Genomic DNA, 140,421 nt, shown 5'->3' on the forward strand with positions numbered 1-140,421 from the left:
CTCTGGGCATGACACGACTTCTCTGGGCCTCAGTTACTTCATCTGGAAAATGGAGATTAACAATGGCATTTATTAAGCGCTTACTATGTGCCATGCACTGTTCTAAGCGCTGGGGAGGTTCCAAGGTGATCAGGTTGTCCCACGGGGGGGCTCACAGTCTTCATCCCCATTTTACAGAGGAGGTAACTGAGGCACAGAGCAGTTAAGTGACTTAACTAATAATTAACAATGGCATATTTGTTCTATTTATTTTATTTTGTTAATATGTTTTGCTTTGTTGTCTCTCTCCCCCTTCTAGACTGTGAGCCCGCGGTTGGGTAGGGACCGTCTCTATATGTTGCCAACTTGTACTTCCCAAGCGCCCAGTACAGTGCTCTGCACACAGTAAGCGCTAAATAAACAGCATGGCTAGAGAAGCAGCATGGCTCAGTGGAAAGAGCCCGGGCTTTGGAGTCAGAGGTCATGGGTTCGAATCCCTGCTCCACCACAAGTCTGCTGTGTGACCTTGGGCAAGTCACTTAACTCCTCTGAGCCTCAGTTACCTCATCTGTAAAAATGGGGATTGACTGTGAGCCCCACGTGGGACAACTTGATCACATTGTATCCCCCCCAGCGCTTAGAACAGTGCTTTGCACATAGTAAGCGCTTAACAAATGCCATTATTATTATTATTATTATTATTATAAACACGATGGAATGAATGAATGAATGAATGCAAAGCACTGTTCTAAGCGCTGGGGAGTTTAAAGGGTGATCAGGTTGTCCCACGGGGGGCTCACAATCTTCATCCCCACTTTACAGAGGAGGTAAGTGAGGCACAGAGCTGTTAAGTGGCTTAATTAATAATTAACAACGGCATTTATTAAGCGTTTACTATGTGCAAAGCACTGTTCTGAGCGCTGGGGAGGTTCCAAGGTGATCAGGTTGTCCCACGGGGGGGGCTCACAGTCTTCATCCCCATTTTACAGAGGAGGTAACTGAGGCACAGAGCAGTTAAGTGACTTAATTAATAATTAACAACGGCATTTATTAAGCGCTTACTATGTGCAAAGCACTGTTCTAAGCGCTGGGGAGGTTCCAAGGTGATCAGGTTGGGGCTCACAGTCTTCATCCCCATTTTACAGAGGAGGGAACTGAGGCACAGGGCAGTTAAGTGGCTTAATTAATAATTAACAACGACATTTATTAAGCGCTTACTATGTGCATAGCACTGTTCTAAGCGCTGGGGAGGTTCCAAGGTGATCAGGTTGTCCCACGGGGGGCGGGGGGGGCTCACAGTCTTCATCCCCATTTTACAGAGGAGGTAACTGAGGCACAGAGCAGTTAAGTGACTTAATTAATAATTAACAACGGCATTTATTAAGCGCTTACTATGTGCAAAGCACTGTTCTAAGCGCTGGAGAGGTTCCAAGGTGATCAGGTTGGGGCTCACAGTCTTCATCCCCATTTTACAGAGGAGGGAACTGAGGCACAGGGCAGTTAAGTGGCTTAATTAGTAATTAACAATGGCATTTATTAAGTGCTATGTGCAAAGCATTGAAGACTGTGAGCCCCCCGGGGGGTCCACCTGATCATCTTGTAACCTCCCCAGCGCTTAGAACAGTGCTTGGCACAGAGTGAGCGCTTAATAAATGCTGTTATTATTAGTAGTAGTAGTGGGGAAGCAGCGTGGCTCCGTGGAAAGAGCCCGGGCTTTGGAGTCGGAGGTCGTGGGTTCGAATCCGGGCTCCGCCACTTGCCAGCTGGGTGACTTTGGGCAAGTCACTTCGCTTCTCCGGGCCTCAGTTCCCTCATCTGGAAAATGGGGATTAAGTCTGGGAGCCCCACGCGGGACAACTTGATGACAGGATGGAATTATTTTATTTTTTAAGATGTTTTGTTTTGTTTTGTTGTCTGTCTCCCCCTTCTAGACTGTGAGCCCGTTGTTGGGTAGGGACTTCCTCCCTCGAAAGCCCTGCTGAGAGCTCACCTCCTCCAGGAGGCCTTCCCACACTCAGCCCCCTCCTTCCTCTCCCCCTCATCCCCCCCGCCTTACCTCCTTCCCCTCCCTACAGCACCTGTATATATGTATATATGTTTGTACAGATTTATTACTCTATTTTACTTGTACGTATTTATTCTATTTGGTTTATACATATATATATATTTATATATAAACACCACCTGTATATATGTATACATCTGTATACAGCACCTGTATATATGTTTGTACATATTTATTACTCTATTTATTTTAGTTGTACATATCTATTCTATTTATTTTATTTCGTTAGTATGTTTGGTTTTGTTCTCCGTCTCCCCCTTTTAGACTGTGAGCCCACTGTTGGGTAGGGACCGTCCCTATATGTTGCCAATTTGTACTTCCCAAGCGCTTAGTACAGTGCTCTGCACACAGTTAGCGCTCAATAAATACAATTGATGATGATGATGATTACCTTGTATCTGCCCCAGCGCTTAGAACAGTGCTTGGCACATAGGAAGCGCTTAATAAATGCCATCATTATTATTATCATCACCTTGCAACTTCCCCAGCGCTTAGAACAGTGCTTTGCACATAGTAAGCGCTTAATAAATGCCAGCATTATTATTATTATTATTAGTAAGCGCTCCATCCGTGCGACTGATGATGGACTCACCTGTTCCGTCCGACCCCCTCCTCCTCCTCCTCCTGGCGCTGCCTCAGTTTCCCCCGGGGTCCCTGAGAGAGAAGGGCGGGCCCCTCCCCCTCCGCCGGCCCTCACCCGGTCTGTCAGTGGGAAGGGCCTCCCGACCGGAAGTGGCTCCGGATTCCCGACCGGAAGTGGTCCCCAGCCTGGGCCCGCGGGACCACTTCCGGGTCCCCTCTAGGACTCCGGACGACCCCGGCGTCTCGATGGTCACTCGTTCATTCACTCACTCACTCAACCCATCGTGTTTACTGAGCGCCCCCGGTGTACAGAGCATCATCATCAATCGTATTTATTGAGCGCTTACTGTGTGCAGAGCACTGTACTAAACGCTTGGGAAGCACAAGTTGGCAACATCTAGAGACAGTCCCTACCCAACAGTGGGCTTACAGTCTAGAAGGGGGAGACAGAGAACAAAACCCAACATACCAACAAAATACAATAAATAGATATGTACAAGTAAAATAAATAAATAGAGTAATATGTACAAGCATATATACAGGTGCTGTGGGGAAGGGAAGGAGGTAAGATGGGGGGGATGGAGAGGGAGACAGTCCCTACCCAACAGTGGGCTCACAATCTAGAAGGGGGAGACAGAGAACAAAACCAAACATACTAACAAAATAAAATAAATAGATATGTACAAGTAAAATAAATAAATAGAGTAATATGTACAAGCATATATACAGGTGCTGTGGGGAAGGGAAGGAGGTAAGATGGGGGGGATGGAGAGGGGGACAGTCCCTACCCAACAGTGGGCTCACAGTCTAGAAGGGGGAGACAGAGAACAAAACCAAACATACTAACAAAATAAAATAAATAGATATGTACAAGTAAGATAAATAGAGTAATAAATATGTACAAACATATATACATATAGACAGGTGCTGTGGGGAAGGGAAGGAGGTAAGATGGGGGGGATGGAGAGGGGGACAGTCCCTACCCAACAGTGGGCTCACAGTCTAGAAAGGGGAGATAGAGAACGAAACCAAACATACTAACAAAATAAAATAAATAGATATGTACAAGTAAAATAAATAAATAGAGTAATAAATATGTACAAACATATATACATATAGACAGGTGCTGTGGGGAAGGGAAGGAGGTAAGATGGGGGGGATGGAGAGGGGGACAGTCCCTACCCAACAGTGGGCTCACAGTCTAGAAAGGGGAGATAGAGAACGAAACCAAACATACTAACAAAATAAAATAAATAGATATGTACAAGTAAAATAAATAAATAGAGTAATAAATATGTACAAGCATATATACATATAGACAGGTGCTGTGGGGAAGGGAAGGAGGTAAGATGGGGGGGATGGAGAGGGGGACAGTTCCTACCCAACAGTGGGCTCACAGTCTAGAAGGGGGAGACAGAGAACAAAACCAAACATACTAACAAAATAAAATCAATAGATATGTACAAGTAAAATAAATAGAGTAATAAATATGTACAAACATATATACATATATATAGGTGCTGTGGGGAAGGGAAGGAGGTAAGATGGGGGGGATGGAGAGTGGGACGAGGGGGAGAGGAAGGAAGGGGCTCAGTGTGGGAAGGCCTCCTGGAGGAGGTGAGCTCTCAGTAGGGCCTTGAAGGGAGGAAGGGAGCTAGCTTGGCGGGTGGGCAGAGGGATTGGGCATTCCAGGCATCCCAGTGTAGAATGATCCCCTGTTTGGACAGTGCTAGACACGCGCTCGGGAAGGACAAGTTGGCAACATTTTCTTTCTTCCTTTCTTTCTTTTTTTTCCTATCTTCTTTTCTTCCTTCGTCCCTTCCTTCCTTCCTCTCCCCCTCGTCCCCCTGTCCATCCCCCCATCTTACCTCCTTCCCTTCCCCACAGCACCTGTACCTATGTATATATGTTTGTACATATTTATTACTCTATTTATTTATTTATTTTACTTGTACATATCTATTCTATTTATTTTATTTTGTTTGGTTTTGTTCTCTGTCTCCCCCTTTTAGACTGTGAGCCCGCTGTTGGGTAGGGACTGTCTCTATATGTTTGTTTTTTTTATTGGCATTTATTAAGCGCTTACTATGTGCAAAGCACTGTTGCCAACTTGTACTTCCCAAGCACTTAGTACAGTGCTCTGCACACAGTAAGCGCTCAATAAATACGATTGATTGATTGATTGATAGAAGGGGGAGACAGACAACAAAACCAAACATATTAACAAAATAAAATAAATAGAATAGATAGGTACAAGTAAAATAAATAGAGGAATAAATACGTACAAACATATATACACATATACAGGTATATAGAGAGAGAGGAAGGAGGGGGCTTCAGCGCTTGGGAAGTCCAAGTTGGCAACATATAGAGACCGTTCCTACCCAACAGTGGGCTCACAGTCTAGAAGGGGGAGACAGAGAACAAAACAAAACATATTAACAAAAGTTCACTCCTTCGTTCACTCAATCGTGTATACTGAGCGCCCCCGGTGTGCAGAGCACTGCACTAAGCGCTCGGGAAGGACAAGTTGGCAACATCTAGAGACGGTCCCTGCCCAACAGTGGGCTCGCAGTCTAGAAGGGGGAGACAGACAACAAAACAAAACATATTAATAAAATGTATATATGTTTGTACATATTTATTACTCTATTTTTCTTGTACATATCTATTCTATTTATTTTATTTTGTTAGTATGTTTGGTTTTGTTCTCTGTCTCCCCCTTCTAGACTGTGAGCCCACTGTTGGGTAGGGACTGTCTCTAGATGTTGCCAACTTGGACTTCCCAAGCGCTTAGTACAGTGCTCTGCGCACAGTAAGCGCTCAATAAATACGATTGATTGATTGACTGATTAAGTAGAATAAATATGTACAAATTAAATAAAGTAATAAATACATACAAACATATACACATATATATAGGTGCTGTGGGGAGGGGAAGGACAGGGCTCAGTTTGGGAAGTAGGCCGGGAGCCGATGAAGGGGGCCCGACGGACGCCCGGTCCTCCGCTCCCTCCATTTAATAATGATGGCATTTGTTAAGCGCTTACTATAATAATAATAATGATGGCATTTATTAAGCGCTTACTATGCACTGTTCTAAGCGCTGGGGAGGTCACAAGGTGATCAGGTTGTTAAGCGCTTACTATGTGCAAAGCACTGTTCTAAGCGCTGGGGAGGTCACGAGGTGACCATCCCATGGGGGGCTCCCAGTCTTCATCCCCATTTTACAGATGAGGGAACTGAGGCCCAGAGAAGTGAAGTGACTTGCCCAAACTCCCACAGCTGACAACTGGCGAAGCCGGGATTTGAACCCATGACCTCTGACTCCAAAGCCCAGGCTTTTTCCACTGAGCCATGCTGCTTCTCTAAGCCGATGAAGGGGGCCCGACAGACGCCCGGTCCTCCGCTCCCTCCATTTAATAATGATGGCATTTGTTAAACGCTTACTATAATAATAAAATAATGATGGCATTTATTAAGTGCTACTATGTGCAAAGCACTGTTCTAAGCGCTGGGGAGGTCACAAGATGATCAGTTTGTCCCCCGGGGGGCTCCCAGTCTTCATCCCCATTTTACAGATGAGGGAACTGAGGCACAGAGAAGTGAAGTGACTTACCCAAAGTCACCCAGCTGACAACTGGCAGAAACAGGATTTGAACCCATGACCTCTGACTCCAAAGCCCGGGCTCTTTCCACTGAGCCACATTGCTTCTCTAGCCACAATGCTTCTCTACTACAATAATAATAATGATGGCATTTATTAGGCGCTTACTATGTGCAAAGCACTGTTCTAAGCGTTGGGGAGGTCACAACATGATCAGGTTGTCCCCCGGTGGGCTCCCAGTCTTCATCCCCATTTTACAGATGAGGGAACTGAGGCACAGAGAAGTGAAGTGACTTACCCAAAGTCACCCAGCTGACAACTGGCAGAAACGGGATTTGAACCCATGACCTCTGACTCCAAAGCCCGGGCTCTTTCCACTGAGCCACACTGCTTCTCTAGCCACAATGCTTCTCTACTATAATAATAATAATGATGGCATTTATTAAGCGCTTACTATGTGCAAAGAACTGTTCTAACCGTTGGGGAGGTTACAAGGTGATCAGGTTGTCCCACGGGGGGCTCCCAGTCTTCATCCCCATTTTACAGATGAGGGAGCTGAGGCTCAGAGAAGTGAAGTGACTTGCCCAAAGTCACACAGCTGACAATTGGCGGAGCCGGGATTTGAACCCACAAACTCTTGACTCCAAAGCCCGGGCTCTTTCCCACTGAGCCACACTGAGCCCACAGTAAGCGCTTAATAAATACGATTGAATGAGTGACTGAATGAATGATTAGTAGTACAGAGCTCTGCACATAGTAAGTGCTCAATATGATTGAATGAATGATTGTTTTTAGTACAGAGCTCTGCACACAGCGCTCAGTAAATACGATTGAATGAGTGAATTAAATAATTATTAGTAGTACAGAGCTCTGCACAGTAAGCACTCGATAAATATGATTAAATGAATGAATGAATAATTATTAGTAGTACAGAGCTCTGCCCACAGTAAGCGCTTAATAAATACGATTGAATGAGTGACTGAATGAATGATTAGTAGTACAGAGCTCTGCACATAGTAAGTGCTCAATATGATTGAATGAGTGACTGTTTTTAGTACAGAGCTCTGCACACAGCGCTCAGTAAATACAATTGAAAGAGTGAATTAATTATTAGTAGTACAGAGCTCGGCACACAGTAAGCGCTCAATAAATATGATTGAATGAATGATTATTTTCAGTACAGAGCTCGGCATGCAGTAAGCACTCAATAAATACGAGTGAAGGAATCGTAGAAGCAGCATGGCTCAGTGGAAAGAGCATGGACTCTGGAGTCAGAGGTCATGGGTTCAAATCCCCGCTCCGCCAATTGTCAGCTGTGTGACTTTGGGCAAGTCACTTCACTTCTCTGGGCCTCTGTTCCCTCATCTGTAAAATGGGGATAAAGACTGTGATCCCCACGTGGGACAACCTGATTACCTTGTATCTACCCCAGCGCTCTTTAGACCAGTGCTTGGCACATAGTAAGCGCTTAATAAATGTCATTATTATTATTATTTATTGCACCGAAGGCAAGCCTTAAGAGAAACGGGCAGAGGCAGCCATGGAGGGCGCCCACTATTCAGGGACGGTCCTTCAGAGAGACAGTCCTTCAGAGAGACGACCCTACAGAGCAGCGTGGCTTAGTGGAAAGAGCTCGGGCTTTGGAAACAGAGGTAATGGGTTCACATCCCGGCTCTGCCAATTGTCAGCTGGGTGACTTTGGGCAAGTCACTTCATTTCTCTGTGCCTCAGTTACCTTGATGCCAGCCGAAACACCGGAGTCACGAGGGGGAGTAAAGAATTACTCAGAGGATCGCCTTCCCAGGCAAGCTTTTATTATCCTGTCCAATTTCCCTCCCAGGACTGCTCTAGACTTAGGTCCTTTTGGGTGTAACGCACACAGCAGATTCCTCTCCTTAGGGGAGGCGAGAGCCCTGACCACTCAGTGGGAGTTGCTTATAAGCTGTATCTGGGGCTCGTGGCATTTGTGAATTGGCTCTGTCCTCCCTCGTGAGGCTTGCATCGCTTGTTGCTGGACAGAATGGTGGTAGTGATCGTCCACCCACCTCCTCTTCCTGGACCTTTCCAGCTCAGCACCTTCATTGCCCCATCTGCTCACCCACGCGCCGGCCTCACCCTCATCTGTAAAATGGGGATGAAGACTGTGAGCCCCCCGTGGGACAACCTGATCACCTTGTAACCTCCCTTCTAGACTGTGAGCCCATTGGTGGGTAGGGACCGTCTCTATATGTTGCCAGCTTGTACTTCCCAAGCACTTAGTACAGTGCTCTGCACAGTAAGTGCTCAATAAATACGATTGAATGAATGAACAAACAGTGCTTTGCACATAGTAAGCGCTTAATAAATGCCATCATGATTCTTATTTATTGCGCCGAAGGCAAGCCTTTAGAGAAATGGGCAGAGGCAGCCATGGAGGGCGCCTACTATTCAGGGACTGTCCTTCAGAGAGACGGTCATTCAGAGAGATGACCCTACAGAGCCGCCCGCCAGAGATGGCTCATCTGAGCCCCTTGTGTGTGGGGGTCTCCTCTTTCCTCAGGGGTCCTCCGGCTCCCCTTGTCACTCTGGTAGGTCACGGAGGGCAGGCGGGCGAGGGTCCCCCCCACCCTGCCTCAGACCTGGCCACCCTAGGCCGCTCTGACAGCTCCATCAGGCCACATCAAGCAAGAACTCCTCACTCTCGCCTTCAAGGCTGTCCATCACCTCGCCCCCTACTACCTCACCTCCCTTCTCTCCTTCTCCAGCCCAGCCCGCACCCTCCGCTCCTCTGCCGCTAACCTCCTCACTGGTCCTCATTCTTGCCTGTCCCGCTGTCGACCCCCGGCCCACGTCCTCCCCCTGGCCTGGAATGCCCTCCTTCCGCACATCGGCCAAGCTAGCTCTCTTTCTCCCTTCGAAGCCCCACTGAGACCTCACCTCCTCCAGGAGGCCCTCCCAGACTGAGCCCCCCTTTTTCTCTCCTCCTCCCCATCCCCTCCTCCCCTCTGGAGCTGGGGGTCTTCAGGCTGCGAGGCCCTCTGAAACTGGGAGGTCCTTCTGGGGCACTTGTTAAGCGCTTACTATGTGCCAAGCACTGTTCTAATCCCTGGAGTATCAGGATGGACACAGTCTAGAAGCTTCCCCCTGGGTTGAGGGTGGCCACACTCACCTCCTCCAGGAGGCCTTCCCAGACTGAGCCCCCTTTTCCCTCTCCTCCCCATCCCCCCGCCCTCCCTCCTTCCCCGCCCCACAGCACCTACATATATGTTTGTACAGATTTATTACCCTATTTATTTTACTTGTACATATTTACTATTCTATTTATTTTGTCAATGATGTGCAACTGTGAGCCCACTGTTGGGTAGGGACTGTCTCTATATATTGCCAAATTGTACTTCCCAAGCGCTTAGTACAGTGCTCTGCGCACAGTAAGCACTCAATAAATACGATTGATTGATTGATTGATTGATCTAGCTTTACTTCTATTTATTCCGATGACTTGACACCTGACCACCTGTTTTGTTTTGTGGTCTGTCTCCCCCTTCTAGACTGTGAGCCTGTTGTTGGGTAGGGACCGTCTCTAGATGTTGCCGACTTGGACTTCCCAAGCGCTTAGTCCAGTGCTCTGCACACAGTAAGCGCCAATAAATACGATTGATTGATTGATCTAGCTTTACTTCTATTTCTTCCGATGACTTGACACCTGACCACCTGTTTTGTTTTGTGGTCTGTCTCCCCCTTCTAGACTGTGAGCCCACTGTTGAGTAGGGACTGACTCTATATGTTGCCAACTTGTACTTCCCAAGCGCTTAGTCAATCAATCAATCAATCAATCGTATTTATTGAGCGCTTACTATGTGCAGAGCACTGTACTAAGCGCTTGGGAAGTACAAATTGGCATCACATAGAGACAGTCAGTGCTCTGAACACAGTAAGCGCTCAATAATTACGATTGATTGATTGAATGAATGAATGAATGAATGAAAGAAAGAAAAAGAAAGAAAGAAAGAAAGAAAGAAAGAAAGAAAGAAAGAAAGAAAGAAAGAAAGAATGAATGAATGAATGAATGAATGAATGAATGAATGACGAGGCCCGAAACGACCACCGAGAGCGTTCCCAGCTACGCTCCGCCAGGCACTTCCGGGTCCCTTCTAGGACGCCGGCGGACCGGGCGTCTCTATGACCCCTCCGCCTCCTCTGGGCGTGAAAAGGCGAAGTCCGGCCGAAGAGATATGGGGGGGGGGGGGGGGCAGGTGTGGGAGTGAACTTTGGACGTAAACTTGGATTTATTTGGGCTTTTTAAACACTAGATAATAGAATAACTTAGAAAATAGAGGGCTCTCCCCCTCCCAGTAGTTGAGTCTTTTAGACTGTGAGCCCACTGTTGGGTAGGGCCTGTCTCTATATGTTGCCAACTTGTACTTCCCAAGCGCATAGTACAGTGCTCTGCATCATCATCAATCGTATTTATTGAACGCTTACTATGTGCAGAGCACTGTACTCAGCGCTTGGGAAGTACAAATTGGCAACATATAGAGACAGTCCCTACCCAACAGTGGGCTCACAGTCTAAAAGGGGGAGACGGAGAACAAAACCAAACATACTAACAAAATAAAATAAATAGAATAGATATGTACAAATAAAATAAATAAATACAGTAATAAATATGTACAAACATACATACATATATACAGGTGCTGTGGGGAAGGGAAAGAGGTAAGATGGGGGGATGGAGAGGGGGACGAGGGGGAGAGGAAGGAAGGGGCTCAGTCTGGGAAGGCCTCCTGGAGGAGGTGAGCTCTCAGCAGGGCCTTGAAGGGAGGAAGAGAGCTAGCTTGGTGGATGGGCAGAGGGATTGGGGGCATTCCAGGCCCGGGGGAGGACGTGGGCCGGGGGTCGATGGAGGGACAGGCGAGAGCGAGGTACGGTGAGGAGATCAGCGGTGGAGGAGCGGAGGGTGCGGCCTGGGCTGTAGAAGGAGAGAAGGGAGGTGAGGTAGGAGGGGGCGAGGTGATGGACAGCCTTGAAGCCCAGGGTGAGGAGTTTCTGCCTGATGCGCAGATTGATCGGTAGCCATTGGAGGTTTTTGAGGAGGGGAGTAATATGGCCAGACCGTTTCTGGACAAAGATAATCCGGGCAGCAGCATGAAGTGTGGATTGAAGTGGAGAGAGACACGAGGATGGGAGATCAGAGAGAAGGCTGATGCAGTAGTCCAGACGGGATAGGATGAGAGCTTGAATGAGCAGGGTAGCGGTTGGGATGCACACAGTAAGCGCTCAATAAATACGATTGATTGATTGAGAGGCCTTCCCTGACTTACCCTTTCTTTCCTCTCTGGTCCTATCACCCCTTCTCTGTCTGGTTCTCCCCCCCTTCTCTCTCTCGCCTGCAGCCTGGCTCTCTCCAGATGGACCTATCCCCCCTGTTCCTCCGGCACTTAGAGCAGTGCTTGGCATGTAGTAAGGCTGTTGTTATTAATTTATTTTACTTGTACATATCTATTCTATTTATTTTATTTTGTTAGTATGTTTGGTTTTGTTCTCTGTCTCCCCCTTTTAGACTGTGAGCCCACTGTTGGGTCGGGACTGTCTCTGTATGTTGCCAATTTGTACTTCCCAAGCGCTTAGTACAGTGCTCTGCACATAGTAAGCGCTCAATAAATACGATTGATGATGATGATGACATGGGGCTCACAGTCTTAATTCACATTTTTACAGATGAGAGAACTGAGGCACAGAGAAGTTGCGACTTGCCTGAAGTCACACAGCTGCCAAATAGCAGAGCCAGGATAAGAACTAACAACCTGTGACTCCCAAGCCCGGGTCTTTCCACTAAGCCACGCTGCCTTCTGCGTCGCCTGGACTTGCTCCTTTCATTCCTCCCCTCTCCCAGCCCCACAGCACTTATGTAATAATAATAACAGCTGTGGTATTTAATAATAATGATGGCATTTATTAAGCACTTACTATGTGCAAAGCACTGTTCTAACTGCTGGAATTTAAGTGCTTACTATATGTCCAAGACTGAACTAGAGCGTGGCTCAGTGGAAAGAGCCCGGGCTTTGGAGTCAGAGGTCGTGGTTCAAATCCCGGCTCCGCCCCTTGTCAGCTGTGTGACTTTGGGCAAGTCACTTCACTTCTCTGGGCCTCAGTTACCTCATCTGGAAAATGGGGATGAAGACTGTGAGCCCCACGTGGGGATAACCTGATCACCTTGTAATCTCCCCAGTCCTTAGAACAGTGCTTGGCACATAGTAAGCACTTAATAAATGCCATCATTATTATTATTATTATTATTATTATATGTCCAAGACTGAACTCCTTACCTTCCCTCCCAAACCCTGCCCTCTCCCTGACTTTCCCATCACTGTTGACGGCACTACCATCCTTCCCGTCTCACAAGCCCACAACCTTGGTGTCGTCCTCGACTCCGCTCTCTCGTTCACCCCTCACATCCAAGCCGTCACCAAAACCTGCCGGTCTCAGCTCCGCAACATCGCCAAGATCCACCCTTTCCTCTCCATCCAAACTGCTGGTTCAATCTCTCATCCTCTCCCGACTGGATTACTGCATCGGCCTCCTCTCCGATCTCCCATCCTCCTGTCTCTCCCCACTTCAATCTATACTTCCTGCTGCTGCCCGGATCATCTTTGTGCAGCAACGCTCTGGGCATGTTACTCCCCTCCTCAAAAATCTCCAGTGGCTACCAATCGACCTATGCATCAGGCACAAACTCCTCACCCTGGGCTTCAAGGCTGTCCATCCCCTCACCCCCTCCTACCTCACCTCCCTTCTCTCCTTCTCCAGCCCAGCCCGCACCCTCCGCTCCTCTGCCGCTAATCTCCTCACCGTTAGGCCTCATTCTCGCCCGTCCCGCCGTCGACCCCCGGCCCACATCCTCCCCCTAGCCTGGAATGTCCTCCTTCCACCCATCCGCCAAGCTAGCTCTCTTCCTCCCTTCAAAGCCCTACAGAGAGCTCACCTCCTCCAGGAGGCCTTCCCACACTGAGCCCCCTTTTTCCTCGCCTCCTCCACATCCCCCCTGCCTTACCTCCTTCCCCTCCCCACAGCACCTGTATATATGTTTGTACAGATTTATTACTCTATTTATTTTACTTGTACATATTTACTCTTCTGTTTTTGTTAATATGTTGTGTTTTGTTGCCTGTCTCCCCCTTCTAGACTGTGAGCCCACTGTTGGGTAGGGACCATCTCTATAAATTTGTACACGCTCCCACATCCCACATCCCCCCCCATCGCCCCTCCCCCACGACTTCTCCCCCATCTCTTCCCCTCCCCTCCAGATCTCTATTTATTGATTTATTTTACTTGTACATATTTATTCTATTTATTTGATTTTGTTAATATGTTTTGTTTTGTTGTCTGTCTCCCCCTTCTAGACTGTGAGCCCACTGTTGGGTAGGGACTGTCTCTAGATGTTGCCGACTTGTACTCCCCAAGCGCTTAGTACAGTGCTCTGCACACAGTAAGCGCTCAATAAATACGACTGAATGAATGAATTGTACTTCCCAAGAGCTTAGTACAGTGCTCTGCACACAGTAAGTGCTCAATAAATACAACTGAATGAATGAATGAATATATGCCAGGCATTGTACTAAGCACTGGGGTGGATACAAGCGAACTGTGTTGGACACTGTCTCTCTCCCACATGGGGCTCATGGTCTCAAGCCCCATTTTACAGATGAGGCAACTGAGGCCCAGAGAAGTGAACTGACTTACCCCAGGCCACACAGCAGGTAAGTGGTGGAACTGGGACTAGAACCCATGACCTTGTGACCCCCAGGCTCTATTCCCTATGCCAAGATGCTTCCCTTTCTGTAATTTGTTTATATTGTCTGTCTCTCCCTCTAGATTGTAAGCTTGTTGTGGGCAGGGAATGTGTTTATTGTTATATTGAATTTTCCCAAGCACTTAGTACAGTGTGAGCGCTCAATAAATGCAATTGAAAGAGTAACTGAATGAATGAACGAGAGCAGAGCCCGTCCAAGAAGAAGATAGAGAAGCAGCGTGGCTCAATGGAAAGAGCCCGGGCTTTGGAGTCAGAGGTCATGGGTTCGAATCCCAGCTCCGCCACTTGTCAGCTGGGTGACTTTGGGCAAGTCACTTCACTTCTCTGGGCCTCAGTTACCTCATCTGCAAAATGGGGATGAAGACTGTGAGCCCCCCTGTGGGACAACCTGATCACCTTGTAACCTCCCCAGTGCTTAGAACAGTGCTTTGCACATAGTAAGTGCTTAATCATCATCAATCGTATTTATTGAGTGCTTACTGTGTGCAGAGCACTGTACTAAGCGCTAAATGCCATTATTATTATTATCTATTAGGATGGGAGCTTGGCAGGAGCCAGGGGTGAAAGCTGGGGAAAGCTGATAAATAAAACGGAGAAGTGGGGTAGAGAGCTTGATAAAGAGTTTTTATTTGATGTGGAGGGAAATGGGCAGCCGTTGGAGATCTCTGAGGAGTTGAGAGACATGTGCTGAACAACGTTCCCGGGAGATGATGTGGGAGGCAGAGCGGAGCATGGACTAACAGGCCCAGAGGCAGGGAGACTAGTGCGTAGTCTAACCCTGATGTTTCGACTGCTTGAACTAAAGTGGCGGCTGTTGAAAACTCCTTGTGGGAAGGGAATGTGTCTACCAACTTTGCGGTATTGTGTTTCCCCAAGCGCTTAGTACAGTGCTCCGCCCACAGTGAGCGCTCAACAAACACCACTGATTGATCGATTGGTCTGTGTGTCGGAAGGGGGAAGCAGCGTGGCTCAGTGGAAAGAGCCCGGGCTTTGGAGTCAGAGGTCATGGGTTCAAATCCCACCTCCGCCACGTGTCAGCTGTGTGACTTTGGGCAGGTCACAACTTCTCTGTGCCTCAGTTCCCTCATCTGTAAAATGGGGATTAAGACTGTGAGCCCCATGTGGGACAACCCGATCACCTTGTAAACTCCCCAGCACTTAGAACAGTGCTTTGCACATAGTAAGTGCTTAATAAATGCCATTATTATTATTATGAGCACTTACTATATTCAATCATATTTATTATATGCTTACTGTGTGCAGAGCACTGTACTAAGGGCTTGAATAATAATAATGGCATTTGTTAAGCGCTTACTATGTGCAAAGCACTGTTCTAAGCGCTGGGGAGGAGGTTCTTACCTCCTTCCCTTCCCCACAGCACCTGTATATATGTTTGTACATATTTATTACTCTATTTATTGATTTTACTTGTACGTATCTACTTTTATTTTATTTTGTTAGTATGTTTGGTTTTGTTCTCTGTCTCCCCCTTTTAGACTGTGAGCCCACTGTTGGGTAGGGACTGTCTCTATATGTGGCCAACTTGTACTTCCCAAGCGCTTAGTACAGTGCTCTGCACACAGTAAGTGCTCAATAAATACAATTGATTGATTGATTGGGGGGGGTAAAAGGTAATCAGATTGCCCCACGTGGGGCTCACAGTCTCAAGCCCCGTTTTACAGATGAGGTCACTGAGGCCCAGAGAAGTGAAGTGACTTGCCCAAAGTCACACAGCTGACAGGCGGCGGAGCCAGGATTAGAACCCGTGACCTCTGACTCCCAAGCCCGGGCCCTTTCCACTGAGCCTCGATGCCCATCGCTAGGTAACCTTTTATATTCGCCATCGCGCCAGCCTCTAGAACCGGCTCCTTACACATCCATACCTGGCTGCATGGGAAGACCATTTATTCATATTCGAAAAGGGGAAATGATAACGTCAAGGGAGATGAGCTAATTCCTATCCAGGAACTGGAACAGTTCAGTGCTGTGCATGCAGAAAGCGCTCAATAAATACCATTGATTGAATGAATGGATGATTAGGGGGGTGAGGGTCAGCTGAGAGCTTAAACAACCTGGGGGTAAGGAGATCTCTCTGCTTCCGTCCCCCTCTCCATCCCCCCCATCTTACCTCCTTCCCTTCCCCACAGCACCTGTATATATGGATATATGTTTGTACGTATTTATTACTCTATTTATTTATTTACTTATTTTACTTGTACATATCTATTCTATTTATTTTATTTTGTTAGTATGTTCGGTTTTTTTTTTTTTTTCTCTGTCTCCCCCTTTTAGACTGTGAGCCCAATGTTGGGTAGGGACTGTCTCTATATGTTGCCAATTTGTACTTCCCAAGCACTTAGTACAGTGCTCTGCACATAGTAAGCGCTCAATAAATATGATTGATTGAAGGAAGACTATGAAAGATTGAACTCTAGATAATAGTAATAATGATAACAGTAGTGGCATTTTAGTAGGAACAGCATTTATTAGGCGCTTGATGTGTGCAGAGCACTGTACTAAGCACTGGGAAAGACTAACCAGGTGGGAATTAATAATAATAATAATATTTATTAAGCGCTTACTATGTGCAAAGCACTGTTCCAAGCGCTGGAGAGGTTAGAAGGTGATCAGGTTGTCCCACGGGGGGGCTCACCGTCTTTATCCCCATTTTACAGATGAGGTAACTGAGGCCCAGAGAAGTGACTTGTCCAAAGTCACACAGCTGACAATTGGCGGAGCCGGGATTTGAACCCACGAACTCTGACTCCAAAGCCCGGGCTCTATCCACTGAGCCATGCTGCTTCTCGAGATACAACCTCTGGCCCTCAGGACTCACAATCTAAGACAGGGTAATAACAATAATATTTGTGGTATCTGTTAAGGACTTGGTATGTGCCCAAAACCTAGCAGGTCACCTTGGGCACGTCACTTCGCTTCCTTGTGCCTCAGTTACTCCATCTGTAAAATAGGGATTAAGACTGTGAGCCCCATGTGGGACAGGGACTGCGTCTGTCTCCCCCTTCTAGACTGTGAGCCCGCTGTTGGGTAGGGACCGTCTCTATATGTTGCCGACTTGGACTTCCCAAGCGCTTAGTACAGCGCTCTGCCACATTAAGCGCTCAATAAATACGATTGAATGAATGACCTTGTATCGACCCAGCGCTTAGTACAGTGTTTGGACCACAGCATCGACAAATACCATTTAAAAAGACAACCGGAAGGTCAAGGATAATCAGAATGGACACAGCCCCTGTCCCAAATGGAACTCACAGCCCAAGGGGGAAGGAGAACAGGTACTGAATCCCCATTTTACAGAGGAGGAAACTGAGGCATGGATAAACCGCAGGTCACACAACAGACGAGGGGCAGTCGGGATTAGAACCCGGGTCTCCAAGCTCCCTGGCCCGTGCTCTCTCCGCCAGGTTGCCCGGCTTGTCTAGAGGAATTGGAGGAGCCATGGCGGGCAGACGGGCGAGTGGCCCCTGACAACATTTGGAGCCGATTTCTATTACGAGAGGAACACGTTGGAAGTCATCGTCATCATCAATCGTATTTATTGAGCGCTTACTATGTGCAGAGCACTGTACTAAGCGCTTGGGAAGTACAAATTGGCAACATATAGAGACAGTCCCTACCCAACATTGGGCTCACAGTCTAAAAGGGGCTCACAGTCGGGTGGGTTACAGATGCAGCTTCATTGCTGTAAACTGGTACGATGCCAACCTCCGTCCCTCGGACGTTAATTCCACGCCTGCCTTACCACAGTCCAATTCACTCCTTACCGCTTCTTTTTTCACGATGATCCTTCGTTTTTTTCAATGCTATTGGTTAAGCGCCACGCGCCAGGCGCTGTACTAAGTGCTGAGGTGGATCGAAGCTAATCAGGTCGGACAGAGTCCGTCCCACATGAGGCTCGGTCTTCATCTCCGTTCTTCAGATGAGGCACAGAGAAGTGACTTGCCTAAGGTCACGTGGCGACACGTGTGACCCTCTAGACCGCGTCTCCCCGTCTAGACCGTAAGCTCTTTATGGGCAGGGAACGTGCCTGCTGATTCTGCTCTGCTGTACTCGCCTGAGCGCTTAGTACAGTGATCTGCACATAGCGAACGATCAATAAATCCCATCGATTGAAGTAGCCGATCCTCTAGACCGTGTCTCCCCCTCTAGACCGTAAGCTCGTTACGGGCGGGGAACGTGCCTGCTGATTCTGCTCTGTCGTACTCGCCCGAGCGCTTAGTACAGCGCTCAGCACGTAGTAAGCGTTCAATAAATCCCATCGATTGAAGCAGCGGACCCTCTAGACCGTGTCTCCCCCTCTAGACCGTAAGCTCGGTACGGGCAGGGAACGTGCCTGTTGATTCTGCTCTGCCGTACTCACCCGAGCGCTTAGTACAGCGCTCTGCACGTAGTAAGCGTTCAATAAATCCCATCGATTGAAGCAGCGGACCCTCTAGACCGTGTCTCCCCCTCTAGACCGTAAGCTCGTTAGGGGCGGGGAACGTGCCTGCTGATTCTGCTCTGTCGTACTCGCCCGAGCGCTTGGTACAGCGCTCTGCACATAGCGTTCAATAAACCCCCCTGATTGAAGTAGACAGGGGCCAGGATTAGTTGCAGGCCCTTCCCCTTTCCACTGGGCCCCACTGCTTCTCCCGCTGCCTCTTTCCGGCGTGACGAGGAAGACCTGCTGGTTTATATCCCGGGAATTTGGGTCTACGCGGGGAAGGGTCAGCGTTATAGCGTCCTCTCCCAGGGGCTCAGTACAGCGCTCCGCGCGCGGTAGGCGCTACGTAAATACGACCGACGGACTGATGCCGACACAGCCCTCCGAGGAGCTCCCGGGCCCGAACCGCCGGCCTCCGGATTGCTCCACGTGGCCCGGAGGCCTCGATTTCCCGGCCGGATCGGAGGCGTCCCCGCCCGGCCCGTCTCCGGCCGGACGGGAGCCATCCCCCGCCGCTTCCCCGCGCCCGTCCCTCACACCCGGAAGACGTAGATGGTCTCGTCCCGGAGGGCCCCGCCGGGCGAGCCGGGGTCGCCCAGGGGCAGGGTCCCCATCCCGAGCAGGCGCAGGCGGGGCTGCGGGGCCGCGTGGACGCGCTGATGGCGCACCAGGTGGGCCTTCTTGCTGAAGCGGCGCTCGCAGTCGGGGCAGGGGAAGGGCCGCTCGCCCGTGTGGGTCCGCTGGTGGGCCAACAGGTGGGTCCGCTGGTTGAAGCGCTTGCCGCACAGCACGCACGGGTAGGGCCGCTCGCCCGTGTGGATGCGCCGGTGCCGCACCAGGTCCTGCTTGAGGCCGAAGCGCTTCCCGCACTCGGGGCAGGGGTGCGGCCGGCTCCCGTGGCGGGCCTTCTGGTGAGCCAGGAGGGCGGACTTGAGGCGGAAGCTCTGGCCGCACTGGGGCCAGGGGCAGGCGTGCCCCCGGCCGTGCCCGCGCCGGTGGGCGTCCAGGTGGGCCTCCTGGCCGAACCCCTTCCCGCACTCGGGGCAGGCGAAGGCCCCGGCCGGGCTCGGCCTCCGCGGGGGCTCCCGGCCGGGGCCCGGCCCCTCCTCGGCGTGGACGCGCTGGTGGCGGCTCAGGTGGGTCTTCTTGCTGAAGCGCCGGTCGCAGCGGGCGCAGGGGTAGGGCCGCTCGCCCGTGTGTACCCGCGTGTGGGTGACCAGGTGGGCCTTCTGGCTGAAGCGCTTCCCGCACTCGGGGCAGGCGAAGGGCCGCTCGCCCGTGTGCACGCGGTGGTGGCGGACCAGGTCCTGCTTGTGGCCGAAGCGCCGCTCGCACACGGGGCAGGGGAAGACTTTCTCCTTGGGGGGCGGCGGGCGGCGGGGCGGTCCTGCGCCGGCGGGCGACCCCCCCTCCCCGTGGGTCTTCCGGTGGCCGAGCAGGCCCTTCTTCCGGTCGAAGCGCTCCCCGCAGTCGGGGCAGGCGAAGGGCCGCTCGCCGCCGTGCCGCCGCTGGTGGGTCGTCAGGTTCTTCTTCCAGGCGAAGCGCTTCCCGCACTCGGCGCAGGCGAACGGCCGGTCCCCCGAGTGGCAGCGCAGGTGGCGCGCCACGTCCTCCCGTTGGCCGAAGCGCTTGGCGCAGTGCGGGCAGGTGAAGGGCCGGACGCCCAGGTGGGTGTGGCGGTGCCGCACCAGGTGCGTCTTCTTGCGGAAGCTCTTGGCGCAGTCGGGGCAGGGGAAGGGCCGCTCGCCCGTGTGGATCCGGAAGTGGGTCATCAGGTGGGTCTTCTGGACGAAGCGGCGGCCGCAGTCGGGGCAGGGGAAGGGCCGCTCGCCCGTGTGGGTGCGCTGGTGCCGGGCCAGGTCCTGCTTGTGGTGGAAGTCCTTGCCGCACTGGCCGCAGACGAAGGCGCGGACCCTCGCCGGCGGCCCCGGGGCGGCCGAGCGGGCCCGGCCGCTGACCCAAGACAGCCAGTCCCCCGTCGGGAAGGTGCCCGAGGGCAGCCCCTGGACGTCGATGGCTTCGAAGGCGTGGGGCACGCGTCCGGCCAGGGACTCCTCCGGGGGCACGAGGCGGGTCAGCCCCCCGGGCTCCCTCCGACCATCCGCCCGTTCGCCCTCGGGCCCCGGAGCCCGCGGGGACGGTCGGCCGGGCGAGGGAGGGGAGGCCTCCGCGGCGACGCCGTGCTGCTGCTGGCCTTCCCCGAGGGGGTCGGTCTCCCGCGGGGCTCGGGGCCGAGGCGCCCCCGGGCTCGTCCGGTCCGGAGGCGCGAGGGGGGTCTCCTCCCGCAAGTCGGGCGAGGGGGAGGCCGAGGGCACGGGAGGGGGTGGGGGCCGGGCCCCGGGCGGCTCCACGGGCACGGCGAGACTCTGGAGGACACTGCTGGGCTCACCGTCCGGCCCGCCCTCTGTGAGGGGGCGAGAGAGGAGAAACCCAGGATCGCTACCAGCGCCCACCCGACGAGCTGCTGCCCTACTCCTCCCCCGGACTCACGGCCAGCCCGGAGGGGAAGAGTCGGTGGTTTTCCGGATGGGGCCAGCCCAGAGCCCAAGGGGAGGGGTGACCCCGGGGATTTTATTTTTTTAGTGGTATCTGTTAAGTGCTAACCATCTTTTCTCCTTCCTTCCTCCTTTCCCATCTCCTTCCCTCCTCCTTTCCTTTCTCCTTCCTTCCTCCTTTCCCATCTCCTTCCCCATCTCCTTCCCTCCTCCTTTCCCATCTCCTTCCTTCCTCCTTTCCCATCTCCTTCCTTCCTCCTTTCCCATCTCCTTCCCTTCTCCTTCCCCATTTCCTTCCCTCCTCCTTTCCCATCTCCTTCCCTTCTCCTTTCCCATTTCCTTTCCTTTCTCCTTCCTTCCTCCTTTCCCATCTCCTTCCCTTCTCCTTTCCCATTTCCTTCCTTCCTCCTTTCCTTTCTCCTTTCCCATCTCCTTCCCTTCTCCTTTCCTTTCTCCTTCCTTCCTCCTTTCCCATCTCCTTCCCTCCTCCTTTCTTTTCTCCTTCCTTCCTCCTTTTCCTTCTCCTTCCCATCTCCTTTCATCCTCCTTCCCCATCTCCTTTCCCATCTCCTTTCCTCCTCCTTTCCCATCTCCTTTAGACTGTGAGCCCACTGTTGGGTAGGGACCGTCTCTATAAGTTGCCAACTTGTACTTCCCAAGCGCTTAGTACAGTGCTCTGCACACAGTAAGCGCTCAATAAATACGATTGATGATGATGATGATGATGATGATGATGTGCCAGGCACTGTGCTAAGCTCTGGGGTAAATACAAGTTCATCAGGTTGGACCCAGTGCGTGTCCCACGTGGGGCCCAGTCTTCATCCCCATTGTACAAATGAGGTCACTGAGGCGCAGAAGTGGCAGAGCCGGGATTAGAACCCGGGTCCTTCCGATTCCCAGGCCCGTGTTCTACCCACTAGGCCACGCTGCTTCTTGATTTCAGCCCAGCCACCCCTGCCGGCGCCTGACCCCTGGCACGTGCTGACTCCCCCACAAGGGAATCCCAGACTCGCTCACTCACCCGGGAAGGTGACGGTCGGCACATCCTCCGGGTCCGGACGCCCGCCGTCTCCGACGCCCGGCTCCTCTTCCCTTTTGATCTGCGTCTCGAGGTCGGGCTCGGGGGAGAGGCCATCTGCACGCGGACACACAGATCGAGAGCCACACAAACCGCTGGCTGAGACGTTCGTAACAAAATCCCGACGTTCGCGGGGAATCAGTGAAAATGGAGGGTCCCGGGTTAGTTCTATATTAACGGTCAGTTCCTCCATCTTTATCGCGCTAACCCGCGACCCTTCTGCTGCCCTTTCCGTCTCTTTGGCTCGGTGCCCAGCGGACGCTGCAGCAGTCGGGAATGGGGGGAGATTTTTCTTTGAGAAGAGGTTGGGAGACCTGGGACAGGTGAGGCTATGCTTGGGGAAGTTAGAGGGCGGGGGAGTCTTTGAATATGGTGGAGGGTACTCGTCTGGATGCTAGGCTACAAGGGATTGGGGTCTTCAACTGCCCCGGGAGGGTGGGCAGCAGAATTCAGGTGAAACGGGTGCCAGGCGGGCACTGCCACTGGCCTTGACTGGGCTTTTTCCCGACCCCGGGCAGTCAACTGGTCCCGGGCGCCCTTCCCACCCTACTCCCAGTGTCCGGTCTCCCGGGCCCCCGCGGCTCGGGACGCTCACCCAGGGAGGCCACCAGCTCGTAGTTGCCCCGCATCACGTCCCGGTAGAGATCCTTCTGCCGCCCGTCCAGCGCCGCCCACTCCTCCCGCGAGAAATACACGGCCACGTCCTCGAACGTCACCGGCACCTGCAACCATCATCATCAATCGTATTTATTGAGCGCTTACTGTGTGCAGAGCACTGTACTAGGCGCTTGGGAAGTACAAGTTGGCAACATATAGAGACATCGAGGCAGGGGGCCAGGGATAAATTCACGAGGGCATGGGGATAGGAGGTCATGGAGAGTGGAGGATGGAGGAGCCAATCAGGGGCCTGTGGAAACTGATGAATGATCCAGCCTTGGCCCTTAGGTCAGGATGGTCCTGGGCTCTCTGCTGTCCAATGGAGGTGGGGAATTCAAGGAGGGCCTCAGAGATCAGCAGGGGAAATCAAGTCAGATGGCAGTGGGGAAGAGAAGGTTAAGGGGAATGAGCAGAAGGTGTCTCAATCAATCAATCAATCAATCAATCGTATTTATTGAGCGCTTACTTTCTGCAGAGCACTGTACTAAGCGCTTGGGAAGTACAAGTCGGCAACATATGGAGACAGTCCCTACCCAACAGTGGGCTCACAGTCTAAAAGAGTCTCACAGTCTCGGCAACGCCCGCCGGTCCCCGGTCAGTCCCCGTGGCTGGAAAGGTGGAAAGGTTGGAAAGGTGCCGGCCGGCAGGCTCGAAACGGGCATGTGGGGGATACAGGGTTTGCCTCCATCTCAGTTCCTGCCCTCAGGGAGCTTCCAAGTCAGTGGGAGACAGGATGGGCGGGCCCAATCGATCTGCGGCATTTACTGAATGCTTACTGTGTGCAAAGGCCTTTACTAAGAGCTTGGGAGAGGACGCTAGAGTTGGTAGACATGTCCAGCTATGAACTAAATACCCACTGCACACCCCAGCTAGAGTGATCTGCCCCCAGTGCTTAGTACAAGCTTAGCACATAGTAAGCGCTTTTTTTATGTATTTGTTAAACACTTACTATGTGCCAGGCTCTGAACTAAGTGCTAGGGTAGAGCCAAGCTAATCAGGTTGGACCCTGTCCCACAAGGGGCTCGCCGTCTTCACCCCCATTTTACAGATGATGTAACTGAGGCCCAGAGAAGTGAGGTGACTGGCCCGAGGTCACACAGCAGATGAGTGGGGGAGCTGGGATTAATAATAATAATAATAATAATAATGGTATTTGTTAAGCACTTACTATGTGCCAAGCACTGTTCTAAGCGCTGGGGGGATACGAGGTAATCAGGTTGTCCCACGGGGGGCTCACAGTCTTAATTCCCATTTTACAGATGAGGGAACTGAGGCCCAGAAAAGTGAGGTGACTGGCCTGAGGACACACAGCAGATGAGTGGGGGAGCCGGGATTAATAATAATAATAATAATAATGGTATTTATTAAGCATTTACTATGTGCCAAGCACTGTTCTAAGCACTGGGGGGATACAAGGTAATCAGGTTGTCCCACGGGGGGCTCACAGTCTTAATTCCCATTTTACAGGTGAGGGAACTGAGGCCCAGAGAAGTGAAGTGACTTGCCCAGAGTCACACAGCTGACAAATGTCGGAGCCGGGATTAGAACCCAGGTCCTCTGTCTCCCAGGCCCGGGCTCTTTCCACTGGGCCACGCTGCTTTTTAGAGGTTGGTAGGAAGGCAGGGTCGGGGGAAAGGAGAGAGGGCAGAAAGAATCAGCCAGAAGGCCGGGAACAGGGGCGGTGGGTGAGAGGTGGGAGAATCCAGCCTTGGGCTGTTGGGGAAATGGGAATGCTTCTTCGGGTCTCTTCTCATTAAACAGTCCAGCCCTCCTCCCTCCCCTCCCTTGCAGCCCTGAGCCAAGGGACAAAGGGCAGAGATTGAAAGAGACAGGGCACGTGCAGATGCTGCTCTCACTGACAGACAACAAGGGAGGAAAATACAATCCTAGAAGAAAAATTAATCGCAGCCGTGGGCTTTTCAAGGGGGCGAAATAAGTGATCACCTGTTTCCTGGGATGGGCCAGGTGCACGTTTTCGATGTCGCCTTCCAGGAACTTTAGGAGCGCCAGGATCCTGGGTTCCGTTTCCAGCGCCCGGTAGAACTTCTGGAGCAGTCGGATGGCCTGCAGGGCCTCGCTGGGGCTCGGACCCGACCCCTCTTTCTCCTCCTCCTCGTCCCATTCCTTATCCTGTTCCTCCTCCTTTTTCCTTGCCTCGTCCCCCTCTAAACCTCCCATCCTCCCCTCCCGGTCCCCCACCGAGCCGGGCGGGGGCCGGGAGGTGGCTATGCCGTCGTCCAGGGTGGGGAAGACGTTCGGGTCGAAGCCACCTAAGTCGCCCTTCTTGCGGTCACTGCAAGGGTCGGGGGCCGCCGAGGTCACTAGCTGGGACTCGGGACCCTCGGCCGTTTTCCCTTCGTCCCCCTCAAAGTCCCACTCGCCCCATCCCTTTTCCTCCATGCTCGGGGGCTTCTGGTGGTTGCCAGCACGGGGGGTTGGGGGGGCTTTTGGACTGTCCCAGTCCATCATGGAGGTGTTTTCCGAGGGTCAGCCCAGGTACCTGTGAAGAGACGGGAGCGGTTGAGGTGTCTCTGCCCAGATTTTCCCGTGCACCAGTGGGCGAATTCTGAGGGAGAAGGAATTTGGCCAAACTTCCCGCTGGCTCCAATCCTAACTCCCCGAAGACTGCCTTCTGCTTTGAACCCTCTTCATTCATTCATTCAATCGAATTTATTGAGCACTTACTGTGTGCAGAGCACTGTACTAACCGCTTGGAATGTCCTCCCTCCGCCCATCTGCCAAGCTAGCTCTCTTCCTCCCTTCAAGGCCCTACTGAGAGCTCACCTCCTCCAGGAGGCCTTCCCACACTGAGCCCCTTCCTTCCTCTCCCCCTCGTCCCCTCTCCATCCCCCTCATCTTACCTCCTTCCCTTCCCCACAGCACCTGTATATATGTATATATGTTTGTACATATTTATTACTCTATTTATTTATTTTACTTGTACATATCTATTCTATTTATTTTATTTTGTTAGTATGTTTGGTTTTGTTCTCTGTCTCCCCCTTTTAGACTGTGAGCCCACTGTTGGGTAGGGACTATCTCTATATGTTGCCAACTTGTACTTCCCAAGCGCTTAGTACAGTGCTCTGCACACAGTAAGTGCTCAATAAATACGATTGATTGATTGATTGATACAAGTTTGCAACATCTAGAGACGGTCCCTACCCAACAGCGGGCTCACAGTCTAGAAGGGGTCTTCAATAGGTGCTCCTTTGAGGTCCAGTCCAGTGTGTGACCACCTTAACTATTCTGTAACGGGAGCCTAGAGGGGCCCCCAGTGTCCCCCAAATGTCCATGGGGAACAAAATTCTGTACCCACAAAAGTAGGTCCCAAACTCCATCCCCAGCTCCTCAATCAAATCAATCGATTAATGGTTTTTACTGAGCGCTTACTATGCAGCATGGCCTAGTGGATAGAGAATGAGCCTGGGAGTGGCAAGGACCTGGGTTCTAATCCCAGACCTCCCACTTGTCTGCTTGGTGACGTTGGGCAACTCACTTCACTTCTCTGTGTCTCAGTCCCTCACCTGTAAAATGGGAGTGAAGACTGTGAGCCCCTTGTGGGACAGGGACTGTGTCCAACCCCATTTCATGACCTAGTGGAAAAAGCACGGGCCTGAGAGTCAGAGGACATGGGTTCGAATCCCACCTCCACCACACGTCTGCTGTGTGACCCTGGGCAAGTCACTTAAGTTCTCTGTGCCTCAGTTCCCTCAGCTGTAAAATGGGGATTAAGACTGTGAGCCCCACGTCGGGCAGGGACTGTGTCCAACCTGATTATCTTGTAAGACTGTGAGCCCACTGTTGGGTAGGGACCATCTCTGTATGTTGCCAACTTGTACTTCCCAAGCGCTTAGTACAGTGCTCTGCACACAGTAAGCGCTCAATCAATACGATTGAATGAATGAATGAATCTATACCAGTGCTTAGAACAGTGCTTGGCACATCATCATCATCATCATCAATCGTATTTATTGAGCACTATGTGCAGAGCACTGTACTAAGCGCTTGGGAAGTCCAAGTTGGCAACATATAGAGACAGTCCCTACCCAACAGTGGGCTCACAGTCTAAAAGGGGGAGACAGAGAACAAAACCAAACATACCAACAAAATAAAATAAATAGAATAGATATGTACAAGTAAAATAGAGTAATAAATCTGTACAAACATATATACATATATACAGGTGCTGTGGGGAAGGGAAGGAGGTAAGATGTGGGGGATGGAGAGGGGGACGAGGGGGAGAGGAAGGAAGGGGCTCAGTCTGGGAAGGCCTCCTGGAGGAGGTGAGCTCTCAGTAGGGCCTTGAAGGGAGGGAAAGAGCTAGCTTGGCGGATGGGAAGAGGGAGGGCATTCATAGTAAGGATTAACAAATTCTGTAGTTATTTGCTTTGCGCGGTGCCTGGCACATAGCAAGCACTTAAATACCATAATTATGTGTAAAGCATTGTACTAAACACCTGGGAGAGTACGATGCAGCAGAATTATTGCCACCAGGCCCTGCCTTCGTCCTTCCCTTCTCATGCCAAACCTGCCCCTTCTCCCTGGATTTACGGTCAGTTGGGGGAGGAAAGGAAAGGAGGAAAGTGTCCAGGGTGGATACTCTCCTCCCCACACTGAATCTGGGGGGCTGGGGCCTAATGGCTAACTTCCCTTGCTAATTAGCCACAAGAAGTAGCGTGGCTCAGTGGAAAGAGCACGGGCTTTGGAGTCAGAAGTCACGGGTTCAAATCCTGGCTCTGCCAACTGTCAGCTGTGTGACTTTGGGCAAGTCACTTAAGTTCTCTGTGCCTCAGTTACCTCACCTGTAAAATGGGGATTAAAACTGTGAGCCCCCCGTGGGACAACCTGATCACCTTGCAACCTCCCCAGCGCTTAGAACAGTGCTTTGCACATAGTAAACGCTTAACAAATACCACCTTTATTATTATTATTAAGGCGGAACCCCGCAGGAAGGAGCAAAAGGATAAAGTGTTCCCTGGGGGAAAACCCTGAGCGATAAGCTCAACCTAGTGAGACACCCTTACCACCCCTGAGTTTAGAGGAAATGAAAGGGAGCTGTCTCTGGGTAGGGACTGTCTCTATATGCTGCCAACTTGTACTTCCCAAGCGCTTAGTACAGTGCTCTGCACACAGTAAGCGCTCAATAAATACGATTGATTGATTGATTGACAACAGCAGCCTGCTGGTTTAGGCTTGGGCCAACAGGGTAAAGTGATTTCCACTGTTTAGGTGGCAAGGGATGGCTACACACATGCTGTCCAATGACCTGGCCCTGGAAGGACAATCGGGCATGTGCCTAAAGGGGAAACTGAGGCCTCACGGGATGGAAAGGGACTGGCCCAAGGCCCCTCAGTAAATCGGGAGCAGGACTAGTGTGGAGGCCCGGGAGTCCGAGGACTGTGGCTGTACTAGTTCACAGAGCAGAATCTCCCCGCCTCAGAATAATAAATAAATAATAATAAAGGCATTTATTAAGCGCTTACTAGGTGCAAAGCACTGTTTTAAGCGCTGGGGAGGATACAAGGTGATCAGGTTGTCCCACGGGGGGCTCACAGTCTTAATCCCCGTTTTACAGATGAGGGAACTCAGGCCCAGAGAAGTTAAGTGACTTGCCCAAAGTCACACAGCTGACAATTGGCGGAGTCGGGATTTGAACCCATGACCTCTGACTCCAAAGCCCGGGCTCTTTCCACTGAGCCACGCTGCTCAGAAGGAGGAGGCGGTTTACAGAGGAGGGATGGTGAAAATGGGTGCAGGGTGGAAACTTTTCCACAGAGACTCTCGAGGGTACCACCAGAGATAGCCATTCAGAGACCCTGAGAGACAATTATTCAGAAATAATAATACTAATTGTGGTATTTGTTAAGCACTTACATGACTCAGTGGAAAGAGCGCTGGCTTGGGAGTCAGAGGTCATAGGTTCTAATCCTGGCTCCGCCACTTGTCAGCTGTGTGAACCTGGGCAAGTCACTTCACTTCTCTGAGCCTCAGTGACCTCATCTGTAAACTGGGGATTAAGACTGTGAGCCCCATGTGGGACAACCTGATTACCTTGTATCCCCCCGCAGCACTTAGAACACTGCTTTGCCCATAGTAAACGCTTAACAAATGCCATAATTATTTATGTGCCAGGCACTGTACTAAGTGCTGGGGCAGATACAAGCAAATCGGGGTTGGACACAGTCCCTGTCCCATATGGGGCTCACAGTCTCAATCCCCATTTTACAGATGTGGGAACTGAGGCTCAGAGAAGTGAAGTGACTTGCCCAAGGCCACCCAGAAGACAAGTGGTGGAGCCGGGATTAGAACCCAGGCCCGTAGTCTATCCACTATGTCATGCTGCTTCCCTAGAAAGCAGCAGAAATCCCAAGAGACCTCGCCAGAGACTCCAAGAGACCCTGCCAGAGACAGCCATTCAGAACCCCCCGCCCCGAGTCCCTGCCAGAGACAGTCATTCAGAGACTCCGAGAGACTCCAACAGAGACAACCATTCAGAGACCCCTGCCAGAGACAGCTATTCAGACCCCCGAGGGACCCCAGAGCCCCCACTCCACCAGAGACGGCCATTCAGAGACCCCACCAGAGAGAGTAATTCAGAGACTCCTGAGGAAACCCCGCCATTCATTCATTCATTCAATCGTATTTATTGAGCGCTTACTGTGTGCAGAGCACTGTATTAGGCGCTTGGGAAGTACAAGTTGGCAACATATAGAGATGGTCCTTACCCAACACCATTCGGGGATCCCGCCAGAGACAGACGCTCAGCGACCCCAAGAGACCCTTGCCAGAGGCAGCCAGAGACCCCGGGAGACCCCACTAGAGAGAGACAGCTAACCACAGACCCTCGCCAGAACCGGCTAACGGAGACGCCCAGACAGACAGCTAACAGAGACCCCGCCAGAGACAGCTAACAGGGACCCCCTCCAGAGAGAGCTAACAGAGACCCGGCCAGACAGCTAACAGAGACCCCCACCAGAGACAGCTAACAGAGACCCCTAGCAGACAGCTAACCAGAGACAGCTAACAGAGACCCCCGCCAGACACCTAAACGAGACCTCTGGAGAGACAGCTAACAGAGACCCCCACCAGAGAGAGCTGGAGAGAGACAGCTAACAGAGACCCCCACAAGAGATGGCTAACAGAGACCCCGCTAGAGAGAGACAGCTAACAGAGACCCCTGCCAGAGACAGCTAACAGAGACCCCTGCCAGACAGCTGAGACCCCACTAGAGAGACAGCTAACAGAGAGCCCTGCCAGACAGCTAACCAGAGACCCCTCCAGAGAGAGCTAACAGAGACCCCCCTCCAGAGAGAGCTAACAGAGACCCCCACCAAAGACAGCTAACAGAGACCCCTACCAGAGACAGCTACCAGAGACCCCCTCCAGACAGCTAACCAGAGGCCCCTCCAGAGACAGCTAACACAGACCCCTGCCAGAGAGCTAACAGAGACCCCCATCAGACAGCTAACAGAGACCCCGCTAGAGTGAGAAAGCTAACAGAGACCCCCGCCAGACAGCTAACCAGAGACCCCTCCAGAGACAGCTAACAGAGACCCCCACCAGACAGCTAACCAGAGACAGCTAACAGAGACCCCTCCAGAGACAGCTAACAGAGACCCCAACCAGACAGCTAACCAGAGACAGCTAACAGAGACCCCTGCCAGACAGCTAACCAGAGACCCCTCCAGACAGCTAAAAGAGACCTCTGGAGAGACAGCTAACAGAGACTCCTACCAGAGAGAGCTAGAGAGAGACAGCTAACAGAGACCCCCCTCCCAAGACAGCCAACCAGAGACCCAGAGAGAGCTAACAGAGACCCCCCACTAGACAGACAGCTAACAGAGACCCCACCAGAGACTGTTAACAGAGACAGCTGAGACCCGCTAGAGAGAGAAAGCTAACAGAGACCCCCGCCAGACAGCTAACCAGAGACCCCTCCAGAGACAGCTAACAGAGACCCCCGCCAGACAGCTAACCAGAGACCCCTCCAGAGACAGCTAACAGAGACCCCCCCTACAGACAGCTAACAGAGACCTCCACAAGAGACAGCTAACAGAGACCCCCACCAGAGAGAGCTACCAGAGACCCCCCGCTAGACAGAGACAGCTACGAGAGACCACTCCAGAGACTGCTAACAGAGACCCTTCCAGAGACAGCTAACAGAGACCACGCTAGAGAGAGAGAGCTAACAGACCCCGCTAGAGAGAGAGCTGAGACCCCTACCAGGCAGCTAACCAGAGATCCCTCCAGAGACAGCTAACAGAGACCCCCGCCAGACAGCTAACCAGAGACAGCTAACAGAGACCCCCGCCAGACAGCTAAAAGAGACCTCTGGAGGGACAGCTAACAGAGATCCCCACCAGAGAAAGCTGCCAGAGACGCCCCTCCAGAGACAGCTACCAGAGACCCCCTCCAGAGAGAGCTAACAGAGACCCCGCTAGAGAAATCAATCAATCGTATTTATTGAGCGCTTAATGTGTGCAGAGCACTGTACTAAGCGCTTGGGAAGTCCAAGTTGGCAACATATAGAGACAGTCCCTACCCAACAGTGGGCTCACAGTCTAAAAGGGGGAGACAGAGAACAAAACCAAACATACTAACACAATAAAATAAATAGAATAGATATGTACAAGTAAAATAGAGTAATAAATATGTACAAACATATATACATATATACAGGTGCTGTGGGGAAGGGAAGGAGGTAAGATGGGGGGGATGGAGAGGGGGGACGAGGAGGAGAGGAAGGAAGGGGCTCAGTCTGGGAAGGCCTCCTGGAGGAGGTGAGCTCTCAGTAGGGCCTTGAAGGGAGGAGAGAACTAACAGCGACCCCCGCTAGAGACAGCTAAACAGAGACCCCTCCAAAGACAGGAGGGAGGGAGGGAAGGAGGGAAGGAGAGAGAGACAGAGAGAGAGAGCGCTAAGCAAAGCCAGGGCTCCCGATCCCCCCGACCCCAGGGTGTCGCCTTCGCTCTCACCGTGCCGGGGGGGGGCCCTCCCGCGGCCAAGGAACGGAGCGACCAGCGAGAGCGGGAGCCGCTCCACAGCCCGACAAGCACTTCCGGCTCCCCTCTAGGCCGCCGGAGGACTGGGCGTCTCTCTATGATCCCGCTCCCCTCTGCCCCCTGATAGAGGGAAGGACCCGGGGAGGGAAAGAAAATGGTGGGGGGCGGAGAAAGAGGGGATAAGGGAGGAGAATAATAATAATAATCAGACTGTGAACTCGTTGTGGGCAGGGATTGTCACTTTATTGTTATTAATAATAAATATTATGTTAATATTCATATGTTACTAATATAACATATGCGTTACATATAACATTATATATGTTATATGTTATATATAATTATAACATATTATTATGTTATATTATATAATTATAACATATAACATAACATATAACAGGTTATATATATAATAGTTATATATAATCTATATGTGTTATATATGTTATATATAATTATAACATATATATGTTTTATTATATAACACATATAACAATATATATGCGATATAATACATACGTTATATGTTATATATGTTATATAATTATAACATATTATTATGTTATATAATTATAACATAATATAACATATAACATGTTATATATAATATATATAATATATATAGGTATGTGTTATATATGTCATATATAATTACAACATATTATTATGTTATATAATCATACCATATAATATAACATATAATACATATAATATATCATATATAATTATATATTTTATATGCATGATTATATGTGTTATTATATAATACATATTATATATGTATAATATATTATACAATGCATAAATATATATTATTATATGAGATATATAACATATAGTATGTTGATAACATAAATATTATGTTATGTTGATATGTTATTAATGGCAATAAATGTTATTAATAACAATAATATAATCAATCAATCGTATTTATTGAGCGCTTACTGTGTGCAGAGCACTGTACTAAACGCTTGGGAAGTACAAGTTGGCAACACATGGAGACGGTCCCTACCCAACAGTGGGCTCACAGTCTAGAAGATATAATGGTATTTGTTGACGAGAAGCAGTGTGGCTCAGTGGAAAGAGCCCGGGCTTGGGAGTCGGAGGTCGTGGGTTCTAATTCCACCATTCATTCATTCATTCAATCGTATTTATGGAGCGCTTACTGTGTGCAGAGCACTGGACTAAGCGCTTGGTAAGTCCAAGTTGGCAACATATAGAGACGGTCCCTACCCAAAAGAGGGCTCACAGTCTAGAAGGGGAAGACAGACAATAAATATGTGCAAGTAAAATAAATAAATAAATAGAGTAATAAATACGTACAAACATATATATATATAAATATATATATATATATGTGCTGTGGGGAGGGGAAGGAGGTAAGGCGGGGGGGTGGGGAGGGGGAGAGTTAGGAGGGGGCTGCCACTTGTCAGCTGTGTGACTTTGGGCAAGTCACTTCACTTCTCTGGGCCTAAGTTCCCTCATCTGTAAAATGGGGATGGAGACTGTGATCCCCACATGGGACAACATGATTACCTTGAATCTCTCCCAGCGCTTAGGACAGTGTTTGGCACATAGTAAGCACTTAACAAATACCATCATCATCATCATCATCATCATCATAATGATAGATACAAGGTTATCAGGTTGTCCCATGTGGGGCTCACAGTCTTGATCCCCATTTTCCAGATGAGGGAACTGAGGCCCAGAGAAGTGAACTGACTTGCCCAAAGTCACACAGCTGACAAGTGGCAGAGCCGGGATTCGAACCCACAACCTCTGACTCCCAAGCCTGGGCTCTTTCCACTAAGCCAGGCTGCCTAGAGACTCAAGGTTGAGCCTCCAGAAGAAGCAGCATGGCCTAGTGGGTAGAACCTAGTCCTGGGAGTTTGGCAGCCGGGTGACTCTGGGTTAGGTCACTTCACTTCTCTGTACCTCATCTGTAAAAGCTGTGAGCCCCATGTGGGGCTTAGTACAGCGCCTGGACACCAAGGCCGGCCCAGGGTCAGTCAGCAGGAGGTTGTTCCAGTTCAGCAGGTGCAGCTCTCCGTCCCATTGCTGCACCCCTCACATCCAAGCCGTCACCAAAACCTGCCAGTTTCAGCTCCGCAACATTGCCAAGATCCGCCCTTTCCTCTCCATCCACACCGCTACCCTGCTCCTTCAAGCTCTCATCCTATCCCATCTGGACTACTGCATCAGCCTTCTCTTTGATCTCCCATCCTCGTGTCTCTCCCCACTTCAGTCCATACTTCATGCTGCTGTCCGGATTATCTTTGTCCAGAAGCGCTCTGGGCATATTACTCCCCTCCTCAAAACTCTCCAGTGGCTACCAATCAATCTGCGCATCAGGCAGAAACTCCTCACCCCGGGCTTCAAGGCTGTCCACCACCTCGCCCCCTCCTACCTCACCTCCCTTCTCTCCTTCTACAGCCCAGCCCGCACCCTCCGCTCCTCTGCCGCTAATCTCCTCACAGTACCTCGTTCTTGCCTGTCCTGCCGTTGACCCCCGGCCCACATCATCCCCCGGGCCAGGAATGCCCTCCCTCTGCCCATCCGCCCAGCTAGCTCTCTTCCTCCCTTCAAGGCCCTACTGAGAGCTCACCTCCTCCAGGAGGCCTTCCCAGACTGAGCCCCTTCCTTCCTCTCCCCCTCATCCCCCTCTCCATCCCCCCATCGTGCCTCCTTCCCTTCCCCACAGCACCTGTATATATGTATATATGTTTGTACATATTTATTACTCTATTTATTTATTTTACTTGTACATATGTATTCTATTTATTTTATTTTGTTAATATGTTTGGTTTTGTTCTCTGTCTCCCCCTTTTAGACTGTGAGCCCACTGTTGGGTAGGGACTGTCTCTATGTGTTGCCAACTTGTACTTCCCAAGCGCTTAGTACAGTGCTGTGCACACAGTAAGCGCTCAATAAATGCGATTGATGATGATGATGATGATGAACCATTTAAACAGGGCCTCACTAAATCTTTCCGGGCAAGTCTTCGCAGTCCCTGCTGGAATGCACTGGGAATCTTTGCTCTGATCTTCCGTACGGCATAGACCATCGAGCCCGCTGACTGACACTCCCGCCCACTTCAGCTCTCTTTTTGCCTTTTTCAATTTCCCATATAACCTTCACCTTCTTCTCCACTCTCAGAAAGCTCCACTTGCTGCTGATTGGAGCCATTCACAAGGAAGGCCTGTGAAGAAAAGAGATTTTGTGATATCTCCCACTCAGTCTCTCAATCAGTAGTGTTTTTTGAGCACCAACTGTGTGCAGAACACACCGATAAGTGCTTGAGGGAAGATCTAGTTGGAAACCCTGTCCTCAAGAGGCTTGAAGTCCAGAGGGGTAGATAGCATATAGTAATTTACCAACAGAAGAAAAGGAAAGTGATGAGAAAGGGCTCTCAAAGTCTCCTTTATTCAAATTTCCTTGTAAAATTGCATGTTCCCAATTTGCTGTCCAAATAGAAGTGTCCGTCTGAGCCACTACTCAAACTGTCTCTGCCATTTTTCATCTCACCTTCTCTTTTATGGTATCTGTTAAGTGCTCACTAAATGCCAGGCACTGTACTAAGCACTGGAGTAGATACAAGTTAATCAGGTTGGATACAGTCCCTGTCCCACATAGGGCTCACGGTCTCAATCCCCATTTTACAGATGAGATTACCGAGATACAGAGAAGTGAAATGACTTGACCAAGGTCACACAGCAGACAAGTGGCAGAGTCAGGATTAGAACCCAGGTCTTTCTGACTCTCAAGCCCATGTTCTATCCATTAGGCCACACTGCTTCTCAAGATCTAGGGCCTTTCCCTCTTACAGAGCTGCAAGGGGCGGCAGGTGGCCTGAGAAGAAACTGAACCGAAGAAAAGAGATGTGCCTGTGTAGAAAAAAGACGAGGCTGAGCGGCCTTCAGGGCCCCCTCCTCACTTAAACTCAGCAGGGCCTGCATCTGACTTCTCCCTGCCCAGGTCTGACTCCCTGCTCCCCTTAGGCTGACTTGATTATTTTTAATTTATTTTTTATTATTCTGGTATTTGTTAAGCGCTTACTATGTGTCCAACACTAAGTGTCCAGCAAGCGCTGGGGTAGATAGAAGCTAATCAGGTTGCACACAGTCCCTGTCCCACACGGGGCTCATGGTCTTAAGTAGGGAGTAAGAATTCATCCCCATTTTACAGATGATGTAGATGGGGCACAGATAAGTGACTTGCCCAAGGTCACACAGCAGACCAGTGGTGGCCCGGTTCAGTAACCAGGCCCTCTGTCTCCCAGGTCCCAGCTCTGTCCACTAAGACACACCACGCTGCTTCTCACCCTGGTTCGGGGGTCATTATCCCCTCAATTAAGCAATCAATGGTATTTATTGACACATAGTAAGTGCTCAACAAATACCATTAAAAAAAAATACCTTCCCCTGATTTAGAGGAAATGAAAGGGACAATGGGCAGGCTGCTAGCTGATGTCTGTGCCAACTTGTGCCAACCGGGTAACGCTATTTCCGTTGCTCGGATGGCCGGGCATAGCTGCACGTGCCCTGCCCACTGATCCAACCAACCCCCTCGGTTTGCACCTAAGAGGGAAACTGAGGCTCCAGGAGGGGAAGAGCCCAAGGTCCTTCAATAAATCACTGCAGCCCCAGAGCACAGATCATTTTGGGCCTAGAATCCTTGACCTCCTAGGGAATGAAGAGCTATTTTTTTCTTGGTATTTGTTCAGCGCATACTACGTACCAGATACTGTACTTAGCGCTGGGGTAGACATCATCATCATCATCATCATCATCATCATCATCATAATGGCATTTATTAAGCGCTTACTATGTGCAGAGCACTGTTCTAAGCGCTGGGGAATTTACAAGGTGATCAGGTTGTCCCCCGTGGGGCTCACAGGGTTGATCCCCATTTTACAGAGGAGGTAACTGAGGCTCAGAGAAGTTAAGTGACTGGCCCAAAGGCACACGGCTGACGAGTGGCGGAGCCGGGATTTGAACCCATGACCTCTGATTCCAAAGCCCAGGCTCGTTCGACTGAGCCACGCTTTTTCTCTAGTTAATCAGGTTGGACACAATCCATGTCCCGCACAGGGCTTACATCCTTAGCCCCCCCCAACCTTTGCAGATGAGGGAACTGAGGCACGGACACTTGCCCAAGGTCACTCAGCGGGCCGGGATTAGAACCCAGGTCCTTCTGACTTCCAGGCTGGTGCTCTGTGAAGCCGGGCCTGCTCCCTCCCACTCCATCCTTGGGCAGGGAGGACTTGGTTTCCAGTGGAAAAGCACCGAGCTGGTAGGCAGCGCTCAGCAGGCCCCAGGTTCCTCTTCTCCCTCCCCATCTCCCCGGCTGCAGCTGTGCAGCAGTGATGCATGAATCCTGCAGATCTGGAAGCAGCCAAGCCCCAGACGCAGCTCTGGCCTTTCCAGTCCACCCTGGGGGCCGCATCTCTGCCTGCAAACAGCCTGTCACTAGGCCCTGACCTCTGCCAACCTCAGTGTTGGGGTTCAGAGCCGGCCTGGGGGGTCACGGCAGTAGCAGACACCAAATTGGTGGTCCTTTGGGGGGCATCGCCTGGTCCCCTGGACACGCGCATCAGAAGGATAACGGCCACCCCTCGGGGGAGGGGGCTCCCCCATCTCTCCCATCCGGATCAGCCCCGGTGAGTCTGCCTCAGTTTCCCTTCTCGAGAAGTCCCTTGTCTTTGGGAGGGGTCAGGCTCTGCTCGGACCTCCCAACTCTGCTAGAGCGCACGCTCCCAAGCGCTTAGTACAGTGCTCTGCACACGGTAGGCGCTCAGTACATACCACTGACGGATGGATTGACTTCCCCCGCGGAGGGGCTGCATTGCATCCCCGGGACCCGGGCGGGGAGGGACTGCCGCCCGGAGGGATTTATTTCTTTATTTCCCTTCCCAGATCTACATTTCCCAGCATCAGGTGGGGATTCAGCTTCTCCTTGTTTTATTTCCCGGGAAGACGAACACAAATTCTCCTCCCTCACCTCGTTTCCCCCCTCAAATCCGCGCTGAGTGCGGGGCAAACGCTTAGCGCAGTGCTTGGCCCACACTAAGGGCTCAATTAGGACGATGGAATGGAAGGAAACTGAGGCCCAGAGAGGGACGGTGACTTTCCCAAGGTCACACAGCGCGCCGGGCCTTACCCCAGCCTCCCAGGAGGTTTACTGCTTAGTACCGTTATTATTAACAAATACTGTTATTATTATTATTATTATTATTAATTGTCTGCTGAGCGGGTTTGTTCTTTTATCCCCCTTAATCTTATCCCGAGGGATAGGGTGGGTGGGAGCCCGGGTCGGTTGAAGTTTCCGTTTGGAAAAAGGGGGAAAATCCCCTTTGGGAATTGGGTAAATTCCACTTTGGGGATTTCATCCAGCGAGGGGGGAGGGGGAGCTTGCTGAACGTTAACGGCCAACGGTCTTCGTCCTCCTCCTGCTGCGCGACCCTTCTCCACTGACCGGCCCTGTCTCTCACTGCGCGACCCTCCTGGTACTACGCGACTCTCCTCCCCGAGCTAAAGAAGCTGCAGGGGGCTGTCGTTGAAGGAAGGAGGTTAGAGGTTTGAGTTCAAGCAAAAAGTCTGGTCCGCACAGATCCTACAACCCCAAGGTGCGGGGGGGTCCCTTAAGGTTTGTTGTGGATAATGACGTTAAAACTAATAATAATAATAATAATAATAGCAACTGCATTTAAGTGCTTACTATGTGCCAAGCACTGTTCTAAGCCCTGGGGGGGGGGGTACAAGGTAATCAGGTTGTCCCCCATGGGGCTCACAGTCTTAATCCCCATTTACAGATGAGGTAACTGAGGCCCAGAGAAGTTAAGTGACGTGCCCAAAGTCACACAGCCAAGTGGGAGAGGTGGGATTAGAACCCATGACCTTTGACTCCCAAGCCCGGGCTCTTTCCACTGAGCCACGGTGCTTCTCCAACTGCTTCTCTAACCGGGGTGGAGGGGAGGGAGATACGGTAAGTGAGAGTGGGGGCTCAGGTTGGGTATCCTCACGGCCTGACGGTTCATTCATACAATCGTATTTATAAAGCGCTTACTGCGTTCAGAGCACTGTACTAACCGCTTGGGAGAGTACGATTCAACAAGAGGCCCTCGGTGAGCTCAGTTTTGGGGTTGGGGTCCCCTTCTTGTGGGACTGGCCTCTCCTGAACCCCCAGAAAGGATGCTAAGTGTCCTGTAGTGGAGTGGTTTAAGCCCTTTACTCTCATAGGGAAGCAGCGTGGCTGAGTGGAAAGAGCCCGGGCTTTGGGTTCAAATCCCGGCTTTGCCACATGTCTGCTGTGTGACCTTGGGCAAGTCACTTAACTTCTCTGAGCCTCAGTTACCTCATCTGTAAAATGAGGATTAAGACTGTGAGCCCCACGTGGGACAACTTGATCCCATTATATCCCCCCAGTGCTTAGAACAGTGCTTTGTACATAGTAAGCACTTAACAAATGCCATCATCATCATCATCATCATCATCATCTTCCTTTTCAAAGCCTTATTGAAGGCACATCTCCTCCAGGAGGCCTTCCCTGACTAAGCCCTCTTTTCCTTTTCTTCCACTCCCTTCTGTGTCGCCATGACTTGCTTCCTTTACTCATCCCCTCTCCCAATCCCATAGCACTTATGTACATATCTGTATATTCATGTATTTATATTAATGTCTGTCCCCCCCCCCAGACTGTAAGCTCATTGTGGGTAGGGAATATGTCTGTTATGGTGTTATTTTATACTCTCCCAAGCGCTTAGTACAGCGCTCTGCAGTCAGCCAATTGTATTTATTGAGCACTTACTGGATGAAGAGCACTGTACTAGGCACTTGGGGGAGTACAGTAAAAATAAAAGGACACATTCACTGCCCACAAGGAGCTTACAGTCTAGAGGGGGAGACAGACACACAGTAAGCACAAAATAAATATGTTTGACTGACCGAGTGACTAAATAGGGATGGGCCAATCTGACTGCAGATGGTGCCCCTTATTTTTGAAACAGAAATCAGAGCAACCCTCCTAGTTTAGGGGTGAGAAGGAAAGCCTTCCTGGGGTGAATGAATAGAGAAGGAACCATTTGTCTGTTTCTTCCTTCCCTTTTCCTTGCATCATCATCATCAATCGTATTTATTGAGCGCTTACTATGTGCAGAGCACTGTAGTAAGCGCTTGGGAAGTACAAATTGGCAACATATAGAGACAGTCCCTGCCCAACAGTGGGCTCACAGTCTAAGAGGGGGAGATAGAGAACAAAACCAAACATACTAACAAAATAAAATCAATAGAATAGATAGGTACAAGTAAAATAAATAAATAAATAGAGTAATAAATATGTACAAACATATATACATATATACAGGTGCTGTGGGGGAAGGGAAGGAGGTAAGATTGGGGGGATGGAGAGGGGGACGAGGTAGGGCAAGGAGAATTCACTACGTCCCAGGTGACGGATGAACTTTGCAGCAATGCAGAAAGTACCCTGGGCTTCCTTGCCCAGATTGGGGGTGACAATCTCAAGGCCCCAAGAGAGACCACAAGCTAAGGCAGGCGGTGCCCAAAGTCACAACTGTCCAGAGCTTAGTACAGTGCCTGGCACAGAGTGAGCACTTAACAAATACCATTAAAAAAAAAAATGTCAGTTGGCCAGCCCTCACAAAATGCCTTGCCTGGCTGGAAGAAGTTACATGACTCAGCAGTCAATCGATCAATCCCTAATTTATTTATTTATATTAATGTTGTTGTTATTAATGGTATTTAATACCATTAATGTGCTCTGCACATAGTAAGCGCTCAATAAATACGATTGAGGATAATGGCATTTGTTAAGCACTTACTGTGTGCAGAGCGCTGTACTAAGTGCTTGGGAGAATACAATAAAACAGAGTTGGTAGACATGTTCCCTGCCCACAGTGAGCTTACAGTCTAGAGGGGAGATAGACATTAGAAGAAGCGTGGCCTGTTGAATAGAGCGAGTGCCTGGGAGTCAGAAGGACCTGGGTTCTAATCCCAGCTCTGCCACCTGTCTGCTGTGCGACCTTGGGCAAGTCACTTCACTTCTCTGTGCCTCAGTTCCCCCATCTGTAAAATGGGGATGAGGACCGTGAGTCCCAGGTGGGACAGGAGCTGTGTCCAACCTGATTAACTTGTACAGCGCCTGGCACACCATAACTGTTTAACAAATACCATTAACAAAGACAACATTCATATAAATCCGTGAATTAAAGATACGTACGTAAGTGCTGTGGGGCTGAGGGAGGGGTGAATAAAGGGAGCAAATCCAAATGCAGTCACCAAACCACCATGGGGATCACACAAAGAGTCCTCCTGGAAACTTTTGTAGTGTCTTTGTTCTCTTTCTGCACCACCTTTCAGACAAAACCCACAGGCAGCAACTTCAAAAGGCTGTGGTTTCCTTCTCCAGGTAGGGAAACTGAGGCTAGAGAAATGGCCAACCGTGTTCTGAAAATTGGATTGCTCTTTCTGGAAGATACCGCTCTCCCCTCACCCAAATCTTTGCTTTCCTCCTGGGTCTAGGCAAAGATAGGAGGTTTTAAAATTCTGAAAGAGGGGACTCTAAAAAATTATGCTGAAATTCGGTAAGGCCCCTCACACCCATTTGGGAGAACTTAGGGTTTTTTTGGTATTTGTTAAGCATTTACCATGTGCTAGGTTCCGTAAAAAGTACTGGAATAGATACAAGCTAATCAGGTCAGACACAGTCCCTTTCCCACATGGGGCTCACAGTCTTAAGCCCCATTTTACAGACGAGGGAACTGAGGCCCAGAGAAATGTAGTGACTTACCAAAGGTCACCCAGGAGACAAGTGGTGGAGCCGGGATTAGAACCCAGGTCCTTCTGACTCCCAGGCACGGGTTCTCTCCGCTAGGCCATACTGCTTCTGATTTGAGGTCAGGTAGAATAAAACCACCTCGCATACAACTGGCCCAACCTAAATTGTTCTTTTAAGTTTGGCAAATGCGCAAGAGGTATTGGGTATTCTGAATATTGAAGATGGTCATTAGAAACAAGCAATCAATGGTATCTATTGAGTGCTTAGTGTGTGCAGAACACTATGCTAAGTGCCTGATAGAGTGCAATAAAATGAAGTTGGTATATATGGTCCCTGTTCTCAGTGAACGTATAATAATAATAAAATGGTGGCATTTAATAATAATAATAATAATGATGGCATTTATTAAGCGCTTACTATATGGAAAGCATTGCTCTAAGCGCTGGGGAGGTTACAAGGTGATCAGGTTGTCCCACGTGGGGCTCACAGTCTTCATCCCCGTTTTATAGATGAGGTAACTGAGGCACAGAGAGTTAAATGACTTGTCCAAAGTCACACAGCTAAGTGGCGGAGCGGGGATTTGAACCCGTGACCTCTGACTCCAAAGCCCGTGCTCTTGTTCACTGAGCCACGCTGCTTCTCTGCATTTATTAAACACTTACTATGTAAGCACTTACTATGTGTCAAACACAGTTTTAAGTGCTGGGAAGATACAAGATAATCAGGTCAGACACTGTCCCTGTGCCACACAAGTCTCGCAATCTAAGTAGGAAGGAGAACAGGAGCTGAATCCCCATTTTACAGATGAGGTAACTCGGGCCCAGAGAAGTGGGATGACTTGCCCAAAGTCACACAGCATGCAAGGGGCAGAGCCAGGGCCCCTGGCTCCCAGGCCATGCTTTTCGCGTTAGGCCCCGCTGCTCTTCTAAGGTTGCGCTGCCAAGCAATGCAATGGCAGAGCTGGGATGAGAACCCAGGTGTCCTAACTCCCAGTCCCAAGCTTTTCCCACTTGACCACACTGCCTCTTCCCAACAGGGATGAGACACTCCCCCTCGCTGCCGCTTATGGCTCAAGCTACCTCGGCCGCCGCACCAAACACAAATAATAATAATAATAATAATAATAATGATGGCATTTGTTAAGCACTTACTATGTGCAGGGCACTGTTCTAAGCGCTGCGGGGGACACAAGGTGATCAGGTTGTCCCACGTGGGGCTCACAGTCTTCATCCCCATTTTACAGATGAGGTCACGGAGGCTCAGATAAGTGAAGTGACTTGCCCAAGGTCGCACAGCGGACATGTGGCGGAGTCAGAATTCGAACCCATGACCCCTGACTCCAAAGCCCGTGCTCTTTCCACTGAGCCACGCTGCTTCTCTATCTTAGACTGTGAGTCCACTGTTGGGTAGGGACTGCCTCTACATGTTGCCAACTTGTACTTCCCAAGCGCTTAGTACAGTGCTCTGCACACAGCAAGCGCTCAATAAATACGATTGATTGATTGATTGATCTTACTGATGTTAGAGAAATCATCATCAATGAGACTGATGTTCCAATAAGGAGCTTTTCTCCTTGGAAGCGGTCATTAATGGAGCGCTATGCTTGCAGGACACTTTGCTAAGCGCCTGGGAGAATCGAAGATAGAGTTGATAGATATATTGCCTGCCGGCAAGGGGCTTACAGTCTAGAGGAGCTTTTCAGCGGCCCAGCAGCGAAGCAGCCCTGCCCCACCGCCTTTCCTGGAGTAGGTTGAAGTTCAGGGGCGCGGTAACTAAGCGGAGAGAGGCACTCTTAGCCGGCTGCTATGGCGACCAGCACCATAAAAACGCCCAGAGACCAGTTCAGCACACAGGATCGGAGGAGCAGCAGCTGTGCAGAGGAGTCCAGCACAGCACCCTGTGGTCATGGTAATTGCTGGGTTTTGCTGCATTGAGTTTTTCCGAGCTCTTGGGGAATTTCCTCTCACACCCCTGCGGTTGAGCGAAGATGGATATCTCAGCTTGTTGAGAAAGGGAGACTTGGGTGGGGGGTGGCAGGCAGCGTCTGACACTAAAGGAAACCTTCCACAACCAAACGCCACTATTCTCGGTCTTCCGGGGAGCATCCCGAAAACCGTTTTTTATGATCCTTGGTTCCGGGAAAGTCCTCTGAGTGATTCTCGCGGGGACTTGGGTCCTCGTGGAGACCACAGAGTTTCAGGTAATTGCTTAGTCAGCCACGAAGGACCGATAAGTTTGGCTTGTGATGCCTTCATAGTTGTCCCCAATATTAAATGGTTTCGTTAAGTTATGGGACCCGTGGAAGGAACTGAAATGACAGTGCCTGAATCTGGCTCGAAAAGGTCAGCGTTACAAACCACATCCGGCCTGCTGAACCCGCACAATGGGGCCAGAACAGGTCGATTTTGAGTTCAATATCAAGGTGGCTTTTTGCTAAATACCACCAAGCCAGGTTTTCAACCTAGTCTTATTTCATCTAAAGTCATATTACGAGCCCCCTCCCTCCGTTTCTTCCTCTATCTGTTGTGTAAATTTGATCAGAATTGTTTTCCACGTTTCGAAAGGCTCGTCAGCTTGACTTTCTCCGCTCCACAGGAGCCCCGGGGGAACTGGTATGACCTGTTATTCTGGCGGGTCCCGACTCTTTCAACTGGAGCCAGTCCTCCTACTGAAACTGGAAAGCAGGGTTGGTTATTGTTCAGAATGCTCCCCCCACCAAGCCCTTAAACCGACAAGCCCTTAAAGGCAGCAGCTCAGCTCCAAAGGCCTTAGAAAAGAGGCCCTGCTGAGCGTCACTTAGCTGTTCTGGGACTCCTCTAGACTGTAAGATCCCTGAGGATAAGGTAAAGTGGCCTAATGGATAGAGGACGGGCTTGGGAGTTGGAAGGACCTGGGTTCCAATCCTGTCTCCGCCACATATCTGATTAGGGCAAGTCACTTCACTTCTGGGCCTCAGTTACCTCATCCGTAAACAATGGGGATTAGAGGGTGAGCCCCAAGTGGGCCAGGGACTGGGTCCAACCTGATTAACTTCATTCGATCGATCGTATTTATGGAGTGCTTACTTGTGTGCTGAGCATTCATTCATCCAATCGTATTTATTGAGCGCTTACTGTGTGCAGAGCACTGTACTAAGTGCTTGGGAAGTCCAAATCGGCAACGATTAGAGACGGTCCCTCCCCAGCAACGGGCTTGAAGTCTAGAACCTGTATACCCCAGCGCTTAGAACAGTGCTCGGCACATAGGAAGCACTTCATCAGTACCACAATTATTCCTGGTCTACTGGGTGACCTTGGGCAAGTCAATGGCTTCTCTGGGCCTCAGTCACCTCATCTGTAAAATGGGGATGGAGATTGTGAGCCCCACGCGGGACAGGGCCTGGGTCCAACCCGATTTGCTTGTCTCCACCCAAGCGCCTAGTACAGTGCCCGGCACATAGTGAGCGCTTAACAAACTCCTCACCCTCGGCTTCAAGGCTGTCCATCACCTCGCCCCCCTCCTACCTCACCTCCCTTCTCTCCTTCTCCAGCCCAGCCTGCACCCTCCGCTCCTCTGCCCCTAATCTCCTCACCGTGCCTTGTTCTCGCCTGTCCTGCCGTCGACCCCCGGCCCACGTCCTCCCCCTGGCCTGGAATGCCCTCCCTCTGCCCATCCGCCAAGCTAGCTGTCTTCCTCCCTTCAAGGCCCTACTGAGAGCTCACCTCCTCCAGGAGGCCTTCCCACACTGAGCCCCTTCCTTCCTCTCCCCCTCGTCCCCCCTCCATCCCCCATCTTACCTCCTTCCCTTCCCCACAGCGCCTGTATATATGTATATATGTTTGTACATATTTATTACTCTATTTATTAATTTTTTTTACTTGTACATATCTCTTCTATTTATTTTATTTCGTTAGTACGTTTGGTTTTGTTCTCTGTCTCCCCCTTCTAGACTGTGAGCCCACTGTTGGGTAGGGACTGTCTCTAGATGTTGCCAACCTGTGCTTCCCAAGCGCTTAGTCCAGTGCTCTGCACACAGTAAGCGCTCAATAAATACAATTGATTGATTCCTCTCCCCCTCTCCATCTCCCCCGTCTTACCTCCTTCCCTTCCCCACAGCACCTGTATATATGTTTGTACATATTGATTTATTTTACTAGTACATATCTATTGCATTTATTTTATTAATATGTTTGGCTTTGTTCTCTGTCTCCCCCTTCTAGACCGTGAGCCCACTGTTGGGTAGGGACTGTCTCTAGATGCTGCCAGCTTACTACAGTGCTCTGCACCCAGTAAGCGCTCAATAAATACGATTGAGCCCACTGTTGGGTAGGGACTGTCTCTAGATGTTGCCAATTTGTACTTCCCAAGCGCTTAGTCCAGTGCTCTGCACACAGTAAGCGCTCAATAAATACGATTGATTGATTGATTGATGATTAGAGCCCGTGGCCGGGGGGTGGGGGGGAGGGAAGGCCCCAAGTCACGTGGCCCCAGCCTGTTCCCGCCCCCGGGCCCCGGGGCTCCTTCCCCCGCCCCGCCCCGCCCTCCCCCGTTTCTAGCGCTTCCTTCCTCTGCTAGGCGGCTCCGGCAGTTTAGACCTCCCGGCCTCACGGGGCTGCTGTGTTGGGGAGCGGGAGGAGCGGGAGGAGGAGCGGGAGCAGGAGGAGCAGCGGCGGGAGGAGGCGGAGGCGGAGGAGGAGAACGCGGAAGGACGCGGGGAGCCGGGCAAGTGTCGGGCCGGAGCCGGCGCCGGGCCGTTACCGTAGTTACCGAGGGCCGCCCCGCTCCCCGGGGGCGGGTTACCATAGTTACCGAGGGCCGGCGGCGGGGCTCGGTGGGGCGCTACCGTATTTACCGAGGGCCGCCCCTCTCCCCGGGGGCGGGTTACCGTAGTTGCCGAGGGCCGCCCCTCTCCCCGGGGGCGGGTTACCGTAGTTACCGAGGGCCGGCGGCGGGGCTCGGTGGGGCGCTACCGTATTTACCGAGGGCCGCCCCTCTCCCCGGGGGCGGGTTACCGTAGTTACCGAGGGGCTCGGTGGGGCGCTACCGTATTTACCGAGGGCTCCCCCGCGCCACGCGGGCGGGTTACCGTAGTTACGACGGGGCTCGGTGGGGCGCTACCGTATTTACCGAGGGCCGCCCCTCTCCCCGGGGGCGGGTTACCGTAGTTACCGAGGGGCTCGGTGGGGCGCTACCGTATTTACCGAGGGCTCCCCCGCGCCACGCGGGCGGGTTACCGTAGTTACGACGGGGCTCGGTGGGGCGCTACCGTATTTACCGAGGGCCGCCCCTCTCCCCGGGGGCGGGTTACCGTAGTTACCGAGGCGCTCGGTGGGGCGCTACCGTATTTACCGAGGGCTCCCCCGCGCCTCGAGGGCGGGTTACCGTAGTTACGACGGGGCTCGGTGGGGCGCTACCGTATTTACCGAGGGCCGCCCCTCTCCCCGGGGGCGGGTTACCGTAGTTACCGAGGCGCTCGGTGGGGCGCTACCGTATTTACCGAGGGCTCCCCCGCGCCACGCGGGCGGGTTACCGTAGTTTCGGTGGGGCGCTACCGTATTTACCGAGGGCCGCCTCTCTCCCCGGGGGCGGGTTACCGTAGTTACCGAGGGGCTCGGTGGGGCGCTACCGTATTTACCGAGGGCTCCCCCGCGCCTCGAGGGCGGGTTACCGTAGTTACGACGGGGCGCTACCGTATTTACTGAGCCCCCCCGCGCCTTGAGGGCGGGTTACCGTAGTTACGACGGGGCTCCGTGGGGCGCTACCGTATTTACCGAGGGCTCCCCCGCGCCTCGCTGCCGGGTTACCGTAGTTACGACGAGGCTTGGCGGGGCGCTACCGTATTTACCGAGGGCTCCCCGCGCCTCCTGGTCGGGTTACCGTATTTGCAATGGGATTCGGTGGCACGCTACCATATTTACCGAGGGCTCCCCCGCGCCACGCGGGCGGGTTACCGTAGTTACGACGGGGCGCTACCGTATTTACCGAGAGCCCCCCCCCCCCCGCGCCTTGAGGGCGGGTCACCGTAGTTACGACGGGGCTCCGTGGGGCGCTACCGTATTTACCGAGGGCTCTCCCGCGCCTCGAGGGCGGGTTACCGTAGTTACGGCGGGGCTTGGTGGGGCGCTACCGTATTTACCGAGGGCTCCCCCGCGCCACGCGGGCGGGTTACCGTAGTTACGACGGGGCGCTACCGTATTTACCGAGAGCCCCCCCCCCCCCCGCGCCTTGAGGGCGGGTCACCGTAGTTACGACGGGGCTCCGTGGGGCGCTACCGTATTTACCGAGGGCTCTCCCCGCGCCTCGAGGGCGGGTTACCGTAGTTACGGCGGGGCTTGGTGGGGCGCTACCGTATTTACCGAGGGGCCCCCCCGCGCCACGCGGGCGGGTTACCGTAGTTACGACGGGGCGCTACCGTATTTACCGAGAGCCCCCCCCCCCCGCGCCTTGAGGGCGGGTCACCGTAGTTACGACGGGGCTCCGTGGGGCGCTACCGTATTTACCGAGGGCTCTCCCGCGCCTCGAGGGCGGGTTACCGTAGTTACGGCGGGGCTTGGTGGGGCGCTACCGTATTTACCGAGGGGCCCCCCGCGCCTCGAGGGCGGGTTACCGTAGTTACGACGGGGCGCTACCGTATTTACCGAGGGCCCCCCCGCGCTTCGAGGGCGGGTTACCGTAGTTACGACGGGGCTTGGTGGGGCGCTACCGTATTTACCGAGGCCTTCCCGCGCCTCCTGGCCGGGTTACCGTAGTTACGACGGGGCTCGGTGGGGCGCTACCGTATTTACGGAGGGCTCCCCCGCACCACGCGGGCGGGTTACCGTAGTTACGACGGGGCGCTACCGTATTTACCGAGGGCTACCCCGCGTTTCGGGGGCGTGTTACCGTAGTTGCGGAGGGCCTGCGGCAGGCCTTGGTGGGCCGCTACCGTATTTACGGAGGGCGCTCCCATGCCTCGGGGGCGGGTTACCGTATTTACCGAGGGCGCCCCGCGCTTCGGGGGCGTGTTACCGTAGTTACGGAGGGCCGTCGGTGGGGCGCTACCGTATTTGCCGGAGCGCGTTACCGTACTGAGCGAGGGGCCGCCGCGGGCGGGAGGGTCGTATTTACCGGGAGTCAGAAGGTCGTGGGTTCTAATCCCGCCTCCGCCACTTGTCTGCTGTCATCATCATCCTCCGTCGTATTTATTGAGCGCTCACTGTGTGCAGAGCACTGGACTAAGCGCTTGGGAAGTCCAAGTTGGCAACATCTAGAGACAGTCCCCACCCAACAGTGGGCTCACAGTCTGGAAGGGGGAGACAGAGAACAAAACCAAACATACTAACAAAATAAAATAAATAGAATAGATATGTAAATAAACAGAATAGATATGATGCTGTGTGACCTTGGAGTAGTCACTTCCCTGGGCCTCAGTTCCCTCGTCTGTAAAATGGGGATCGAGACCGTGAGCCCCACGGGGGACAGGGACTAGGTCCAACCCGACCTTTTAGACTGTGAGCCCACTGTTGGGTAGGGCCTGTCTCTGAATAATAATAATAATAATAATGTTGGCATTTGTTAAGCGCTTACTATGTGCAAAGCACTGTTCTAAGCGCTGGGGGCATACAAAGTGATCAGGTTGTCCCACGTGGGGCTCACAGTCTTAATCCCCATTTTACAGATGAGGTAACTGAGGCTCAGAGAAGTTAAGTGACTTGCCCAAGGTTACACAGCAGACATGTGGCGGAGCCGGGATTCGAACCCATGACCTCTGACTCCAAAGCCCGGGCTCTTTCCACTGAGCAACTCTGCTTCTCTTTAGTACAGTGCTAAGCGCTTAGTCCAGTGCTCTGCACACAGTAAGCGCTCAATAAATACGATTGATGATGATGATGATGACCTGCTCGTTTTCGCCCCATTTTCCAGATGAGGGAACTGAGGCCCGGAGAAGTAAAGTGGCTTGGCCAAGGTCACAGAGCAGACAAGTGGCGGGGCCGAGATCAGAACCCATAACCTTCTGACTCTCAGGCCCGGGCTCTAGCCACTAGGCCCTGCTTCTTCTTAGGGCCCATTTTGCAGAGGTGGGAGACTGAGGCTGCGAGGGTCAGAGCCCCCCTACATATGTTTGGTTTTGTTCTCTGTCTCCCCCTTTTAGACTGTGAGCCTACTGTTGGGTAGGGACTGTCTCTATATGTTGCCAATTTGTACTTCCCAAGCGCTTAGTACAGTGCTCTGCACATAGTAAGCGCTCAATAAATACGATTGATGATGATGATGATGATCAGGGAGAGCCCGGGCTCCTCGTCCGTTCTTCCGCAGACGAACGCCAAGTACAGTAATAATGGTGGCATTTGTTAAGTGCTTACTATGTGCAAGGCACTGTTCTAAGCACTGGGGAGGTTACAAGGTGATCAAGTTGTCCCACAGGGGGCTCACAGTCTTAATCCCCATTTTACAGATGAGGTAACTGAGGCACAGAGAAGTGAAGTGACTTGCCCAAAGTCACACAGCTGACAATTGGCAGAGCCGGGATTTGAACCCATGACCTCTGACTCCAAAGCCCATGCTCTTTCCACTGAGCCATGCTGCTTCTGCTACAGTACGGTGCTTAAGCGCTTAGTACAGCGCTCTGCACACAGTAAGCGCTCAATAAATACAATTGATTGATTGATTGATTGACTCTGCTTTTCGGGAGAGCCTCAGGAGGATTCCTCGGTGGCTTTTTCCAAGCTTGCAAATCCAGATCTTTTCCCAAACTACCAGCTCTTTGGTTGGAGGGGAGGGGGCAGAAACTCAGCCCTGCATTTGGGGTTCAGGTGGGGCAGCGGGGAGGTGGTGGATGAGCAGGTAGCTTGAACTGCTGTTTTTCCGCTGATTTATGCTGTTTTTTTGGCAAAGTGCCCCGTTAGGCCTGCTAATTATCCCTCCAAGGGCAGGTGTTTGTTAGTTACCCCTCTCAACCGGCTCATTGTCTTTAGTCAGGGAGGGGGATGGAGAGGAAGAGGAGGTAAAGAGCTGAAGTTGAGTGCCCCGGTGCCCCAACTATTGCATCAGGGTCTGTCAGAGCCACGGGGCTAATGCCACATGACCCGCGTGACTTGAAAACAGGGCTGACTCAGGGGTCAGCGGGGGCTGCCCAGCCAGTGTCCAACCGGGGCTCCAGAGAGGTCCAGCCATCGGATCAATCGATGGTATTTTGGGAGCGCTTGTTAGGTGCAGAGCACTGTGCTAAGCTCCCAATCGATCAATCGTATTTATTGAGCACTTACTGTGGGCAGAGCACTGTACTAAGCGCTTGGGAAGTACAAGTTGGCAACATATAGAGACGGTCCCTACCCAGCAGTGGGCTCACAGTCTAAAAGGGGGAGACAGAGAACAAAACCAAACATACTAACAAAATAAAATAAATAGAATAGATATCATCATCAATCGTATTTATTGAGCGCTTACTATGTGCAGAGCACTGTACCAAGCGCTTGGGAAGTACAGATTGGCAACATATAGAGACAGTCCCTACCCAACAGTGGGCTCACAGTCTAAAAGGGGGAGACAGAGAACAAAACCAAACATACTAACAAAATAAAATAAATAGAATAGATATGTACAAGTAAAATAAATAAATAGAGTAATAAATATGTACAAACATATATACATATATACAGGTACTGTGGAAAGAGAAGGAGGTAAGATGGGGGGATGGAGAGGGGGACGAGGGGGAGAGGAAGGAAGGGGCTCAGTGTGGGAAGGCCTCCTGGAGGAGGTGAGCGCTCAGTAGGGCCTTGAAGGGAGGAAGAGAACTAGCTTGGCAGATTGGCAGAGGGAGGGCATTCCAGGCCAGGGGGATGACGTGGGCCGGGGGTCGATGGGGGGACAGGCGAGAGAGTATGGTACAACAGAATTTGCAGATATGTCCCCTAACCGTAACGAGTATATTCATTCAGTTGTATTTATTGAATGCCTACTCTGTGCAGAGAACTGAATTAAAAGTGCTTGGGCGAGTACAGAATAACCACAAGCAGACACATTCCCTGCCCGCGATGATCCTTCTAGACTGTGAGCCCATTGTTGGGTAGGGACCGTCTCTATATGTTGCCAACTTGTACTTCCCAAGTGCTTAGTACAGTGCTCTGCACACTGTAAGCGCTCAATAATTACGTCTGAATGAATGAATCACAATCTAGGGGGAGAGTCAGACGTTAATATGAATGAATAAGAATTAAAAGAATAAGTAAATAAATCAGTGGTATTTATTGAGCACTTACCGTGTGCACAGCACTATACGACACGCTTGGGAGAGTGTAGTATAACAGTTGGCAGTGTGACCTAGTGGGTGGTCTTTCTGGGGGTCAGAAAAACCTGGGTTATAATCCCAGCTCGGTCACCTGCCTGCTGGGTGACCTTGGGGAAGTCACTTCTCTGTCCTCAGTTCCTTCATCTGTAAAGTGGGGCTTAAGACTGTGAACTCCATGTGGGTCAAGGACTGTGTCTAACCTGATGAGCCTGTACTTATCCCAGCACTTAAAGCGGTGTCTGGCACATAGTGAGCTTGTAACAAGTACCATGAAATAAATAAACAGGTTCCCAGCCCACAGTGAGGTTACAGTTTGTTTCTTTTTGAATGGTATTTTACTATAATAATAATAATGGGATTTATTAAGCGCTTACTATGTGCAAAGCACCGTTGTAAGCACTGGGGAGTTTACAAGGTGATCAGGTTGTCCCACGTGGGGCTCACAGTCTTAATCCCCATTTTACAGATGAGGGAACTGGGGCACAGAGAAGTTAGGTGACTTGCCCAAAGTCACACAGCTGACAAGTGGCAGAGCCGGGATTTGAACCGATGACCTCTGACTCCAAAGCCCGGGCTCTCTCCACTGAGCCACGCTACTAAGCGCTGGGGCAGATACAAGGGAATCAGAATGGACCAAATCCATGTTCTTTTAGACTGTGAGCCCACTGTTGGGTAGGGACTGTCTCTATATATTGCCAACTTGTACTTCCCAAGCGCTTAGTCCAGTGCTCTGCACACAGTAAGTGCTCAATAAATACGATTGATTGATAAGGGACTCACAGTCTTCATCCCCATATTACAGATGAGGTAACTGAGGACCAGAGAAGTGAAGCGACTTGCCCCGAGGTCACACAGCCAAAGAGTGGCGGAGCTGGGATCAGAACTCGGGTCCTGCTGTCTCCCAGGCCCGTGCCCCAGCCGCAAGACCGCACTGCTTCAATCAATCAATCAATCAATCTTATTTATTGAGCGCTTACTGTGTGCAGAGCACTGGACTAAGCGCTCGGGAAGTACAAGTTGGCAACTTGCTTCAGAGAAGGGACGGCGCCAGGGCGGGCGGGGACCCGACTCGGGGTCCCAGCCCAGCGTGGGGTGGGGGGGGGTAGGTGGGCATGGAGCCGCCCGTTGACCCTCGCCCTGTCTCCGTCTCCCCAGGGGCCGGCGACCCGATGAGCGGGCCGGCGGAGGAGCCGGGCGCCTCTCCGGGCGCCTCTCCGGGAGCCCCGGACGAGGAGGAGGGCCTCGGGGACGAGACCAGCCTGGTCATCCACCACCAGGCCGAGGAGAAGGCGTTCCTCTGCATCCTGTGCGGTAAGAGCTTCAGCCAGCAGCCCAGCCTGACGCGGCACCAGAAGAACCACGCGGGCGAGCGCGGCTTCATCTGCCCCGAGTGTGGCAAGAGCTTCAGCCTGAAGCACAACCTCATCATCCACCAGCGCATCCACACGGGCGAGCGGCCCTACCAGTGCGCCCAGTGCGACAAACGCTTCAGCCTGAAGCAGAACCTGCTGACCCACCAGCGCATCCACACGGGCGAGAAGCCGCACCAGTGCCCCGACTGCGGGAAGCGCTTCCGGGAGCCGCGCTTCCTCCTCAACCACCGGCGGACGCACACGGCCGAGCGGCCCCACGGCTGCCCCGACTGCGGCAAGGCCTTCAAGGAGAAGCAGGCCCTGGCCGCCCACCGGCGGACCCACACGGGCGAGCGGCCCTACCGGTGCGGCGAGTGCGGGAAGGGCTACAGCCAGCGCACCTTCCTGGCCCGGCACGAGCGGGCTCACCGCGGCGAGAGCCCCTTCGCCTGCGCCGACTGCGGGAAGAGCTTCAGCTGCCAGAGCGGGCTGGCCACCCACCGCCGCACCCACACGGGAGAGCGGCCCTTCTCCTGCCCGCAGTGCGGCAAGAGCTTCACCCAGAAGGGCTCCCTGAAGATCCACCAGCGGGTCCACGACGGGCGGGCGCCCTTCAGCTGCGCCCAGTGCGGGAAGAGCTTCGCGCAGAAGGTCAACCTCACCGCCCACCAGCGGGTCCACGCGGCCGAGGCGCCGGGCACCCCCCAGGGCCTGGCCCTGTGACGGCCCCCGGTTTGGCCCCGCTTTCTCCGGTAGGCTGCCCTGTCTCCCCCAACCTTGCCAGTAATAATAATGATAACGATGATGGTATTCGCTAAGCGCTGACTATGTGCCGGGCACTGTACTAAGCTCTGGGGAAGGTACAAGCAAATAATAATAGTAATAATGATGGTGGTGGTATTCATTAAGCGCTTACTATGTGCCAGGCACTGTACTAAGCTCTGGGGAAGGTACAAGCAAATAATAATGATAATGATGATGCTATTTGTTAAGGGCTTACTATGTGCCAGGCACTGTACTAAGCCCTGGCGAAGGTACAAGCAAATAATAATAACAATGATGATGCTGTTTGTTAAGGGCTTACTATGTGCCGGGCACTGTACTAAGCTCTGGGGAAGGTACAAGCAAATAATAATAATAATGATGATGCTATTTGTTAAGGGCTTACTATGTGCCGGGCACTGTACTAAGCTCTGGGGAAGGTACAAGCAAATAATAATAGTAATAATGATGATGGTGGTATTTGTTAAGTGCTTACTATGTGCCAGGCACTGTACTAAGCTCTGGTGAAGGTACAAGCAAATAATAATAATAATGATGATGCAATTTGTTAAGGGCTAACTATGTTCCAGGTACTGTACGAAGCTCTGGGGAAGGTACAAGCAAATAATAATCATAATGATGATGCTATTTGTTAAGGGCTTACTATGTGCCAGGCACTGTACTAAGCTCTGGGGAAGGTACAAGCAAATAATAATAATAATAATGATGGTGGTGGTATTTGTTAAGGGCTTACTATGTGCCAGGCACTGTACTAAGCTCTGGGGAAGGTACAAGGAAATAATAATAATAATAATGATGATGATGCTATTTGTTAAGGGCTTACTATGTGCTGGGCACTGTACTAAGCTCTGGGGAAGGTACAAGCAAATAATAATAATGATGGTGGTGGTATTTGTTAAGCGCTTACTATGTGCCAGCCATTGTACTAAGCTCTGGGGAAGGTACAAGCAAATAATAATAATAATGATGATGGTGGTATTTGTTAAGGGCTTACTATGTGCTGGGCATTGTACTAAGCTCTGGGGAAGGTACAAGCAAATAATAATAATGATGATGGTGGTATTTGTTAAGCGCTTACTATGTGCTGGGCACTGTACTAAGCTCTGGGGAAGGTACAAGCAAATATTAATAACAATAATAATAATAATAATAATAATGATGGTATTTAAGCACCTGCTTTGTGCCAGGCACTGTAGTAAGCTCTGGGGAAGGTACAAGCAAATAATAATAGTGGTGGTATTAAGCGCTATGTGCCAGGCACTGTACTAAGCTTTGGGGAAGGTACAAGCAAATAATAATAACAGTAATGATGGTATTTGTTAAGCACTTACTATGTGCCAGGCACTGTACTAAGCGCTTGGGTGGATACAAGCAGATCGGGTCGGACCCAGTCCCCTGTGGGGCTCACAGTCTCAATCCCCATTTGACAGATGAGGGAACTGAAGCACAGAGAAGCGAAGTGACTTGCCCAAGGTCACAGAGCGGGCCATGGATATGTGTGGTGCATGGGTCCCTCGCAGGGGAGACCCGCCCTGGGGAACAGGAGCTTCCTGAAAACTTTAGGGTCCAGGGGGAAGAGGTCCCGTTCCTCGGGCCTCCCGGGGGACGGAGTCGCAGCTCTAAACCCTCTGGCCCCTCGGTCTGCGGGCATTGGGGGATCCAAAGGGACCCGCTGAAGTTCCTCCGCATGGGCCCCGGAGCCCAACTCGAGCCGAAGCAGGCGGAATCTGCGGGCGCCAGCTGGCACCGCAGCCCAGCCACTTGGATCCGCGCCGGGAATTGCAGGTTCTTCTCTTCCCGAGGGAGGCTGGAGTCTGCATCCTCGGGAAAGCTCCCTCCCAGGCTCAGAAGAACAATGCCGTTCATTCATTCATTCATTCAATCGTATTTATTGAGCACTTACTGTGTGCAGAGCACTTGACTAAGCGCTTGGGAAGTACAAGTTGGCAGCATATAGAGACAGTCCCTACCCAACAGCGGGCTCACAGTCTAGAAGGGGGAGACAGACAACAAAACAAAACATATTAACAGAATAAAATAAATAGAGTGGTAAATATGGACAAGTAAAATAGAGTAATAAATCTGTACAAACATATATACAGGTGCTGTGGGGAGGGGAAGGAGGTAGGATGGGGGGATGGTGAGAGGGAGAGGAAAAGGGGCACAGTCTGGGAAGTCCTCCTGAAGGAGGTGAGCTCTCAGTAGGGCTTTGAAGGGAGGAAGAGAACTAGCTTGGCGGATGTGCCCAGCTCCGCCAATTGTCAGCTGTGTGACTTTGGGCAAGTCACCTCACTTCTCTGTGCCTCAGTTCCCTCATCTGTAAAGTGGGGATGAAGACTGTGAGCCCCACAAGGGACAACCTGATCACCTTGTAACCTCCCCAGTGCTTAGAACAGTGCTTTGCACATAGTAAGCGCTTAATAAATGCCATTATTATTATTATTATTATTATTATTATGTGTGGAGGGAGGGCATTCCAGGCCAGGGGGAGGACGTGGGCCGGGGGTCGACGGCGGGACGGGCGAGAACGAGGCTCAGTGAGGAGGTGAGCGGCAGAGGAGCGGAGGGTGCAGGCTGGGCTGGAGAAGGACAGAAGGGAGGGGAGGTAGGAGGGGGCCAGGGGATGGACAGCCTTGAAACCCAGGGTGAGGAGTTTTTGCCTGATGCGTAGGTTGATTGGTAGCCACTGGAGATTTTTGAGGATTCACTCATTTATCTCCAGCGGTCCCAGAGGCTCCCCGGGGGAGTGAACCCCACGTACCCCCAGAGTACCTCCAGCAGGGAGGGCGAGAGGAATCATTTCTCTTTACTCAGGCGGGGAAGCTCAAGGGGGGACTCAGCAGCGTGGCTCAGTGGAAAGAGCCCGGGCTTTGGAGTCAGAGGTCATGGGTTCGAATCCCGGCTCCGCCACATGTCTGCTGTGTGACCTTGAGCAGGTCACTTAACTGCTCTGAGCCTCAGTTACCTCATCTGTAAAATGGGGATTAAGACTGTGAACCCCACATGGGACAACCTGATCACTTTGTATCCCCCCCCCCAGCGCTTAGAACAGTGCTTTGTACATAGTAAGCGCTTAACAAATGCCAACATTATTATTATTATTATCCCCTGACCCACGAGGCTCGACCACCTTACTCCCAAACTGAGCTCAGGCCCCCTCTCTCCTAGCCCGCTGAGGCCACATTTTGCTTTTGACGGGAAGCTTTCAGTTCCTTTCTCTTTCAGTATTACTGTCAACACTACTCTGGCCTCACTCCCTGGCAAATGGCTGGGGCAGGAAGAGAGAGAAAGAGACAGAGAGATTGAGAGAGAAAGTTCCAGTTGAGATCAGTTCTTTAGGAGCAGCTTGCACCTAAAGCCCTGTTTCTAGCATGAAATTGAAAATTGCTAATAAGAGAGAGAGATAAAGCAAGAGAGAGAGAGATATTGAGATTATATTTTGCCAGTTTCAGGAGCAATTGGGTGGGCCCCTGAGAACCTCTGGCCCCAAGATTGAGAAGCAACATGACCTAGTGGAAGGAGCCCGGCCCCGAGAGTCCAAGGACCTAGGTTCTGATCCCGGCTCTGCCAGTTGCCTGCTGGGTGATCTTAGGCAAGTCACTGAACTTCTCAGTGCCTCAGTTGCCTCATCTATAAAATGGGGATTGAATGCTATTCCCTTCTACCTCTAAAATGTGTGGAATTTGGGCAAGTCACTTAACTTCTCTGTGCCTCAGTTACCTCATCTGCAAAATGGGGAAGAAGACTGAGCCCCACGTGGGACAACCTGATGATCTTGTATCTCCCCCATCGCTTAGAACAGTGCTTGGCCCATAGTAAGCGCTTAACAAATACCATTATTATTATTATTATTATTATTCTACTTCTTGAGTACTCCTCCCTTCTATGAGAAGCAGCATGGCTCAGTGGAAAGAGCCTGGGCTTTGGAGTCAAAGGTCATGGGTTCAAATCCCGGCTCCGCCAGTTGTCAGCTGTGTGACTTTGGGCAAGTCACTTCACTTCTCTGTGCCTCAGTTACAGTTACCTCATCTGTAAAATGGGGACGAAGACTGTGAGCCCCCATGGGACAACCTGATCACCTTGTAACCTCCCCCGTGCTTAGAACAGTGCTTTGCACATAGTAAGCGCTTAATAAATGCCATTATTATTATTATTATAATTCTATTGTGAGCCCCATGTTGGTCAGGGACCGTGTCCCACGTGATTGACTTGTATCTACCCCAGAGCTTAAATGCTGAACAAATACCACAAAAAAAAGTAGATCTCCACCAACCTCACTTGATGAATCCTTTTCTTCTGCCTGACCTAGCCTGGCTGCCCCCTGAGGTTGTGGCAGGGGCTAAAGGGAAGCAGCGGTGGCCCAGTGAAAGAACAGAGGCCTGAGAGTTAGAAGACTCTCATCTCCACCACTTGTCGGCTGGGCGACCTCGGGCAAGTCGCTTCACTTCTCTGGGCCTCGGTTTCCTCAAACTGTAAAATGGAGATTAAGACTGTGAGCCGCATGTGGGACACGGACTCTGTCCAACCTGATGGGCTTGTATTTATCCCGATGCTTAGCACGGCGCCTGGCGTAAAGTAAGCATTTAACAAATACTAAAAAAAACGACAACAATGACAAAAATAACTTGAATCAGTATAGGTCTCCCGTCAAAACTTTGCTCGTTCCAGACCGTGACCTAAAGGTAAAAGGTTTAATTCACCTATAGTCTGGGTCTTGTGTCTTGAGCTGATTCCAGTGGGGAGGGGCAACAGGTTCAGGGAGCCCAGTGTAAGGTTGGAGGGGTGGGTCAGTCAGTTAATCAATCGCATTTATTGAGCACTTACTATGTGCAGAGCACTGTACTAAGCACTTAGGAGAGTACAGTATAAGACACATGTTGCCAGCTTGTACTTCCCAAGTGCTTAGCACAGTGCTCTGCACACAGTAAGCACTCAATAATAATAATAATAATAATAATGATGGCATTTATTAAGCGCTTACTATGTGCAAAGCACTGTTCCAAGCGCTGGGGAGGTTACAAGGTTTGTCCCACGGGGCGCTCACAGTCTTCATCCCCATTTTCCAGATGAGATAACTGAGGCCCAGAGAAGTTAAGTGACTTGCCCAAAGTCACACAGCTGACAAGTGGCGGAGCCGGGATTTGAACCCATGACCTCTGACTCCAAAGCCCGGGCTCTTTCCCCTGAGCCACGCTGCTTCTCAATAAATACGATTGACTGAATGAATGAATCCCCTGCCCACAACGAGCTTACAGTCTAGAAGGGGAGAAAGGCATTAATATAAATGATAGCTGTAGTCAGTTACAGATATAATAAATAAATTATAGTTATAATAAATTACAGATATTTGTCTGTGGGGGGTGAGATATAAGTTCCGGCGCTGACGTGGCCCCCGTGTTTCCCTAGGGCCAGGAACTCCGCCGACAGGACCACCAAGAAGGATATCGTGACCCAGCTGGCCATTCCACCGTGGGGAAGGCACCTCAAGGCCCTTCAGAGGTGCACAGTTTCGGAAGAACCGCCCCGGGACGGTGGGCCCCCATGGGCCTCAGTGACAAAGACCCGTTCACCCCAAAGATCGCTCTCAGGACGCACCAGGATCCTCATGGGAAAGAAAGCCCCGACCTGACTAGGAAACATACGGCAGTTGCGGAGGAAGATCATCCCACACGCTCGGCGGAGACCTCCTGGAACCTGGCAAGGTACCATTTCAGAAGACGCCTCAAAGAACTCTGGAAAATCCCATTATAGCCAAATCACATTCTCCCACTAATAAAAAAACTCCCCTTGAGGGGAGAACTGGCTTCCACTCCCTCCCCCAAAGGTCCCCTCGCAAAGCGGTAGCTTGTGTTTCATACCTCCGATATGGCTGCTATGCTGGTGTCACTTGAATGATCGCCATTTCTCCCACCGCCCTTTGCGGTGGCCTGTGGCTCCATGGTACCGGATCATTCCCGTCGGTTGCGATGATGTTTCTCCTCCATGGCTGATGTCCTTAAATGCGTTTGGCCAGAAGGCATGAGGCCTTGGGAGGCACTGATCCAGCGCTGGAGGAAAAAAAAAAACACTTCCAGCCACGTGAACCAAGAGGCGAAGTCCCCAAGGCAGGACAGGCCACCCCCAGAGAGGACACTGTCTAGCTAAAACCACCAGGTCACAAAGAGCGTATAAAACCATTTTCCTTGTTAGTCTGCCTTAGAACCCCTTAACTGGGCTGATTTAAAAATCCAGATTTTCTTTCCCTTGCTGCTGCTGGTTGCTCGCTCGGTTTGCATTTCACTCAGCTTGGGAAGGGAAGCGAAGCAGTGTGTTTCACTTTACCTTTGTCAAAGGGTCAATGCACTTTCCGCTTCTCAAGCAGTACCCAAACAGCCCTTCGTTCAGGGTGATCCAATGTTTTCCTGCCCTTGGTAAATCACATTTTCTCTGTTTTATCACAGAAGAACATGGTTTCTTCAGCTCCTCACAGATAGTTGGATTTCAGCTTTTGCTTCGGGGCTAGGGGGTTAAACTATCAAACACCCTCCCCCCGGCCCCCCGCCCAACACACACTTCCAAACAGGTTAGATTAATGCCCAGAGATCTGCACATACTCTAGTCTTAAAACCCCAGAATAATATACAACATAACCCCAAAAGTATGTAACCCACCTCTTCCTCATTTGGGGTATAGATCTTCTTGCTCTCTGAGAGGCCCAGTCCCATGAAGACAATTTCCCACTTACGGTATCTCTAAATGGGAAAAAACAAACAAAAAACAAACCATCCAGGGAATTTTGGGCCTGACTCCATGTGAAAGTAACATTAGACTCACGGGGCAGGTAGGATTTTGGCCTAGGGTGGGAGAACTACAACATCCTCTGTGTGGGAAAAGGCCATAGTGATATATAAGAAGGCTCGAGGTCTCTGTATTCTCAAAGTCTAAGTTAGGTTCACCCCTAGACCCACATGAGAGTATTGACTTGGAGGTTTGGCCCCTATCCTGTTTGTCTCTGGAGGAAGCAAGTTGGGTACCGTGACCCCTCTGAAATGGATATCTCCCCCGCCGGTGAGAGGCCAAATGGGATCTTCTGGGGGTGCCTGGGACTGGGGGGTTTTGAAGTAAAGCGGTGTTGAGAGGGTGTGCCTGTTGTAGCTGAAAATAGTTGTCATGAATAAAAACTACATCAACATGGACTTGTGTGTGGCGTGATCATTCACAGACCGCGGCCTGTCGTCGCTGCCGCCCTCTGTTCTCTTTAGTTGCTTGTCAGAGAGAGAGATTGGCCCAGGTGTTGGGAAAAGAGGAGCATTTTTGTCCTTGATTTTTCCAGGTTCACCTGGGGAATCTCAACATTCTCTGGATTAAAATTCTGGTCTGTAAAGTGAAGGCGAGTTACTCTAGCCCTCCTCCCCCTTTCCTCAGACTTGCCTGGGGGAATAAACCGCTGAAGGAAATGAATGTAAAGGATGAAACAATATTTGTTACAGTCGCCAGTTTAGCAATAAAGTTGAAGGGGATGCTTCCCTTCCCGGAAGCCCCTGCTGTGAACGTCTAGGGCTGCTCTCTAGGGTTTACCCCCTCCTGCTTGGGCTCAATCAGGGTGGTCTCTCGTGTTGGGAGGGATCAGAGACACGGCTTCCAAAGATTCTGGGCAGATATTAAGCTATCGGGCCAGCTGGGCAAGTGTTTAATTACAAGGCTGATTTATCGTGCTTCTCAAACTCCTCATCTCACGAAGGGGTGGCTGCCAAAATCTCCTCCTCAACCGAGAAGCCGTCCCATCCGATTGGTCCAACTTTCCAGTCGAGCCGGTACCTCGCTTCCCTTGGGAGAAGCAGCATCGACCTGGCAAGGGCCTGGCGTCACACCGACAGAGTCAGCCGAGCATCAGCCGTTTTCGTGGAGATGCCAAGGCCTTTGTTTCATGCGACCTCCCAAGAACAGGGTGACTTTCCCTCCTTGCCGCTGCTTTCCATGATTGATTTTCAGCTCTGTGGGAACGCAGTGCTTTCAACATTTGGAAGGCCTGTGCCTGGTCTTTACCCGCAACCCCAGTTAGAGTTTACGGCATTGTCCTGCCTCTGTTTACCGTAGATCTGGGACCTGGCCCAGGCCTAATAAAATCTCTGGGTAGTCATTCAGCCTTATTGAAACTCCTCATTGCAGCTTTCTGACCTCAATCCTCCCTGAATTTTAATAAGCATTTCTATAGCTATTCCGTCATTTTGTGCAAGTATTTAAGTTTTAAGAGCCCTAAGATAAGCATAGTTTTTCTTTAAGCAGCGTGGCATAATGGATAAAGCTTGGGCCTGGGAGTCGGAAGGACCTGGGTTCTAATCCTGGCTCCGCCACTTGTCTGCTGGGTGACCTTGGGCACTTCACTTCTCTGTGCCTCAGTTCCCTCATCTGTAAAATGGGGATTAAGGCTGTGAGCCTCCCGTGGGACAACCTGATCACCTTGTAACCTCCCTAGCGATTAGAACAGTGCTTGGCACATAGTAAGTGCTTAATAAATGCCATCATTATTATTATATTCTCTAGGCCTCAGTTACCTCATCTGTAAAATGGGGATTAAGGTTATGAGCCCTGTGTGGGACAGGGACTGTGTCCAACCTGATTAACTTGTACCTATCCCAGTGCTTAGTACAGTGCCTGGTGTGCACTTAAATACCTTAAAAAAAAAGAATTTACTGAAGCAAAGACTTTCAGGTCAGAACTTGGGAGAGGTTTGAGGGTAATGGGTAGAAATTTTGGCAGAGTTGGACACAGGGAAACTCCCCAAATTCTCTGTCAGTCAGTCAGTCAGTCATATTTATTGAGCACTTATTGTGGACAGAGCACTGTACTAAGTACTCTCCTCCCTCCACATACCTATCTTTGTCTCCTGGGCCTCCTTTAGTGGTTTACTGTTAACACAGTGCTTTGCACATAGTAAGCACTTAACATGCCATCATCATCATTATTATTATTTATTATTATTTAACAGGGTGCTTAACACATGCCATTATTGTTATTATTATTACTATTCCACCAAATACCTCCACAATTTTGGGGGAAGCACTATGGTTCCTGCATCTTCTTTCCTTATTGAAATTGCGATTTCCTCAAGAACAAAGCCCCTATTTGGGATAGGTTGCCTGCAGCCTGAGTTTGCTGCACAAAGGAAGATAATAATGATTTGTGGTAGAGTTGGGGGTGGAGCCCAGTTCAAGACTCTCTCACTCTCTCTTCTCTCAGGGTGTGTCTGTTATAGCTGAAAATGTTGCATGAATAAAAACTTGTTTGTGGCGTCGTTATTCACGGACCAGTGTCCTTTCTGAGAACAGGAGTCCTAAAAACTCAATCTTCTCTCTCTTTCACTAAGAAGAGTTAAACCTGGAGATTAGGAAGGCAAAGCTACGGGAGGGAGGAGGGATTCTATTAAGAGTGATACACATCTCCATTCCCCTGTTTGAACTTCAAAAGCCAGGGTTGTGAAATGGTTATTTTTGATCATCAGGCCCTGCCTCAACAGGCAAACAACCAGGCCCAGGCGGCAGCCATGAGCCCAAGATATTTTTTCTTTAGGGGGAGCCTGAGGGAGGGGAAGAGAGATTTGTTGTTTAAGGGGGTTTCCCCAAATCTCCCATTCCCCTCTCCCTGAAACAGGCATTTATGGAGCGACCCACACTTTGAGTGAGATCTCACCCCAAATTTGAGGAGAACAACAATCTCGGAGTCAGGAGACCTGGGTTCTAAATCTCATTTCCACCACTGGCCTGCAGTGTGACTGTGGGCAAGTCATTTAACTGCTCTATGCCTCTATTTCCTCATCTGAGGAAATGGTGATAAAATACCCATTCTCCTTCTTTCACCGTAAAGCAGAGACTTTATCTGATCTGCTTATAGGGTATATAACCCAGTGATTGGCACAGTGCTTGGTGTATAGTGAGAGATGAACAAATACGACTATTGTTATTAGGTATTTTTCCATGGGAAGTTTGGTCTCTGCCCCTGGGACTGGGTACCACCTCCCTCGTCTAGCATCACAGAGAAAGATAATGTGTTTTTAATAATATTTATGGTATTTGTTAAATGCTTAGTATATGCCAAGTACTGTTCTGAGCACTGGTTTTTAAGTAAGCTCACTGTGAGCAGGGAATGTGTCTACCAACACCGTTATATTTTACTCTCCCAAGTGTGTAGTACAGTGCTCTGCACACAGTAAGCACTCAGTAAATACAATTAATAAAAATAATTCTGGTATTTGTTAAGCGCTTACTTTGTGCCAGGCACTGTTCTAAGCACTGGGGTAGGTACAAGGTGATCAGGTTGTCCCACGTGGGGCTCACAGTCTTAATCCCCATTTTACAGATAAGGTAACTGAAGCCCACAGAAGTGAAGTGACTTACCCAAGGTCACACAGCAGACAAGCGGCAGAGCCGGGACTGATTGATTTGTTCTAAATCTGGAGCTTCTGGGATCACTGGCTGCCTGTTCTCATCCAGTTACTGCATTTCCCTTTTTTATTTTTATATTTCTCAGGTGCTTACTATGTGCCAGGCACTGTACCGAGCGCTGGGTTAAATATAAAAGTAATCTGGTTGGATACTGTCCCTGTCCCACATGGGGCTCACACTCTAAAAGCACATTTTACAGATGAGGTAGCTGAGGCCCAGAGAAGTGAAGTGACTTCCCAAAAGTCAACAGCAGACAAGTGTCAGAGCTGGGATTAGAACCCAAGTCCTTTTGATTCCCAGACCCGTGTTCCCTTCATTAGGCCACACTTCTCAGCATGGCTCAGTGGAAAGAAGCACGGGCTTTGGAGTCAGAGGTCATGGGTTCAAATCCCACCTCTGCCAATTGTCAGCTGTGTGACTTTGGGCAAGTCACTTAACTTCTCTGTGCCTCAGTTTCCTCATCTGTAAAATGGGGTTTAAGACTGTGAGCCCAATGTGGGACAACCTGATCACCTTGTAACCACCCCAGCACTTAGAACAGTGCTTTGCACACAGTAAGCTCTTAATAAATGCCATTATTATTATTATTTCTCCAGGTTTTCCTCTTCCCTGCATTCTCTCTCATTGGTTGCACCTTAGTGAAGTCACTAAAAGAGAAATACTAATTCTAAAATCAACCTGAGAAGGTTTGTAAAGGTTTATCAGTACAAGATACTGCTTTCTAACAAGCAGATTTTCACTCAATCCTGAAATGAAGGAATGAAGGAATGAATCAATCAATAGTATTTATTGAGTGCTTACTGTGTGCAGGACGCTGTACTAAGTTCTTGGGAGAATGCAATCCGAGTTGATAGACATGTTCCCTGTCTAGAGGATGAACTTACAGTCGAATCATTGCCAATATCATTTACAAACATAACTCTGCACCGTTCTGGGTTTGTGAAAGGATTTTGGAGGTTCAGATCCTGCCCTCAAGGAGCCTGCATTTTCCGGAAGGTTTAAGCCCCAGAGACTTTGAGTGGATGCAGTTGAATTAAAAAAAGAGGTGAGTATTTAAGAAAACAGCATGGCCTAATAGGTAGAGCAAGGGCCCGGGAGTCAGAAGGACCTGGGTTCTAATCCCCACTCTGCTACTTGTCTGCTGTGTGACCTTGGGTAAGTCACTTTACTTATCTATGCCTCTTTCCTCATCTGTAAAATAGGGATTAAGATGGTGAGCTCCTTGTGGGACAGATTCTGTCCAACCTGACTAGCCTGTACCTACCCCAGTGCTTAGTACAGTGCCTGGCACATGGTAAGTGCTTAACAAATACCATTAAAAAAAAGGTGAGAGGAGAGCTGATCGAGATTCCATTAGGGTTTGTTCAAATTCCAAGAGACCTAGAGAAGCAGCGTGACTCAGTGGAAAGAGCACGGGCTTGGGAGTCAGAGGACGTGAGCTCTAATCCTGCCTCTGCCTCTTGTCTGCTGTGTGACCTTGGGCAAGCAGTTAACTTCTCTGGGCCTCAGTTAACTCATCTGTAAAATAGGGATTAAGACTGAAGCCCCACATGGGACATCCTGATTACCCTGTATCTACCCCAGGGTTTAGGACAGTGCTTGGGACATAGTAAGCGCTTAACAAATACCATAAAAAAAAGAGCACCGAATTTCTTCAAGGAGAGGGTTTGTATGCCCACGAAAATGGTCACCACCCTCGAAATCTTCACTAGCTTTGCTTTCAAGAAACCCTTCTTTTAACCTCTTCTTCCGGGGGTTGGGGGAGTTGGAAGATAGAAAGATAGTCTCTTTTGTGGTTGTGCTCTCAGCATTGCACAATTCCGGCCTTCCCCGGAACCCCCCTTTCTGAGGGAGATTAGGGGTAACAGAGAATAAGAATAAAGAACATTCCACAGAAATTCTGCCTGTAGGGCACCTTTTCAACCTCAGCCCAGCCATGACCAAAACAGAACAGGCAACTCAGGTTCCTCAGCTTTTCAACTCTTCTTCTGAATTACGAGACTCTGTGAGGAGATGGGTGTGATGGAGTGTGTGTCTCGGGTGGGACAGGGACTGTGTCCCATCTGATTATCTTGTACCTTCCCCAGCTTTTTGCACAATGCTGGGCACAGAGTAAATGGTTAACACAAACCACAGTTATTATTGAGGGATATTCTTGTGGTAATTTCTGTCTTCGTGTTTTCTAGAGGGTTTCTGAATTTATTTTTTCCATAATTGTCCCTTCCCCCCTCCTCCTCCACCCCTTTCTTCTTCCTCCCTCAGCTCTTGCTCCTTCTCCTCCTCCCCTTTCTCTTCCACCTTGTCCCCTTCTACCTTACCTCTCTAATTTCCTATTACATCCCAGCTCACACACTTTGCCCCCCTAATGCCAACCTACTCTCTGTACCTTGATCTCACCTATCTCATCGCCAACCTCTCGCCCACATCCTGCTTCTGGCCTGGAATAATAATAATAATAATAATGTTGGTATTTGTTAAGCGCTTACTATGTGCAAGGCACTGTTCTAAGCGCTGATGCCCTCTCCATTTCCGACAGACGATTACTCCACCCACTTTCAAAGCCTTCTTGAAAGTACATTTCCTCCAAGAGGCCTTCCCTCATTAAGCTCTCATTTCCCCTCCTCCCACCCCCAGTGCCACCATAACACTTGGATTTGCCCCCATAATTTACCCACTCTCAGTCCCACAGCCTCATGTACATATCTGTAATTTATTTATATTAATATATATTAATATCTAGCTCCCCCTCTAGACTAAGTTTCTTGTGGGCAGGGAACATCAATTGATCATATTTATTGAGCACTTCCCGTATGATGACACTGTATTAAGTGCTTGGGAGAGGAAACTCAACAATGTAACACACATTCCCTGCTCACAATGAGTTTACAGTTTAGAGGTCTGTCTACAAACTGTTACACTGTACTCTCCCAAGCGCCTAGTACAGTCCTCTGCACACAATAAGTGCTCAGTTAAATAGAAGCATTGTGGCTTGCTGGATAGAGCATGACTTGGGAGTCAGAAGGACTTGGGTTCTAATCCCGGCTCCATCACTTAATAATAATAATAATGATGGCATTTATTAAGTGCTTACTATGTGCAAAGCACTGTTCTAAGCGCTGGGGAGGTTACAAGGTGATCAGGTTGTCCCACGGGGGGCTCACAGTCTTCATCCCCATTTTACAGATGAGGTCACTGAGGCACAGAGAAGTTAAGTGACTTGCCCAAAGTCAATAATGATGGTATTTGTTCAAGTGCTTACTACGTGCCGAGCACTGTTCTAAGCATTGTCTGCTGTGTGACCTCGGGCAAGTCACTTAACTTCTCTATGCCTCACCTACCTCATCTGTAAAATGGGGATTAAGACTGTGAGCCCCATGTGGGATGAGGACTGTGTCCGACCTGATTGGACACAGCTCCCAGTACAGTGCCTGACGCATAGTAAGTACTTAACAAATACCAGAGTTATTATTGAATATTATTGATTGATGGCATTAACAGCAGTATACTAGGAACTCTGGAATTTGGGGGTAATTTAGATAAAATGAAGGATTTCGCCTTCTGAGCTTTGCTGTGCAGCTAAAAACAAAATCTCAGCTGGTTTAGCTTAGGCTTCATTCAATTGACTGGTGCTGCCCCCTAGTGGTTCTTTCAGAACTCACTCCGTAGGTCTGTATTTGTTTCTAAATAATAATAATAATAATAATAATAATAATAGCATTTATTAAGCGCTTACTATGTGCAAAGCACTGTTCTAAGCTCTGGGGAGGTTAAAAGGTGATCAGGTTGTCCCACGGGGGGCTCACAATCTTAATCCCCATTTTACAGATGAGGTAACTGAGGCCCACAGAAGTTAAGTTACTTGCCCAAAGTCACACAGCTGACAGTTGGTGGAGCCGGGATTTGAATCCATGACCTCTGACTCCAAAACCCATGCCCTTTCCACTGAGCCACGCTGCTTCCCTTGTGAATAGCTGTACATTCCCAGGTAAATGTAAGTAGCTGTATATTTATTCTAGGCATATGTAAAAACTTACCAGAAACAAATAATAATAATAAGGATGGTATTTGTTAAGCACTTACTATATGACAAGCACTGTTCTAAGTGCTGGGGTAGATACAAGGTAAGCAGTTTGTCCCAGGTGGGGCTCACAGTCTAAAGTACCCATTTTACAGTTGAGGGAACTGAGGCACAGAAACACTAAGTGGCTTGCCCAAAATCAAACAGCTGACAAGTGGCGGAGCTGGGACTAGAACCCATGAGCTCGGACTCCCAAGCCCGTGCTCTTTCCACTAAGCCACACTGCTTCTCAAATACCATTATTACTATCATTATTATTATCCAACCTAATCGATTTGTAGCTCTAACTCCCAAGCCCGTGCTCTTTCCACTAAGCCACACTGCTTCTCAAATACCATTATTACTATCATTATTATTATCCAACCTAATCGATTTGTAGCTATCCCAGTACTTAGAACAGTGCTTGACACATATTAAGTGCTTAACAAATACTCTAAAAAACCCAAAACCCACAAAAAAAATAAAAGCGGGAGGCAGGCGAAAATTTCTTTGGTGGATTTATCAACAAGATGTCAGTTGCCTCGATGAGAGGCCTCACAACTCAACCTCAAGGGGAAGCTGGTTGGGTGGGCTTGGGTTTTAGCCTCAGGACTAGGATTCTTTTTGATCAGGTTGCTTGAAGTTTATGGGATCCACTTCTCTGGATGCATCTTCTTCTGTTTTCCTAAGAGACCTGTAGAGTTGGGAAGTACAGCAACCAAAACAGTGTTCTCTGGAGACAGCCGCCTGGGAGAGGGAGAGAGAATGCGGACAGGCAGGTTTGACTGTAGAAGTTGGCAAACTCTTTCCTCCGTCTTGAGGACCCAGTGACCTTCTGGGCTGACCCTGTCCACTTTTAGATGTTGTGGCTTTTTGTGAGCAGGCTGGAGACTGTGATGTATTGAGAAGCAGCCTGGCCTAATGGAAAGAACACGGTCCTGGGAGTCAGAGGACCGGGGCTCTAATCCCGGCTTTGCTAATTGCTTGCCGAGTGACCCTGGGCAAAGTCTCTTACCTTCTCTGTGCCTCAGTTTTCTCAGCTGTAAAATGAGAATTCAATACCTGTTCTCCCTCTTATTTAAGACTGAAAACTCCATGTGGGACAGGGACTGTGTCCAACCTAATTGACTTGTAGCTATATCAGTGCTTTGAACAGTGTTTGACACATAGTACATAAAATACCCTAAAAAGTATCATCATTGTATCTTCCTCCAGCGCTTAAGACAATGCTTTGCCCAAAGTAAGTGCTTAACAAATGTAATAATAATAAAGATAATAATAACAATAGTATTATTATTATTGTTAATACCATAACAAGTATTATCATGTCTTCCTCCAGTGCTTAGAACAGTGCTTTGCCCAAAGTAAATGCTTAACACATGTAATAATAATAAAGATAATAATAACAATAACAACAATAATATTTATTTGGACTGTGAGCCCCAAATGGATCAAGGACTTTGTCCAACCTGATTATTCTATATCTATTATTCTGTACTCTATATGTAGAGAAGCACGGGCTTGGGAGTCAGAAGGACCTGGGTTCTAATCCCAGCTCTGCCACTTGTCTGCTGTGTGACCTTGGGCAAGTCACTTCACTTCCTCTGTGCCTCAGTTCCCACATCTGTAAAATGGGGATTGAGACTGTGAGCCCCATGGGGGACAGGGACTGTGTCCAACTCGGTTTGCTTGTTTCCACCCAGCATTTAGTTCAGAGCCCGGCACATAGTAAGTGCTTAACAAATGCCATAATTATTAATTACCCCAATGCTTAGTAGAGTGCTGGGCACATAGAAAGAGCTTAACAAATATTATTATTCTTCTTTATAAAGGCTTTCTTGTTCTAATGATGGCCTAAATGGCAAGTCTGGACATTTCTATGTGAATCAGTGGAATTTGTTGAGCGCTTACTGTGTGTAAAGCACTGAACTAAGTGCTTGAGAGGGCTCAGTGCAGTACTTGGCACATAGGAAGCGCTTAATGCCATCATTATTATTAATAGAGTAGGGAGAGAATTCCTGCCCTCAAGGAATTTACAATCTAGTGGGGAAAACAGGCTTCAGAATCAATTACAGGTTGGGGAAGCAAAAGAGTAAAGGGTTATGGAAGTAAGTGCTGTGAACTTAGGGTTGGGGTGAATATCAAAGGATTTAGGAGGTGCAGACCCCAAGCACATAGAAAACACAGAAATTTAATATGGACATGATTGTTTTGGGTACCCAGATCTTCACCAGGGTAGGATCACAGTACCTGTTGAGGGGGTCTTTCAGGGTCTGCTCCTTGCTGGGTAACACCTGTGTCATTCTGAAGCTTCAGTAGTATCTAAAACCACAATAAAGTGAAGATCAGAGGCAATGAACAAATCAACTTTATTATTATTAATAATAACAATAATAACAATTTGGGCATTTGTTAAGCACTTATGGTCCACTTTTCTAAGTGCTGGGATGGATACAAGCAAATCAGGTTGGACACAGTCCTCACAGTCTCAATCCCCATTTTACAGGTGAGGTCACTGAGGCATTCTAATCCCGGCTCCGCCGCTTGTCAGCTGTGTGACTTTGGGCAAGTCATTTAACTTCTCTGTGCATCAGTTCCCTCATCTGTAAAATGGGGATGAAGACTGTGAGCCCCATGTGGGACAACCTGATCACCTTGTATCCTCCCCAGCGCTTAGAACAGTGCCTTGCACATAGTAAGCGCTTAACAAATGCCATTATTATTATCATTATTAAGTGACTTGTCCAAGGTCACACAGCAGAAAAGTGGCGGAGCCACAATCAGCAGCCAGGTCCTTGCTCTATCCACTAGGCCATACTGTTCACTCCCACTGCAGCTCCTAGGGCTTCAGAGGAGCAAAGATCAAGTTCATAGGTGTAGGGATCCAGCCCCAGTCCCCCCTCCTCCTTCTAGGCCTCCAGACCCCGAGACCACCTCCCACTCCTCCACTTTCCTCTGGTCTAAACATAAATGATACTCCTACAATCAATCATATTTATTGAGCACTTACTGTGCGCAGAACACTGTACTAAGCGCTTGGGAAGTACAAGTTGGCAACATATAGAGACAGTCCCTACCCAACAGTGGGCTCACAGTCTAAAAGTCTACAATGAGGACTGCCCATGGCTGCTTTGGCCTTTTTCCAGGGGGAGGGGGTTCAGATGTCACTTATCTGCTGTGTGACCTTGGGTAAGTCATTTAACTTCTTTGGGCCTCAGTTACCTTGCTGTAAAATGGGATTAAGCCTGAAAGCCCCATGTGGGACGTGGACTGTGTCCAAACTGATCAGCTTGTATCTGCCCCAGCCCTTAGTGTATTTACTATGTGCCTGGCACATAGTAAGTGCTTAGAAAATACCATGAAAACTAACAAATAAAAAAATATTAATTAATTAATTAATTCATTCATATTTATTTAGTGCTTACTGTGTGCAAAGCACTGTACTAAGCTCTTGGGAGAAGACAATATAACAATAAACACAAGCCAGGGCCCCTGTTACTGTCTGCATGGCTGTCTGGGCTACTCTATTGACACCAATAGATAGTCCTGGGCTCCAAAGCCATTTAACTCTTTCTCACTTCTCCTGCCTTCTTCTTCCCTGTCCTCCTCTGAGCCACCATCCTTACCCTCTGAAATGTTGCGTTACCCGATGAGTGGTTATTCGCTGTGGGATTAGATCTTCCAATTAGGGACGAGGAGCCAGGTTTTCCCCTCTTCTTCTTCTTCAGGGATCTGTCCTGGAGGAGGAGAGGAGGCAAATGGGAGATCACCATTCTTTCAATCGTATTTATTGAGCCCTTACTGTATGCAGAGCACTGTACTAAGCTCTTAAGAAATGCAGAGGATTTTGGGAGCTCTGGCAGAGTGCCAGGTGGGCTTAGTTTCTGACCTCTGACAGCTCGTTATATGTAATAATAGTGGCACCTGTTAAGTGTTTACTACGTGCTAAATTTCCATTGGGATAATCAGGCAAATCCAAGTGTAAGGGTGGTGCAGAAAGGAGTGGAAGAGGAGGAAATGAGGGCCTAGTTAGGGAAAACCTCTTGGAGGAGATGGGCCTTTGAAGTCTTTGAAGGTGGGGAGGGAGAGTAATTATCTGTTGGATATGAAGAGGGAGGGTTTTCCAGGCCACAGGCAGGACGTAGGCGAGAGGTCAGGGGCTAGATAGATGAGATCAATGTAAAGTGACCGGGTTAGCATGAGAGGAGCGAAGTGTGCCAGCTGAGTTGTAGTAGAAATTATTACTATTACTATTTTTATTATTATTATTTATTATTCTTACAAGCATTGAAGGAAGGATCTGGATAGAATGGTCCCGGATCTGAGCCAGAAATGGCAGTGTTTGTGAGTGCTTAATATATGCAGAGCACTGTACTAAGCACTTGGGAGAGTACAATACAACAGAGTGGTATAACTAATTCCCCCATTTTCACATGACTGATACCTAATTTCCTCTTCTGTAAAATGAAGATTCAACATCTGTTCTCTCTTTCATTCATTCATTCAATTGTATTTATGGAGTGTTTACTGTGGGTAGAGCACTGTTCTAAGCGCTTGGAAAGTACAATTCAGCAATAAAGACAGACAGTCTACATAGACCTTCCCACTAGACTGGCGGGGAGGGATCTTGTCTGTTGTACTATATTGTATTGTACTCTCCTGAATGCTTAGTACAGTGCTACGTACACGGAAGGGTGCAATCAATGGCACTGATTGATTGATTGATTGGGCTGTAGCCTTATTTGGGACAAGGACTTTGTCCACCCTGATCATCAGGTACCTACCCCAGTGCTTGGCACACAGTAAGAACTAAAAATGTTACTGTTATAAATAGTGCTAATAATAATAATAATAACATTAAAGGCTCACTTTTCTCAACTCTAGATGGCCTAAATGGCAAGTCTGGATATTTCTACATGAATCAATCAATCAATGGAATTTGTTGAGCGTTTATTGTACATAAAGCACTGTATTAAGCGCTTGGGAGGGTATAATGCAATAGAGATTGGAGGCATGATCCCTTCCCGCAAGGAGCTTACAAACCAGTGGGGAAACAGGCTTCAAAATAAATTACAGGTAAGGGAAGCAGAAGAGTAAAAGGATACAGACATAGGTCCCGAGGGATTTGGGGTGGGTGACTAGCAAAGGGCTTAGGGGGTGCAGACCCCAAGTGCACAGGTGACGAAGGAATTTGAGATGGAAATGACCATTTTGGGAACCCGGACTTCCACCGGGATAAGATCACAGTACCTGTTGAGCGGGTCTTTCAGGGTCTGCCCCTTGCTGGGTAACACCTGACTCGTTCTGAAGCTTCAACAGTATCTAAAACCATAAGAAAGTGAAGGTCAGTGGTAATGAACAAATCCATATTAGCTCCCACTGCATCTTCTAGGACCTCAGAGGAGCAAAGGTCAAGTCCAGAGGTTCAGGGGATCAGTTCCAGATCTCCCAACTCCTTTCAGGCCCCCGAAACCCCAAGCCACCCTCATCCCCTAATTTCCTCTGGCCCAAACATAAGTGTTACTCTGACTGCCTTTAGCTGCTTTGCTACTGTGGTACTGAACTCCATAGCCATTTAACTCTTTCTTGTTTCTCTTGCCTTCACGCAATCATTCAATCAATTGTATTGCACACTTACTGAGTGTAGAGCACTGTACTAAGCGCTTGGGTGAGCACAATACATCAGAGTTCATTCAATTAGTACAGTGCTAAGCGCTTAGTACAGTGCTCTGCACACAGTAAGCGCTCAATAAATACGATTGATTGATTCAATTGTATTTATTGAGTGCTTACTCTGTGCAAAAATAATAATGATGGTATTTGTTAAGCGCTTACTATGTGCAAAGCACTGTTCTAAGTGCTGGGGAGATTACAAGGTGATCAGGTTGTCCCACTGGGGGCTCACAGTTTTAATCCCCATTTTACAGATGAGGTAACTGAGGCCCAGAGAAGTTAAGTGACTTGCCCAAAGTCACACAGCTGACAGTTGGCAGAGCCGAGATTTGAACCCATGACCTCTGACTCCAAAGCCTGGGTTCTTTCCACTGAGCACTGTACTAAGCACTTGGGAGAGTACAATATAACAATAGACACATTCCCTGCCCACAGTGAGCTTACAGTCTAGAGGAGCTTACAGTTTCTTAATATAATTAATAATAACAATAATAATTTTAATAATAATAATTGTGGTGTTTGTTAAGCACTTACTATGTGCCAGGTAATGTTCTAAATGCTGGGGTAGGTATAAGCTAATCAGGTTGGATAATAATAATAAAAATAATTATAATGGTTTTTGTTAAGTGCTTACTATGTGCCAAGCACTGTTCTAAGTGCTGGGGTAGATACAAGGTAATCAGGTTGTCCTATGTGGGGCTCACAGTCTTAATCCCCATTTTACAGATGAGGTATCTGAGGACCAGAGAAGTGACTTGCCCAAGATCACACATCAGACAAGTGGTGGATCCGGGATGAGAACCCATGACCTTCTAACTCCCAGGGCCTTACTACTCTGTCCACTATGCCATGCTGCTTCTTCCTCCTTCTCTTCCTCTTCCCTCTTCTTGACTAGCATCCTTACCCTCTGAAATGTTGCATTACCAGATGAGTGGTTAATCATTGAGGAATTGGATTTTCCAATTAAGGACCAGTAGCCAGTTTTTCTCTTCTTCTTCCTCAGGAATCTGTCCTGGAGGAGGAGACGGGGCGAATGTGAGATCATTAGACTATAAGTTCATTATGGACAGGGAACCTTGTCTGCTATTCCTGTTGTACTGTCCTCTCCCAAGCTCTCAGTACAGTGCTCTGCACATAATAAGTGCCCAGTAGACACCAGTGATGGATTGATTAACCATTGAGGCTGCCATTTTCATTATTATTACTGACCCTAGTCTGGTGGGGCAAAAGACAGTCTAGCCCACCACCTCCACCTTCCCTGTCCACCTCCCAAACCCCTGACTAAGCCCTCCTTTCCTCTTCTCCCACTCCCTTCTGCATCGCCCTGACTTGCTCCCTTAATTCATCCCCCCTCCCAGCCCCATACTAATAATGATGGCATTTGTTAAGCGCTTACTATGTGCAAAGCACTGTTCTAAGCTCTGAGGGGGATACAAGGTGATCAGGTTGTCCCACGTGGGGCTCACAATCTTAATCCCCATTTTACAGATGAGGTAACTGAGGCTCAGAGAAGATAAGTGACTTGCCCAAGGTCACAGAGCTGACACCTGGTGGATCTGGGATTCAAACCCATGACATCTGACTCCCAAGCCCGGGCTCTTTCCACTGAGCCACGTTGCTTCTCCTTATGTCCATATCTGTAATTTATTTCTATTAATGTCTGTCTCCCCCTCTAGACTGTGAGCTCATTGTGAGCAGGGAACATGTCTGTTTATTGTTCTATTGTATTGCCCCAAGCGCTCAGTTCAGTGCTCTGCAAATAGTAAGCGCTCAATAAATCCCACTGAATGAATGAATGACAGCTCCCCTCACCCCCTCTTCATCAAGTCGGGCCTGTAGTCCCTTTGGTCTCTGGCTCCTCTCAGACTCCAGCTCCGGGGAGTCATCCTGTGGACAGCAGCCCTCGCAGTCATGGCCGGTAGTGTTCTGGCTTTTAGTCTCACGACTCATGAGCCACTCAGGGTTCCCGCTTGTCATCTAAACCGGCAAGGGGTAGAGCAGGAAGGTGGTTAGAGGGAAAGGATGGAGAGGATCTTTTCTCAGGGGGTGAGCCAATTGCCCTCCAGGCTAACTTCCTCCCTCTCACCCTCCTCGCCCCTTACCGGGTCCCAGAAAACCCCTTGAGATTAATTTTCTTTCCCTCTCAATACCACCTCATTTACATTTACAACCATTAGTTCGTACTGATTTATGTCCTCTGCTATTTAGAGGCTCGTTTTAAAAAAATGTATTCAAGTGCTTACTACGCGCCAGTCACTGTATTAAGTGCCCTGTCCCTGATTACAAATGCAATCCCTGTCCCACATGGGGTTTACCATCTAAATCAGAGGGATGAGGAATTAATCCCCATTTTACAGATGAGGAAACTGAGGCACAGGGAAGTTAAGTGATTCGCTCAAGGTTACCTAGTAGACTAGTGGTGGAGCCAGGATTAGAAACCAGGTCTTTCGACTTCCAGGCCCTTTCCACTAGGCCAAATGCTTATCTACTAAGCTGCATTGCTTCTTTACCCCAGAGTTTAGTACAGTGCATAGCACATAGTACACGTTTAACAAATACCATAAAATAAACACCACTCCTGCTAGGATGTTAAGCTAGAGTGATATACCTTTAAGAGTATAATCTGGGGAAAGGTGATCTTATTTGGAGGGGGCTTGCGGGGCTGCAACTGAATCCACATTCTTTGTTTACTCAGGAGCTCATCAGGGCTGCTTGCTGCTTCTTTCAACACCAGTTTCCTAAAGTAAATAAAAAGCTGGTATGGCTGTTCCCAGCTTCCTTTTCTTCTGGAGTTGGGCTTCCTTTGGTACCCTCTGTGCCTCCCTCCTGCTCCTTGCTGGTTCCCAGTACAGACTGAAGTTGCAGAAGCCACTTCAGAATGTGAGCCCAGTGTGGGACAGAGACTAACTTGTATCAATCCCAGTGCTTAGAACAGTGCTTTGCACATGATAAGCGCTTATCAAGCACCAAAATTATTATTATTATTACTGACACTACTACTGGAGGGAGGGAGAATTCTCCTGATATGATCAAGGCAGTACATTCCCAGGCATGGAGAAAATTTTGTCCTGGCTGGACAGACCTCCAATTTCCGTTCTGCCTCGGTTAGCTGTGCCAGGGGGCCCAAAGCAGCATTCTCTAGCAGAGAGAGCATGGGGCTGGGAGTCAGAAAGACCTGGGTTCTAATCCTGGCTGCGCCACTCAGCCGCTGGGTGACCTTGGGCAAGACGCTTCACTTCTCTAGGCATCAGTTACCTCATCTGTAAAATGAGGATTAAAACTGGGAGCCCCTCGTGAGGCAGGGACTGTATCCAACCTGATTAGCCTCATTCGTTCATTCATTCAGTCATATTTATCGCGCGCTTAGTGTGTGCCGAACACTGTACTAAGTGCTTGGGAGAGTACAATACAGCAATAAGCAGACACATTTGCTGCCCACAACAAGCAGCATGGCCTAGTGGCAAGATCACGGGCTTGGGAGTCAGAGGATATGGGTTCTAATCCTGGCTGCATCACTAGCCTGTTGTGTGACTTTGGGTGAGTAACTTAACTTCTCTATGCAACAGTTTCCTCATCTGTAAAGTGGGGATTAAGAGTGTGAGTTTTTATAAAACTGTTGCATCAAGAGACAGGTTGTGTTTATTTTTTGAAATGAGCACAAAGTACACCTCCACAATAAAGACTGACAGTGACCTTTGCTGTGCAAACAGAAAAAACCCAAATAAATCAGTGCCCTTTCTAATTGATGTAAAACTTTTTTCTTTACATAAAAATTGGTCCAAACTTAAAAAAAAAGCATAAATGTGTCCAACCTGATTACCTTGTATCTACGCCAGCGATTAGAACAGTTCTTGGCATATAGTAAGCATTTAACAAGTACCATAATTAATACTTCTATTATTGTATCTACCCCAGCACTTAGAACAGTGCCTGGCACGTAGAAAGTGCTTAACAAATTATTATTATTACTATTACAATTTAAAAGAAAGAAAGAAAGGAACTGGGATGGGGGAGATTCTTCTACTTGTACCTCTCCACCAGAACTTGTGTCAATACTGGTTCAGAAATTGGGTCGGAGAAGGGACAAGAGAAAGGGGTAACTTGTACCAAGTTACAAGTGCCAACTTGTACTTCCCAAGCACTTAGTACAGTGCTCTGCACACAGTAAGCGCTCAATAAATACGATTGAATGAATGAATGAATAGAAAGCTGACAGGAAAGTCAAGGCCTTCCGGTGGGAGGGAAATACTTGCCAGGGTATCAGGGCACCTGTCGAAGCAACCAGGAAACTGACCCCACAAAGGGCCTTCAAGAGGATGCCTACCCCCTACTCAAATGGGTCAACCCAACGGCTCTAGAATTCCCAGCTGCTCCAGAATGCCCAACCGCTCCGGAATCTCTAGCCAGTCCAGATCCCCCAACCTATCCACAATCTCCTACCTGGGAAACTGTAGTACAGGGAACGGAAATATTGTGATTTGGAGAACACACCCAGGAAGGGTGACTCTGTTTAGGGATGGTCAGAGAGGTCCGTGCGGAACCCTTGGCCCAGATGAGAAATTGATTCAGAGGTGGCAGAGGGCGGAGATGGGAGGATGTCCATTGTTGGGTAGGGACTGTCTCTATATGTTGCCAATTTGTACTTCCCAAGCGCTTAGTACAGTGCTCTGCACATAGTAAGCGCTCAATAAATACGATTGATGATGATGATTAGCTTTGTGACTGGGGGGAGATCGAGGGGTCTGCCTGGCCCCGATGGGTGGAAGACGGATCCTGCCCTAGCTCCCTGGCTCCGGTCTCCGTCTCTGCCTCCATGAATTGACCATTACCTCCGTTCCTCTGGTCTCTCCGCACCCACCCCCGGGGCCTGTACCTGTAACTCCCGGGCCGGGGCCTTTCCCAGGGGGCTGCTGGCTACCCCCAGAGCCAGCCCGGCCACCAAACAGCCCAGTGGTCCCAGCCTCATCTCTGCCCGTCACTGCAGTTTCGGTGGGGGGCTTCTCCTCCTCTCCCCTGGAGTGTGGAGAGGCTTGGGTCACTGAGCTGCACTCTGTAGGGATACTGGGCCTCCGCTTGGTAAACACTCTCCCCCTTCTGATCCTGGCAGAACGCAGAGGCCCTGGGCGAACAGCCCAGACCTGGGAGGAGGCGAAGGGGAGATTACTACAGATTTGACTCCTCCCCCTGCCGCTACTCCCCCGGGACACTGTCAGGATTCAGGCACTTCTAGAAACAGGGCAGGTGGTGTCAGATGAAGCAGTGTGGCCTAATGGAAAGAGCCCAGGCCTGAGAGTTGGAGTATGTGGCTCAGTGGAAAGAGTACAGGCTTTGGAGTCAGAGGTCATGGGTCCAAATCCCGGCTCCGCCAACTGTCAGCTGTGTGACTTTGGGCAAGTCACTTCACTTCTCTGAGCCTCAGTTACCTCATCTGTAAAATGGGGCTTAAAACTGTGAGCCCCCCGTGGGACAACCTGATCACCTTGTAACCTCCCCAGTGCTTAGAACAGTGCTTTGCACATAGTAAGTGCTTAACAAATACCATAATAATAATAATGATAATTCCAGCTCTTTCTTGATTATTGCTGTGTAAAGTGGCCATTCTCCCAGTTTTATATCAGACAGGTCAGCTGGCCTGTCCCAGGTTGAGGCAGTTAGGACACCAGATGCCTGTAGGTCTGGGATTTTGGGTTAAGTACCAAAGCATCGTGGCCTAGTGGAAAGGTCACGGGCCTGGGTGTCAGAGGACCTGGGTTCTAATCCCACCTCATCCAATTGCTTGCTGTGTGATCTTGGGCAAGTCACTTTACTGTGCTTCAGTTTCACGGGCTGTAAAATGGGAATTTAATCCTTATTCCGCCTCCTACTTAGGCTGTGAGCTCCATGAGGGACAGGGATTGTGCCCGACCTAATTAGCTTGTACTTACCCCAGTGCTTAGAACAGAGTTTGACACTTAGTAAGCACTTGACAAATACCATAAAAAATGGTATCCATCCTCCTCCACCCTGAACGCCGTGTTCCATGGCTTGGAAGCGCTGCCTATATTCTCAAGAACTTGGGAAGGGGATACAAAACTTGGGAGTGACTTGGAGTTGGGGAGTCAAAGAAATACTCTAGATTCAGGAGGACACGGGTGGTAGACTTCAAAATGGCACATATGATGTCAAAACGGTACATTGCAGGCCTGACCTAGCACATGTGACGTCATGGGCTTTTCGGTGGCCAGTAATTTTGTGTGCTGTAGCCAGCCCCACCTGGTTCTGGGGAGATTGGGAGGCCTGGGCGAGGTTCCAGAAGAGAAAGTAAAATGGGGGAAGGAGGGGATCTTTGGAGATGCCTGTTACTATGGTAACAGTTGCCTGCATCACAGAAGCCTAGTACCAATAATAATAACAATGATGGTATTAAGCGCTTACAATGCGTAAAGCACTGTTCTAAGCACAGGGGGAATACAATAATAATAATGGTATTTGTTAAGCACAGTGCAAAGCACTGTTCTAAGCACTGGGGGGGAATACGAAGTGATCAGGTTGTCCCATGTGGGGCTTATAGTCTTAATCCCCATTTTCCAGATGAGGTAACTGAGGCACAGAGAATTTGAGTGACTTGCCCAAAGTCACATAGCTGACAAGTGGCGGAGCTAGGATTAGGACCCTTGGCCTCTGACTCCCAAGGCTGTGCTTTTTCCACTGAGCCACGCTGCTTCACTGAGCTTTTAACTGAGAAACTGAGTTGAGTTATGGGAGACTCAGATGGAATCACACCTCATTATGGCTCCAGTGACAGCAGGAAGTGGTGGTGGTGATTTGTCAGCCCCGAGAGGACTCCTGCCAGCTACAGACAAGATTAACAGAAGCAGTAGAAAGACGCCGGGCCTGAGAGTCAGAGGACCTGGGTTCAATGCCAACTCTGTCAGTTGCCTGCTGTGTGACTTTGGGCAAGTCACCCTTCTCTGTGTGTTTCCTCATCTATAAAGTGTGGATTAAATTCTACTTCCTTCTATATAGACTGTGAAACCCCTGTGAGACAAGGACTGTGTGCAACATGATTATCTTGTATCTGTCCCAGCACTTAATACATAGTAAGTGTTTAATATAAGAATTATACAACATAAATATTATATAATATCACATAACATAATATAATAACTAAAATATTATAACTATAATATAACTATATATAACTATTTATATAACTATGATATAACTATAACGTAACTAAAATATATCACATATATAATATGGTTATAATATACATTATTATTATGGGGAGCCCAATTTTTCCTCCTGGAGACTCTCAGCATCGACTGTCCCTCTCCAAGACAAGAACACTGAAATCAAATCTCCAACACCTTTATTCCCAGATTTCCCCATCATTCCCTGTGGGGTTAACCCTTCCCTGCCGGGTCCTGAGGCTTCTTGGTGACCGTTGCAGAGAGTAGTGGCCTCGCCGGGGAGGGGATGCAGCTGGGCTGCAGGCCAGATCTGTGTAAAGATACAAAAAAGAGACAGAGCATGGGGGAGGAAGGAAAGAGTGATTGGAAGCAGGAAGAGTAGCCGCCTAAGCTTGGTGCTACCAGAGAGAGAGCAGATTGGTTTTTCTGGATTTCACCAGGCAGGGTTGGGTTGGCATCAGTTGAACTTAATTGGTCCATGGGTGGCCTTGATCGGTAAGAGTCTCCCTGGGTTCTTCTGTGTTTTCTTCTCCTGGGGGTGTATTGGCCTGGGGGGTCCCCTCTGGGTTACCCCAGGAGTGTTCTCCAGGATCCTAGGAGAGGAGAGACAGCAAAGAGCAGGTTTAGATTCAAGGCAGGGATCCCCCTGCATTCCTCATCTTGGTAACCAACAGCCCTTAAGCAGTGTGGCCTAGTGGACAGAACACGGGCCTGGGCATCAAGAGGACCTGGGCTTCTAACCCCGGCTCCTCCACTTGTCTTCTGTGTGACCTTGGACAAGTTACTTCCCTTCTCTGTGCCTCAGTTACCTCATCCGTAAAAGGGGGATGAAGAACTGTGAACCCCATGTGGGACAGGGACTGTGTCCATCCTGATTACCTTATATCTATCCCAAAGCTTAGAACAGTGCTTGGCGTGTAGTAAGTGCTTAAATACTATTAAAAAAAATAAAGGATTTGTTAGTGTCTGATTAATTTAGACAGCTGTACTCACCTAGTCATCACTGAGGATTTCTGTCACCATCCAGTTGGACATGGGAGACAGGTCTCTAAAGGCATTTGCAACTTGTATGTTTCATATAGCTGGTAGCTTCCGTTCGGATAATGAACCTAAGGGAAACCAGAGTCAAATAGAGGCCATCTGTACGAGCCTCTGAAATCAATTAATCCATGATCGATCAGTGGTATTTACTGAGGGCTTACTATGTGCAGAACACTGTACTAAGTGCTTGGGAGAGTACAATACAAACAGAATTAGCAGACACGATCCCTGCCCAGGATGAGGTTACAGTCTAGGGGGAAGACAGGCATGGATACAAATAGATAATTTATAACACATAATTTAAATATAAATTAATATAACATTATAATCATTATTATAAGAGCTGCAATCAATCATTTATTGAGTGCTTACTGTGTGCAAACCACTGTATCAAGTGCTGGAGAGAGTATGATGTAAAAATATAACGTGCCCACAAGGAGCTTGCAGTTTAGAGAACGAGTTTACACTGTAAATCTAAAGGGCTGGAGGTCTTCTTACCTAAGCCTTGTAGGGAGAGATTGATTGATTGCGTGAGAGTTTCTGGGGATGGTGGGTGCGCTCTACCAAGCAGTTTGGCCTACTGGATAGAGCACAGGCCTAGGAGTAAGAAGGACCTGGGTTCTAATCCCAGATATGCCACCTGTCTGCTGTGTGACCTTGGGCAAGTCACTTTACTTCTCTGTGCCTCAGTTCCCTCATCTGTAATATGGGAATTGAGACTGTGAGCCCCATATGGCACAGGGACTGTGTCCAACCCAGTTTGCTTGAATCCATCTAGGTGCTTAGCACATAGGAAGTGCTTAACGAATACCACAATTATTATTATTATTTCACAGGCTCTTCACCAAACCTCCCACAGAGCAGCGGTAGAGTGAGTGTCAGGCTGGCGGATGGGGCTGAAGAAGGCAGAGAACGACTGATCAATACTCACCTGAATCCGGCGGATCAAATGGCCCAGATTGGTCCAGGGATTCTGTGGCCCTTGTTGGACACTGTCCTGAAAATGGGAGAGCAGGTTGTTGATCAGCACAGTCCACCCAGGATCAAGAGCAGGGCTTAGTACAGTGCTGTGCACCCAGTAAGAGCTCAATAAATACCCTTGATTGATTGAGAGCAGCAGGATCAGCTGAAGGTGGGTTGCTTTTACCTCTTCGGTCAGTCAGCAGGCCCGGGGCATGGATGAGCTTTGGGGTGGTAGTGGAAGACTAGGAATCCAAAAGCTAAATAGAGGGGAGGGGAAACCTCATTTCCTGGGATCAGCATACCCCAGGAAACTGGGAGGGCTAAGAGAAAGATTTATAGGTCCAGGGCAGGATGGGGCCACCAGAGAGTGTGTCAGATGGAAAGGGCCCAGGCTGCATTAACATGGTAGAATTGGGAAAACGTCATCTCCTTTGGGCTGTAGACTATAAGCTCTTCGTCTAGGCTCTAAGATCCTCCCTCAGACTATAAGTTCCTCCCCTAGACTGTCATAATAATAATAATAATGATGGTATTTGTTAAGCACTTACTATGTGCCAAGCACTGTTCTAAGCACTGCAAACTACCCCAGTGCCTAGAATAGTGGTTGACACATAGTAAGTACTTAACATTGGCCATAAAAAAATGTTGGGGCTGCAGTTTTCATTGGGGAAGGATGAAGCCCCCGAGGCAACCTGATAGACCATGAATCTGGGAGTCTGGGTTCTAATCTTGGTTCTGCCACATGCCTGCTGCATGTCCTTGGGCAAGTTACTTCACTTCTCTGGGCCTCAGTTACCTCATCTGTACAATGGGGCTTAAGACTGTGGGCCCCAAGTGGGGCAGGGACTGTGTCCAGCCCGATTTGCTCATATCCATTCCAGTGCTTAGAACAGTACCTGGCACATAGTAAGCACTTAACAAATACTATTATTATTATTCTCTGAGCTTCCGTCACCTCCTCTGTAAAATGGGGATTAAGACTGTGAGCCCCATGTGGGACAGGGACTGTGTCCAATCTGATTGACCCCAGTGCTTACAGCAGTGCTTGGCTCATAATAAGCACTTAACGATTACCATAATTATTATAATTAGTACTACTATTACCTGTCCAGGAGAGCTTCCTCCCACTCTTTCTTCCTCTCCACTTGCAGGGACTTCTGTTTGGTTGGTCCTCGGGATGGGGCAGCAGCTAGCACAGAGCTCACTTTCTTTCTTCCAGACTCGGGTGGAGGGACCGCTAAAAGCCTGTAGCCAAGGTTAAGATCAGAAGCAACAGGGGCGGAAGACGGGGGCATCTTAGTCTCCCCTGATTCCCAGGTTAAAGTCAGATGCCTGTCCCAGAGGGATTCCCATAGGGTAGTGTATAGAATCCGGGCCTGGGAGTAAGAAGTTCCTGGGTTCTAATCCTGCCTCTACCACTTGACTGTGTGACCTTGGGCAAGTCACTTCACTTCTCTGGGCCTCAGTTACCTCATCTGTAAAAAGAGGATTGAGACTGGGAGCCCCACATGGGGCAGGGACTGTGTCCAACTCTATTTGCTTGTGCCCACCCCAGCGCTTCGTGGGCACACAGTAAGTGCTCAATAAATACGATTGAATGAATGAATAAATATGAAAGAGTGAATGAATGAATGAACTAACCGCCCTCTGGTCTGTAGGCTTTGTCCAGAAGTCGGATGGGAGAGTTGATTTCAGACTAATCCCCAATTCCCATTTCCCTGACTTTCCCACCTTTCCAGTGCCCCCCTTTAATCCTTCCTCCCCCAGCCCTGCTCCTTCCTCTATCGTGCCAGACTGCATTCTGGGACTTTTCCCTTGAGCTTATTCACCAAACTTACAAAAGTCACGTTGATGTTATCACCCAGGGTGTTGACCTTCATTTCCCCGGTCTTGTCCTGCAAGAGGAAACTGAAATATGTCACAGGGAGAGGTAGTGGCAAGGAACTGTTGGGTGGGGACTGTCTCTATGTGTTGCCAATTTGTACTTCCCAAGTGCTTAGTACAGTGCTCTGCACATAGTAAGCGCTCAATAAATACGATTGATGATGATGATGATGATGACCAGAGGACTTAGAGTGGGTAGCGGGGCAACCAGAGAGAGAAACTGACATTTGGCTCTCTCAGCAGCCACATGCACCTCCTTTCCCTGAGGAAGCTGGATTGTAAGCTCCTTGAAGCTGGAATCATTTCCGTTTCCTCTACTGTACTCTCCCAAGTGCTTAGAACAGTGCTGGGCACACAGTAAGCTCTCAGTAGGTGACACTAATTGACTGATTGAGAGCCTGGAGTGGGAAGAGAGGAATGTGGGGCTCTCCCTCCCTCCCTCGCTTCCAACAATGTCTCCCCAGCACAATTCTCACCATGTCAGTGGTGCTGGTACCCGAAACATCCCCACCCTCCTTCAGGCTTCTCCAGGATTCCGGTATCAAAGTCACTCTTTTTCCACAGCAGCCTTCACAATGACTCCTTCTCAATGTTTCCTCCTCTGCAGGATCCATGAACGTCCCGAATACCACGTATATATCCTGAACAGTAGAGGGTGATAGACTGTGTGGGTGATAGATTGTGAGCTCGATGTGGGCAAGGAATGTGTCTGTTTATTCGTATGTTGTACTTTCTCAAGTGCTTAGTACAGTGCTCTGCGCACAGTAAGTGCTCAATAAATATGACTGAATGAATGAATGAAAGAATGATCGCTCCCTGGCCCCAGTCTCGGTCTCTGTCTCAGCCTTGTGTGCCCCCTCTGTTCCCTGAATTCACCGCTCCTTAATAATAAATAATAATAAGAATAAGAATAAGAATAAGAATGGTATTTGTTAAGGATTTACTATGTACCAGGCACCATACTAAGTGCTGGGATAGATACAATCAAATCAGGTTGGACACAGTCCTTTGTCCCATGTGGGGCTCACAGTCTCAATCCCCACTTTACAGATGAGGTAACTGAGGCAAAGAAAAGTTGTGACTTGCCCAAGGTCACATAGCAGACAAGTGGCAGAGCTGGGATTAGAACCTATGACCTTCTGATTCCTCTGCTCTCCCAACGCCCACCCCCACGGCCTGTACCTTCAACTCCCAGGGGGCTGCTGGCTACCTACCCCCAGGGCCAGCCTGGCCACCAACTGGCCCAGTGGTCCCAGCCTCATCTTGGCCCACCACTCTGGCCTTGGTGGGGAGACGGTTCAGGCCTCCCTCCCAGGGCCTCTCCTCCTCATTCATTCATTCAATTGTATTTATTGAGCACTTACTGTGTGCAGAGCACTGTACTAAGCGCTTGGGAAGTACAAGTTGGTAACATATAGAGATGGTCCCTACACAATAGCGGACTCACAGTCTAGAATGGGGAGACAGACAACAAAACAACACATATTAACAAAATAAAATAAATGGAATAGTAAATATGTACAAGTAAAATGGAGTAATAAATCTGTACAAAAATATATACAGGTGCTGTGGGGAGGGGAAGGAGGTAGGGCGGGGGGATGGGGAGGGCGGGAGGGGGAGAGGAAGGATGGGGCTCATTCTGGGAAAGCCTCCTGGAGGAGGTGAGCTCTCAGTAGGGCTTTGAAGGGAGGAAGAGAGCTAGCTTGGCGAATGTGCGGAGGGAGGGCATTCCAGGCCACAGGGAGGACCTGGGCCGGGGGTCGACAGCAGGACAGGTGAGAACGAGGCACAGTGAGGTGATTAGCGGCAGAGGAGTAGAGGGTGCGGGCTGGGCTGTCCTCCTCCCCGGGTCATTGAGGGAGCAGTGTCCCAGGCCCGGGTCACTTGGCTGCACCCTGTGGGTGTTCTGGCCCTCCACCTGGTAAACACTTTCCCCCGGCTGATCCAAGCAGATGACCAAGGTCCGGGGTAAACAGCCAGGGCTGGGGGTTTGGGCTAGTTCAGGCTGAGCCTCTGAAGCTCAAAACCCCCAGAGTTGTCTCTACTGGTGTACCAAACTTCTCCATAGTCATTTTTAGCACTTTTATGTACCTTACTACTTAGTACAGTGCTCTGCACACAGTAAGTGCTCAATAAATACAATTGAATGAATGAATATGCCACGGGTGAGCTTAACAAATACCATAATTATCCATTGTTACTTGCTTCTCAGCTCTCCTCACCCCCTAGTCTAATTGCTTGCACTCTTTCCTTCTCCCTCCCCGACCCCAACACCTGCTCTTATAATAATAATAATAATAATAATAATAATAATAATAATAATAATAATAATAATAATAGTAATAATAATGTGTGCCAGCACTGTTCTAAGTGCTGGGGTAGATACAAGGTAATCAGAGTGTCCCGCTTGGGGCTCCCAGTCTTAATCCCCATTTTACAGATGAGGTAACGGAGGCACAGAGAAGTGAAGTAGCTTGCCCAAGGTCACATAGCAGACAAGTGGCGGAGCCGGGATTAGAACCCGCGTCCTCTGACTCCAAAGCCTGTGCTCTTTCCACTAATTCCCGCTGCTTCTCTTATCTTTTCTCACTCCAACCCCTTGCTCATATTGTCCCCAGAAGCAGGAACTAACTTTTTCCTGCTACCTGCCAGACCTCAGCCCTCCTAAAATGCCCCCTCTTCCAGAAAGCCTTCCCTGTTAATTGTAACCCCCCCGATCAACCTTTCAGTCCCAACTTTGGTATTTTTTTCCTCAGCTTTTGTGCCCATACACTTTTTTTATTTGTTAAGCATTTAATATACTCTAAGCACTGGGGTAGATACAAGGTTATCAGGTTGGACTGTTCCTCATGGTGCTCCCAATGCAGGTAGGAGAGAGTTAGATTTAATCCCCATTTTATGGATGAAGTAACTGAGGCACAGAGAAGATAAGTGACTTGCCCAAAGTTGTACAACAAGCAATTGGCAGAGCTGGGATTAGGACCCAAGTCCTCTGACTCCCAGTCACATGCTCTTTCCACTAGGCCGTGCTGCTTTTCTACACATACTCAGTATTTTTCTGTTGATCTCCCTATTAAGGGCTAAGTGCCTTATAGTCAAGGAACAGGTTGTATTTCTGTTATATCTCCCAAGTGCTTAGTACAGTGCCCAGCCGCTCCATAAACATTCAATAAACTACCCTTGCTACTCATTTATATCAATCACTTAATGTGTCCAAAGCACCGTTCTAAGCTCTTGGGAGAGTACAACAGAGTTGGTCGACATATTCCCTATGCTCAGTGAGGTTACAGTCTAGAGACCATCTTACAGTCTACATTTTTAATTATCCTTCCTCTCTCCTGCTATCGACATCTGCATCTTCCTTCCTTCCTCCTTCTCCAACTATTTTAAAATAGCCTTTGTCTGTCAGTCTCCTCAGCTGGGTTGTCAGGATTCTTGAAGGCCAAGGTTGGGTCTCTTAATCTCCAGTACTCCAGTGCTTAGTACAGTGCTCTGCACGTAGTAGGTGCTGAATGAATACCATTGGCTGATTGATGCCTAGTGGAGCCATCCTTTCTAAATGAGCCATTGTGTTCCAGGGCCTGGTTCAGAGGGAGAGGTAGGGGCCGAATTTGACTTTTTCCCGGGGTTTCCTGTTTGAACACCACCTCCTGAACCGCTGCTCAAAGCAACCTCCTTACCTGCGTAGAAGAATTCCTGCTGGCTTCTCCTCCTTCCCTTCCGCTCCTGGGCCCATCCATGCTGCCATTGCAACAGCTGGGGAATTCTTTTAAGATAATCCAATTTTCCTGCTGGAGGAAGAGGGGAGAGCAGGTGGATTGTGTATAGGTCAGAGGTGGGACGGTGGGGACAGCTCAGTCCCTGGAATTCCGGGTTGTCCCACATGGGGCTCACAGTCTTAATCCCCATTTTACAAATGAGGTAACTGAGGCACAGAGAAGTGAAGTGACTTGCCCGAAGTCACACAGCTGATAAGTGGTGGAGTCAGAATTAGATCCCACGACCTCTGACTCCCAAGCCCGTGCTCTTTCCACTAAGCCTCACTGCTTTGGAAGGGGCACAGGGGAATGAGGGCAGGGGCTAAGGTGCCACAGAGGGCACGTGGAGGGAAGCATCTCGGTGACCACCGGCCCATGCCGATGGCATCCTGGCCTGAGACCCATCACTGGCTGGCACGGTGCATGGAGGGGCGAGGGGTCCAGGGCCATTACCTCTGTGGTTCGTACACCTCCGTTGATCACCTAGGAGAATGAGAATACCTGGTGGGTATCGGGAAGATTCCCCTTGGAACTGGGTTGGGAGATGGGAGGAGGTCACTGCCGACCTCTCGCCTATGCCCTGCCTCTACCCTGCCTCTGGCCTGGAACGCCCTCCCTCCTCATATCTGACAGACAATGACTCTCCCCATCTTCAAAGCCTTAGTGAAGGCCCATCTCCTCCAAGAGGCCTTCCCTGACTAAGCCCTCCTTTCCTCTTCTCTCCCCCTTCTGCATCACCCCAACTTGCTCCTTTCTTTCACCCCCTCATAAGTCCCACAGCACTTATGTCCATATCCATCATTAATTTTTTTATATTAATGTCTACCTCCCCCTCTAGACTGTAAACTCATTGTGGGCAAAGAATATATCTGTTAGAGAAGCAGTGTGGCTCAGTGGAAAGAGCATGGACTTGGGAGTCAGAGGTCACGGGTTCAAATCCCGACTCGGCCAACTGTCAGCTGTGTGACTTTGGGCAAGTCACTTCACTTCGCTGGGCCTCAGTTACCTCATCTGTAAAATGGGGATTAAGACTGTGAGCCCCCATGGGACAACCTGATCACTTTGTAACCTTCCCAGCACTTAGAGCAATGGTTTGCACATAGTAAGCGCTTAATAAATGCCATCATTATTATATTGTTATATTGTCCTCTCCCAAGTGCCTCATACAGTGCTCTGCACACAGGAAGCACTCAGCGCTTAGAACAGTGCTCAGTGCTTAGAACAGTGCTTTGCACATGGTAAGCGCTTAACAAATACTATTAAAAAATAAATAAATAAATATGACTGATTGAGTGATCAATTGCCCTGGCCCAGGGCCCTGGGTCAGAGTGGAAGGATGGAGATCAGAGGTCACATGAGAGAGGTGGGACTGGCAATGCCAAGACGCGTGTAACGATAATAATAATGATGATGATGACATTTGTTAAGCACTTACTATGTGCCAAACACTGTTCTAAGTGCTGGGGCAGATACAAGGTAATCAGGTTGTCCCACATGGGGCTCACAGTCTTAATCCCCATTTTACAAATGAGGTAACTGAGGCACAGAGAAGTGAAGTGACTTGCCCGAAGTCACACAGCTGATAAGTGGTGGAGCCAGAATTAGATCCCACGACCTCTGACTCCCAAGCCCGTGCTCTTTCCACTAAGCCTTGCTGCTTTGGAAGGGGCACAGGGGAATGAGGGCAGGGGCAAGGGTGCCACAGAGGGCACGTGGAGGGAAGCATCTCGGTGACCACTGGCCCATGCCGAAGGCATCCTGGCCTGAGACCCATCACTGGCTGGCACGGTGCATGGAGGGGCGAGGGGTCCAGGGCCATTACCTCTGTGGTTCGTACACCTCCGTTGATCACCTAGGAGAATGAGAATACCTGGTGGGTATCGGGAAGATTCCCCTTGGAACTGGGTTGGGAGAGGGGAGGAGGTCACTGCTGACCTCTCGCCTATGCCCTGCCTCTACCCTGCCTCTGGCCTGGAACGCCCTCCCTCCTCATATCTGACAGACAATGACTCTCCCCATCTTCAAAGCCTTAGTGAAGGCCCATCTCCTCCAAGAGGCCTTCCCTAAGCCTTCCTTTCCTCTTCTCTCTCCCTTCTGCGTCACCCCAACTTGCTCCTTTCTTTCACCCCCCATAAGTCCCACAGCACTTATATCCATATCCATCATTAATTTTTTTATATTAATGTCTACCTCCCCCTCTAGACCGTAAACTCACTGTGGGCAAATAATATATCTGTTAGAGAAGCAGTGTGGCTCAGTGGAAAGAGCATGGGCTTGGGAGTCAGAGGTCATGGGTTCAAATCCTGGTTCCGCCAACTGTCAGTTGTGTGACTTTGGGCAAGTCACTTCACTTCTCTGGGCCTCAGTTACCTCATCTGTAAAATGGGGATTAAGACTGTGAGCCCCCATGGGACAACCTGATCACTTTGTAACCTCCCCAGCACTTAGAGCAATGGTTTGCACATAGTAAGCGCTTAATAAATGCCATCATTATTATATTGTTATATTGTCCTCTCCCAAGTGCCTCATACAGTGCTCTGCACACAGGAAGCACTCAGTGCTTAGAACAGTGCTTTGCACATAGTAAGCGCTTAACGAATACTATTAAAAAATAAAATAAATAAATACGACTGATTGAGTGATCGATTGCCCTGGCCCAGGGCCCTGGGTCAGAGTGGAAGGATGGAGATCAGAGGTCACATGAGAGAGGTGGGACTGGCAATGCTAAGACGCATGTAACAATAATAATAATAATGATGATGACATTTGTTAAGCACTTACTATGTGCCAAACACTGTTCCAAGTGCTGGGGCAGATACAAGGTAATCAGGTTGTCCCACATGGGGCTCACAGTCTTAATCCCCATTTTACAAATGAGGTAACTGAGGCACAGAGAAGTGAAGTGACTTGCCCGAAGTCACACAGCTGATAAGTGGTGGAGCCAGAATTAGATCCCACGACCTCTGACTCCCAAGCCCGTGCTCTTTCCACTAAGCCTCGCTGCTTTGGAAGGGGCACAGGGGAATGAGGGCAGGGGCCAGGGTGCCACAGAGGGCACGTGGAGGGAAGCATCTCGGTGACCACCGGCCCATGCCGAAGGCATCCTGGCCTGAGACCCATCACTGGCTGGCATGGGGCAGGGATGGGCAAGGGGTCCAGGGCCATTACCTTTTAGACTGTGAGCCCACTGTTGGGTAGGCACTGTCTCTATGTTGTCAATTTGTACTTCCCAAGCGCTCAATAAATACGATTGATGATGATTACCTGGATGGCTTGTATATCTTCGTTGAGCAGCTAGGAGAATGAGAAGAGTTGCTGCCTCCCGCGGTCTCCCTACTCTTCCCCATCCCTAGTCTAGAGGGAAATCAGACCCCTCACTCACCCTCCTCATGTTCCTCCCAAAAGATAACGTGGGGGCTGTTAATAATAGTAACTCTGCTATTTGTTAATCCCTTACTATGTGCCAGACACTCTTCTAAGCTCAGGGGTAGATACAAGATAATCAGGATGGACACTGTGTCTGTCCCACATGGGGCTCACATTCTTTATCCCCATTTTACAGATGAGGTAACAGGCCCTGAGAAGTGAAGTGACTTGCCTAAGGTCGCACAGCAGACAAGTGGCAGAGCCGGGATTAGAACTCAGGATCTTCTGACTAATCAGGCCTGGGAGTCAAGAGGACCTGGGTTCTAATTCTGGCTATGCCACTGTTCTGCTGCATGACCCTGGGCAAGTCCCTTAACTTCTCTGTGCCTCAGTTATCTCACCTGTAAAATGGGGATGAAGACTGTGAGCCTTATTTGGGACACAGACTGGGCCCAACTTGTTTTGCAAATAGTACAGTGCCTCACACATAATAGGTGCTTAACAAATAGCATAAATTAAAAAATGCAGAAGAGGTAGATATGTTCTCTACCCCATTCAAGGGGAGCCAGGCTACGAGCCTCATATGTGGCTCAGAGAAGCAGTGTGGCTCAGTGGAAAGAGCACGGACTTTGGAGTCAGAGGGCATGGGTTCAAATCCCGGCTTCGCCAATTGTCAGCTGTGTGACTTTGGGCAAGTAACTTAACTTCTCTGTGCCTCAGTTACCTCATCTGTAAAATGGGGATTGACTGTGAGCCCCCTGTGGGACAACCTGATCACCTTGTAACCTCCCCAGTGCTTAGAACAGTGCTTTGCACATAGTAAGCACTTAATAAATGCCATTATTATTATTATTATTATTATTATTATATCCACTGTCCATTTCTTTTTTTAATGGTATTTGTTAGGCACTTACCATGTACCAGGCACTGTTCTAAGCGCTGGGATAGATACAAGGTAATCAGGTTGGACACAGTCCCTGTCCCACATGGGGCTCACAGTCTTTATCCCCATTTTACAGAAGAGGGAACCGAGTGAGGCACAGAGAAGTGAAGTGAGTTGCCCAGGTTCACACAGCATTGAACAAATGACAGAGCTGGGATTTAGAACCCACTTCCTCTGGCTTCCAGGCCTGGGCTCTATCCACTAGGCCATGCTGCTTTTTCTGCTTTAGCCCTTTCTGCTCTCCCATAATCCCCCAAACTCCTTCCCCCCGCTGGCCACGTCTCTCCATCCCGCCTCCCCCATTCCCAGGCCATATTCCGGGATGTCGACTTCCAGATCTGACACCAATCTGACCATGTGGAATGGCATATTGCTGGAAAGGTGAGTCCAGTCACGCTTGAGTCTCTTGATCTTGACCTGAAGGAAGGAAAGTGTGGGTCAGAGGCGATGGGAACAGGCAACCTTCAGCTTCGACGAGAGGAACTCACTCCTGGGACAGAGATGGGCAGGGCTTTGGGCCTGACTCCGTGTTGGGACTAATAAACTTCCTATCCTCTAGACTGTAAGTTCATTGTGGGCAGGGTCAGTTTATTGTTGTATTGTACTCTCCCAAGCACTTAGAACAGTGCTCTGCATACAGAAGGCACTCAATAAGTACGATTGAATGAATTCCCCATGAGTCCCGATCACGTCTCTTGGATTGCCATTCTCTTGCCCCTCTATCCCAGGCATGGCCCTGCTAGACCCAGTGATAATGATTGCGGCATTTAAGTGCCTATTACGTGGCAAACGCTGTACTAAGCAGAGGGATAGATAAAAGATAATCAGGTCCCACAGGGAACTCACTTTCTAAGTAGGAGGGAAAACAGGTATAATAATGATGGTATTTGTGAAGCGCTTACCATGTGCAAAGCACTGTTTGAAGCGCTGGTATTGAATGCCCATTTGGCAGATGAGGGGACTGAGTCACAGAGAAGTGAAGCGACTTGCCCAAGGTCACACAGCAGGAATGTGGGATTAGAACCCATATTCTCTCACTCCCAGGCCCCAGGTCCTTCCATTAGGCCATGCTGCATCTCCATATGTGTGTTTGTGTGTGTGTGTGCGTGCGTGTGTGTTTGTGTGTTAAGGCTGGCTCTCCAGAGCAGGGGACAACATGTCCAAGGGTTTGGGGATGGGAGGAGAGAGGATGGAGATGGGACAGTGTGGCCCCTAGGAGGCTTGAAGCAGCAGGTTGAGGGAGGTCACAGTGACAAATTGGCTCTATCTCCTACATCACCATGGCCCCGGGTTATTTCTAGAGGAAGGTCGCTAGAGGAGAAACAGCATGGTGTCATGGATAGAGGACAGGCCAGGTCAAAAGGACATGGATTCTAATCCCGGATCCTCCACTTGTCTACTGTGTGACCTTGGGCAATTCGCTTCACTTCTCTGGGCCTCAGTTACCTCATCTGTAAAATGGGGATTGAGACTGTGAGCCCCACATGGGACAGGGACTGTGTCGAACCTGATTTGCTTGTATTCACTCCAGGGCTTAGTTCAATGCCTGGCACACAATAAGTGCTTAACAAACACCACAATTTTAAGGTGAAGCATAAAGGATTCAATTTACTTCTGAGCCAGTTTTGGACAGACCAGGACCCAGTTACCGTGGGGAGGAGAGACAGAGATGCCATATTCTTGCTCCGGTTCCCTGCAGGCCCTGGACGTGATCCAGGGAGCTGTAGGGATCCTCCTCCCACCCCGATTCAGTCATTCATTCATACATATTGAGCATTTACTGTGTGCAGAGCACTGTACTAAGCCCTTGGGAGAATACAATACAGCAATAAACAGACATTTTCCTTGCCCACATTGAGCTTACAGTCCGGGGGCGAGGGAGACAGACATTAATATAAATAAATAAATTACAGATATGGACATACGTGCTGGGGGTTGGGAGGGGGAAGGACCAAAGGAGCAAGTCAGGGAGACACAGAAGTGAGTGGGAGAAGAGAAGGGGGCTTAGTAAGGGAGGGCCTCTTGGAGGAGATGGACCTTCAATAAGGCTTTGTCCTCGTCCCTCTCCTCCTAATTCTTCCCCTTCACCTCCTTCTCCTTCTCCTCCTCAACCTCCACTATACCCCTCCTCCTTCCCCTCCTCATCCTTCTTCTACTCCTCCTTCTTCCCCTCTCCCCTGGCCTCAGCCCAAAAAGTACCCCCAGCAGCTGCATCTCCTACCTGTTCCTCCGGCTCCTCCCGTGTTGAAGCCATTCCCAGGGGGGTGCCAGACCCCCCCAAAGTCAGGGCAGTCACCAAGCAGCCCAGTAGGCACAGCCTCATCTCTGCCCTTCCCTTCTGCTTCTGTGCAGGACCAGCTCAGGAGCTCGACTATGTTCACTCCACACGGGCGACTCCTCCCCGGGACCTCCAGAGGGGAAGAGGGCATTGAACGAAGTTCAGGTCATCCGGTCTGTCTCTCTCTGGGTGGGCGGGAGGGCTCAGTCCGGCAAACAGTCTCCCGCCTCTCATCTCTGGAAGCTTCCCATACCCCTGGCAGCAATAGTCTCCTTCCTGGATCCTGCCCCTGCCTGCTTCTTTGACTAACATCCACGGCAGGCACCTCACCCTGACCAGCAGGAATGGGAGGAGAGGAGAGGGGGGCTTAGTCAAGGGATATCTCTTGGACGAGACAGGCAAAGTCAGGTCAAAGCCTCCTCCCTTCAGGGGCTTCAGTGGGGGCTGCAGGAGGCATAGAACAAGTAGTGGTTGGGATCATCACTGCTCAGTACATGGTCACTCCATACATGACAACCACCTCTCGGCCTAGCTGCCAGCTGGGATTCAGGATTACCATGAAATAATCAGGAAGACCTCAATTAATGAACCCTGCCGCTTTTTCCAGTGGTCTCTTTAATTGGTTGGGTTCCAGGTGGAATCACCAGATAAGGAAGTGCCAGTACTCTTAGGCAGATTAGTTTTCTCTTGGGAAGGGGTCTCTGGGAGTAAGTACTCATTTGCTCCAGCAATTTTCGAGTATCCTTTCCAATCTCCAGGTTTGGGTTGGGGGGAGGCAAGAGAGAATGGCCGGCATAGGTTTTAAGGCCACAGAGGGACAGAATCCATGTCTATTTCTCCCATGTGTATGCTTTCCCAGCACTTGTACAGTGCTTCTGTGCACAATCAGGGCTTAATTCTATTATTGCTATTACTAGTAGTATTATTATTACTATTATTACTAGTAGTACTATTAAGCCTGCAACTACAATTTTTACTACTACTACTACTACTACTACTATTACCATTGTCACAGTAGTAGGGAACCAGTCAAAGCAACAGCACAAGAAGAAACGGGAGGAGAAATGAATGCTTTTTTTGGAACTTTATTACTGGCATTAATTTTTTTTGAAGGCAGAAGAAATCAGCAGATGGGTTTCTACAGACAGAGACACAAGCAAGCAGATCCAGGAAAGCCTGTCAATCTGGCGACTCAACATCTTGGGACCCTCCTGCGGGGTTCGCAAGCAGGAGATTGTAGCTGATGGGGGGGAAGCGGAGGGGACGATGGGCAGAGCCTTGGGGGAGCGAATGAAATTTCAGGATGAACCCAGGTACTGGTTTCCCATCACTGGTGAACAGGAGAGCAGTAGAGAGAGGAAGAATCCTATTTAGACTACGAGTGAACTGATTCCCTTTGATCTACCCCAGGGCTTAGTACAGTGCTTGCCATTACTGGGAGTGGCAGGGGGTGTCTCAGGATCTTAGGGTCAGGCGGGCTCCCTGTCCCTGAAATCCAAGTAAAGGGAAGATTTTCTCTTGGAAAATCACGTGATAAGTGTGAATCTCCTCCTGGGTTTCCGCATTGTAGAAGATCACCTGGCCCCCATCAAAATCTAGTAAGACCCCCACGATGCGTGGGACTTCTATGTTTGGGTTAGGTTCGTTATTGATGAACACGTGGTATGGGGTGCAAATAGTCAGACTCCAAATGGTCTTCTCATGGGCCTGGCTACTCTTCCTCTCTACAGACTCCGCGGCCACCCCAATCTTGCATAATCCCTTCCCTTCTACCTCCACCTCCCAGTAGTGCTGGCCCGACTGAAAGCCTCTGGAGCCCAGCACGTAGGCTTCCCCCACAAATCTCTTGTGATTCTGGGACACCCTCTGTGGCGGTACAATCCATTCCATAGATTTATTGCCCTTGGACAGGCACAGGTATTCATTGGCTGTTTCTGGATCCAGTGAGAGCTTTTCTGTAAAGAAACAGAGTCATTATGGCTGAGAGTGAGCGATAAATGGGGAGGAGAGGATACAGAATAACGAGAAAACCCAGCTGCTGCCAGCAGGGTCCAGAGTCCTATCTGAGCTGATCCTTCTCCAGAAGCCCGTGCTTTCCATCCCTCCATTAAAGGCCGAATTAATCCCATAATGTAACAGATTTCATCTTTCCCTTATTCTTGTCTCTTCCTCTTCCTTCCCTCTCCTCTGCTGTGTCTCCCTACTCAGAGAGTACTCTCCCCTTCTGCTCACTTCCCTTTCAAGATAGATTGACTGTTGTTGTTTAAATGGTATTTGTTAAATGCTCACTGCTTGCCTGGCAGTACACTAAGTGCTTGGGCAGATACAAGCTAATCAGGTGGAACACAGTCCACAACCCACCTGGGGCTCACAGCCTTAATCCCCATTTTACAGATGAGCTAACTGAGGCACAGAGAAATTGACACCCATGTCCATCACCCTTAACAGTTGTTCCAGACATTTAACTCCCTCCTCAGGCTCCCCGTTCCCCAGCCTCCCCTATCCCTTGCCCACAATGATCTGGCCATCTACTTTATTAAGAAAATTAACTCCAACAGGTGCCCCAAATCACTCCTCCCCCTCCTCAATTCTCCCTCCTCAGGGCCTCTCTTCAACTTTCCCATCCTTCTCAGCAGTATCTCCAGAGGAGTTCTCCTGCCTCCTCTCAAATGCAATCCCCTCCACATGTGCATCAGACCCCATTCCTTCGCACCTTATAAAAACTCTCGCCCCTTCCCTCCTTCCCTCCTAAATAGCTATCTTCAACCGTTCACTCTCCAATGGCTTCTTCTCCACTACCTTTAAACATGCCCACACCTCCCAGATCCTAAATTAGCCCTCCCTTGATGCCACAGCTCCCTCCAGTTCTTGCCCCATCTCCCTCCTACTTTTTCCTCTCCAAACTCCTCCAGCGAGTCGTCTACACCAACTGTATCAATCTCCTCTCCTCCAACTCTCTCCTGGACCCCCTCCAATCTGGCTTCCTTTCCCTTTACTCCACCGAAACCGACCTCTCAAAGGTCACCAATGATCTCCTTCTTGCCAAATCCAACGGCTCCTATTCCATCCTAATCCTTCTTGACCTCTCAGCTGCCTTTGAAACTGTGGACCATCCCCTCTCCTCGATACATTATCCAACCTTGACTTTACTGACTCTGTCCTCTCCTGCTTCTCCTCTTATCTCTCTGGCCATTCATTCTCATTCTCCTTTGTGGGTTCCTCCTCTCCCTCCTGTCCCCTAACTGTGGGGTCCCTCAAGGTTCAGTTCTGGGTCCCCTTCTTTCCTCCATCTACACTCACTCCCTTGGAGAACTCATTCACTCCCCTGGCTTCAACTACCATTTCTATGCAGATGATACCCAAATCTACATCTCCTCCCCTAATCTCTCTCCCTCTCTTCAGGCTCACATCTTCTCCTGCCTTCAGGGTATCTCTATTTGGATTTCTTCCCACCACCTAAAACTCAACATGTCCAAAACAGAGCTCCTTATCTTCCCACCCAAACCCTGTCTTCTCCCAAACTTTCCCATCACTGTAGATGGCAGAACCATCCTTCCCGTCTCACGAGACCGTAATCTTGGTCTCATCCTTGACTCTTCTCTCTCATTCTACCCACATATTCAATCTGTCACCAAATCCTGTCTGTCTCACCTTCACAACATTGCTAAGATCCGCCTTTTCCTCTCCATCCAAACCACTACCATGTTAGTACACTCACTCATCCTATCCCACCTAGATTACTGCATCAGCCTCCTCTCTGACTTCCCAACCTCTTTGCCTCTCCTCACTCCAGTCCATATTTCACTCTGCTGCCCAGATTATTTTTCTACAGAAATGCTCAGGGCCTGTCACCCCTCTTCTCAAAAATCTCCAGTGGTTGCCTATCCACCTCCATATCAAACAAAAACTCCTCACTTTTGGCTTTAAAGCTCTCCATCACTTTGCCCCCTTCTACCTCACCTCACGTCTATCCTACAACCCACCCACAAACACTCTGCTCCTCTGCTGTTAACTTTTTCACTGTGCCTCCCTCCCAGCTTTCTCATCACCGACCGCTGGTCCACGTTCTACTTCTGTCCTGGAATGCCCTCCCTCCTCAAATCCACCAGACAATCACTCCCCCCACCCTGTTCAAAGCCCTGCTGAAGGTACACTTCCTCCAAGAGGCCTTCCCAGCCTAAATCCCACTTTTCCTCATCTCCCACTCTCTTCCACGGCACCCTGACTCGCTCCTTCTGCTCTTCCCCCCCTTTCCCACCCCACAGCCCTTATGTACATATCTGTCATTTTATTTATTTGTACTGATACTTGTTTACTTGTGTAGTTGTCTGTCTTCCCCCTGCCCCCCACCCCTAGACTGTGAGCTTATTGTGGGCAGGTATTGTCTTTCTTTATTGCTGAATTGTACTTTCCCAAGTGCTTAGTCCAGTGCTCTGCGCACAGTAAGCACTCATTAAATACGATTGAATGAATGAATTAATAAATGAAGTGACTTGCTCAAATTCACACAGCAGACAAGTGGAAGAGCTGGGATTAAAACCCAGGTCCTTCTGACTGTCAGGCCCAGGTTCTGTCTACTAGACTATGGTGCTGGGGCTGCAGCTGAGCAGAACTCAGCAGGGGCAGACAATGGCTCTTCCCTCCCAACCTGAGGAGGCAGGATGAGAGCCACATGCCCAGGGGGTAGGGGAGAGTTGAGTTGACTGGCTACTCAACTGACTGGTTGAGAAGCAGCGTGGCTCAGTGGAAAGAGCCCGGGTTCAAATCCTGGTTCCACCACTTGTCAGCTGTGTGACTTTGGGCAAGTCACTTCACTTCTCTGGGCCTCAGTTACCTCATCTGTAAAATGGGGATGAAGACTGTGAGCCCCTCATGGGACAACCTGATCACCTTGTAACCTCCCCAGCACTTAGAACAGTGCTTTGCACATAGTAAGTGTTTAATAAATGCCATCATTATTATTATTACCACCCCAGGAGCCAGGAGGGGGTGGCTCAGGGTCTCTCTCTAGTTTGTTTCCTGTTCCTGCTTCCAGTCCCAGTGCCCTTTAACCTGCCCAAGTGACTCCTCAAGAGCAGGAAGGGGGAACTCACTGCCCCCCCCCCCCACCGCCCCCCACCCCGTATCTATACTTCAAGCTGCTGCCCAGATCACCTTTGTGCAAAAACGCCCTGGCCATGTTACTCCCCTCCTCAAAAATCTCCAGTGCCTACCAATCAACCTATGCATCAGGCAAAAACTCCTCATTCTCGGCTTCAAGGCTCTCCATCACCTCACCCCCTCCTACCTCACCTCTCTTCTCTTCTTCTACAGCCTAGCCCACACCCTCCGCTCCTCTGCTGCTAACCTCCTCACTGTGCCTCGTTCTCGCCTGTCCCGCCATCAGCCACCAGCCCACGTCCTCCCCCGGCCTGGAATATCCTCCCTCCACACATCCGCCAAGCTATCTCTCTTCCTCCCTTCAAAGCTCTACTGAAAGCTCACCTCCTCCAGGAGGTCTTCCCAGACTGAGCCCCCTCCTTCCTCTCCCTCCTCACCCGCCCTGCCTCCTTCCCCTCCCCACAGCACCTGTTTATATGTTTGTACAGATTTATTACTCTATTTTACTTGTACAGATTTACTATTCTATTTATTTTATTTTGTTAATATGTGTTGTTTTGTTGTCTGTCTCCCCCTTCTAGACTGTGAGCCTGCTGTTGGGTAGGGACCGTCTATATGTTACCAACTTGTACTTCCCAAGCGCTTAGTACAGTGCTCTGCACATAGTAAGCCCTCAGTAAATACAATTGAATGAATGAATGAATGAATGAATGCCCCTCAAGCCAGGCAACCTTTTGCTCTGTCGAGGGATGAACTGACCCTGGCCTGAATCAGGACACTGATAAGGGAGAGATGACACAGAGACAGGCAGGGAGACAACTCTGTCTCATTTCTGAGCCTGCAGGGGGAAGCTGGGTGGGCATGGGAAAACGAGTCAGTGTCCTGAGAAGTCTTGGTGCCAGTGAGTATGTTATGGGATTCACTAGCCACAGGAGAAAAAGCTTCAGGGCAAAGATTACCGGACTTTATCTCACCTTTTTCCCTTATGGTGGAGACCAGTATCTCCTCGCTGGGGTCACCGACACACCCGTCCACGCACACAGCTGACACTCGGAACCTGTAGAGCGTCTGAGTTTTCAATTCATTGATGTCGCAGGTCTCCGTGTCCTCTCCAGTTGTCTGTTGTCTCCATTCACTCCCTCCCTGCTCCCCGGCTCCCCCGGCCTCCTCTCTGAATTCCACCCTGTATTCCGAGACCACGATCTCTTTTGGTATGACTTTTGGTCTCTGCCAACAGAGGGTCACCACCTGTCGTGACTTGAGAACTGCTGAAAGTTTTCCAGGGGGACCGGTGGGAAGGGTCTTCACAGGATCACTCACATCGCTGCTTTGGCTCCTCCATGACACATACACATCAGCAATTCTGAACTGATAATGGGTGTTTGGAACTAACCCGGTTATTAAGATCTTTTCCTGCTTCCTGTCCACCATCTTGACTACCCACTCTACCTCTCCTATTGCTCTGTACTCTACCTGATAACACTTTATCTCCTCTCTTTCCCCCGTTGTTGGCGTCAGTACAAACTGGACATGGTCGTGCCTGACCCTATCAATCTGGGGAGGGGTGGGGATGGAGGGAGGCTCAAAGCTGGTGTCGATCGGCTCTCCCTGTTCATAGAGATAAATTGAAGCTGCTGGGATGTCTTGGTTTGGCTCAGATGCCACAATGAACCGAATCTTCTTATTACACCCATTGGCCTTCGCAAACTCTAGAAAAGATATGACAGTTTGCCGTAATTTCTTCTGGATTCCCTTCTGTCTGAACCACAGGCTGGATTTGGATTTCTGCGGGGCAGCAATGGATGGTGGCGGATCCTGAGTTTCTTGCGCTGAGTTTTTTTGAAACCAGAGATTCAACTCGGACAAGTACGGCACTTCTTCCGGTAATGAGGTGAAGGTAAATGCAAAAACAAAGTTAACGTTTGGTTCAAAGAGAACTTTATCTCGTTCATTCTCAGAAAGAGCAATAGCAACTTCCTCCAGCAGAACCAGGTAGGCATTCACAAAATTAATCTCCCCCTCGCTTCGATTTAGAAATTCATTTATTCGTTGGGCACATAAGGGTGACTGTTCTTTACTAGCCAAGAGCTCTGCCAAGCTTTCTTCCTGTTTCCCTCCACCCCGGATGTGAGGTAAGATGCTTGACAGTTGTTTCTGAAACGTGAGTTTGTAGAGCTGAACGAGCTGTCGGAACCTCTCAGCCCGGCTCTTGATTTCAGGAAATGCTGCAGCCTTGGAGGCCAACATGTCGTTGCACCTGGTGAGACAATCCGTCAGCCCCTCCAGCACGGCCTGCGTCTCATTAACCAGCGCGATGCTGATCTCTCGGACCAGTTTGGCGGCTCTGGAATCCAGCTTCTCCAGCGGGTAAAGCCAGACCATCACCGGCACCGCCTTCTCCCCGTGCTCTCCGAGCAGCTTGGGGAGGGAGGAATAGACTTCTATGGCCTCCATGTACGTTTTCGGAGTGTTCTTCAGGGCAAAGTCTCCATAGAACGTACAGTGGAAATTCTCTTGGTTCTTCTTCTCTTTGTCCTTCACACTGGCAGATCCTTCCCCTTCGATAGTCATGAAGGGGATCCCGGTCACTGTCACTTTGAGGCTTCCCTGTACGTCCTGTATGGTCTCAGAGGAGGAGACTTCCCGGTCAAACACGAAGAAAGCCTGAGCCCCGAACAGGACTCCCGTCACCACGTGAGTGGCGGTGCCATTATCGAACACATCAGGATACGTGATGTTCTGCCGGCCCAAGTGCTTCATCGTCAGCTGCTTGAACTCAGTGGTGGTGGAGTAGTGGAGCGTGACCCGAGCCTGTTGTTTGGATTTCTTGGTGTCGTTCACATATTTGGCCGATCCTTCTACACTGACCAGCCCCCCCAGGAAACTTGCCTTCAGAGAGGCGCTGATGCTGAGGGCGTTGGACTTCTCTTCCAGGGAGTCAGAGGCAATGATGCGGAATTCCGTCCGGTGCTGGACCTGGGAGCGCATGTCCTTTTCGGTGTCATTGATATCCCACAAGGTAACACCTGGAAGAGGAACAGAATCAGAGCCAGACAATGTCAGAGGGGAGAGCATAATATTGGAAATTCCCCATCCACCCCTCTCCCCAGTTCAGTGGATGAGGGGAGAAATCTTCCCTTACTTCTCTGATTTTCTACTACAACCCAGCCCGTACACTTCACTCCTCTATTAACAACCTACTCCCTGTAACTGGATCTCATCTATTTCACTGTCATTCCCTCATCCACTTTCTGCCTCTGGCCTGGAACTTCCCCCCAACACCTTGTCATTTCCACCACATGTGTCTTTCCATCACATGTGCCACTTCCATCATGCATATCATTCCCTGGCACATGTGTCTTTCCATCACATGTCATTTAGTAGTAATAATAATAATGGCATTTATTAAGGGCTTACTATGTGCAAAGCACTGTTCTAAGCCCCGGGGAGGGTATAAGGTGATCAGGTTGTCCCACAGCAGGGCTCCCAGTCTTAATCCCCATTTTACAGATGAGGGAACTGAGGCCCAGAGAAGTTAAGTGACTTGCCCAAAGTCACGCAGCTGACAATTGGCAGAGCTGGGATTTGAACCCATGACCTCTGACTCCAAAGCCTGGGCTCTTTCCACTGAGCCACGCTGCTTCTCTGACACGTATATCATTTCCAGCCCACATGTCATTTCCCACTCCTCAAGACTCTCAAGTGGTTGCCCAACAACCTCTGCATCAGACAAAATGCCTCACCATTGGCTTTAAAGTACTCAGTGACCTTGACCCCTCCTAGCTCACCTTGCTACTCTCCTAGTACATCCCAACCCACGTACTTCATTCCTCTAATGCCAATCTTCTCACTGTACCTCCATCTGGCCTCACTGCCGATCCCTCACCCACTTCCTGCCTCTGGCCTGGAACCCCTTCCGTCCCCAGATAATAATAATAATAATAATAATGGTATTTGTTAAGCACTTACTATGTGCCGAGCACTGTCCTAAGTGCTGGGGTAGATACAAGGTAATCAGGGTGTCCCACGTGGGGCTCACAGTCATGATCCCCATTTTACAGATAACTGAGGCACAGAGAAGTTAAGTGACTTGCCCAAAGTCACCCAGCTGACAAGTGGGGGAGCAGGGATTAGAACCCACGACCTCTGAGTCCCAAGCCCGGGCTCATTCCACTAAGCCACGAGTAGACAGGTGTCAATTCCATCAGAACAAATAGAATTATAGCCCCATACACACATCATTTACAAAATAAATAGAGTAAGAAATATGCACAACTCTACACAAGTACTGTGGGGGGGGCGGGGTGATGGGGATGGAGAGGAGCAGAGGAAAAGGGGGTGGTCAACCTGGGAAGGCCTCCTGGAGGAGGTGAGCACTCAGGAGGGCTTCGAAGGAAGGGAGCTAGCTTGGCTGATGTGAGGAGGGAGGACATTCCAAGCCAGGGGAAGGACGTGGGTGGCAGGATGGGTGAGAAGGAGGCCTGCTGAGAGCTCACCTCCTCCAGCAGGCCCTCCCAGGCTGAGCCCCCTTTTTCCTCCCCTCCTCCCCATCCCCCCTGCCCTACCTCCTTCCCCTCCCCACAGCACTTGCATATATATTTGTATAGCTTTATTACTCTATTTTACCTGCACATATTTACTATTCTATTTATTCCGCCAATGATGTGCCCATAGCTTTAATTCTATTTGTCCCCTGACGATGTTGACAGCCGTCTACTTGTTTTGTTTTGTCGTCCGTCTGCCCCTTCTAGCCTGTGAGCCCGTTGTTGGGTAGGGACCGTCTCTAGATGCTGCCGACTTGCACCTCCCAAGCGCTTAGTACAGTGCTGTGCACACAGTAAGCGCTCAACCAACACGATTGAACAAATGAATGTGAGGAGGTGAGTGGAGGAGGGGAGAAGGGAGGTGAGGGAAGTTGTGGTGGGCCTGTGGTGGGGTGGGGTGGGGTGTCCGCCTCACCAGACCGCGGCCATGTTTCCCAGCAACCTGCACGCGCTGACTGGCTGCCCTGCCCTGCCCTGCCCTGCTCAGCCCTGGGCTCCCCTCAATGTGACAGACAATTACTCTCCACCCCTTCAAAGCTTTATGGAAGGCACAATTCCTCCAAGAAGTCTTCCCACACAATTCCTCCAAGAGGCCTTCCCTGACTAAATCCTCCTTTCCTCTTCTCCCACTCCCTTCTGCATCTTTCTGACTTGCCCCCTTTATTCATCCTCTCTCCCAGCCCCACTGCACTTATGTACATATCTGTCATGTATTCATTTATGTTCATATTAATGTCTGTCTCCTCCTCTACACTGTAGGTTCCTTGTGGGCAGGGAATGTGTCTGTCTACTGTTATATTGTACTCTCCCAAGCACTTAATGCAGTGCTTTGCAACACAGTAAGTGCTCAATAAATATGAATGAATGAATAAATGAATGAATGAATGAACTCTGAAGCAGCGTGGCACAGTGGAAAAGCGCCCGGGCTTTGGAGTCAGAGGTCATGGGTTCAAACCCCGGCTCCGCCAATTGTCAGCTGTGTGACTTTGGGCAAGTCACTTCACTTCTCTGTGCCTCAGTTCCCTCATCTGTAAAATGGGGATGAAGACTGTGAGCACCCTGTGGGACAACCTGATCACCTCGTAACCTCCCCAGCGCTTAGAACAGTGCTTTGCACATAGTAAGTGCTTAACAAATGCCATCATTATTATTATTATATTGTACTCTCCCAAGTACTTAGTACAGTGCTCCTCAATACATACCACTGAAGATTGATTGATTGATTTTAACTTGAACCTCGTGCATTCCCATCTATTTGGTGTCCCACTTCTTTTCTCAGGGCTCTTTTTTGAATCCTGTGGACTGGATCCTTTTCCTGACACCCATGCAGTCAAATGGGGATTAAATCCCTGCTCCCCCTCTTACTTAAACTGTGAGCCCCATTTGAGACAGGGACTGTGTCCAACCTAATTCACTTGTATCTAACCCAGAAAGTAGAACAAATACCATTAACCCCCCCCCCCAAAAAAAAACAATGTAGCCATCTGCCACCCTAAGAGGACTGGCTGTGCGCGTACCTGGGATAAAGCGGTCATCTCGGCAGTCGTACAGCATCCCCAGCTGCAGGGGACGTCCCAGAGTCGGCATCTCAATGGGTTTAAGATCCATGATTCTTCCAGGAGAAGAGCAGGTCCTGACCTGAAATACACTCCCAGCATTGGTAGGGCCCAGGGAAGACCTGGTGTGACCCTTCAGGCCCTGGCCAGACAGGTCTCCTCCTTTATGACAGGTGGTTAGCTCTGAATAAACGCACCACTTGCCTTCTGGCGCCAACCTAAAAGGTATGGGTCCCTTAATTCTGAAAACCCACAAGGTCACTAACCCCGGAAGCAGAGGGGTGGCTGCCAGAAGAGTTGGATGGATCTTTTCCCGTGATCCCTCCCTCCCCACTCAGTGTGGCCACTGAAGGGAGGAGGATCAAGAAGTAGAATATCGCTTCCTTTGTGCATCCCCCCACTCCCAGCCCCACAGCACTTCTGTCCATATCCATTATTTAATTTTTTTATAATAATGTCTACCTCCCCCTCTAGATGGTAAGCTCATTGTGGGCAGGGAATATGTCTGTTACATTGTTATATTGTACTCTCCCAAGCACTTAGTACAGTGTTCTGCACACAGTAAACTCTCAGTAAATACTATTAACTGACTGGCTGACAAAGACTATATTAGCCCTCCATGCTGGGTTGCTTACACAATGGGGTCTGGGCCCCAGAAGCACTTCGATATACACCCTACCTCCAACCCCACAGCACTTATGTCCATTTCCTAATAGTTTGCCGCTTCCCCTAGTTGTAATTCATTTTAATGTCTGTCTCCCCCAGTCGATGGTAAGCTCCATGAAGGCAGGGATCATGTCTACCAACTCTTTTGTATTGTACTTTCCCAAAAGTTTAGTACAATGCTATGCATACAGTCCTCTCAGGATGGCACCTGGAGGGTTTCCAATACTCTAGCAGTCTCGGCTACAGGAGGGAGAGTCAAGCAGAAGCATACCCACTCCACTCCCAGCTTGGGCAGTGGCTAGTGAGTGGAAGGCAATCTGCTACAAGTCAAAGCTCACCCGTGCTGGGCAGCGACGGCATGGGAGAAAATTGAGGGCAGAGATTCAAGTTTACCATTCAGAAGGAGGCGATGGTAAACCACTTTCTTATTTTTACCAAGAAAATTATATAAATACAGTACCAGAACAACTGTAGATGGAGGTGGGGCGTTCTGAAAGAGATGTGTCTATGGAGTCGCTATGGGGCAGAGATGACTCCACAGCATAAGGCAAAGACACAAATGCATACGGTAAGCACTCAATAAGCATCATTGATTGATTGATTGGTTGATTGATGGATGGATGGATGGATGGGTGAGGGAATGGGATATGGAGTCTGCATGGAAAAATCCAGTTTCCAGAAACAAGGAAATGCCCTTTCAGCTTCTGAAAATCACAGTTCAGTTGCCCTCTTTTTAGCCTCCACTGAGTTCCTCGGGATCAAGGGACCCAATCTAAGCCCCCAGAGGGGAAAGGAGAGAGGGGAGGAGGAGAAATGGGGCAGAGAGCAGCAGCAGCAGCAGCTGAGTTGGGACTCTCGCCCTCCTCTTAAACCCCTTTCATTATTACGGCTGCTCTCTGAGCCTCTCTGCTCTGCCTGCCCCCAACCCCCAGTTTATGCATCCCAGGAACTGAGTGGGTAGTAGTCGTCCCTCTTAATCTCCTCAACCCAGGCAAGGTCCCCAACTCACCCTCTCACAGGCAAAATTTCTAGCAAGACTCCGACAGCCGTTACTTCTTTCCCGAGGAACAGAAGACAAGTGACTTCTGCTGAACACTCTGTCTAAAATTTGCCTTCGGTTTCTGTTCCCAGAAGAATGCATCTATTGGCCCAGTTAAATTACACAGCTATTGGCCCAGTAAAATTACTCAATCCAAGAACATCATGACATGGCAAAAAGTGGGAAGCAAAGCAGAGCAAAGCAGGCTCTGGTCCACAGAGTAAAGATTGGCCCCAAACTCTCTTATAATAATAATAATGTTGATGGTATTTGATAATAACAATGATGAGCTTCCCTTTAGGGAGGAATTTACTTATATGTTACTTGCACATGGCAAAACACCTAGGTTCCACCCACCAACGCTTTCCACCCAGGAGGAATTCACTTATGTGTTATTCGCATGTGGTGAGGCAGCTAGCTGCCACCCACTAACCCTTCCCACCTGGGATGAATCCATTTATGTGTTACACACCTGTGGCGAAGCGGCCTAGCTTCCAGCCTCAAAAGCTGAAGTTCAGCGAGACACTCTCCCATCCTACGGCTCCTCACTTGGTACAGGCAGAGTGAGCATCTGGATCTGCTACCCAGAAGGTCAGAGGCTGCAGGTATCAATTACCTGTGCTCCTAGACATTCTGGGAGAGACGTGTCCATGGAGTCGCTATGGTCAGAGATGATTCAACAGCATTAGGCAAAGATACAAATACATTCAGCAAGCCTCAATAAACATGATTGATTGGTTGATTGACAGATGGATGGTTGGGGAAAGTGCTTGAAAAATGCGATTGAATGGATGAATGAATGAATGAACGAATGCTGTCCAATGGAGCTTTCACTTTCTGATTCAAACAGAATCTCTTATTTCTGAGAAATGACCCTCCTTCTGGGAACAGAGAAGAGGCATTGCCTAACAGAAAGAGCACAAGTCAGGGAGTCAGCAAATCGGGGGTGTAATCCTGGCTCTGCCACTTGGCTGTTGTGTGACCTTGAGCAAATCACTTAGCTTCTCTGGGCCTTAGTTCCCTTATCTGTAAAATGGGGATGAAGACTGTGAGCCCCATGTGGGACAGGGATTGTGTCCAACCTGATTAGCTTGTACCCACCCCAGTGTTTAACAAAGTAAACACTTAACAAATGCCACTGAAAAAACAAAACAAAACCAGGGTCCACAGTAGGGAAGGAAACTTTCCCATGGAGTAATGAGGAGCATTTCTATCTGGGAACTGGAGGAGATAAACTGAGGAATGGTAAGGGCCCAGACCCCAGGAGGAGGAGTGGTGGCACAGCCTTCATAATTAGTGCTGGAAGGGAGGTCCCGCCTTTTTTTCAATGGTCTTCGTTAAGCATTTACTATGTTCCAGGCACTGTACTAAGTGCTGGGATAGATACAAACTAATCAGGTTGGACCCAGTCCATGTCCATATGGAACTCACAGTATCAATCCCCATTTTACAGATGAGGTAACTGAGGCACAGAAAAGCAAAGTGACTAGCCCAAGGTCACCCAGCAGTCAAGTTGCAGAGCCAGAATTAGAACCCGGGTCCTTATGACTCCCACTCCTGTGTTCCATCTACTAGGCGATACTGCTTCTCTTGGCTACCTGGAATGCTTTTTTGGATCCAGGTGATCCAAAAACCGAGGAATGATAAGGGCCCAGACCCCAGGAGGAGGAGTGGTGGCAGAGCCTCCATATTAGTGCTTTTGGGGAGGCCCATCTTTGGGGGACCAGATGGTCTCTCAAAGCCCTACGGAGAGCTCAACTCCTCCAGGAGGCCTTACCAGACAGAACCCCTCCCTTTTCCTCTGCTCCTTATCCCCTCCCCATCGCCCCCACTCTCTCCCTGTGCCCTACCCACTGACCGTCCTCAGGGTGCTTGTGTATATTTGTACATACTTATTACCTCTATTAATTTTATTGATGATATGTACAGATATATAATTCTATTTATCTATTTTGATGGTATTGCCACCTGTCTACTTGTTTTGTTTTGTTGTCTGTCTCCCCCTTCTAGACTGTGAGCCCGTTGTTGGGTAGGGATTGTCTCTATCTGTGGCCGAATTGTACTTTCCAAGTGCTTAGTACAGTGCTCTGCACACAGTAAGCGCTCAATAAATATGATTGAATGAATGAATGAACTGAATGGCACACTCCCTTTCCCTGTGGAAAACACATCCAGAGGGGAAGGGCAACCTAGCTTCTATGCATTGTTCATCTAAGGGCATCTTCTAATCACCATCAGTGGTATTTGGAGTGTAAGCTTGCTGTGTACAGGGAATATCAGTGTTTATCATTGTATTGTACTTTCCCAAGTGCTTAGTACAGTGCTCTGCACACAGTAAGCACTCAATAAATATGATTGAATGAAAGAATAGAATGCTAACTGTGTGGAAAGCTGTTCTAAGCACTTGGGAGAGAACACTACAACAGACTTGGTAGACACATTCCCTGCCTACCAGGAGCTTACAACCAAGAGATTAAGGTCTACAGTCCTAAGGGGTCAATTTGCGTATGGAGAGAGGGGAACTTGAGTGAATGCAGAATTATTCTACCTCAGAACCTACACACCAATTTTGAAGTTGGTTAATTAAAAAAAAAAAAACAGAAAGCAGGAGGGGTCCGGAGTTGCAGGAAGCAGGGAAGAGGTAGTGGGTGGAACAATCACTGTACAGTTCATGGGCACTTCATACATAATAATCAATCATAATGATTATGGTATTTTTAAGTGCTTACTATGTGCTAGGCACTGTACTACACACTGGGGTGGATACAAGCAAATTGGGTTGGACACAGTACTTGTTCCACATGGGGCTCACAGTCACAATCCCCATTTTACAGATGAGGTAACTGAGGTATAGAGAAGTGAAGTGACTTGTCCAAGGTCTCGCAGCAGACCAGTGGCAGTGCTGGATTAGAATCCATGACCATCTGCTCTGTCCACTACTCCATGCTGCTTCTCAGTCACATCTTGCCCAAAACAGCCAGATGCAACTCAGGCCTACCATAAAATAGCCATGAACACCTCAATTAACGAGTCCTGCCTCTTTTTCCCTTGGCCCCTGGGATTGGTTGGGTTCCAGGTGGAATCACAGATCATCATAATGGTATCTGTTAAGCACTTACTATGTGCCAGGTAACTGTTCTAAGCGCTGAGGTAGATACAAAGCAAACAGATTGGACACAGTCCTTGTCCCACATGGGGCTCACAGTCTAAATCCTCATTTTACAGATGAGGGAACTGAGGCACAGAGAAGTTGAGTGACTTGCCCAAGGTCACACAACAGACAAGTGGAGGAGCCGGGAATAGAGCCCATGACCTTCTGACTTCCAGGCTCTTGTTGTATCCACTACTCTATGCTGCTTCTCTACCAAATAAGCAAGTACCAGTAGTGAGGCAGATAATACGATTGAATGAATTAATTAGTGAAGTCTTTGAAGCAAGTTGGACTCAGGCACATCAATGTGGCAGCGAGTCTCCTCTACCCAGAGTCGGTTGATCACACTTCCTCGCAGGAGCAAGGGGAAGAGAGGAACCCCTCAGGGAGAGAGCTCAATTACCGGCTGATTTAAAAGGTAGCCCTGAAGACTTAATGGTTGGGAGATTTGAAAGGTAGCCCCTGGCTGATTTGAATGGTAGCTCCTGGAGACCACTGATATCTTCTTCCCAATTAGACCAGCTGGCAGAAGTTAGGGACCGTGCCAGTCACATAAACATATTCCTCCCGAGAGGGAAGAGTTCAGTTTGAGTGGACGCAGGCCGATGCAGGGCACTAAAGTAAAAATAAGTGTATTCCTCCCAAAAGGGAAGTTCAACTGAGCACTCGGAATAAATTTTGCATGGCTTAGCCTTTCTGATTCGGGTCTCTCACTCTCCCCGTGCCCGTCCTCGAATCCGCCCCCGCTTGCCGGGTGACTTCTGGTCGCCACTATCTTTCTTGGGCAAAAACCCAACAGGACACAGCCTCCTTTACAATGCTTTCTAGAGTGGAAACCACTGTTGGGTAGGGACTGTCTCTATATGTTGCCAATTTGTACTTCCCAAGCGCTTAGTACAGTGCTCTGCACATAGTAAGTGCTCAATAAATACGATTGATGATGATGATGATGGGCTGACAGAAGTTTTCAATAGTCGTTCGAGGCTGTAGTAGTCATTGTCCCCGCCTCTTGATCAAGGCCATCAAACACACAACCTGGCCTAGTGGCTAGAGCATGGGCCTGGGAGGCAGAAGGTCCTGGGTTCTAATCCTGCCTCCGCCACTTGCCTGCTTTGTGACCTTTAGCAAGTCGCTTCACTTCTCTGTGCCTCAGTTACCTCATCCGTAAAATGGGGATTAAGACTGTGAGCCCCACGTGAGACAGGGACTGTGTCCAACCCGGTTTGCTCCTTTTTCACCCCAGCGCTTAGTACATTTCCCGATGTATAGTAAGCACTGAACAAATACCATTATTATTATTAATAACTACAGACAGCGCAAAATGAAGGTGGAGAGAGATGGCAAGGGCAGAAGGGTCTGCACCAAGTAGAAAACAGGGGTTGAAGAAAATGAGTCCCTGCTTGGGAGGCCCTGGGAGGACCAGGGGTCAGTGGTGAAAGAGTGAAGGGGCTTCAGAGTGAAGGGGCTTCAGAGCCTCCTCTCCTTACCCATTTAAGAGGGAGAGGAAGAGGAAGCAACATTGCTGAGCCCAACCCTAGGTCTTCTGCCTCTGCCTCCTCCTGACCCTGCCCCTGGGGCCCAGAGAATAGGGACAAGGGGAATGCTGAGATGTTCTTGCAAAGTTCTGTATGTGTGCCTGTGTATGTGCGTATGTGTGCATGTGCGGGTGTGTATGCATGCCCGTTTGCTTGGAGGAGTGGAGCCCAGAAAAATAGGATAGAATGGCCAGGAAAGAACCTCCCAGGATCAAAAGTAGCCCGGGGGACAGCACCATGAGGACTGGGATAGTGTCTACCATCTCTATTGTATTGTACTCTCCGAGGAGTTTAGTACAGTGCTGTGTGTACACTGAGCACTCAATAAACACGATTGATATATTGATGGGTTGATGGACAGATGGATGGATGGATGGATGGATGGATGGAGGGATGGACAGATGGGGGAATGGGATGTGGGGATGTGGAGAAATCTGAATTCTGGAACAGGAAATGCCCTTTCTGTTTCTGAAAATCACAGCTAGGGCCGGCCCCTTCTTTGTCTTCACTGAGTTCCCTGGGGTCAAGGGACCCAATCCAAGCCCCCGGAGTGGGGCAGGGGAGGGGGAGGAGAAGAAACAGGACAGACAGCAGCAGCAGTGTTGCGACCCTCACCCTCTTCCCTTCCTTATTGCTGCTACTCTCTGATGCTCTTTGGATGCTCTTGGAAGCAGCAGTGCCTCCTCTCTCTTATTTGCCTGGTCTCCCTTGGCTGAGTGGGAGCAGTCCCCCTCTTAATCCTCTCAACCCAGGCAAGGTCCCCAATTCACCCTCACACAAGCAAAATCTCTAGTGAAATTACAACAGCTGCTATCTCCTTCCCTAGGAACAAAAGTCAGATGGCTTGTTTCCTGCTGTGTCCAGTATCTGCCTGCTTTCACTTTCTGTTCCTGTTCTACACAACTGATGTTTTTCAGTTGCTGATCACTGCCTCCTGTCACCAACATCCTGGGGCCCCGACATAATTACACATACAAGAATAATAATGATAATGATAGCATTTATTAAGCTCTTACTACTACTACTACTAATAATAATGATGGCATTTATTAAGTGCTTACTATGTGCAAAGCACTGTTCTAAGTGCTGGGGAGGTTACAAGGTGATCAGGTTGTCCCATGGGGGGCTCACAGTCTTAATCCCCATTTTACAGATGAGGTAACTGAAGCACAGAGATGTTAAGTGACTTGCCCACAGTCACAAAGCTGACAATTGGCAGAGTCGGGATTTGAACCCATGACCTCTGACTCCAAAGCCCAGGCTCTTTTCCACAGAGCCACGCTGCTTCTCCATGTGCAAAGCACTGTTCTAAGCGCTGGGGAGGTTACAAGGTGATCAGGTTGTCCCACGAGGGGCTCACAGTCTTAATCTCCATTTTACAGATGAGGTAACTGAGGCACAGAGAAGTTAGTGACATGCCCAAAGTCACACAGCTGACAAGTGACAGAGCTGGGATTTGAACCCATGATCTCTGACTCCAAAGCCCGTGCTCTTTCCACTGAGCCACGAAGAACCAAATGACATGCGAAGCAAAGCAGTTACCCGGGTCACCCCAAAGTGGTTCCTGGCAGATGGGTTCCAGCCCACAGAGAAAAGATGATTGCTGATGATGGTATTTGTTAAACACTTACTATGTGCCAAGCACTGTTCTAAGTGCTGGTGACCCCTAACCCCTCTTTTTCCCCCACCAACATCCCTCTCCCTACCCCGGTTCTGCCCTGAAAGTGATCTTTCTAGGACCCTTTGGGTGTTCTGGGATGTTCTTAAGTGTGTTGGCATATTTGCAATGCTCCTCTGGAGATGATAGGGTTATTTATTCTTGTATCCAAAACTTTATTTATATATACTGTCATGATCCCCTCCCGAGGATCGCTCCCCCACAATATCAGAGGCTAGACCTATGAGCCCTTAACTAGGGATTTGACTCCCTTTTTAATTCGGGCATTCAAATGACATGTTCCAAAAGTAAAACCAAACACCACACAGCGGAAAACTTTAGTTTACACTAAGGCAGGGTTAGGCGACATACGCACGCCCAGGCACACACAAACGCACACGAAGTACAACACCTTTGGTTGCCAATATAACTGGTTTGCCCCAAGTCTTGGTGAAGATGATCCTACGTTGAAGGGGTTTCAAGGAGTCGATTGCCTGCAACTCGTTGTCATCCTGGTTCCAATCTTAGGTGCTTGGCCGCTAGCTTGATGGCTAATCCGGCCATCTATTTCCTGCCCAGCAGAGCGATTTAGCCCCTCCTTAAGCCCTCTGCAAAACAATTTGGTTCCCCTCCAACAATTCCAGTCCCCAAAACTCAGAAAGATGATACAGTTTCTCTTCTAAATCGTCCCTTGGCCTTGTTGCTCCCAGAGTCAAACAATACAGGATGGAGTCACTCCTACCCACTAGTGGATAGGGCATGGACCTTGGAGTTAGGAGGACCTGGGCTTAGTATATACTAAGCACTTGACGAATAGTGCTGGCACATAGTAAGCGCTTAACAAATATGATTAACAATAACAGCAGAGAAGCAGCTTGGCTTAGTAGAAAGGGCACGGGCCTGGGAGCCAAAGGACGTGGATTCTAATCCCAACTCTGCCACTTGTCTGCTGTGTGACCTTAGGCAAGCCACTTAACTTCTCTGTGCCTCAGTTTCCTCATCTGTAAAATGGGGGTGAAGACTGTGATCCCCAAATGGGACAACCTGATTACACACTTATTAGATTAGAACAGTGTTTGGCACATAGTAAGCACTTAAAAAATACCAATAACAAATGCCATTACCAAGGGGGCGTCTCAGGGTCTCAGGGTCAGGCGGGAGCCCAGTCCCAGAAACCCAAGAAAAGGGAAGATTTTATCTTTGAAAGATGAGTGGAAAGTGTGGATCTCTTCCTGGGTTTCCGCATTATAGAAGGTCACCTGGCCTCCATCGACATCGAGTAAGACCCCCACGACGCTTGGGACTTTTTTGTTTCGGTGAGGTTCGTTATGGATGAGCACGTGGTAAGGGGTGCAGATAGTCAGGCACCATATGGTCTCCTCATGGTCCTGGTTACTCTTCCTCTCCACAGACTCCGCGGCCACCCCGATCTTGCATAATCCCTTCCCTTCCACCTCCACCTCCCAGTAATGCTGGCCTGAACTGAAGCCCGTGGAGCCCAGCACATAGGCTTCCCCTATAAATCTCTTCTGATTCTGGGACACCTTCTGTGGAGATATGATCCATTCCACCGATTTATTGTCCTGGGACAGGCACAGGTATTTGTTGGCTGTTTCTGGATCCAGTGTGAGCTTCTCTGTAAAGAAAGAAACAGAGTCATTATGGCTGGAAGTGAGCGATAAACAGGGAGGATTTGGAATAACCAGAAAACCCAGTTGCTGCCTTCATTATGGTCTCCTTGCTGACCTCCCAGCCTCCTGTCTCTCCCCACTCCAGTCCATACTTCACTCTGCTGCATGGATCATTTTTCTACAAAAACATTCAGGACGTGTCTCCATACTCCTCAAGAACCTCCTGCCATCCTCGACTCTCGTCCATGTCGCTGCTGCCCAGCAAGGGTGAGTTTTGACTTGTAGCAGATTGCCTTCCACTCCCTAGCCACTGCCCAAGCAAGGAATGGAATGGCTATGCCTCTGCTTGACTCTCCCTCCCTTAGCCAAGACTGGTCGAGTGTGCCACCCTGAGAGGATGCTTCTTTCTCTTATTCCTATCTTTTTCCTTTTCCTTCCCTCCCCTCTGCTGTGGCTTTCTGCTCAGAGTACTCCCTCCTTCTGCTCGCCCACCTCTCCAGATAAGTTGACGGTTTTTGTTTTTGTTGTTTAATTTGCATTGTTAAGTGCTTACTACGTGCCGGGCACTGTACTAAACACTGGGGTGGATACAAGTTAATCAGGTTGGACGCAGTCCATGCCGATATGGGGCTCAATGCCTTACTCCCCATTTTACAGTTGAGGTAACTGAGGGACAGAGAGGTGAAGTGACTTGCCCAAGATCATGCAGCAGACAAGTGGCGGAGCTGGGATTGGAACCCAAGTCCTCTGACTCTCAGGCCAGAGCTCTTTCCACTAGACCATGCTGCTTCTGTTGGCTCCAAGAAGAGAGGTTTGGTGAGTGGCCAGATGGAGTTTTTCCTACCGCACAACCAGGGGAAGGGGTGGAGATTCCTCATTAAACTGCAAGCCTCCAGAAGGCAGGGCGGCTCATCTGATACCTACGATGTAGATTTCCCCAAGTGTCGTATAGGTCAAACTTCTGCACTCAGGGGTCACTCAAACTAAGACACTGACATTGATGATGATGATGAATTTGAGGCAGAGGAGGGAACTTGTAATCAGGTAACGATTAATTGCATTGTATCTCAGAGCAGAAGAGAAACTGCATGGTCACCTTCCGTTAATTCGGAAGAATGAAGACAGGATTTGAAAACGAGGAGAACGGGGCTCTAATCCTGGCTCTGCCATTTGTCTGCTGTGTGATCTTGGGCATGCCACTTTATTTCTCCATGTCTCAGTTACCTCATCTGTAAAATGGAGATTAAATCCTCTCTCCAACTTGGAATGTGAGCCCCATATGGGGGGGACTGCATCCAATCCGATTGTTCTGAATCGATCCCAGAGCTTAGTACAGTGTCTGGCACAAAGTAAGCATTTAGCCCATTGTTGGGTGGGGAATGAGGGATATATAGAGAGAGGAAATAAGGGCTGTTAGAGCTGGAGGGAGAATTGAGCTGGCTGACTGTTAAAACTGGAACTGGGTGGGGGTGTGGGTCTGGGCTTCTCAAATTAATCTTCTCCCTCTGGCTTGTTTCCCTCTCCCACTCCTGTGCCCAGTGCCCTTTCACCTGAGGAAGCAACTTGTCTGGAACGGGAAGGAGAAATTACTGCCCGCTGAGACCAGTGAACCAGAGAAGAACTGACTCTGGCCTGAATAAGGCCAACAGGCGGGAGGGGCAATGCGGGAGGCAGGCAGGGGGACAATTTGATTTCTCTGAGCCTGCCAGAGGAGCTGGGTGAAAATGGCAGATTGCGTCACTGTCCTGGGAGGGGCTGGGGGCAGGTAACCATGTTTGGGGATTCACTAACTACAGGGGCAGCAGCATAGCTTAGTGGAAAGAGGAAGGGCTTGGGAGTCAGAGGTCATGGGTTCTAATCCCGGCCCTGCCACTTGTCTGCTGTGTGACCTTGGGCAAGCCATTTAACTTCTCTGAGCCTCAATTACCTCATCTGTAAAAATGGGGGTTGACTGTGAGTCCCTCATATCTACCCCAGCACTTAGTACAGTGCTTGTCACATAGTAAGCACTTAACAAATACCATTATTATTAGGGGCAAAAGTTTCTTCCTCTTCTCACCTTTTTCTCTCTTGGTGGAGATTGGAAACTCCTTACTGGGGTCACCAGGGCCTTTGGTCCCACACACGGCTGACACCCGGAACTTGTAGAACTTCTCACGTATCAGTTCACTGATCGTATAGGTCTCCGTGTCCTTTCCTACCATCAGTTTTTGCCAGTCACTTTCTCCAGCCTCATCGGCTCCTTCGGCCTCCCGTCTGTACTCCACCCTGTACCCCGTGACTGCATTCACGTTTTCCTTCGGACGCTTCCAGCTGAGGGACACAGTCTCTGGTCCCTTGAGAACTGCTGAAAAATCCTCTGGAGGGCCTATCGGTAGGGTCATCACACACTTATTGATCCTCTGGCTCCTCCACAACTCATACACGTCGGCGAATCTGAACTCATAGTTGGTGTCACAGTTTAAATTATTTATTTCAATCTTCTCTTGTTTCCTGCCAACGATCATAGGGGTCCACTCGGAATCTCCAGATCTGTATTCTATGCAATAGCTCTTTAACCCCTCTCTTCTCTCTCCTTCTGTGGTCAGTCTGAGCTGTATTCGGTTCGATCGGATCTCCTCGATCTTGGGGAAGGGGGGACAGGCCGGGGGCTCAAAATTCTTGCTAGCCAGGACTCCTCCAATGTGCAAGTAAATCGAAGCTCCTGGATTGTCCTTGTCTGAGATAGAAGCCACAATGAACCGAACTTTGCTTTGAGATTTGTTGACTTCAGCAAATTTGGAGAAGGCCACGACCAATTTCCGCAATCTCGCCTGGATTTCGTCTTGTTTGAACCACGGTGTTGAGTTCACTCCTTCACAGGCAGAGTCTGCCTGCTTGGTTTCCTCTACTTTCTGGTTGCGAAGCCAGCGATCCAACTCCCGCAGATACGGATCCTCTTTCTCCAACGAGGTGAGGGTAAACGTGACTAGCACGTCAATCTGGGGGTCGCGGGTCATCCGAGCCCGCTTGTTCTCGGAACTGACGACTTCCACCCAGTCCAGCAGAGACAGGTAGGAATCGACAAAGCCGACCTCTGCCTCGCTCTGATCCAGAAACCGGTTGAGGCTCCATTCGTTGAACGGAGAATCACCTCTTGCAGTCAACAGGTTTGCCAGGATCTCTTCCCCCGCACCCTCTCCTCGGATCTTGGGCAGAGTCGCCGATAAATCTTTCTGGAACCAGTGTTTGAATTGCTGGCACAGTTCACAAAACCTCTTGATCTTCTCTCCGAGGGTGGGGAACCTCGCCGCCTTGGTGGCCAACATGTCATTGCACCTGACGCAACAATCCATCAGCCCCTCCAGCGCTGCCTGCGCATCACTCACCAACATGTTACTGATCTCTCGGACCACCCTGGCCGCTTTGGAATCCAGCTTCGCCAGCGGGTATAGCCATACTTTCATGGGCACGGCCTTCTCCCCATTGGCCCCAAGCAGCCTGGGCAGGGAGGAGTAGACCTCTACGGCTTCGGTGTATGTCACTGGATTCTTCTCCAGAGCAAAGTCCCCGTAGAATGTGCAGTTGAATTTCTCCACCTTCTTTTTTTCTTCATCTTTCAGGTGGAGGGTTCCTTCCCCTTTGATGCTCACCGTAGGGATCTTTCGTATGGAGATGCTCAGGCTTCCCTTTATGTCCTGTTCACTCTCTGAAGAGGAGAATTCCTGGTCAAACACGAAAAAGGCCTGCGCTCCGAACAGGACTCCCGTCACCACATGGGTGGCGGTGCCCTGCTCGAACACTTCCGGATACTTGACGTTCTGCCTGCCTAAGTGCTTCATCGTCAGCTGCTTGAACTGGGTGGTGGTGGAGTAGTGGAGCGTGACCCGGGCCTGGTGCTTGGATTTCTTGGTGTCGTCCATGTAACTGGCCGATCCTCCCACCTCAACCAGCCCCGCCAGGAAACTTGCCTTCAGAGAGGCATTGACGTTGAGAGCGCTGGACTTGTCTTCCAGGGAGTCAGAGGCGATGACCCGGAATTCCGTCCGGTACTGCGCCTGGGAGTGCATGTCCTTTTCCGTGTCGTTGATGTTCCATAATGTAAAGCCTGGGGAAAAAAAAAACAGTTGTGAAGGACAGAACATGGCGAGCTGTAATCCTTCCTCTTAACCTCCCCAGTTCTGAAATCAGAAGAGAACAATGTTCTCCAGATGTGGGCAGACTAAAGCCCCATTGACATAAGAGCTTTTCTGTCCCAGTAAAAAAATTCATCAGTGGTATTTGAGTGGTTATTATTTGCACAGCACTGTACTAAGCACCAAGTATAGTACATAGAGTTGGTAAACATATGTCTGCTGTGTGACCTTGGGTAATTTCCTTAACTTCTCTGTGCCTCAGTTACCTCATCTGTAAGGTGGGGATTCAATACCTGCTCTCCTTCCTATTTAGCCCTGAGTGGGACAGAGGCTGTGTCTGACCTGATTATCTTGTATCTCCCCCAGTGCTTAGAGCAGTTCTTGACACCTAGTAGGCACTTGAAAAGTATTCCAATCATTATTATCACCCTGACTGCCTCCCTTTACTCACGGCCCACCCCGCAAGCCCCACAGCGGCTATGTACGTATCTGTAATTTATTTATTTATCTTAAAGTTCGTTTCCCCCTCTAGTGAGTAAGCTCATTGTGGGTAGGGAATGTGTTTGTTTTATTATTGTGTTGTACTCTCCCAAGCATTCAGTATAGTGGTCTGCACACCGTAAACACTCAATAAATATGATTGATTATTATTTTTGATTATTATTCTGGGCTTCACCACACACCTTCTCTGCAGGGTCTCCTTCAGGGGCTGTCCTTGTCCCCTGCCTCACCCCAACTATGCCAGCAAATTTTGGGGAGGGGTTAAGTATCTTTGCTGGTTTCCTCTCTTAGGATTAAACTATTTCCCCATTTCAGTTTCTGTAACTCTGAGCCCCAGCAGGCAAATCTTAAACTCTGTGGGTTCCAATAATAATAATAGCAATAATAATGATAATAATAATAATAATCATGGTACTTGTTAAGTGTTTACTATGTGCTGAGTGCTGTCCGAAGCACTGGGTTAGATATTCATTCATTTATTCAATTGTATTTATTGAGCACTTACTGTGTGCAGAGCACTGTACTAAGTGCTTGGGAAGTACAAGTTGGCAACATATAGAGATGGTCCCTACCCAACAACGGGTTCACAGTCTAGAAGGGGGAGACAGACAACAAAACAAAACGTGTGGACAGCTGCCAAGTTGTCAGAACAAATAGAATTAAAGCTATTATATTATATTAATTATATTAATATAATTAGATATAAGTTAATCAGGTTGGACACAGTCTCTGTCCCACATAGCGCTCACAGTCTTTATCCTCATTTTCCAGACAAGATAACTGAGGACCAGAGAAGTGAAGTGACTTGCCCAAGGGCACATGGCAGTAAGCGGGGGATCCGGGATGAGAACTCAGGTCCTTCTGACTTCCAGGGCCGGGCTCTGTCCATTAAGCCACACTGCTTCCCCATAGGTGTAGTGTCCCACCTTCTTTCTCTGAGCAGTTTTTGAATCCTGAGGACTGGAGCCCTTTCTTGACAACCAAGGGATCAAACCCAGAGGAACCGACTGCCACCCTAGGAGGGCAGGCTGAGTGCTTACCTGGGATAAAGCTATCATCTCGACAGTCATACAGCATCCCCAGTTGCAAGGGACGCCCCAGAGCCGGCATCTCAATGCGTTTAAGATCCATGTTCCTTCCAGGAGACGAGCAGGTCCTGACCTGAAACACACTCCCAGCAATGGCAGGATGTGGTCACAATCATCTCTCTTGGGCAAAAGCCAAACAGGAAAAGACAGCCTCCTTTGGCACCCCTTTTAGAGTGGAAACCCCAACTACAGTGGATAAGCTGACACAGGTTTTCCATGGGGATGGGTCTGGTGAAAAGGAAAATCATAGCCTTTGGGGCCACATCCATCAGGTACCTACAGGGCTAAAAGAGAAGATCGGAGAGAGATGGCAGGAGTTGAGGGGCTTGAACCAAGTAGGGATCAGGGGTTAGACGAGGCGAGTCACCGCCTAGGAGGTCCCAGGAAGACCAGAGGAAGAGAGAGACCAGTGTGGAAGAGAGAGAAGGGGCATCAGAGCCTCCTATCCCCATTCACTGCAGAGGGAGAGGAAGAATAAGCCCAAACTTGAGTCTGCTACCTCTGCCTCCTCCCGGCCTTGCCCCGGAGCCCAGAGAATAAGGGTAGGGAGAAAGCTGAGATGTTGTTGCAAAGTTCAATGAGAGAGAGAGAAAGAGAGAGAGAGAGAAAGTGTGTGTGTGTGTATGTGTGTGTGTGTGTGCGTGTGCATGACTATGTGCTTGGATCATGCGGAGGAGTGGAGCCCAGAAAAGCAGGATGGAATGGCCAGAAAGTAACCTCCCGGCATCAAAGTAGCATTCCTGGCTCCTGAGCTGACTACAGCATGAATTTTTGTGCTTTAAAAAAAATCATATTTGTTAATTGATTCAGGAGCTTCCCAAGCCCTGAATACTACTAAAGCCCTGGGGTAGATACAAGCTAATCAGGTTAAAAATAGTCCCTGTCCCACATAGAGCCCAAAGTTCCAACCCCATTTTACAGATGAAGGAACAGAGGCACAGCAAAGTTAAGTGACTTGTCCAAGGTCACATAGCAGACAAGTGGCAGAGTCGGGATTAGAACTCAGGTTCTTCTGATTCCCGGGCCTGTGCTCTATCCGCTAGACCACACTGCTTTTTCAGAACTGAAGATGTCCTGAAGCGAATGAGAGAGGAGAGGTCGCTGGGTGATTGAAAGTACCCTCTGACAATGAAGCCCAAAGTCCTGAGCGTGGGTCACTTACTGAATTAAAAGACAGCACTGTGGGCAAGAACCAAGTCTGCTCTCACATACAGTTATGTTGGTATTTGTTAAGTGCTTACCCTGAGTCAATCAATCAGTGGTATTTATTGAGAGCCTACCGTGTGCACTGTACCAAGCACTTGGAAGAGTACGACAGAATTGGTAGACATGTTTCCTGCTCACAAGGAGCTTAAACTCAAGCACTGTTCTTAGCACTGAAGTGCTACAAGATTCAAGATAATCAGGTTGGACCCAGTCCCTGTCCCACATGGGATTCACAGTCTAAGAAGGAGGGAGGAGGATTCAACCCCCATTTTACAGATGGAGCACAGAGAAGTGAAGTGATTTCCACCAGGTCACACAGCAAACAGTGGCAGAGTCGGGATTAAAACCCAGGTCCTCTGACTCTTAGGCCCAGATCCTTTCCACCAGGCCATGCTGCTTCCCTAGCTCTTCTAGTTCTCATCTCCTCTCCCACTACAACTGAACACAAGCGCTTCACTCCTCTAATGCCTATCTACTCACTGTGCCTCTATCTTTTCTAGCTCACTACCAGCCCTTGCCCCCCTCCTCCCTCTGGCCTGGAATTCTCTTCCCCTTCATGGCCACAGATTATTTATTTATATTAATGTCTGTCTCCCTGTCTAGACTGTGAGCTCATTGTGGGGAGGGAATGTGTCTCCCTACTCTGTTATATTGCTATATTTTCCTCTCGCCAGCAGTTATCCCAGTGCTCTGCATGCAGCTAGCGCTCCGTAAATATGGCTGATTGATTGAATGATTGATGCCTGACAGATTACCCCTCTCCCCACCTTCAAAGCCCTACTAAAATCGTATCTCCCCCAAGAGACTTTTCTAGACTAAGCCCTCACTTCTCCACCCTATTAGCCCCCCTTCTGTGTCAACTAGGCAATCCCGTCTATGACCCTGAAGTACTTTGATACATACCCTGTCTCCACTCTCACATAACCTATGTCCATATCCTGATAGTTGGCTGCTTCCCCTAATCGTAGTTCATTTCAGTGTGTGTCTCCCCAACTAGATTGTCCATCTAGGTCATGAGGTCCAGGATTATGCCTACTGACTCTATCGTATTGCACTCTCCCAAGAGTTTAGTACAGTACTAGAAGCAGCTTGGCTCAGAGCTCAGAGGAAAAGAGCACGGGCTTTGGAGTCAGAAGGCATGGGTTCAAATCCCTCCTCTGCCAATTTTCAGCTGTGTGACTTTGGGCAAGTCACTTAACTTCTCTATGCCTCAGTTCCCTCATCTGTAAAATGGGGATTAAGACTGTGAGCCCCCCGTGGGACAAACTGATCACCTTGTACCCTCCCCAGCGCTTAGAACAGTGCTTTGCACATAGCAAGCACTTAATAAATGCCATCATCATTATTATTATGCAAACAGTAAGCACTCAATAAACAGGACAGATGGATGGATGGATGGACAGATGGGGGAATGGGAAATGGAGCCTGCATGGAAAAATCCGCTTCCAGAAACAGGGAAATGCCCTTTCGGTTTCGGAAAATCGCAGCTCGGCCGGCCCCTTGTTTGCTTCCACTGAGTTCCTCTTGGACAAGGGACCCAATCCAAGTCCCAGAGGGGGACAGGGATGGGGGGAGAAATAGGACAGGCGGCAGCAGAAGCAGCAGTGTCAGGATTCTCACCCTCCTCCTATAAACTCCCTTTCTTACGACTGCTGCTCTCTGAGCCTCTTTGGCCTGAAGCAGCAGCCCCTCCCCTCCCTGCTGTGCCTGGTTTCCCCCGGTTTATGCACCCCAGGGGCTCAGCGGGTACCCCTCTCAACCCACGCAAGGTCCCAAACTCACCCTCGTATGGACAAGATCTCTAGCAAGAATCCGAAAGAGCTTACCTCCTTCCGTAGCCAAACGACTTCCCGTAACTCCTCGGTTCTCATTCTGCTTTTACTTTCACTTCCCATTTCCCATGTCTGACATCAGTCAGCTGCTTACCCCTGCCTCCTATCAGCCTTAAACCCCACCAGAAGGAACAGAACCCGCCCCTCACCTGATATAATTACCTACCCCAGAATGACATGACTTGGCAAGAGGTGGGAAGCAAGGCAGTTAACTGGCTCACCCCAAAGTGGTGCCAGGCCTGTGGGAGTCTAAGCACTAGGGAGAAAACAGTGCTCTACACACAGTAAGCGTTCAATAAATACAATTGAATGAATGAATGAATGAATGAATGAATGAATGAATGAATGAATGAATGAGAGGAGGATCTGCACACCCCTCAGCCATTCCCTGAGGAGGCAAGAAAAACAAAGCACCCTGGCTCCCTGAAAGAAGAGAAGAAGGAGACATCTGGAGGTTCTATGGGTCAGGGGGTGAAAAGAAGCCAGAAGAGAAAGTTAGGGACCCCCATAAGCAAGAGGGAAAGGTGGGAGAGCAGCACAGCCCCAAGGAGAAGGAAGGAGAACAGTTCTTCCTAAAGGAGGAGGAAGAAGAAGGTAAAGACCCAGTTGAGGGCCGAGGGAGGCCACCTGGGGCCTCTGAGCAAGAGCTGGGAGAGATCCAGGGGACCCCGTGTTTCCCCAAATAAATTGAATCCAGCTCACCGTGCCCTAAATTAACTGGTTTCCGGAAGTGGGGTGCAGAGACCACGTACTTGGATGGCCATGTAGACGAGCATGAGAAGTGGGATGCATCAGTTGGCATGGACGCATACAGTCACAAGGATGGCACCAATATCTTTATGCAGCATGGCTCAGTGGAAAGAGACCGGGCTTGGGAGTCAGAAGTCATGGGTTCTAATTCCGACTCCACCACTTGTCTGCTGTGTGACCTTGGGTATGTCACTTAACCTCTCCGTGCCTCAGTTACCTCATCTTGTAAAAATGGGGATTAAGACCGTTTGGTTTTGTTCTCTGTCTCCGCCTTCTAGACTGTGAGCCCACTGTTGGGTAGGGACCGTCTCTATATGTTGCCAACTTGTACTTCCCAAGCGCTTAGTACAGTGCTCTGCACACAGGAAGCGCTCAATAAATATGATTGATTGATTGATTGATTGATAGATTCCCAGACTGAGCCCCCCTCCTTCCTGTCCCCTTCTCCATACTCCCCGCCTTACTTCCTTCCCTTCCCCTCAGCACCTTTATATATGTATATATGTTTGTACATATTTACTACTCTATTTATTTACTTTACTTGTACATATCTATTCTATTTATTTTATTTTGTTAATATGTTTGGTTTTGTTCTCTGTCTCCCCCTTCTAGATTGTGAGCCCACTGTTGGGTAGGGACCGTCTCTATATGTTACCAACTTGTACTTCCCAAGCACTTAGTACAGTGCTCTGCACACAGTAAGCGCTCAATAAATATGATTGATTGATTGATTGTATCTACCGCAGTGCTTAGAACAGTGCTTGGCACATAGTAAGCGCTCAACAAATACCATTATTATTATTATTATTTGCCAATCCTTCCTCCAGTTAAAAATGCTCTTCAAAAATGCCACCCAACAGGGAGAGTGGTTTCATTACTACAATGGCCCTGATTGTAATGGTGCAAAGCTCGACTCTGAGCCCACTGTTGGGTAGGGACTGTCTTTATATGTTGCCAACTTGTACTTCCCAAGCTCTTAGTACAGTGCTCTGCACACAGTAAGGGCTCAATAAATACTATTGGTTGATTGATTGATTCCTTAAGATACCTGCAGCCCAGAAGTGGTCAGGGAAACACAAGCTTTCTTCATTCCTGCCATTTCAGGTCATAGTTCATTCTGAGTAATATGAATTATTATGTTTTTTGAGGTGGCAGCCCTCAGAAATTGGTTGATCCTGTTGCATCGGGCCACTTTCCTTGATAGTTCTCGCGCTGACTTGTTGCGGATTTTCAGAAATGGAAAGGGCATTTCCTGTTCCGGAATTCCGATTTTTCCACCCAGACTCCACATCCCCACATCCCATTCGTCCATCCGTCCATCCATCCATCCATCCACCTGTCCATCAACCCTCTTGCGGAGAGATTGCCGCTATCTAGTCCGACGCCTAGCACCGGCTCTTTTCCTTGCCTCACGGTTTGCCAGGGCAGCATTGGAAATCTAGAGGACAGGGGGGTCATTTTGTATTTGCATTTGGTTCAGAAGAAAAAGGAATTCTTTCCTTCGGGCCACAGGGTTTGGGATAGGCGAGCTAAATGTGCAATCTTTGGGCTATTCCCGATTTTCGGGAATGATTTAGGACACTGCCTCTAGCAGTCCACAAGGGGGAAGTGCCTGTTCGCTTTTCCCTGCTTTTGCCGCCATCGTGGACTTTTTCAGCATTCTCTGCCTAAATCACTCTTCTTTTGGCCCTAACACTGCCCTGGGAAATCATATGGGTTTTATTAATTGCCTCGGATGGGCTGGAGAGTGGGTAGTGATCTCTCTGTGGGCAGGGAACGTGTCTACCAACTCTGCTGTTCTCTCCCAAGCACTTAGTACAATGTTCTGCCCACCGTAAGTGCTCAATAAATACCCTTCTTGATGATGATGATGGTGAGTGGGCGAAGTGGTGCAAAGCTAGTGATAGCTGGTTCTGGAGATACACCTCCTCTTCATCTGTTACTCTGAGATCCATCTGCAGGCCGGTCCAAAGGAGAATTGAGGTGACTGTCCCACCGTCTGCTGCCCTCAGATGATATTTTCATTCATTCAGTCAGTCATATTTATTGAGCGCTTACCGTGTGCAGAGCACCGTACTAAGCGCTTGGGAAGTACAAATCGGCAACATATAGAGCCGGTCCCTACCCAACAACGGGCTCACAGTCTAGAAGGGGGGAGACGGACAAAAATACCCCAAAACAAGTAGATAGGTGTCAATATTTTCAGAATCCTTGTTCTGCGATTGTGACCTGTCTTCTCCTGGAATGAAAATTCGGGTCTCGTTGACTTCTGAGTATCGCTCCCTTTGCTCTCCCCCGCCCCGCCCCCCAGCACTTATGTATATATCTGTAATTCTATTTATTTATATTGATGCCTGTTCACTTGTTTTGATGTCTGTCCCACCTCCTCTAGACTGTAAGCCCGGTGTGGGCAGGTATTGTCTCTTTTTATTGCTCAATCTTACTTTGCAAGTGCTTAGTACAATGCTCTGCACACAAGAAGTGTTCAATAAATATGATTGAATGAATGAACGTGTGGCATTTTAATCATCATTAGCATCACTCACCTGGTCTGGGCAGCCAGCAATTCCAACCTCTAATCCTGGGGTTCCCTCCACTGTCCACCACGGGGAGGCAAGGTCCGCTTCTCAGGAGGTAACTGTCCTGGAGCAGAGCCAGCCCCAACGACCCTCATGGGGATAACAGAGTTAATAAATAGAACACGAAAACCTACAGGAAACTTTTTGCCTTTACTGATCATTTTTTCTGAATACTAGTCCTGCCGAACGTCCATTGGTTCAGTAGGGGGACGAAGCAAAAAGCTTGCTGGGAAATTTCACTTCCCCAGAACTGACACCAACCTATGCTCCTAGAAACCATTGGTACACCTGACAGAGGACTAGAAAGACGCTATCGCCAGTGAGGACCTCCTTCTTGACATTTCCCCTCATCCAGGCCTTCCTCCTCCCCACAGACAGCCACAACTCTCCAGTGCTGCAGTCCTGACATCCTGCTTCCATGACGTCAGCCCCTGGACAGGGAGGGGTGGGGACTCCTCTTTCCCAGCCTTGCAAGCTGGTCCCTATAGAAGACAGCACCTATGGAAGGTTTGTCTCTGTTCGTATCCTGAGGGAGGTTGAAACAACATTATTCTTCTCCCACTCATGCCAATCAAGATCTAACAGGATTTTTTTTCTGTCCCCCGACGCCTCACTGGCTCGCTTGTTTGTGGGTCTCATCAGATTTAGCAGATGTTTCCTTCCTTCCCGATTTGGCCTGTTATGGCTGACCGATTGTGGGGTGTTGTCACTCTTCTAATTATTTATTCTGATTGTAAATCCCTCGGGAAGAAACCAGCTCCGACAAGTTCATCTGTATTTTGCTGCCACTCAATAAACGTTTAGCAAGTTAACTGCCAGCTTTCTCAGATCTCAGCTCCTCAAATACCTGACTACAAGTTTCTCAAATTTTTCAAGAGAAAGTTTGAGCCCTAAGAGTCAATGCCTCACCCTTCCCCTCACTAGAAATCAAAATAATCCTTTAGTGTTCATTTAGCCACTCCTAAAACTTCCTCAGATTTGGAAGGGTACGTTTCATTCTTTAGACATTCAGCTGCTTCAGGCATCAGCTCCATTTGCAGGGCTGAGCATGTGTGATAGCGGCCAGGAAACTGCTAAGCAACTCAGCTTGCAGCAAGAAAAGCTGTCACGTTGAATTTTCAGAGAAACCAAGCTGAGGACCCATTCGTGATCACAGAGCTACTGCCATTGACAGCTTCGTCCTGGGCATGAACACTGTCAGCGGCATCTGTCTTTGAAAACACCCTGGAACCATTTCTTGAGGAATGTTATGGGATCTGGGCTGAAGTGATGGCAGGGAGTTAAATTAAATTCATCCATCATATTTATTGAGCACCTCCGGTGTGCAGAACCCTGTATTAAGAGCTTCGGAGAGTACAATTGAGACAGAAGACATGATCTCTGCCTTTGAGGAGTTTACGATCTGACGGGATTTAATTAACTTCCAAAGAAGGTTGGGGAGTCTGTGAGCCCTGTTGATAACTGTTGACTTAGCCCTCAACCTCAAATTGATGCTGGTGAAGAGTCTTGCAGATTGGCAAATACCTCAGCAACATCAACATCTCCCATTGGGCTTTTTTGAAGGTAACTCAGACTTACTATTTCTTCTCATTATTAATAGTGATAATGATAATAATAGTATTTGGTAATCATTTATTCTATGCCAAGTACATAATGAGAAGCAGCAGGGCCTAGCAGAAAGAGCACGGTTCTGGGAGTCAGAAGACCTGAGTTCTAATCCAGGCTCTGACAACTGCTTTCTGGATGACCTTGGGCAAATCACTTAACTTCTCTGTGCCTCAGTTCCCCCGATGTAAAATGGGGATTAAATACCAGTTCTCCCTCCTTCTTAGACTGTGAACCCCATGTGGGACAGGGACTGTGCCTGACCTCATTAACTTGTATCTACCCCAGCGCTTAGAACAGTGTTTGACACATAGTGAGTGCTTAACAAATATCATTAAAAAAACACTGTACTAAGTTCTGGGGTAGATACAAGACAATCGGGTTCCATATGGGGCTCTCAATCTAAGGAGGAGGGAGAACAAGTATGAATCGTGGCTCAGTGGAAAGAGCCCGGGCTTTGGACTCAGAGGTCATGGGTTCAAATCCCAGCTCTGCCAATTGTCAGCTGTGTGACTTTGGGCAAGTCACTTGACTTCTCTGTGCCTCAGTTACCTCACCTGCAAAATGGGGATTAAGACTGTGAGCCCCATGTGGAACTACCTGATCACCTTGTAACCTCCCCAGCACTAAGAACGGTGCTTTGCACATAGTAAGTGTTTAATAAATGTCACCATTATTATTATTATTATTAATCCCCATTTTACAGATAAGGGAACCGAGGCACAGAGAAGTTAATTGACTTGCCCTGGATTGCAAAATAGATATGTGGCAGAGCCAGGATTAGAACCCAGGTACTCTGATTCCCAGGCCTGTGCTCTTTCCAATAGGTCACGCTTCTTCTAACTTCAGACCCTTTTGTTGCCCTAAGCCACTAGCTTTGTCCCTATTCAGGACAGGGAAGGGGGACAGTAGATTGTAAACTCCTCCACTTGACTGTAAGCACCTTTAGGGCAGGGATTGGGTCTATCAACTCTATTGTACCTTACTGTGCTTTTCTCACAATAAGCGTTCAGTAAATATCACTGATGGAGGGAAGGAAGGGGAGATTGAAAGGCGCAACCACCTTTGGGAGCTGTAGTCCACAGCAGTTGGATTTAAAGCAAAGAAGTCTGGAGATGTAACTCATCAAATCGGAGCCCGAGGCTCTGTTGTTATTCTGAAGATTTGGGCCAAAATCCAGAGAAGTGACAGGATCCACAGACTCTGTTAAGGATAATTTTCTCTCAAGTGAATTCACTGATTTCTCTGCTCCCTTTCAGGTAATCCAGCCTTCATTGTGGGTTCTTACAGCAACTCCAATAATAATAACAACAATAATAATAATTGTGGTATTTATTAAGCAGTTACTACATGCCAGGAACTGTACTAAGCGCTGGGGCAGATACAAGGTATTGGGGTTGGACACAGTCTCTGTTCCACATAGGGCTGGCTCACAGTCTTAATCCCCATTTTACAGATGAGGTAATTGAGGCCCAGAGAAGTGAAATGGCTTGCCCAAGGTCCCACAGCAGACAAATGTCAGAGCTGGGATTAGAACCCAGGCCCTTCTGATTCCCAGGTCCGTGCTGTTTCCACTAGGCAATGCTGCTCCTCATAGAAGGGAATCTACCACAGTGCTTAGCACATTGTTCAACACATGGGAAGCACTTAGTAAATACAATTATCATTATTTTTATTATTAGGAGTGGGATCTAGACTTGCAGTAGAAGTGGAAAACATGCAAATTCAATCAATGGTATTTACTGAGCACTCACTATGTACAGAGCACTGTACTAAGTGCTTAGATGAAGACAATACAGCAGAATTCGCAGACATATCCCCTGCCTAAAAGAGCCTCCAAGCCAAACCAAACTAGTTCATGCCCTACATAAAAGCACAGCACTGCAAGGCATTGTTAAGAAATACAGCACTTATGCTAGCTTGAACACTAGCAAGGTCAGGGGACTTTTGTGGCCTTGTGTTTATATATTTAGACTTTAAAGAAATACCCACCCCGGTGAGATGGAAAGCAGTGAGAAATGGGAAGGGGTGGAGAGATCGGAAGGATCAAAAAGGGATGGAGACTGTACTTTATCTCCCACCTGGCATGTCCCACATGGGTAAAGATGAGACAAATGAGGCACAGAGAAGTGAAGTGACTTGCCTTAAGTGGCAGAGTGAGAAGCAGCAAGTGGAAACAGCAAAACAGCATGGGCCTGGGAATAAGAGGACATAGTTTTTAATCCCCACTCCGCCACTTGCCTGCTTTGTGACTTTGGGCAAGCCACTTAACGCTGTTTATTGTTGTATGGTACTTTCCCAAGTGCTTAGTACAGTGCTCTGCACACAGTAAGCACTGGATAAATATGATTGAATGAATGAATGAATGCCTAGTGGAAAGAGCAAGAGCCTGGGAGTCAGATGACCTGGGTTCTAATAATAATAATAATAATAATAATGATAGTACTTAAGTTCTTACTATGTGCCAAACACTATTCTAAGCACTGGGGTAGATAAAAGTTAATCAGGTTGGACGCAGTCCCTGCCCAACATGGGGCTCACACTCTTCACCCTCATTTATAGATGAGGTTACTGAGGCCCAGAGAAGTGAAGTGACTTGCTCAAGGTCACACAGCAGACATGTGGCAGAGCTGGGATTAGAACCCAGGTCCTTCTGACTCCCAGGCCCGTTTTCTATCCACTCAAGTGCTAAGTACAGTGCTCTGCACACAGTAAGCGCTCAATAAATACGATTGAATGAATGAATAAACCATGCTGCTTCTAATCCCAACTCCTCCACTTGTCTGCTGAGTGACCTTAATGAGTCAGGTAACTTCTCTGTGTCTTCACCTGGAAAGTGGGGATGAAATCCCTGTTCTCCCACCCCCTTAGGCTGTGAGCCCCATGTGGGACAAGTCTGTGACCTATCTGCTTGTCTTGTATCTCCCCCTGTGTTCAGCACAGTGTTTGGCACATACCAGATACCACAGTTATTACTAGGAGGAGGAATTCAGTTGCTTTTTGGGATCCTCCTCATCATCAGCATCAGTGATATTTATTGAGAGCTTATTGTGTGCAGAGCACTGTACTAAACGCTTGGGAGAGTATGATACAACTGCGTAGGCAGACCTGTTCTCTGCCCACAGGGTGCTTACAATCCAGAGATGGGGATGGACAGTAATATGGATAAATAATTATATGAATTATAATTCAATCAATATGATTGAATGAACGAATAAATAATATTAGGAAAGTAATAGTAATAATAATTGTCATATTTGTTAAGCGCTTACTATGTACCAGGCACTGTATGAAGCGCTGGGGTGGTTACAAGCAAATTGAGTTGGATGCAGTCCCTGTCCCACTTGGAGCTCACAGCCTCCATTCCCCTCCATTCCCACCCCGGTGAGATGGAAAGCAGTGAGAGATGGGAAGGGATAGAGAGATCGGAAGGATCAAAAAGGGATGGAGACTGTACTTTATCTCCCACCTGGCATGTCCCACATGGGTACAGATGAGGTAAATGAGGCACAGAGAAGTGAAGTGACTTGCCTAAAGTGGCAGAGTGAGAAGCAGCAAGTGGAAACAGCAAAACAGCACGGGCCTGGGAGTAAGAGGACATAGTTTTTAATCCCCACTCCACCACTTGTCTGCTTCGTGACTGTTACAGATGAGGTAACAGAGGAGTGAAGAAACTTATTCAAGGTCACACAGCAGACAAATGGTGGGCCTGGAATTAGAACCCATGACTTTCTGACTCCCGGGCCCATGCGCTATCCACTATGCCATGCTGCTTCTCATGGTCTCTATCTACCTATAGTAGGTTCTATCCTACTTATTTTATTTCTATCCTACTTATTTTATTTTGTTGGTATGTTTGGTTCTGTTCTCTGTCTCCCCCTTTTAGACTGTGAGCCCACTGTTGGGTAGGGACTGTCTCTATGTGATGCCAATTTGTACTTCCCAAGCGCTTAGTACAGTGCTCTGCACATAGTAAGCGCTCAATAAATACGATTGATTGATTGATTGATTGATTGATGGTCTCGTGCATGTCGTGAACTTCTTCCTACAGGCCCGGCCCCGTCCTCCGTCCCCTATTTCCTCTACTTGGGTGGGCTATCTGCCTCTTGAGTCCTGGGCCAGGCCTCCCTCCCACCCCGGGACTTCCGGAGAGTTTCGCCAAGGGGCCTGGGGACCTCCCGCTCTCCCTCACCGGGGCCCCGGGGGAGCCGAGAGCCAAACATCCCCACGCAAGCTGGCTCCGGCCAGCTGTTTCCAGGATGAGGGAGGGAAGGAAAATGGCAGTGTAGTAGGCGTCCCCCAATCCGTGCTCCGGCTCTGAGGCCTTCCTCCCCAACCACCCCCGCATCCCCACTCCCAGGCCCCCAGCCTCAGCCATCTGGCCTTCTGCTCAACCATTCAGAGGCTTCTTGGCCCCGGGCTCTGTGTCCGACCTTCAAATTGTTCTCAGGCTCCAGGGTTGGAACGGGATCGGGGACACAGTTATGGCGGTGGACCGGCAGTGGGCCCAGACTTGCCCTCCCCGCCCCCTCCAAGTTCCTCCATCTACTTCCCCGGCCCGCAGTCGAAAGGCACAGAGGCACCCCCTCCCTGAAGAGTTGGGGGGAGGGGGAGGAGTCAGACGTTGCAGAAAGAAGATTTATTATCTGCTGGTGGAAGGAATGAGGGGGCAGGGAAAGAGCCGGGAGTGGAGATGTGCACGGTTTGGGGGATGGGAGGGACAGGCAGCCGGTGCGTGGGTGAGGCGTGGGACGGAGCGGGCTGCTCGGGGTGAACTTCCGGATAGCTGGGATATGATCCCTCACTCCTGGGGACCCCTTGCTCCCTCAGGCCCCAGGTCCACGAGGGCAGGAGGGTCCCGGCTGTGGAAGAGACCCCAAAGGGCTCCAGGCTGAGGGTCCAGCGGTCACAGGAGGAAGGTCCCCGCAGCCTACTCCTTATGGGGAGATGGAGGGGGTGAGTTCTCCACCAGAAGCTTCTCGGTCCTTTCTCTTTCCTGCAAGCAGAGAGGACAGTGAGTGGGTGGGGGGGAAAGGAGGAGGGTCCCCAACAAAGAAGAGGCACAGCGATATCTGGCACTAAACGGGGTGCTGGCAAAGTGGGAACAGGAAGCAGGGCCAGAACCCAGCTCCAGGCATTGGGGAAGCAGACCAGGGTAAGGCAGCGCTCCCCCTCCCTGCCCCCCCTCTTCCCCCATCATTATACCTCACCAGACAGACCCTCCCCCTCCCCCTCATTATACCTTTCTGCCCCCACCCCAGATCTGCTCCTCTTCACCCCCACCTCTTCTTCCCCACCACCCCCAGAGTGGCCTAGTGGATAGAGCCCATCCCTGGGAGTCAGAAGGATGTGGGTTTTAATCCTGGCTCCTCAACTTATCTTCTGCATGACCTGGGGCAAGTCACTTCACTTCTCTGGGCCTCAGTTCCCTCATCTGGAAAATGGGGATGAAGGCTGGAAGCCCCTTGTGGGACAGGAACCATGTCCAACCCAATTGCCTTGTATCCACCCCAGTGCTTAGAACAGGGCCTGGAACATAGTAAGAGCTTAACAATTACCCCAATTATTACTATTATCGTTGCTATTACCCCACATCTCACCTCCAAATTGCCAGCCGGGCAGCACAGGCACCTGAGGCCCAGGCCCAGGGAGGCCAGAGAACCAGCGAGCATCAGGGCAAAGACCGCCAACATCATGCCCCGGACGCCCCCAAACAGTTTCTGGGGATGGAGACAGATCCAGAGTCATTATCATCATCTCATCATCATCATCATCATCACTACCCCTGGGGTCACCACCGACACCCTCTGAACTCCCCCTCCTTGTCACTGTGGCCAACCCCAGCCCCATCGACCCGCTCCCACCATCCTCCCCCCTTGTGCTCAAGCCTCAGCCTTTTAAACCCCACCCCCAGATCCTCTCCTTTCATTCGTCAGTCATATTCAAAGTGCTTAGTACAGTGCTCTGCACATAGTAAGCGCTCAATAAATACGATTGATTGATTGATTGATTGATTTATTGAGCGCTCACCGCGTGCGGAGCACCGTTTGAAACACTTTGGATGCAACAATAAACGGACACCTTCCCTGCTCACACGGCCCTACCCCATCTTGAGTTACCGAGCTCCCTCACCCTGAGGATGGGCCTCTTGTCCAGGGCTTGGGGATGGGCTGGGACAGGTTGTCTCCCAAATTCTGCCCACCCTCTGCAGTCCCCTGGCCTCTCCCCATCCCCAGGACTCACCACCAGCAAGTTCATGTTCCTCCTGCACTCTTCCTGTCTCCAATTGTTCTCGTACTGCCATTGCCGCCAATACCTGGGGGTCCAGCTTGTGGGGATGGGGCTATCGCACACTGAGTCCATGTAGTAGAAGCCATCAGGTTGCCACACAAAACTACCAATGCAGAGGATGAGGGCAGCCAGGGCCGCGGAGGCGCTGAGCAGGGCCATCAGGACAGAGAGACCACCCTGAGAAGGGAATGAGGATGGGTATCCTCAGCCAAGCCCTCCCTCTCCCTCACTCACCCAACTCCCACAGGCTCCAGGATGCCACCCCCAAGAGATGTCAGCATGAAAGGAGCATGGCCTAATGGTTAGAGCTTGGGTCTGGCATCAGAAAGACCTGAGTTCTAATTCCAGCTCCACCACCGGTCTGCTGTGTGACCTTGGGCAAGTCATTTCACTTCTCTGTGCCTCAGTGACCTCATCTGTAAAATGGGGAGTAAGACTGTGAGCCCCAAGTGGGACGTGGTCTGTATCTGAACTGATTACCTTGTATCTACCCCAGTCTTAGAACCGTGCCTGGAACATAGTATGTATTTAACAAATACCATAAAAAAAAAGGAAGGAAGAGGGACACAAGGGAAACCAGGGGATAGCTCATATTCTATTTCCACTTCCCCGTTTCCCACCGGAGAGAACCTTCAGTGTATGAGGCTGATAGACCCCGGGGGAGGGATGGTATACAAGGGTCGGGGGACAATGTTTTGTTTTGCCTTATGATATTTGTTAAGTGTTTACCATGTGTTAAGCACTGTACTAAGCTCTGGGCTAGATGCAAGTTTATCAGGTCGGACATAGCTCCTATCCCACATGGGGCTCGCAGTCTAAGTAGGAGGCAGTAGGACTTAATCCCCATTTTACAGTTGAGGAAACTGAGGCGCAGACAAGTGAAATGACTTGCCCAAGGTCACACAGCAAGCAATTGGCAGAGCCAGGATTAGAACCCAGGTTCTCTGACTCTCAGGCCTGTGCTCTTTCCACAAGGCCATGCTGGGTTAGCGCAGTGTCAGAAGAATCCGGCTTCTAGTTCCACCTCCACCACATGTCTGCTGTATGAGCTCGGGAAAGTCACTTAACTTCTCTTTGTCTCAGTTCCCTCCTCTGTGAAATGGGGATTAAGACTGTGAGCCCCAGATGAGATATGGACTGTGTCCAATCTGATTAGCTTGTACTTACAACGAGGCTCTCCCCCTCGTCCCCCTCTCCATCCCCCCATCTTACCTCCTTCCCTTCCCCACAGCACCTGTATATATGTATATATGGTTGTACATATTTATTACTCTATTTATTTATTTATTTATTTATTTTACTTGTACATTTCTATCCTATTTATTTTATTTTGTCGGTATGTTTGGTTTTGTTCTCTGTCTCCCCCTTTTAGACTGTGAGCCCACTGTTGGGTAGGGACTGTCACTATGTGTTGCCAATTTGTACTTCCCAAGCGCTTAGTACAGTGCTCTGCACATAGTAAGCGCTCAATAAATACGATTGATTGATTGATTGATTGATTGATTAACAGAGTGCCTGGCACATAGTAAGTGCTTAGCAAATACCACTTATAGGCCGCACTGCTTCTCAGTGGCGAGGGGCAGACAGGCAGAATACGGGAGGGTCTCCCAGCCCGAAGACCCTCACCACTTACCCAGCAGCGACTGTGGCGCTTCTCATGGACGATGGCTCCTGCCCCAGCTGCGATGGCCTGGGAGAGACAGGGGTCAAAGGGTGACCTAACCCAGTCCGGCTCAGGAGGAGGCACCCCGAAGCCCAAGCTGGCTGAGGGGTACTTGGATCTTTAACCCCCACCCCCTGCCCTCTCCCTGCTAGGCCCCAGCATCCCCTGGAGGCTGCTGGGTTAGTGGGGAGAGCTGAGGTTTGGAGTCCACCTCCCCTTCCGAGACGTCTCTCCCACTAGGCCAGCGTCAGTCCGTCGGTCAGTCATTTTATTGAGCGCTTACTGTACCAAGCGCTCGGGAGAGGACAATATAACAATAAACAGACATATTTCCTGCCCACAATGAGCTTACAGTCTAGAGGGGGTGATGGACATTAATAGAAATAAATAAATAAATGACAGATACGGACGTAAGTGGTGTGGGCCTGGGAAGGGGGATAAATAAAGGGAGCAAGTCAGGGCGACGCAGAAGGGAGTGGGAGAAAGGTAAGGGAGGACATAGTCGGGGAAGGCCTCCTGGAGGAGATGGGCCTTCAAAGAGGGGGGAGAATTGGACCCTGTCTTACTCACCACAGCCCCCGGCCAGAAAGCGCAACCTGTGCTGCTCAGCATGATCCAAGGCCCCAAGTAGAGTAGCACTCCCAATGCCCCACTCACAGTTCCCAGCACCACCTGAGTCACCTGCAACATCAAGCCCCCCAACCCTGGTCAGGTCCCTGTCAGATCCCCCCACCCACCTTCATGCCCAAGACTCAGATCCATTCCTACCCCCTCTGCCCCATATTTACCCCTAGGGCCAGTTGGACCCGTCCAATCCTCTCTCTGGAGGCAGCGGCTTGGCGGGGGGTCTTGGAGCCCCCCTGAAACAGGGAGCATCCAGCCTTGACCAGCTGGGACAGGGCCGACTCCTGGTGGATGTGGATGTTGATCTGGGCCGGACCGGGGTCCCCGGAGGCCACCTCCATCCCGTCCGCCTCCACCGTGCTGGTGGGGATCGCGCTGGCCTGGGGGTGCAAAGAGGGTGGAGATGTTAGGGGGAAGCCAGGCCAAGATGGGGCTGGGGGATTACGGGAGAGTGAGATGGGCCCCTGTTGGCAGAGGGACTTCTTTGCTACCCTGAGTCTTCTGGGCACCACAGGCCTTTCCCTTGAGCTCTGAGAACTATTCCTCCCTCCCTCTTTCCCTTTACAGCCTTCCCGCCACCCCTCCCTGCCCCTTATTCCCTATTCCTGAGCCTTTCCTTTTCTCTTTGTCCTCTTCCTGGCCCTCATCTCTCCCTGCCTCCCTGAGGAGGAGGGCAAAGGAGTCCAGGAAGCTGAAATGGACAGCAGTGAGGCCAGGGTTGGGGGCTCCCCCAGCCCTGAACCACACAAGGTCTCCAACCCTAAACCCCCAGGTGCCGGGGGGGGCTGAGCCAGAGGTAGGGGATGGCACCTTCCTCCGGGGGTAGAGGCCAGCCCACCCCACCGGACGGGGTGCCTGGCTGTCTCACCTGATCTGTCATTGGCCCAGCGGACGGAGGGGAAGCCAGAGTCAGAGTGGGGACCCTGAGATGGAGGCGGTAGCAGAGTTTGCCCTGAGCTACCAGGAAAACACCCAGCTCAGAGGAGGAGGAGGAAGAGGAAGAGAAGGAGGAGGGGCCAAGCTTGGGATCTGAGTCAAGCTGGGATTTCCAATCCTACTCCAACAAGCTCAGGGTCAGCGGTAGGAGCCGCCTATTCTGCTCTGCAATAGAGGGGGAAAGGATAGCAGAGGGAAAGTCAGGGGGCCGACAAGCAATCAGTCGATCATATTTATTGAGCGCTGACTGGGTGCTGAGCACTGTACTAAGCACTTGGGAGAGTACAGTATAACAATAAAACAGACATGTTCCCTGCCCACGAGCTGACTGTCTAGAGGGGGCGACAGACATTAAAAGAAAGAAATAAATTATGGATATATTCATAAGTGCCGTGGGGCTCTGGGAGGGAGGAATAAAGGGAGCAAATCAGGGTGATGCAGAAAGGAGTGGAAGAAAAGGAAAGGAGGGTGCCACTTGTCTGCTGTGTGACCTTGGGCAAGCCAGTTAACTTCTCTGTGCCTCAGTTACCTCTTCTGTAAAATGGGGATGAAGAATGTGAGCCCTGTGTGGGACAACCTGATTACCTTGTATCTCCCACAGCGCTTAGAACGGTGCTCGGCACATAGTAAGCACTTAACAAATACCATAATAATAGGAAGTGAAGAGCACTTACCTCATGGGGAGTCTCAGAAGAAGCAAGACAAGAGAGGGACTTTCCTAGGCCAAGGAGACTCTTTTGAGGTTCAGCTTGGGAAGTTCCGTGGCCCCAGGATGGAACGCAGTTGGGGATCTTTAAAAGAGCCGAAGTTGGGTGTAGGCCCAGAGGGTGGTGACTTCCCCCTCTGGACTGTAAGCTCACAGAGGGCAGGGAATACCATCCTCTCCCTATGTGCTCTGCACATAGTAGGTGCTCAGTAAATATGA

The 140,421-nt window shown here is 49.5% G+C and overlaps 7 protein-coding genes and 1 non-coding gene across 15 annotated transcripts; 2 read left to right on the forward strand and 6 right to left on the reverse strand.

The window, feature by feature from the left end:
* Positions 1-18,996: 18,996 nt before the first annotated feature.
* Positions 18,997-25,197, reverse strand: LOC119936091 (zinc finger protein 324B-like). Its single transcript, XM_038755471.1, has 5 exons — positions 24,638-25,197; positions 22,632-22,758; positions 22,163-22,297; positions 21,980-22,093; positions 18,997-20,867 (listed from the first exon to the last, which is right to left on the reverse strand). Exons 1-5 carry the CDS (start codon positions 25,160-25,162, stop codon positions 18,997-18,999), a joined length of 2,772 nt encoding a protein of 923 aa, XP_038611399.1. The 5' UTR covers positions 25,163-25,197.
* An 11,775-nt stretch (positions 25,198-36,972) lies between these two features.
* On the forward strand, positions 36,973-61,046 carry LOC119936350 (zinc finger protein 239-like). The gene is made up of 3 exons (XM_038755930.1): positions 36,973-36,990; positions 52,892-53,840; positions 59,278-61,046. The coding sequence occupies exon 2, from the start codon at positions 52,906-52,908 to the stop codon at positions 53,809-53,811; it is 906 nt and encodes a 301-aa protein (XP_038611858.1). The 5' UTR covers positions 36,973-36,990; positions 52,892-52,905; the 3' UTR covers positions 53,812-53,840; positions 59,278-61,046.
* Positions 61,047-68,854: 7,808 nt separating this feature from the next.
* On the reverse strand, positions 68,855-79,052 carry LOC119936315. Of its 2 annotated transcripts, none has more exons than XM_038755870.1 (7): positions 78,896-79,052; positions 75,835-75,999; positions 74,927-75,034; positions 73,600-73,671; positions 71,976-72,086; positions 70,600-70,671; positions 68,855-69,096 (listed from the first exon to the last, which is right to left on the reverse strand). In XM_038755870.1, the coding sequence occupies exons 1-7, from the start codon at positions 78,986-78,988 to the stop codon at positions 68,962-68,964; spliced, it is 756 nt and encodes a 251-aa protein (XP_038611798.1). In that variant the 5' UTR covers positions 78,989-79,052; the 3' UTR covers positions 68,855-68,961. The 2 variants fall into 2 exon arrangements, with proteins under 2 accessions (XP_038611798.1, XP_038611799.1); XM_038755871.1 differs by lacking the exon at positions 78,896-79,052 and adding an exon at positions 78,276-78,373.
* A 2,304-nt stretch (positions 79,053-81,356) lies between these two features.
* LOC119936280 lies at positions 81,357-95,515 on the reverse strand. Of its 5 annotated transcripts, none has more exons than XM_038755812.1 (11): positions 95,371-95,514; positions 93,504-93,566; positions 92,105-92,134; positions 90,663-90,692; positions 88,763-88,870; positions 85,559-85,723; positions 85,037-85,093; positions 84,303-84,443; positions 83,167-83,232; positions 82,188-82,303; positions 81,357-81,787 (listed from the first exon to the last, which is right to left on the reverse strand). In XM_038755812.1, exons 1-10 carry the CDS (start codon positions 95,470-95,472, stop codon positions 82,211-82,213), a joined length of 855 nt encoding a protein of 284 aa, XP_038611740.1. In that variant the 5' UTR covers positions 95,473-95,514; the 3' UTR covers positions 81,357-81,787; positions 82,188-82,210. The 5 variants fall into 5 exon arrangements, with proteins under 5 accessions (XP_038611740.1, XP_038611739.1, XP_038611743.1 ...); XM_038755811.1 differs by having other exon boundaries at positions 88,763-88,873; XM_038755815.1 differs by lacking the exon at positions 92,105-92,134 and having other exon boundaries at positions 95,371-95,515.
* Positions 95,516-96,496: 981 nt separating this feature from the next.
* On the reverse strand, positions 96,497-108,375 carry LOC119936384 (stonustoxin subunit alpha-like). The gene is made up of 4 exons (XM_038755970.1): positions 108,303-108,375; positions 106,589-106,709; positions 101,502-103,553; positions 96,497-97,382 (listed from the first exon to the last, which is right to left on the reverse strand). The coding sequence occupies exons 2-4, from the start codon at positions 106,677-106,679 to the stop codon at positions 96,883-96,885; spliced, it is 2,643 nt and encodes an 880-aa protein (XP_038611898.1). The 5' UTR covers positions 106,680-106,709; positions 108,303-108,375; the 3' UTR covers positions 96,497-96,882.
* Positions 107,484-107,621, forward strand: LOC119936441. The gene has a single exon (XR_005453768.1). It is a non-coding gene; the product is annotated as a small nucleolar RNA SNORA7 (small nucleolar RNA).
* A 7,357-nt stretch (positions 108,376-115,732) lies between the features above and the next one.
* LOC119936389 (stonustoxin subunit alpha-like) lies at positions 115,733-125,093 on the reverse strand. 3 transcript variants are annotated; one of them, XM_038755977.1, is made up of 4 exons: positions 125,043-125,093; positions 121,963-122,083; positions 118,366-120,393; positions 115,733-116,311 (listed from the first exon to the last, which is right to left on the reverse strand). In XM_038755977.1, exons 1-4 carry the CDS (start codon positions 125,085-125,087, stop codon positions 115,812-115,814), a joined length of 2,694 nt encoding a protein of 897 aa, XP_038611905.1. In that variant the 5' UTR covers positions 125,088-125,093; the 3' UTR covers positions 115,733-115,811. The 3 variants fall into 3 exon arrangements, with proteins under 3 accessions (XP_038611905.1, XP_038611907.1, XP_038611906.1); XM_038755979.1 differs by having other exon boundaries at positions 121,963-122,093; positions 125,043-125,069; XM_038755978.1 differs by having other exon boundaries at positions 121,963-122,294; positions 125,043-125,069.
* Positions 125,094-134,599: 9,506 nt separating this feature from the next.
* Positions 134,600-139,547, reverse strand: TMEM176B (transmembrane protein 176B). Its single transcript, XM_038755796.1, has 7 exons — positions 139,429-139,547; positions 138,725-138,940; positions 138,507-138,617; positions 137,907-137,963; positions 136,226-136,450; positions 135,583-135,702; positions 134,600-134,978 (listed from the first exon to the last, which is right to left on the reverse strand). The coding sequence occupies exons 1-7, from the start codon at positions 139,438-139,440 to the stop codon at positions 134,913-134,915; spliced, it is 807 nt and encodes a 268-aa protein (XP_038611724.1). The 5' UTR covers positions 139,441-139,547; the 3' UTR covers positions 134,600-134,912.
* Between the last annotated feature and the right edge of the window lie 874 nt (positions 139,548-140,421).

This window comes from Tachyglossus aculeatus, chromosome 13 (genome assembly GCF_015852505.1).
Source record: "Tachyglossus aculeatus isolate mTacAcu1 chromosome 13, mTacAcu1.pri, whole genome shotgun sequence".
Classification (NCBI taxonomy): domain Eukaryota; kingdom Metazoa; phylum Chordata; class Mammalia; order Monotremata; family Tachyglossidae; genus Tachyglossus; species Tachyglossus aculeatus.

Excerpts from the sequence above, each read along its gene's own strand:
- TMEM176B (XM_038755796.1), bottom strand. Across the intron at positions 136,451-137,906 it reads AGCGCCACAGTCGCTGCTGG|GGTGGTCTCTCTGTCCTGAT; the intron begins GTAAGTGGTGAG and ends TTCCCTTCTCAG. Across the intron at positions 134,979-135,582 it reads GCCCGGCTGGCAATTTGGAG|GAAAGAGAAAGGACCGAGAA; the intron begins GTGAGATGTGGG and ends CTCTGCTTGCAG.
- LOC119936091 (XM_038755471.1), bottom strand. The coding sequence starts at position 25,162 with ATGATGGACTGGGACAGTCCAAAAGCCCCCCCAACCCCCCGTGCTGGC. Across the intron at positions 22,298-22,631 it reads CGAGCTGGTGGCCTCCCTGG|CGTCCGCTGGGCACCGAGCC; the intron begins GTGAGCGTCCCG and ends CGACTGCTGCAG. Across the intron at positions 22,094-22,162 it reads TTCACTGATTCCCCGCGAAC|ATGGCCTCTCCCCCGAGCCC; the intron begins GTCGGGATTTTG and ends GTCCGCGTGCAG.
- LOC119936389 (XM_038755977.1), bottom strand. The coding sequence starts at position 125,087 with ATGAGAACCGAGGAGTTACGGGAAGTCGTTTGGCTACGGAAGGAG. Across the intron at positions 122,084-125,042 it reads TCGTTTGGCTACGGAAGGAG|GTCAGGACCTGCTCGTCTCC; the intron begins GTAAGCTCTTTC and ends AGTGTGTTTCAG. Across the intron at positions 116,312-118,365 it reads CTCCACCAAGAGAGAAAAAG|AGAAGCTCACACTGGATCCA; the intron begins GTGAGAAGAGGA and ends CTTTCTTTACAG.
- LOC119936350 (XM_038755930.1), top strand. The coding sequence starts at position 52,906 with ATGAGCGGGCCGGCGGAGGAGCCGGGCGCCTCTCCGGGCGCCTCTCCG.
- LOC119936384 (XM_038755970.1), bottom strand. The coding sequence starts at position 106,679 with ATGGATCTTAAACCCATTGAGATGCCGACTCTGGGACGTCCCCTGCAG. Across the intron at positions 103,554-106,588 it reads AGATGACCGCTTTATCCCAG|GTGTTACCTTGTGGGATATC; the intron begins GTACGCGCACAG and ends TTCCTCTTCCAG. Across the intron at positions 97,383-101,501 it reads CTCCACCATAAGGGAAAAAG|AAAAGCTCTCACTGGATCCA; the intron begins GTGAGATAAAGT and ends GTTTCTTTACAG.
- LOC119936280 (XM_038755811.1), bottom strand. The coding sequence starts at position 95,472 with ATGAGGCTGTGCCTACTGGGCTGCTTGGTGACTGCCCTGACTTTGGGG. Across the intron at positions 85,724-88,762 it reads GCAGGAATTCTTCTACGCAG|GATATATACGTGGTATTCGG; the intron begins GTAAGGAGGTTG and ends TCTACTGTTCAG. Across the intron at positions 84,444-85,036 it reads ATAACATCAACGTGACTTTT|GCTTTTAGCGGTCCCTCCAC; the intron begins GTAAGTTTGGTG and ends CCTTGGCTACAG.
- LOC119936315 (XM_038755870.1), bottom strand. The coding sequence starts at position 78,988 with ATGAGGCTGGGACCACTGGGCTGTTTGGTGGCCGGGCTGGCTCTGGGG. Across the intron at positions 75,035-75,834 it reads CCCGACTTGATGAAGAGGGG|GACAGATTCCTGAGGAAGAA; the intron begins GTGAGGGGAGCT and ends CTCCTCCTCCAG. Across the intron at positions 73,672-74,926 it reads GTAATGCAACATTTCAGAGG|ATACTGTTGAAGCTTCAGAA; the intron begins GTAAGGATGCTA and ends TTATGGTTTTAG.